Source organism: Phalangium opilio, unplaced genomic scaffold (genome assembly GCF_054372755.1).
Source record: "Phalangium opilio isolate 3A_F unplaced genomic scaffold, DU_Popi_V2 ptg000082l_1, whole genome shotgun sequence".
In the NCBI taxonomy this organism is placed as follows: domain Eukaryota; kingdom Metazoa; phylum Arthropoda; class Arachnida; order Opiliones; family Phalangiidae; genus Phalangium; species Phalangium opilio.
The window spans coordinates 15923622-16059112 of record NW_028324189.1 but is presented as its reverse complement, the minus strand read 5'-3'; the positions used below and the strand labels follow the sequence as shown (position 1 = coordinate 16059112).

General features: G+C 37.8%; 3 non-coding genes and 139 pseudogenes across 3 annotated transcripts; 1 reads left to right on the top strand and 141 right to left on the bottom strand.

Annotated features, from left to right (window-relative positions):
- Positions 1-30137: 30137 nt before the first annotated feature.
- Positions 30138-30256, bottom strand: LOC149652757 (5S ribosomal RNA; annotated as a pseudogene).
- Positions 30257-30378: 122 nt separating this feature from the next.
- LOC149652756 (5S ribosomal RNA) lies at positions 30379-30497 on the bottom strand (annotated as a pseudogene).
- A 362-nt stretch (positions 30498-30859) lies between these two features.
- On the bottom strand, positions 30860-30978 carry LOC149652755 (5S ribosomal RNA; annotated as a pseudogene).
- A 361-nt stretch (positions 30979-31339) lies between these two features.
- LOC149652754 (5S ribosomal RNA) lies at positions 31340-31458 on the bottom strand (annotated as a pseudogene).
- A 361-nt stretch (positions 31459-31819) lies between these two features.
- On the bottom strand, positions 31820-31938 carry LOC149652753 (5S ribosomal RNA; annotated as a pseudogene).
- Positions 31939-32060: 122 nt separating this feature from the next.
- On the bottom strand, positions 32061-32163 carry LOC149652752 (5S ribosomal RNA; annotated as a pseudogene).
- A 137-nt stretch (positions 32164-32300) lies between these two features.
- Positions 32301-32419, bottom strand: LOC149652751 (5S ribosomal RNA; annotated as a pseudogene).
- Positions 32420-32541: 122 nt separating this feature from the next.
- LOC149652750 (5S ribosomal RNA) lies at positions 32542-32644 on the bottom strand (annotated as a pseudogene).
- A 137-nt stretch (positions 32645-32781) lies between these two features.
- Positions 32782-32900, bottom strand: LOC149652749 (5S ribosomal RNA; annotated as a pseudogene).
- A 361-nt stretch (positions 32901-33261) lies between these two features.
- Positions 33262-33380, bottom strand: LOC149652748 (5S ribosomal RNA; annotated as a pseudogene).
- A 362-nt stretch (positions 33381-33742) lies between these two features.
- On the bottom strand, positions 33743-33861 carry LOC149652747 (5S ribosomal RNA; annotated as a pseudogene).
- Positions 33862-34223: 362 nt separating this feature from the next.
- On the bottom strand, positions 34224-34342 carry LOC149652746 (5S ribosomal RNA; annotated as a pseudogene).
- Positions 34343-34703: 361 nt separating this feature from the next.
- On the bottom strand, positions 34704-34822 carry LOC149652745 (5S ribosomal RNA; annotated as a pseudogene).
- Positions 34823-34944: 122 nt separating this feature from the next.
- Positions 34945-35047, bottom strand: LOC149652744 (5S ribosomal RNA; annotated as a pseudogene).
- Positions 35048-35184: 137 nt separating this feature from the next.
- LOC149652743 (5S ribosomal RNA) lies at positions 35185-35303 on the bottom strand (annotated as a pseudogene).
- Positions 35304-35664: 361 nt separating this feature from the next.
- On the bottom strand, positions 35665-35783 carry LOC149652742 (5S ribosomal RNA; annotated as a pseudogene).
- Positions 35784-36145: 362 nt separating this feature from the next.
- On the bottom strand, positions 36146-36264 carry LOC149652741 (5S ribosomal RNA; annotated as a pseudogene).
- A 359-nt stretch (positions 36265-36623) lies between these two features.
- On the bottom strand, positions 36624-36742 carry LOC149652740 (5S ribosomal RNA; annotated as a pseudogene).
- Positions 36743-37104: 362 nt separating this feature from the next.
- On the bottom strand, positions 37105-37223 carry LOC149652739 (5S ribosomal RNA; annotated as a pseudogene).
- A 122-nt stretch (positions 37224-37345) lies between these two features.
- LOC149652738 (5S ribosomal RNA) lies at positions 37346-37448 on the bottom strand (annotated as a pseudogene).
- Positions 37449-37585: 137 nt separating this feature from the next.
- Positions 37586-37704, bottom strand: LOC149652737 (5S ribosomal RNA; annotated as a pseudogene).
- Positions 37705-38065: 361 nt separating this feature from the next.
- On the bottom strand, positions 38066-38184 carry LOC149652736 (5S ribosomal RNA; annotated as a pseudogene).
- Positions 38185-38306: 122 nt separating this feature from the next.
- On the bottom strand, positions 38307-38409 carry LOC149652735 (5S ribosomal RNA; annotated as a pseudogene).
- Positions 38410-38546: 137 nt separating this feature from the next.
- LOC149652734 (5S ribosomal RNA) lies at positions 38547-38665 on the bottom strand (annotated as a pseudogene).
- Positions 38666-39026: 361 nt separating this feature from the next.
- Positions 39027-39145, bottom strand: LOC149652733 (5S ribosomal RNA; annotated as a pseudogene).
- Positions 39146-39267: 122 nt separating this feature from the next.
- On the bottom strand, positions 39268-39370 carry LOC149652732 (5S ribosomal RNA; annotated as a pseudogene).
- Positions 39371-39507: 137 nt separating this feature from the next.
- Positions 39508-39626, bottom strand: LOC149652731 (5S ribosomal RNA; annotated as a pseudogene).
- A 361-nt stretch (positions 39627-39987) lies between these two features.
- On the bottom strand, positions 39988-40106 carry LOC149652730 (5S ribosomal RNA; annotated as a pseudogene).
- Positions 40107-40228: 122 nt separating this feature from the next.
- LOC149652729 (5S ribosomal RNA) lies at positions 40229-40331 on the bottom strand (annotated as a pseudogene).
- Positions 40332-40468: 137 nt separating this feature from the next.
- LOC149652728 (5S ribosomal RNA) lies at positions 40469-40587 on the bottom strand (annotated as a pseudogene).
- A 123-nt stretch (positions 40588-40710) lies between these two features.
- On the bottom strand, positions 40711-40813 carry LOC149652727 (5S ribosomal RNA; annotated as a pseudogene).
- A 136-nt stretch (positions 40814-40949) lies between these two features.
- Positions 40950-41068, bottom strand: LOC149652726 (5S ribosomal RNA; annotated as a pseudogene).
- A 361-nt stretch (positions 41069-41429) lies between these two features.
- Positions 41430-41548, bottom strand: LOC149652725 (5S ribosomal RNA; annotated as a pseudogene).
- A 122-nt stretch (positions 41549-41670) lies between these two features.
- On the bottom strand, positions 41671-41773 carry LOC149652724 (5S ribosomal RNA; annotated as a pseudogene).
- Positions 41774-41910: 137 nt separating this feature from the next.
- On the bottom strand, positions 41911-42029 carry LOC149652723 (5S ribosomal RNA; annotated as a pseudogene).
- Positions 42030-42152: 123 nt separating this feature from the next.
- On the bottom strand, positions 42153-42255 carry LOC149652722 (5S ribosomal RNA; annotated as a pseudogene).
- Positions 42256-42391: 136 nt separating this feature from the next.
- Positions 42392-42510, bottom strand: LOC149652721 (5S ribosomal RNA; annotated as a pseudogene).
- A 361-nt stretch (positions 42511-42871) lies between these two features.
- Positions 42872-42990, bottom strand: LOC149652720 (5S ribosomal RNA; annotated as a pseudogene).
- Positions 42991-43112: 122 nt separating this feature from the next.
- On the bottom strand, positions 43113-43215 carry LOC149652719 (5S ribosomal RNA; annotated as a pseudogene).
- A 137-nt stretch (positions 43216-43352) lies between these two features.
- Positions 43353-43471, bottom strand: LOC149652718 (5S ribosomal RNA; annotated as a pseudogene).
- Positions 43472-43594: 123 nt separating this feature from the next.
- On the bottom strand, positions 43595-43697 carry LOC149652717 (5S ribosomal RNA; annotated as a pseudogene).
- Positions 43698-43833: 136 nt separating this feature from the next.
- On the bottom strand, positions 43834-43952 carry LOC149652716 (5S ribosomal RNA; annotated as a pseudogene).
- Positions 43953-44313: 361 nt separating this feature from the next.
- LOC149652715 (5S ribosomal RNA) lies at positions 44314-44432 on the bottom strand (annotated as a pseudogene).
- Positions 44433-44554: 122 nt separating this feature from the next.
- On the bottom strand, positions 44555-44657 carry LOC149652714 (5S ribosomal RNA; annotated as a pseudogene).
- A 137-nt stretch (positions 44658-44794) lies between these two features.
- Positions 44795-44913, bottom strand: LOC149652713 (5S ribosomal RNA; annotated as a pseudogene).
- Positions 44914-45036: 123 nt separating this feature from the next.
- LOC149652712 (5S ribosomal RNA) lies at positions 45037-45139 on the bottom strand (annotated as a pseudogene).
- A 136-nt stretch (positions 45140-45275) lies between these two features.
- Positions 45276-45394, bottom strand: LOC149652711 (5S ribosomal RNA; annotated as a pseudogene).
- Positions 45395-45995: 601 nt separating this feature from the next.
- Positions 45996-46114, bottom strand: LOC149652710 (5S ribosomal RNA; annotated as a pseudogene).
- A 122-nt stretch (positions 46115-46236) lies between these two features.
- Positions 46237-46339, bottom strand: LOC149652709 (5S ribosomal RNA; annotated as a pseudogene).
- Positions 46340-46475: 136 nt separating this feature from the next.
- Positions 46476-46594, bottom strand: LOC149652708 (5S ribosomal RNA; annotated as a pseudogene).
- Positions 46595-46717: 123 nt separating this feature from the next.
- LOC149652707 (5S ribosomal RNA) lies at positions 46718-46820 on the bottom strand (annotated as a pseudogene).
- A 136-nt stretch (positions 46821-46956) lies between these two features.
- LOC149652706 (5S ribosomal RNA) lies at positions 46957-47075 on the bottom strand (annotated as a pseudogene).
- Positions 47076-47211: 136 nt separating this feature from the next.
- LOC149652705 (5S ribosomal RNA) lies at positions 47212-47330 on the bottom strand (annotated as a pseudogene).
- A 600-nt stretch (positions 47331-47930) lies between these two features.
- Positions 47931-48049, bottom strand: LOC149652704 (5S ribosomal RNA; annotated as a pseudogene).
- A 122-nt stretch (positions 48050-48171) lies between these two features.
- Positions 48172-48274, bottom strand: LOC149652703 (5S ribosomal RNA; annotated as a pseudogene).
- A 136-nt stretch (positions 48275-48410) lies between these two features.
- Positions 48411-48529, bottom strand: LOC149652702 (5S ribosomal RNA; annotated as a pseudogene).
- Positions 48530-48652: 123 nt separating this feature from the next.
- Positions 48653-48755, bottom strand: LOC149652701 (5S ribosomal RNA; annotated as a pseudogene).
- Positions 48756-48891: 136 nt separating this feature from the next.
- LOC149652700 (5S ribosomal RNA) lies at positions 48892-49010 on the bottom strand (annotated as a pseudogene).
- Positions 49011-50727: 1717 nt separating this feature from the next.
- LOC149652699 (5S ribosomal RNA) lies at positions 50728-50846 on the bottom strand (annotated as a pseudogene).
- Positions 50847-52047: 1201 nt separating this feature from the next.
- On the bottom strand, positions 52048-52166 carry LOC149652698 (5S ribosomal RNA; annotated as a pseudogene).
- A 361-nt stretch (positions 52167-52527) lies between these two features.
- Positions 52528-52646, bottom strand: LOC149652697 (5S ribosomal RNA; annotated as a pseudogene).
- A 362-nt stretch (positions 52647-53008) lies between these two features.
- Positions 53009-53127, bottom strand: LOC149652696 (5S ribosomal RNA; annotated as a pseudogene).
- A 361-nt stretch (positions 53128-53488) lies between these two features.
- Positions 53489-53607, bottom strand: LOC149652695 (5S ribosomal RNA; annotated as a pseudogene).
- A 361-nt stretch (positions 53608-53968) lies between these two features.
- LOC149652694 (5S ribosomal RNA) lies at positions 53969-54087 on the bottom strand (annotated as a pseudogene).
- A 362-nt stretch (positions 54088-54449) lies between these two features.
- On the bottom strand, positions 54450-54568 carry LOC149652693 (5S ribosomal RNA; annotated as a pseudogene).
- Positions 54569-54929: 361 nt separating this feature from the next.
- Positions 54930-55048, bottom strand: LOC149652692 (5S ribosomal RNA; annotated as a pseudogene).
- Positions 55049-55171: 123 nt separating this feature from the next.
- LOC149652691 (5S ribosomal RNA) lies at positions 55172-55290 on the bottom strand (annotated as a pseudogene).
- Positions 55291-55928: 638 nt separating this feature from the next.
- On the bottom strand, positions 55929-56047 carry LOC149652690 (5S ribosomal RNA; annotated as a pseudogene).
- A 123-nt stretch (positions 56048-56170) lies between these two features.
- LOC149652689 (5S ribosomal RNA) lies at positions 56171-56273 on the bottom strand (annotated as a pseudogene).
- Positions 56274-56410: 137 nt separating this feature from the next.
- On the bottom strand, positions 56411-56529 carry LOC149652688 (5S ribosomal RNA; annotated as a pseudogene).
- A 362-nt stretch (positions 56530-56891) lies between these two features.
- On the bottom strand, positions 56892-57010 carry LOC149652687 (5S ribosomal RNA; annotated as a pseudogene).
- Positions 57011-57372: 362 nt separating this feature from the next.
- On the bottom strand, positions 57373-57491 carry LOC149652686 (5S ribosomal RNA; annotated as a pseudogene).
- Positions 57492-57614: 123 nt separating this feature from the next.
- Positions 57615-57717, bottom strand: LOC149652685 (5S ribosomal RNA; annotated as a pseudogene).
- A 136-nt stretch (positions 57718-57853) lies between these two features.
- Positions 57854-57972, bottom strand: LOC149652684 (5S ribosomal RNA; annotated as a pseudogene).
- Positions 57973-58333: 361 nt separating this feature from the next.
- Positions 58334-58452, bottom strand: LOC149652683 (5S ribosomal RNA; annotated as a pseudogene).
- A 361-nt stretch (positions 58453-58813) lies between these two features.
- LOC149652682 (5S ribosomal RNA) lies at positions 58814-58932 on the bottom strand (annotated as a pseudogene).
- Positions 58933-59293: 361 nt separating this feature from the next.
- On the bottom strand, positions 59294-59412 carry LOC149652681 (5S ribosomal RNA; annotated as a pseudogene).
- A 362-nt stretch (positions 59413-59774) lies between these two features.
- LOC149652680 (5S ribosomal RNA) lies at positions 59775-59893 on the bottom strand (annotated as a pseudogene).
- Positions 59894-60254: 361 nt separating this feature from the next.
- Positions 60255-60373, bottom strand: LOC149652679 (5S ribosomal RNA; annotated as a pseudogene).
- A 361-nt stretch (positions 60374-60734) lies between these two features.
- LOC149652678 (5S ribosomal RNA) lies at positions 60735-60853 on the bottom strand (annotated as a pseudogene).
- A 362-nt stretch (positions 60854-61215) lies between these two features.
- LOC149652677 (5S ribosomal RNA) lies at positions 61216-61334 on the bottom strand (annotated as a pseudogene).
- Positions 61335-61694: 360 nt separating this feature from the next.
- On the bottom strand, positions 61695-61813 carry LOC149652676 (5S ribosomal RNA; annotated as a pseudogene).
- A 123-nt stretch (positions 61814-61936) lies between these two features.
- Positions 61937-62055, bottom strand: LOC149652675 (5S ribosomal RNA; annotated as a pseudogene).
- Positions 62056-62699: 644 nt separating this feature from the next.
- On the bottom strand, positions 62700-62818 carry LOC149652674 (5S ribosomal RNA; annotated as a pseudogene).
- Positions 62819-63179: 361 nt separating this feature from the next.
- Positions 63180-63298, bottom strand: LOC149652673 (5S ribosomal RNA; annotated as a pseudogene).
- A 361-nt stretch (positions 63299-63659) lies between these two features.
- LOC149652672 (5S ribosomal RNA) lies at positions 63660-63778 on the bottom strand (annotated as a pseudogene).
- A 361-nt stretch (positions 63779-64139) lies between these two features.
- On the bottom strand, positions 64140-64258 carry LOC149652671 (5S ribosomal RNA; annotated as a pseudogene).
- A 364-nt stretch (positions 64259-64622) lies between these two features.
- Positions 64623-64741, bottom strand: LOC149652670 (5S ribosomal RNA; annotated as a pseudogene).
- A 123-nt stretch (positions 64742-64864) lies between these two features.
- LOC149652669 (5S ribosomal RNA) lies at positions 64865-64967 on the bottom strand (annotated as a pseudogene).
- A 136-nt stretch (positions 64968-65103) lies between these two features.
- Positions 65104-65222, bottom strand: LOC149652668 (5S ribosomal RNA; annotated as a pseudogene).
- A 361-nt stretch (positions 65223-65583) lies between these two features.
- On the bottom strand, positions 65584-65702 carry LOC149652667 (5S ribosomal RNA; annotated as a pseudogene).
- A 361-nt stretch (positions 65703-66063) lies between these two features.
- LOC149652666 (5S ribosomal RNA) lies at positions 66064-66182 on the bottom strand (annotated as a pseudogene).
- A 361-nt stretch (positions 66183-66543) lies between these two features.
- Positions 66544-66662, bottom strand: LOC149652665 (5S ribosomal RNA; annotated as a pseudogene).
- Positions 66663-66784: 122 nt separating this feature from the next.
- LOC149652664 (5S ribosomal RNA) lies at positions 66785-66887 on the bottom strand (annotated as a pseudogene).
- A 137-nt stretch (positions 66888-67024) lies between these two features.
- Positions 67025-67143, bottom strand: LOC149652663 (5S ribosomal RNA; annotated as a pseudogene).
- A 364-nt stretch (positions 67144-67507) lies between these two features.
- Positions 67508-67626, bottom strand: LOC149652662 (5S ribosomal RNA; annotated as a pseudogene).
- Positions 67627-67749: 123 nt separating this feature from the next.
- Positions 67750-67852, bottom strand: LOC149652661 (5S ribosomal RNA; annotated as a pseudogene).
- A 136-nt stretch (positions 67853-67988) lies between these two features.
- Positions 67989-68107, bottom strand: LOC149652660 (5S ribosomal RNA; annotated as a pseudogene).
- Positions 68108-68468: 361 nt separating this feature from the next.
- LOC149652659 (5S ribosomal RNA) lies at positions 68469-68587 on the bottom strand (annotated as a pseudogene).
- A 361-nt stretch (positions 68588-68948) lies between these two features.
- LOC149652658 (5S ribosomal RNA) lies at positions 68949-69067 on the bottom strand (annotated as a pseudogene).
- A 361-nt stretch (positions 69068-69428) lies between these two features.
- Positions 69429-69547, bottom strand: LOC149652657 (5S ribosomal RNA; annotated as a pseudogene).
- Positions 69548-69908: 361 nt separating this feature from the next.
- Positions 69909-70027, bottom strand: LOC149652656 (5S ribosomal RNA; annotated as a pseudogene).
- A 361-nt stretch (positions 70028-70388) lies between these two features.
- On the bottom strand, positions 70389-70507 carry LOC149652655 (5S ribosomal RNA; annotated as a pseudogene).
- A 122-nt stretch (positions 70508-70629) lies between these two features.
- On the bottom strand, positions 70630-70732 carry LOC149652654 (5S ribosomal RNA; annotated as a pseudogene).
- A 136-nt stretch (positions 70733-70868) lies between these two features.
- LOC149652653 (5S ribosomal RNA) lies at positions 70869-70987 on the bottom strand (annotated as a pseudogene).
- A 644-nt stretch (positions 70988-71631) lies between these two features.
- On the bottom strand, positions 71632-71750 carry LOC149652652 (5S ribosomal RNA; annotated as a pseudogene).
- Positions 71751-71873: 123 nt separating this feature from the next.
- LOC149652651 (5S ribosomal RNA) lies at positions 71874-71976 on the bottom strand (annotated as a pseudogene).
- A 137-nt stretch (positions 71977-72113) lies between these two features.
- Positions 72114-72232, bottom strand: LOC149652650 (5S ribosomal RNA; annotated as a pseudogene).
- Positions 72233-72592: 360 nt separating this feature from the next.
- LOC149652649 (5S ribosomal RNA) lies at positions 72593-72711 on the bottom strand (annotated as a pseudogene).
- Positions 72712-72833: 122 nt separating this feature from the next.
- On the bottom strand, positions 72834-72936 carry LOC149652648 (5S ribosomal RNA; annotated as a pseudogene).
- Positions 72937-73073: 137 nt separating this feature from the next.
- Positions 73074-73192, bottom strand: LOC149652647 (5S ribosomal RNA; annotated as a pseudogene).
- A 362-nt stretch (positions 73193-73554) lies between these two features.
- On the bottom strand, positions 73555-73673 carry LOC149652646 (5S ribosomal RNA; annotated as a pseudogene).
- Positions 73674-73810: 137 nt separating this feature from the next.
- On the bottom strand, positions 73811-73929 carry LOC149652645 (5S ribosomal RNA; annotated as a pseudogene).
- Positions 73930-74052: 123 nt separating this feature from the next.
- On the bottom strand, positions 74053-74171 carry LOC149652644 (5S ribosomal RNA; annotated as a pseudogene).
- An 835-nt stretch (positions 74172-75006) lies between these two features.
- Positions 75007-75125, bottom strand: LOC149652643 (5S ribosomal RNA; annotated as a pseudogene).
- A 137-nt stretch (positions 75126-75262) lies between these two features.
- On the bottom strand, positions 75263-75381 carry LOC149652642 (5S ribosomal RNA; annotated as a pseudogene).
- A 584-nt stretch (positions 75382-75965) lies between these two features.
- Positions 75966-76084, bottom strand: LOC149652641 (5S ribosomal RNA; annotated as a pseudogene).
- Positions 76085-76207: 123 nt separating this feature from the next.
- LOC149652640 (5S ribosomal RNA) lies at positions 76208-76326 on the bottom strand (annotated as a pseudogene).
- A 137-nt stretch (positions 76327-76463) lies between these two features.
- LOC149652639 (5S ribosomal RNA) lies at positions 76464-76582 on the bottom strand (annotated as a pseudogene).
- Positions 76583-76704: 122 nt separating this feature from the next.
- Positions 76705-76807, bottom strand: LOC149652638 (5S ribosomal RNA; annotated as a pseudogene).
- Positions 76808-76942: 135 nt separating this feature from the next.
- Positions 76943-77061, bottom strand: LOC149652637 (5S ribosomal RNA; annotated as a pseudogene).
- Positions 77062-77183: 122 nt separating this feature from the next.
- On the bottom strand, positions 77184-77302 carry LOC149652636 (5S ribosomal RNA; annotated as a pseudogene).
- A 137-nt stretch (positions 77303-77439) lies between these two features.
- Positions 77440-77558, bottom strand: LOC149652635 (5S ribosomal RNA; annotated as a pseudogene).
- Positions 77559-77680: 122 nt separating this feature from the next.
- LOC149652634 (5S ribosomal RNA) lies at positions 77681-77783 on the bottom strand (annotated as a pseudogene).
- Positions 77784-77918: 135 nt separating this feature from the next.
- On the bottom strand, positions 77919-78037 carry LOC149652633 (5S ribosomal RNA; annotated as a pseudogene).
- A 599-nt stretch (positions 78038-78636) lies between these two features.
- On the bottom strand, positions 78637-78755 carry LOC149652632 (5S ribosomal RNA; annotated as a pseudogene).
- An 820-nt stretch (positions 78756-79575) lies between these two features.
- Positions 79576-79694, bottom strand: LOC149652631 (5S ribosomal RNA). The gene has a single exon (XR_016371445.1). It is a non-coding gene; the product is annotated as a 5S ribosomal RNA (ribosomal RNA).
- Positions 79695-82612: 2918 nt separating this feature from the next.
- On the bottom strand, positions 82613-82731 carry LOC149652630 (5S ribosomal RNA; annotated as a pseudogene).
- A 123-nt stretch (positions 82732-82854) lies between these two features.
- Positions 82855-82973, bottom strand: LOC149652629 (5S ribosomal RNA; annotated as a pseudogene).
- Positions 82974-83553: 580 nt separating this feature from the next.
- Positions 83554-83672, bottom strand: LOC149652628 (5S ribosomal RNA; annotated as a pseudogene).
- Positions 83673-84031: 359 nt separating this feature from the next.
- Positions 84032-84150, bottom strand: LOC149652627 (5S ribosomal RNA; annotated as a pseudogene).
- A 123-nt stretch (positions 84151-84273) lies between these two features.
- LOC149652626 (5S ribosomal RNA) lies at positions 84274-84392 on the bottom strand (annotated as a pseudogene).
- Positions 84393-84972: 580 nt separating this feature from the next.
- Positions 84973-85091, bottom strand: LOC149652625 (5S ribosomal RNA; annotated as a pseudogene).
- Positions 85092-85450: 359 nt separating this feature from the next.
- On the bottom strand, positions 85451-85569 carry LOC149652624 (5S ribosomal RNA; annotated as a pseudogene).
- Positions 85570-86148: 579 nt separating this feature from the next.
- LOC149652623 (5S ribosomal RNA) lies at positions 86149-86267 on the bottom strand (annotated as a pseudogene).
- A 359-nt stretch (positions 86268-86626) lies between these two features.
- On the bottom strand, positions 86627-86745 carry LOC149652622 (5S ribosomal RNA; annotated as a pseudogene).
- Positions 86746-86868: 123 nt separating this feature from the next.
- Positions 86869-86987, bottom strand: LOC149652621 (5S ribosomal RNA; annotated as a pseudogene).
- Positions 86988-87123: 136 nt separating this feature from the next.
- LOC149652620 (5S ribosomal RNA) lies at positions 87124-87242 on the bottom strand (annotated as a pseudogene).
- A 136-nt stretch (positions 87243-87378) lies between these two features.
- Positions 87379-87497, bottom strand: LOC149652619 (5S ribosomal RNA; annotated as a pseudogene).
- A 120-nt stretch (positions 87498-87617) lies between these two features.
- On the bottom strand, positions 87618-87720 carry LOC149652618 (5S ribosomal RNA; annotated as a pseudogene).
- A 35918-nt stretch (positions 87721-123638) lies between these two features.
- On the top strand, positions 123639-123711 carry TRNAS-GCU (transfer RNA serine (anticodon GCU)). Its single transcript has one exon. It is a non-coding gene; the product is annotated as a tRNA-Ser (tRNA).
- Positions 123712-123992: 281 nt separating this feature from the next.
- On the bottom strand, positions 123993-124065 carry TRNAH-AUG (transfer RNA histidin (anticodon AUG)). Its single transcript has one exon. It is a non-coding gene; the product is annotated as a tRNA-His (tRNA).
- Between the last annotated feature and the right edge of the window lie 11426 nt (positions 124066-135491).

Below are 135491 nucleotides of genomic sequence, written 5' to 3'. Positions count from 1 at the left end.
GAACAAGAGTTATGAGCCTCCAAAGTTTAGTGCAAAAATCATAAGTAACATAATAAAAATAAGTGAGACGATACCAAAGTTGACGAACATTTTGCTTAATATCTCGGCCCCTGTTTGTCGTAGCTCAATGTTTTTAGTATGGTTAGATGGGGGACAATTTGGACTATAACATATCCTAAGGACATCGCCGTATCTCTAGTAAACACAGAGTTATGGGCCTGCAAAGCATAGTCTAATGCATTTCCTTTGGACGGGTTGTTTGTTTACGTTTAGCTTAATTACTCGGCCCCTGTTTGTCGTAGCTCAATGTTTTTAGTATGGTTAGATGGGGGACAAATTGGACTATAAAATACTCAAAGGACATCCCTGTATCTCCAGTAGAAACAGAGTTACGAGCCTGCAAAGTATAGTCTAACTCATTTCCTATGGAGGGGTTTGTTTCTTTACGTTTTGCTTAAGTACTCGGCCCCTGTTTGTCGTAGACCAACGTTTTTAGTATATTTAGATGAAGGACAAATTGGACTATAACATATCCTAAGGACATCCCGGTATCTCTAGTAGACACAGAGTTATGGGCCTGCAAAGTATAGTCTAATGCATTTTCTATGGAGGGGTTTGTTTGTTCACGTATTGCTTAATTACTTGACCCTGTTCTTTCGATTAAAAATAATAACATATCTTTAGTGTAACGGTTATCGCATCCGCCTCACTCCCGGAAGGCCACAGGTTCGAAACCGCGAAGTTTTTTTTTTTGCTTGGAACATGCAAAGACCTTTATAATTATCCGAACATTTGTGTCAAGGTCACATTATTTACATCCCCGTATCTCTGGTAGAACCAGAGTTACGAGCCTGCAAACTTTATTTTCAAAAATCAAAAGTAACCTTCTAACAATAAGTGAGACAAAAAATAAGTTGACGACGATATTGAGGTAGCCTCAAGTTTAAAGTATCCTTGTATGGGGAGCAAAGAGTACTATAACATATCCAAAGGAGATCCCAGTATCTCTTGTAGAACAAGAGTTATGAGCCTCCAAAGTTTAGTGCAAAAATCATAAGTAACATAATAAAAATAAGTGAGACGATAACAAAGTTGACGAACATTTTGCTTAATATCTCGGCCCCTGTTTGTCGTAGCTCAATGTTTTTAGTATGGTTAGATGGGGGACAATTTGGACTATAACATATCCTAAGGACATCGCCGTATCTCTAGTAAACACAGAGTTATGGGCCTGCAAAGCATAGTCTAATGCATTTCCTTTGGACGGGTTGTTTGTTTACGTTTAGCTTAATTACTCGGCCCCTGTTTGTCGTAGCTCAATGTTTTTAGTATGGTTAGATGGGGGACAAATTGGACTATAAAATACTCAAAGGACATCCCTGTATCTCCAGTAGAAACAGAGTTACGAGCCTGCAAAGTATAGTCTAACTCATTTCCTATGGAGGGGGTTTGTTTCTTTACGTTTTGCTTAAGTACTCGGCCCCTGTTTGTCGTAGCTCAATGTTTTTAGTATGGTTAGATGGGGGACAAATTGGACTATAAAATACTCAAAGGACATCCCTGTATCTAAAGTAGAAACAGAGTTACGAGCCTGCAAAGTATAGTCTAACTCATTTCCTATGGAGGGGGTTTGTTTCTTTACGTTTTGCTTAAGTACTCGGCCCCTGTTTGTCGTAGCCCAAAGTTTTTAGTATATTTAGATGAAGGACAAATTTGACTATAACATATCCTAAGGACATCCCGGTATCTCTAGTAGACACATTGTTATGGGCCTGCAAAGTATAGTCTAATGCATTTTCTATGGAGGGGTTTGTTTGTTCACGTATTGCTTAATTACTTGACCCTGTTCTTTCGATTAAAAATAATAACATATCTTTAGTGTAACGGTTATCGCATCCGCCTCACTCCCGGAAGGCCACAGGTTCGAAACCGCGAAGTTTTTTTTTTTGCTTGGAACATGCAAAGACCTTTATAATTATCCGAACATTTGTGTCAAGGTCACATTATTTACATCCCCGTATCTCTGGTAGAACCAGAGTTACGAGCCTGCAAACTTTATTTTCAAAAATCAAAAGTAACCTTCTAACAATAAGTGAGACAAAAAATAAGTTGACGACGATATTGAGGTAGCCTCAAGTTTAAAGTATCCTTGTATGGGGAGCAAAGAGTACTATAACATATCCAAAGGAGATCCCAGTATCTATTGTAGAACAAGAGTTATGAGCCTCCAAAGTTTAGTGCAAAAATCATAAGTAACATAATAAAAATAAGTGAGACGATACCAAAGTTGACGAACATTTTGCTTAATATCTCGGCCCCTGTTTGTCTTAGCTCAATGTTTTTAGTATGGTTAGATGGGGGACAATTTGGACTATAACATATCTTAAGGACATCCCCGTATCTCTAGTAAACACAGAGTTATGGGCCTGCAAAGCATAGTCTAATGCATTTCCTTTGGACGGGTTGTTTGTTTACGTTTAGCTTAATTACTCGGCCCCTGTTTGTCGTAGCTCAACGTTTTTAGTATGGTTAGATGAAGGACAAATTGGACTATAAAATACTCAAAGGACATCCCCGTATCTCCAGTAGAAACAGAGTTACGAGCCTGCAAAGTATAGTCTAACTCATTTCCAATGGAGGGGGTTTGTTTCTTTACGTTTTGCTTAAGTACTCGGCCCCTGTTTGTCGTAGCCCAAAGTTTTTAGTATATTTAGATGAAGGACAAATTGGACTATAACATATCCTAAGGACATCCCGGTATCTCTAGTAGACACAGAGTTATGGGCCTGCAAAGTATAGTCTAATGCATTTTCTATGGAGGGGTTTGTTTGTTCACGTATTGCTTAATTACTTGACCCTATTCTTTCGATTAAAAATAATAACATATCTTTAGTGTAACGGTTATCGCATCCGCCTCACTCGCGGAAGGCCACAGGTTCGAAACCGCGAAGTTTTTTTTTTTTGCTTGGAACATGCAAAGACCTTTATAATTATCCGAACATTTGTGTCAAGGTCACATTATTTACATCCCCGTATCTCTGGTAGAACCAGAGTTACGAGCCTGCAAACTTTATTTTCAAAAATCAAAAGTAACCTTCTAACAATAAGTGAGACAAAAAATAAGTTGACGACGATATTGAGGTAGCCTCAAGTTTAAAGTATCCTTGTATGGGGAGCAAAGAGTACTATAACATATCCAAAGGAGATCCCAGTATCTATTGTAGAACAAGAGTTATGAGCCTCCAAAGTTTAGTGCAAAAATCATAAGTAACATAATAAAAATAAGTGAGACGATACCAAAGTTGACGAACATTTTGCTTAATATCTCGGCCCCTGTTTGTCTTAGCTCAATGTTTTTAGTATGGTTAGATGGGGGACAATTTGGACTATAACATATCTTAAGGACATCCCCGTATCTCTAGTAAACACAGAGTTATGGGCCTGCAAAGCATAGTCTAATGCATTTCCTTTGGACGGGTTGTTTGTTTACGTTTAGCTTAATTACTCGGCCCCTGTTTGTCGTAGCTCAACGTTTTTAGTATGGTTAGATGAAGGACAAATTGGACTATAAAATACTCAAAGGACATCCCCGTATCTCCAGTAGAAACAGAGTTACGAGCCTGCAAACTATAGTCTAACTCATTTCCTATGGAGGGGGTTTGTTTCTTTACGTTTTGCTTAAGTACTCGGCCCCTGTTTGTCGTAGCCCAAAGTTTTTAGTATATTTAGATGAAGGACAAATTGGACTATAACATATCCTAAGGACATCCCGGTATCTCTAGTAGACACAGAGTCATGGGCCTGCAAAGTATAGTCTAATGCATTTTCTATGGAGGGGTTTGTTTGTTCACGTATTGCTTAATTACTTGACCCTATTCTTTCGATTAAAAATAATAACATATCTTTAGTGTAACGGTTATCGCATCCGCCTCACTCCCTGAAGGCCACAGGTTCGAAACCGCGAAGTTTTTTTTTTTTGCTTGGAACATGCAAAGACCTTTATAATTATCCGAACATTTGTGTCAAGGTCACATTATTTACATCCCCGTATCTCTGGTAGAACCAGAGTTACGAGCCTGCAAACTTTATTTTCAAAAATCAAAAGTAACCTTCTAACAATAAGTGAGACAAAAAATAAGTTGACGACGATATTGAGGTAGCCTCAAGTTTAAAGTATCCTTGTATGGGGAGCAAAGAGTACTATAACATATCCAAAGGAGATCCCAGTATCTATTGTAGAACAAGAGTTATGAGCCTCCAAAGTTTAGTGCAAAAATCATAAGTAACATAATAAAAATAAGTGAGACGATACCAAAGTTGACGAACATTTTGCTTAATATCTCGGCCCCTGTTTGTCTTAGCTCAATGTTTTTAGTATGGTTAGATGGGGGACAATTTGGACTATAACATATCTTAAGGACATCCCCGTATCTCTAGTAAACACAGAGTTATGGGCCTGCAAAGCATAGTCTAATGCATTTCCTTTGGACGGGTTGTTTGTTTACGTTTAGCTTAATTACTCGGCCCCTGTTTGTCGTAGCTCAACGTTTTTAGTATGGTTAGATGAAGGACAAATTGGACTATAAAATACTCAAAGGACATCCCCGTATCTCCAGTAGAAACAGAGTTACGAGCCTGCAAAGTATAGTCTAACTCATTTCCTATGGAGGGGGTTTGTTTCTTTACGTTTTGCTTAAGTACTCGGCCCCTGTTTGTCGTAGCCCAAAGTTTTTAGTATATTTAGATGAAGGACAAATTGGACTATAACATATCCTAAGGACATCCCGGTATCTCTAGTAGACACAGAGTTATGGGCCTGCAAAGTATAGTCTAATGCATTTTCTATGGAGGGGTTTGTTTGTTCACGTATTGCTTAATTACTTGACCCTATTCTTTCGATTAAAAATAATAACATATCTTTAGTGTAACGGTTATCGCATCCGCCTCACTCCCGGAAGGCCACAGGTTCGAAACCGCGAAGTTTTTTTTTTTTGCTTGGAACATGCAAAGACCTTTATAATTATCCGAACATTTGTGTCAAGGTCACATTATTTACATCCCCGTATCTCTGGTAGAACCAGAGTTACGAGCCTGCAAACTTTATTTTCAAAAATCAAAAGTAACCTTCTAACAATAAGTGAGACAAAAAATAAGTTGACGACGATATTGAGGTAGCCTCAAGTTTAAAGTATCCTTGTATGGGGAGCAAAGAGTACTATAACATATCCAAAGGAGATCCCAGTATCTCTTGTAGAACAAGAGTTATGAGCCTCCAAAGTTTAGTGCAAAAATCATAAGTAACATAATAAAAATAAGTGAGACGATACCAAAGTTGACGAACATTTTGCTTAATATCTCGGCCCCTGTTTGTCGTAGCTCAATGTTTTTAGTATGGTTAGATGGGGGACAATTTGGACTATAACATATCCTAAGGACATCCCCGTATCTCTAGTAAACACAGAGTTATGGGCCTGCAAAGCATAGTCTAATGCATTTCCTTTGGACGGGTTGTTTGTTTACGTTTAGCTTAATTACTCGGCCCCTGTTTTTCGTAGCTCAATGTTTTTAGTATGGTTAGATGGGGGACAAATTGGAATATAACATACTCAAAGGACCTCGCCGTATCTCTAGTAAACACAGAGTTATGGGCCTGCAAAGTATAGTCTAATGCATTTTCTATGGAGGGGTTTGTTTGTTCACGTATTGCTTAATTACTTGACCCTGTTCTTTCGATTAAAAATAATAACATATCGTTAGTGTAGCGGTTATCGCATCCGCCTCACTCCCGGAAGGCCACAGGTTCGTAACCGCGAAGTTTTTTTTTTTTTTCTTGGAACATGCAAAGACCTTTATAATTATCCGAACATTTGTGTCAAGGTCACATTATTTACATCCCCGTATCTCTGGTAGAACCAGAGTTACGAGCCTGCAAACTTTATTTTCAAAAATCAAAAGTAACCTTCTAACAATAAGTGAGACAAAAAATAAATTGACGACGATATTGAGGTAGCCTCAAGTTTAAAGTATCCTTGTATGGGGAGCAAAGAGTACTATAACATATCCAAAGGAGATCCCAGTATCTATTGTAGAACAAGAGTTATGAGCCTCCAAAGTTTAGTGCAAAAATCATAAGTAACATAATAAAAATAAGTGAGACGATACCAAAGTTGACGAACATTTTGCTTAATATCTCGGCCCCTGTTTGTCTTAGCTCAATGTTTTTAGTATGGTTAGATGGGGGACAATTTGGACTATAACATATCTTAAGGACATCCCCGTATCTCTAGTAAACACAGAGTTATGGGCCTGCAAAGCATAGTCTAATGCATTTCCTTTGGACGGGTTGTTTGTTTACGTTTAGCTTAATTACTCGGCCCCTGTTTGTCGTAGCTCAACGTTTTTAGTATGGTTGGATGAAGGACAAATTCGACTATAAAATACTCAAAGGACATCCCCGTATCTCCAGTAGAAACAGAGTTACGAGCCTGCAAAGTATAGTCTAACTCATTTCCTATGGAGGGGGTTTGTTTCTTTACGTTTTGCTTAAGTACTCGGCCCCTGTTTGTCGTAACCCAAAGTTTTTAGTATATTTAGATGAAGGACAAATTGGACTATAACATATCCTAAGGACATCCCGGTATCTCTAGTAGACACAGAGTTATGGGCCTGCAAAGTATAGTCTAATGCATTTTCTATGGAGGGGTTTGTTTGTTCACGTATTGCTTAATTACTTGACCCTATTCTTTCGATTAAAAATAATAACATATCTTTAGTGTAACGGTTATCGCATCCGCCTCACTCCCGGAAGGCCACAGGTTCGAAACCGCGAAGTTTTTTTTTTTGCTTGGAACATGCAAAGACCTTTATAATTATCCGAACATTTGTGTCAAGGTCACATTATTTACATCCCCGTATCTCTGGTAGAACCAGAGTTACGAGCCTGCAAACTTTATTTTCAAAAATCAAAAGTAACCTTCTAACAATAAGTGAGACAAAAAATAAGTTGACGACGATATTGAGGTAGCCTCAAGTTTAAAGTATCCTTGTATGGGGAGCAAAGAGTACTATAACATATCCAAAGGAGATCCCAGTATCTATTGTAGAACAAGAGTTATGAGCCTCCAAAGTTTAGTGCAAAAATCATAAGTAACATAATAAAAATAAGTGAGACGATACCAAAGTTGACGAACATTTTGCTTAATATCTCGGCCCCTGTTTGTCTTAGCTCAATGTTTTTAGTATGGTTAGATGGGGGACAATTTGGACTATAACATATCTTAAGGACATCCCCGTATCTCTAGTAAACACAGAGTTATGGGCCTGCAAAGCATAGTCTAATGCATTTCCTTTGGACGGGTTGTTTGTTTACGTTTAGCTTAATTACTCGGCCCCTGTTTGTCGTAGCTCAACGTTTTTAGTATGGTTAGATGAAGGACAAATTGGACTATAAAATACTCAAAGGACATCCCCGTATCTCCAGTAGAAACAGAGTTACGAGCCTGCAAAGTATAGTCTAACTCATTTCCTATGGAGGGGGTTTGTTTCTTTACGTTTTGCTTAAGTACTCGGCCCCTGTTTGTCGTAGCCCAAAGTTTTTAGTATATTTAGATGAAGGACAAATTGGACTATAACATATCCTAAGGACATCCCGGTATCTCTAGTAGACACAGAGTTATGGGCCTGCAAAGTATAGTCTAATGCATTTTCTATGGAGGGGTTTGTTTGTTCACGTATTGCTTAATTACTTGACCCTATTCTTTCGATTAAAAATAATAACATATCTTTAGTGTAACGGTTATCGCATCCGCCTCACTCCCGGAAGGCCACAGGTTCGAAACCGCGAAGTTTTTTTTTTTTGCTTGGAACATGCAAAGACCTTTATAATTATCCGAACATTTGTGTCAAGGTCACATTATTTACATCCCCGTATCTCTGGTAGAACCAGAGTTACGAGCCTGCAAACTTTATTTTCAAAAATCAAAAGTAACCTTCTAACAATAAGTGAGACAAAAAATAAGTTGACGACGATATTGAGGTAGCCTCAAGTTTAAAGTATCCTTGTATGGGGAGCAAAGAGTACTATAACATATCCAAAGGAGATCCCAGTATCTCTTGTAGAACAAGAGTTATGAGCCTCCAAAGTTTAGTGCAAAAATCATAAGTAACATAATAAAAATAAGTGAGACGATACCAAAGTTGACGAACATTTTGCTTAATATCTCGGCCCCTGTTTGTCGTAGCTCAATGTTTTTAGTATGGTTAGATGGGGGACAATTTGGACTATAACATATCCTAAGGACATCCCCGTATCTCTAGTAAACACAGAGTTATGGGCCTGCAAAGCATAGTCTAATGCATTTCCTTTGGACGGGTTGTTTGTTTACGTTTAGCTTAATTACTCGGCCCCTGTTTTTCGTAGCTCAATGTTTTTAGTATGGTTAGATGGGGGACAAATTGGAATATAACATACTCAAAGGACCTCGCCGTATCTACAGTAGAAACAGAGTTACGAGCCTGCAAAGTATAGTCTAATGCATTTTCTATGGAGGGGTTTGTTTGTTCATGTATTGCTTAATTACTTGACCCTGTTCTTTCGATTAAAAATAATAACATATCTTTAGTGTAGCGGTTATCGCATCCGCCTCACTCCCGGAAGGCCACAGGTTCGAAACCGCGAAGTTTTTTTTTTTTGCTTGGAACATGCAAAGACCTTTATAATTATCCGAACATTTGTGTCAAGGTCACATTATTTACATCCCCGTATCTCTGGTAGAACCAGAGTTACGAGCCTGCAAACTTTATTTTCAAAAATCAAAAGTAACCTTCTAACAATAAGTGAGACAAAAAATAAGTTGACGACGATATTGAGGTAGCCTCAAGTTTAAAGTATCCTTGTATGGGGAGCAAAGAGTACTATAACATATCCAAAGGAGATCCCAGTATCTCTTGTAGAACAAGAGTTATGAGCCTCCAAAGTTTAGTGCAAAAATCATAAGTAACATAATAAAAATAAGTGAGACGATACCAAAGTTGACGAAAATTTTGCTTAATATCTCGGCCCCTGTTTGTCGTAGCTCAATGTTTTTAGTATGGTTAGATGGGGGACAATTTGGACTATAACATATCCTAAGGACATCCCCGTATCTCTAGTAAACACAGAGTTATGGGCCTGCAAAGCATAGTCTAATGCATTTCCTTTGGACGGGTTGTTTGTTTACGTTTAGCTTAATTACTCGGCCCCTGTTGGTCGTAGCTCAATGTTTTTAGTATGGTTAGATGGGGGACAAATTGGACTATAAAATACCCAAAGGACATCCCCGTATCTCCAGTAGAAACAGAGTTACGAGCCTGCAAAGTATAGTCTAACTCATTTCCTATGGAGGGGGTTTGTTTCTTTACGTTTTGCTTAAGTACTCGGCCCCTGTTTGTCGTAGCCCAAAGTTTTTAGTATATTTAGATGAAGGACAAATTGGACTATAACATATCCTAAGGACATCCCGGTATCTCTAGTAGACACAGAGTTATGGGCCTGCAAAGTATAGTCTAATGCATTTTCTATGGAGGGGTTTGTTTGTTCACGTATTGCTTAATTACTTGACCCTATTCTTTCGATTAAAAATAATAACATATCTTTAGTGTAACGGTTATCGCATCCGCCTCACTCCCGGAAGGCCACAGGTTCGAAACCGCGAAGTTTTTTTTTTTTGCTTGGAACATGCAAAGACCTTTATAATTATCCGAACATTTGTGTCAAGGTCACATTATTTACATCCCCGTATCTCTGGTAGAACCAGAGTTACGAGCCTGCAAACTTTATTTTCAAAAATCAAAAGTAACCTTCTAACAATAAGTGAGACAAAAAATAAGTTGACGACGATATTGAGGTAGCCTCAAGTTTAAAGTATCCTTGTATGGGGAGCAAAGAGTACTATAACATATCCAAAGGAGATCCCAGTATCTCTTGTAGAACAAGAATTATGAGCCTCCAAAGTTTAGTGCAAAAATCATAAGTAACATAATAAAAATAAGTGAGACGATACCAAAGTTGACGAACATTTTGCTTAATATCTCGGCCCCTGTTTGTCGTAGCTCAATGTTTTTAGTATGGTTAGATGGGGGACAATTTGGACTATAACATATCCTAAGGACATCCCCGTATCTCTAGTAAACACAGAGTTATGGGCCTGCAAAGCATAGTCTAATGCATTTCCTTTGGACGGGTTGTTTGTTTACGTTTAGCTTAATTACTCGGCCCCTGTTTGTCGTAGCTCAATGTTTTTAGTATGGTTAGATGGGGGACAAATTGGACTATAAAATACCCAAAGGACATCCCCGTATCTCCAGTAGAAACAGAGTTACGAGCCTGCAAAGTATAGTCTAACTCATTTCCTATGGAGGGGTTTGTTTCTTTACGTTTTGCTTAAGTACTCGGCCCCTGTTTGTCGTAGACCAACGTTTTTAGTATATTTAGATGAAGGACAAATTGGACTATAACATATCCTAAGGACATCCCGGTATCTCTAGTAGACACAGAGTTATGGGCCTGCAAAGTATAGTCTAATGCATTTTCTATGGAGGGGTTTGTTTGTTCACGTATTGCTTAATTACTTGACCCTGTTCTTTCGATTAAAAATAATAACATATCTTTAGTGTAACGGTTATCGCATCCGCCTCACTCCCGGAAGGCCACAGGTTCGAAACCGCGAAGTTTTTTTTTTTGCTTGGAACATGCAAAGACCTTTATAATTATCCGAACATTTGTGTCAAGGTCACATTATTTACATCCCCGTATCTCTGGTAGAACCAGAGTTACGAGCCTGCAAACTTTATTTTCAAAAATCAAAAGTAACCTTCTAACAATAAGTGAGACAAAAAATAAGTTGACGACGATATTGAGGTAGCCTCAAGTTTAAAGTATCCTTGTATGGGGAGCAAAGAGTAGTATAACATATCCAAAGGAGATCCCAGTATCTCTTGTAGAACAAGAGTTATGAGCCTCCAAAGTTTAGTGCAAAAATCAAAACTAACATAATAAAAATAAGTGAGACGATACCAAAGTTGACGAACATTTTGCTTAATATCTCGGCCCCTGTTTGTCGTAGCTCAATGTTTTTAGTATGGTTAGATGGGGAACAATTTGGACTATAACATATCCTAAGGACATCCCGGTATCTCTAGTAGACACAGAGTTATGGGCCTGCAAAGTATAGTCTAATGCATTTTCTATGGAGGGGTTTGTTTGTTCACGTATTGCTTTATTACTTGACCCTATTCTTTCGATTAAAAATAATAACATATCTTTAGTGTAACGGTTATCGCATCCGCCTCACTCCCGGAAGGCCACAGGTTCGAAACCGCGAAGTTTTTTTTTTTTGCTTGGAACATGCAAAGACCTTTATAATTATCCGAACATTTGTGTCAAGGTCACATTATTTACATCCCCGTATCTCTGGTAGAACCAGAGTTACGAGCCTGCAAACTTTATTTTCAAAAATCAAAAGTAACCTTCTAACAATAAGTGAGACAAAAAATAAGTTGACGACGATATTGAGGTAGCCTCAAGTTTAAAGTATCCTTGTATGGGGAGCAAAGAGTACTATAACATATCCAAAGGAGATCCCAGTATCTCTTGTAGAACAAGAGTTATGAGCCTCCAAAGTTTAGTGCAAAAATCATAAGTAACATAATAAAAATAAGTGAGACGATACCAAAGTTGACGAACATTTTGCTTAATATCTCGGCCCCTGTTTGTCGTAGCTCAATGTTTTTAGTATGGTTAGATGGGGGACAATTTGGACTATAACATATCCTAAGGACATCCCCGTATCTCTAGTAAACACAGAGTTATGGGCCTGCAAAGCATAGTCTAATGCATTTCCTTTGGACGGGTTGTTTGTTTACGTTTAGCTTAATTACTCGGCCCCTGTTTTTCGTAGCTCAATGTTTTTAGTATGGTTAGATGGGGGACAAATTGGAATATAACATACTCAAAGGACCTCGCCGTATCTACAGTAGAAACAGAGTTACGAGCCTGCAAAGTATAGTCTAATGCATTTTCTATGGAGGGGTTTGTTTGTTCATGTATTGCTTAATTACTTGAACCTGTTCTTTCGATTAAAAATAATAACATATCTTTAGTGTAGCGGTTATCGCATCCGCCTCACTCCCGGAAGGCCACAGGTTCGAAACCGCGAAGTTTTTTTTTTTTGCTTGGAACATGCAAAGACCTTTATAATTATCCGAACATTTGTGTCAAGGTCACATTATTTACATCCCCGTATCTCTGGTAGAACCAGAGTTACGAGCCTGCAAACTTTATTTTCAAAAATCAAAAGTAACCTTCTAACAATAAGTGAGACAAAAAATAAGTTGACGACGATATTGAGGTAGCCTCAAGTTTAAAGTATCCTTGTATGGGGAGCAAAGAGTACTATAACATATCCAAAGGAGATCCCAGTATCTATTGTAGAACAAGAGTTATGAGCCTCCAAAGTTTAGTGCAAAAATCATAAGTAACATAATAAAAATAAGTGAGACGATACCAAAGTTGACGAACATTTTGCTTAATATCTCGGCCCCTGTTTGTCGTAGCTCAATGTTTTTAGTATGGTTAGATGAAGGACAAATTGGACTATAAAATACTCAAAGGACATCCCCGTATCTCCAGTAGAAACAGAGTTACGAGCCTGCAAAGTATAGTCTAACTCATTTCCTATGGAGGGGGTTTGTTTCTTTACGTTTTGCTTAAGTACTCGGCCCCTGTTTGTCGTAGCCCAAAGTTTTTAGTATATTTAGATGAAGGACAAATTGGACTATAACATATCCTAAGGACATCCCGGTATCTCTAGTAGACACAGAGTTATGGGCCTGCAAAGTATAGTCTAATGCATTTTCTATGGAGGGGTTTGTTTGTTCACGTATTGCTTAATTACTTGACCCTGTTCTTTCGATTAAAAATAATAACATATCTTTAGTGTAACGGTTATCGCATCCGCCTCACTCCCGGAAGGCCACAGGTTCGAAACCGCGAAGTTTTTTTTTTGCTTGGAACATGCAAAGACCTTTATAATTATCCGAACATTTGTGTCAAGGTCACATTATTTACATCCCCGTATCTCTGGTAGAACCAGAGTTACGAGCCTGCAAAGTTTATTTTCAAAAATCAAAAGTAACCTTCTAACAATAAGTGAGACAAAAAATAAGTTGACGACGATATTGAGGTAGCCTCAAGTTTAAAGTATCCTTGTATGGGGAGCAAAGAGTAGTATAACATATCCAAAGGAGATCCCAGTATCTCTTGTAGAACAAGAGTTATGAGCCTCCAAAGTTTAGTGCAAAAATCAAACCTAACATAATAAAAATAAGTGAGACGATACCAAAGTTGACGAACATTTTGCTTAATATCTCGGCCCCTGTTTGTCGTAGCTCAATGTTTTTAGTATGGTTAGATGGGGGACAATTTGGACTATAACATATCCTAAGGACATCCCCGTATCTCTAGAAAACACAGAGTTATGGGCCTGCAAAGTATAGTCTAATGCATTTTCTATGGAGGGGTTTGTTTGTTCACGTATTGCTTAATTACTTGACCCTGTTCTTTCGATTAAAAATAATAACATATCTTTAGTGTAGCGGTTATCGCATCCGCCTCACTCCCGGAAGGCCGCAGGTTCGAAACCTTGAAGTTTTTTTTTTTGCTTGGAACATGCAAAGACCTTTATAATTATCCGAACATTTGTGTCAAGGTCACATTATTTACATCCCCGTATCTCTGGTAGAACCAGAGTTACGAGCCTGCAAACTTTATTTTCAAAAATCAAAAGTAACCTTCTAACAATAAGTGAGACAAAAAATAAGTTGACGACGATATTGAGGTAGCCTCAAGTTTAAAGTATCCTTGTATGGGGAGCAAAGAGTACTATAACATATCCAAAGGAGATCCCAGTATCTATTGTAGAACAAGAGTTATGAGCCTCCAAAGTTTAGTGCAAAAATCATAAGTAACATAATAAAAATAAGTGAGACGATACCAAAGTTGACGAACATTTTGCTTAATATCTCGGCCCCTGTTTGTCTTAGCTCAATGTTTTTAGTATGGTTAGATGGGGGACAATTTGGACTATAACATATCTTAAGGACATCCCCGTATCTCTAGTAAACACAGAGTTATGGGCCTGCAAAGCATAGTCTAATGCATTTCCTTTGGACGGGTTGTTTGTTTACGTTTAGCTTAATTACTCGGCCCCTGTTTGTCGTAGCTCAATGTTTTTAGTATGGTTAGATGAAGGACAAATTGGACTATAAAATACTCAAAGGACATCCCCGTATCTCCAGTAGAAACAGAGTTACGAGCCTGCAAAGTATAGTCTAACTCATTTCCTATGGAGGGGGTTTGTTTCTTTACGTTTTGCTTAAGTACTCGGCCCCTGTTTGTCGTAGCCCAAAGTTTTTAGTATATTTAGATGAAGGACAAATTGGACTATAACATATCCTAAGGACATCCCGGTATCTCTAGTAGACACAGAGTTATGGGCCTGCAAAGTATAGTCTAATGCATTTTCTATGGAGGGGTTTGTTTGTTCACGTATTGCTTAATTACTTGACCCTATTCTTTCGATTAAAAATAATAACATATCTTTAGTGTAACGGTTATCGCATCCGCCTCACTCCCGGAAGGCCACAGGTTCGAAACCGCGAAGTTTTTTTTTTTTGCTTGGAACATGCAAAGACCTTTATAATTATCCGAACATTTGTGTCAAGGTCACATTATTTACATCCCCGTATCTCTGGTAGAACCAGAGTTACGAGCCTGCAAACTTTATTTTCAAAAATCAAAAGTAACCTTCTAACAATAAGTGAGACAAAAAATAAGTTGACGACGATATTGAGGTAGCCTCAAGTTTAAAGTATCCTTGTATGGGGAGCAAAGAGTACTATAACATATCCAAAGGAGATCCCAGTATCTCTTGTAGAACAAGAGTTATGAGCCTCCAAAGTTTAGTGCAAAAATCATAAGTAACATAATAAAAATAAGTGAGACGATACCAAAGTTGACGAACATTTTGCTTAATATCTCGGCCCCTGTTTGTCGTAGCTCAATGTTTTTAGTATGGTTAGATGGGGGACAATTTGGACTATAACATATCCTAAGGACATCCCCGTATCTCTAGTAAACACAGAGTTATGGGCCTGCAAAGCATAGTCTAATGCATTTCCTTTGGACGGGTTGTTTGTTTACGTTTAGCTTAATTACTCGGCCCCTGTTTTTCGTAGCTCAATGTTTTTAGTATGGTTAGATGGGGGACAAATTGGAATATAACATACTCAAAGGACCTCGCCGTATCTACAGTAGAAACAGAGTTACGAGCCTGCAAAGTATAGTCTAATGCATTTTCTATGGAGGGGTTTGTTTGTTCATGTATTGCTTAATTACTTGAACCTGTTCTTTCGATTAAAAATAATAACATATCTTTAGTGTAGCGGTTATCGCATCCGCCTCACTCCCGGAAGGCCACAGGTTCGAAACCGCGAAGTTTTTTTTTTTTGCTTGGAACATGCAAAGACCTTTATAATTATCCGAACATTTGTGTCAAGGTCACATTATTTACATCCCCGTATCTCTGGTAGAACCAGAGTTACGAGCCTGCAAACTTTATTTTCAAAAATCAAAAGTAACCTTCTAACAATAAGTGAGACAAAAAATAAGTTGACGACGATATTGAGGTAGCCTCAAGTTTAAAGTATCCTTGTATGGGGAGCAAAGAGTACTATAACATATCCAAAGGAGATCCCAGTATCTATTGTAGAACAAGAGTTATGAGCCTCCAAAGTTTAGTGCAAAAATCATAAGTAACATAATAAAAATAAGTGAGACGATACCAAAGTTGACGAACATTTTGCTTAATATCTCGGCCCCTGTTTGTCGTAGCCCAAAGTTTTTAGTATGGTTAGATGGGGGACAATTTGGACTATAACATATCCTAAGGACATCCCGGTATCTCTAGTAGACACAGAGTTATGGGCCTGCAAAGTATAGTCTAATGCATTTTCTATGGAGGGGTTTGTTTGTTCACGTATTGCTTAATTACTTGACCCTATTCTTTCGATTAAAAATAATAACATATCTTTAGTGTAACGGTTATCGCATCCGCCTCACTCCCGGAAGGCCACAGGTTCGAAACCGCGAAGTTTTTTTTTTTTGCTTGGAACATGCAAAGACCTTTATAATTATCCGAACATTTGTGTCAAGGTCACATTATTTACATCCCCGTATCTCTGGTAGAACCAGAGTTACGAGCCTGCAAACTTTATTTTCAAAAATCAAAAGTAACCTTCTAACAATAAGTGAGACAAAAAATAAGTTGACGACGATATTGAGGTAGCCTCAAGTTTAAAGTATCCTTGTATGGGGAGCAAAGAGTACTATAACATATCCAAAGGAGATCCCAGTATCTCTTGTAGAACAAGAGTTATGAGCCTCCAAAGTTTAGTGCAAAAATCATAAGTAACATAATAAAAATAAGTGAGACGATACCAAAGTTGACGAACATTTTGCTTAATATCTCGGCCCCTGTTTGTCGTAGCTCAATGTTTTTAGTATGGTTAGATGGGGGACAATTTGGACTATAACATATCCTAAGGACATCCCCGTATCTCTAGTAAACACAGAGTTATGGGCCTGCAAAGCATAGTCTAATGCATTTCCTTTGGACGGGTTGTTTGTTTACGTTTAGCTTAATTACTCGGCCCCTGTTTTTCGTAGCTCAATGTTTTTAGTATGGTTAGATGGGGGACAAATTGGAATATAACATACTCAAAGGACCTCGCCGTATCTACAGTAGAAACAGAGTTACGAGCCTGCAAAGTATAGTCTAATGCATTTTCTATGGAGGGGTTTGTTTGTTCATGTATTGCTTAATTACTTGAACCTGTTCTTTCGATTAAAAATAATAACATATCTTTAGTGTAGCGGTTATCGCATCCGCCTCACTCCCGGAAGGCCACAGGTTCGAAACCGCGAAGTTTTTTTTTTTTGCTTGGAACATGCAAAGACCTTTATAATTATCCGAACATTTGTGTCAAGGTCACATTATTTACATCCCCGTATCTCTGGTAGAACCAGAGTTACGAGCCTGCAAACTTTATTTTCAAAAATCAAAAGTAACCTTCTAACAATAAGTGAGACAAAAAATAAGTTGACGACGATATTGAGGTAGCCTCAAGTTTAAAGTATCCTTGTATGGGGAGCAAAGAGTACTATAACATATCCAAAGGAGATCCCAGTATCTATTGTAGAACAAGAGTTATGAGCCTCCAAAGTTTAGTGCAAAAATCATAAGTAACATAATAAAAATAAGTGAGACGATACCAAAGTTGACGAACATTTTGCTTAATATCTCGGCCCCTGTTTGTCTTAGCTCAATGTTTTTAGTATGGTTAGATGGGGGACAATTTGGACTATAACATATCTTAAGGACATCCCCGTATCTCTAGAAAACACAGAGTTATGGGCCTGCAAAGTATAGTCTAATGCATTTTCTATGGAGGGGTTTGTTTGTTCACGTATTGCTTAATTACTTGACCCTGTTCTTTCGATTAAAAATAATAACATATCTTTAGTGTAGCGGTTATCGCATCCGCCTCACTCCCGGAAGGCCACAGGTTCGAAACCTTGAAGTTTTTTTTTTTGCTTGGAACATGCAAAGACCTTTATAATTATCCGAACATTTGTGTCAAGGTCACATTATTTACATCCCCGTATCTCTGGTAGAACCAGAGTTAGTAGCCTGCAAACTTTATTTTCAAAAATCAAAAGTAACCTTCTAACAATAAGTGAGACAAAAAATAAGTTGACGACGATATTGAGGTAGCCTCAAGTTTAAAGTATCCTTGTATGGGGAGCAAAGAGTACTATAACATATCCAAAGGAGATCCCAGTATCTATTGTAGAACAAGAGTTATGAGCCTCCAAAGTTTAGTGCAAAAATCATAAGTAACATAATAAAAATAAGTGAGACGATACCAAAGTTGACGAACATTTTGCTTAATATCTCGGCCCCTGTTTGTCTTAGCTCAATGTTTTTAGTATGGTTAGATGGGGGACAATTTGGACTATAACATATCTTAAGGACATCCCCGTATCTCTAGTAAACACAGAGTTATGGGCCTGCAAAGCATAGTCTAATGCATTTCCTTTGGACGGGTTGTTTGTTTACGTTTAGCTTAATTACTCGGCCCCTGTTTGTCGTAGCTCAACGTTTTTAGTATGGTTAGATGAAGGACAAATTGGACTATAAAATACTCAAAGGACATCCCCGTATCTCCAGTAGAAACAGAGTTACGAGCCTGCAAAGTATAGTCTAACTCATTTCCTATGGAGGGGGTTTGTTTCTTTACGTTTTGCTTAAGTACTCGGCCCCTGTTTGTCGTAGCCCAAAGTTTTTAGTATATTTAGATGAAGGACAAATTGGACTATAACATATCCTAAGGACATCCCGGTATCTCTAGTAGACACAGAGTTATGGGCCTGCAAAGTATAGTCTAATGCATTTTCTATGGAGGGGTTTGTTTGTTCACGTATTGCTTAATTACTTGACCCTGTTCTTTCGATTAAAAATAATAACATATCTTTAGTGTAACGGTTATCGCATCCGCCTCACTCCCGGAAGGCCACAGGTTCGAAACCGCGAAGTTTTTTTTTTGCTTGGAACATGCAAAGACCTTTATAATTATCCGAACATTTGTGTCAAGGTCACATTATTTACATCCCCGTATCTCTGGTAGAACCAGAGTTACGAGCCTGCAAAGTTTATTTTCAAAAATCAAAAGTAACCTTCTAACAATAAGTGAGACAAAAAATAAGTTGACGACGATATTGAGGTAGCCTCAAGTTTAAAGTATCCTTGTATGGGGAGCAAAGAGTAGTATAACATATCCAAAGGAGATCCCAGTATCTCTTGTAGAACAAGAGTTATGAGCCTCCAAAGTTTAGTGCAAAAATCAAACCTAACATAATAAAAATAAGTGAGACGATACCAAAGTTGACGAACATTTTGCTTAATATCTCGGCCCCTGTTTGTCGTAGCTCAATGTTTTTAGTATGGTTAGATGGGGGACAATTTGGACTATAACATATCTTAAGGACATCCCCGTATCTCTAGTAAACACAGAGTTATGGGCCTGCAAAGCATAGTCTAATGCATTTCCTTTGGACGGGTTGTTTGTTTACGTTTAGCTTAATTACTCGGCCCCTGTTTGTCGTAGCTCAACGTTTTTAGTATGGTTAGATGAAGGACAAATTGGACTATAAAATACTCAAAGGACATCCCCGTATCTCCAGTAGAAACAGAGTTACGAGCCTGCAAAGTATAGTCTAACTCATTTCCTATGGAGGGGGTTTGTTTCTTTACGTTTTGCTTAAGTACTCGGCCCCTGTTTGTCGTAGCCCAAAGTTTTTAGTATATTTAGATGAAGGGCAAATTGGACTATAACATATCCTAAGGACATCCCGGTATCTCTAGTAGACACAGAGTTATGGGCCTGCAAAGTATAGTCTAATGCATTTTCTATGGAGGGGTTTGTTTGTTCACGTATTGCTTAATTACTTGACCCTATTCTTTCGATTAAAAATAATAACATATCTTTAGTGTAACGGTTATCGCATCCGCCTCACTCCCGGAAGGCCACAGGTTCGAAACCGCGAAGTTTTTTTTTTTGCTTGGAACATGCAAAGACCTTTATAATTATCCGAACATTTGTGTCAAGGTCACATTATTTACATCCCCGTATCTCTGGTAGAACCAGAGTTACGAGCCTGCAAACTTTATTTTCAAAAATCAAAAGTAACCTTCTAACAATAAGTGAGACAAAAAATAAGTTGACGACGATATTGAGGTAGCCTCAAGTTTAAAGTATCCTTGTATGGGGAGCAAAGAGTACTATAACATATCCAAAGGAGATCCCAGTATCTCTTGTAGAACAAGAGTTATGAGCCTCCAAAGTTTAGTGCAAAAATCATAAGTAACATAATAAAAATAAGTGAGACGATACCAAAGTTGACGAACATTTTGCTTAATATCTCGGCCCCTGTTTGTCGTAGCTCAATGTTTTTAGTATGGTTAGATGGGGGACAATTTGGACTATAACATATCCTAAGGACATCCCCGTATCTCTAGTAAACACAGAGTTATGGGCCTGCAAAGCATAGTCTAATGCATTTCCTTTGGACGGGTTGTTTGTTTACGTTTAGCTTAATTACTCGGCCCCTGTTTTTCGTAGCTCAATGTTTTTAGTATGGCTAGATGGGGGACAAATTGGAATATAACATACTCAAAGGACCTCGCCGTATCTACAGTAGAAACAGAGTTACGAGCCTGCAAAGTATAGTCTAATGCATTTTCTATGGAGGGGTTTGTTTGTTCATGTATTGCTTAATTACTTGAACCTGTTCTTTCGATTAAAAATAATAACATATCTTTAGTGTAGCGGCTATCGCATCCGCCTCACTCCCGGAAGGCCACAGGTTCGAAACCGCGAAGTTTTTTTTTTTTTGCTTGGAACATGCAAAGACCTTTATAATTATCCTAACATTTGTGTCAAGGTCACATTATTTACATCCCCGTATCTCTGGTAGAACCAGAGTTACGAGCCTGCAAACTTTATTTTCAAAAATCAAAAGTAACCTTCTAACAATAAGTGAGACAAAAAATAAGTTGACGACGATATTGAGGTAGCCTCAAGTTTAAAGTATCCTTGTATGGGGAGCAAAGAGTACTATAACATATCCAAAGGAGATCCCAGTACCTCTTGTAGAACAAGAGTTATGAGCCTCCAAAGTTTAGTGCAAAAATCATAAGTAACATAATAAAAATAAGTGAGACGATACCAAAGTTGACGAACATTTTGCTTAATATCTCGGCCCCTGTTTGTCTTAGCTCAATGTTTTTAGTATGGTTAGATGGGGGACAATTTGGACTATAACATATCTTAAGGACATCCCCGTATCTCTAGTAAACACAGAGTTATGGGCCTGCAAAGCATAGTCTAATGCATTTCCTTTGGACGGGTTGTTTGTTTACGTTTAGCTTAATTACTCGGCCCCTGTTTGTCGTAGCTCAACGTTTTTAGTATGGTTAGATGAAGGACAAATTGGACTATAAAATACTCAAAGGACATCCCCGTATCTCCAGTAGAAACAGAGTTACGAGCCTGCAAAGTATAGTCTAACTCATTTCCTATGGAGGGGGTTTGTTTCTTTACGTTTTGCTTAAGTACTCGGCCCCTGTTTGTCGTAGCCCAAAGTTTTTAGTATATTTAGATGAAGGACAAATTGGACTATAACATATCCTAAGGACATCCCGGTATCTCTAGTAGACACAGAGTTATGGGCCTGCAAAGTATAGTCTAATGCATTTTCTATGGAGGGGTTTGTTTGTTCACGTATTGCTTAATTACTTGACCCTGTTCTTTCGATTAAAAATAATAACATATCTTTAGTGTAACGGTTATCGCATCCGCCTCACTCCCGGAAGGCCACAGGTTCGAAACCGCGAAGTTTTTTTTTTGCTTGGAACATGCAAAGACCTTTATAATTATCCGAACATTTGTGTCAAGGTCACATTATTTACATCCCCGTATCTCTGGTAGAACCAGAGTTACGAGCCTGCAAAGTTTATTTTCAAAAATCAAAAGTAACCTTCTAACAATAAGTGAGACAAAAAATAAGTTGACGACGATATTGAGGTAGCCTCAAGTTTAAAGTATCCTTGTATGGGGAGCAAAGAGTAGTATAACATATCCAAAGGAGATCCCAGTATCTCTTGTAGAACAAGAGTTATGAGCCTCCAAAGTTTAGTGCAAAAATCAAACCTAACATAATAAAAATAAGTGAGACGATACCAAAGTTGACGAACATTTTGCTTAATATCTCGGCCCCTGTTTGTCGTAGCTCAATGTTTTTAGTATGGTTAGATGGGGGACAATTTGGACTATAACATATCCTAAGGACATCCCCGTATCTCTAGAAAACACAGAGTTATGGGCCTGCAAAGTATAGTCTAATGCATTTTCTATGGAGGGGTTTGTTTGTTCACGTATTGCTTAATTACTTGACCCTGTTCTTTCGATTAAAAATAATAACATATCTTTAGTGTAGCGGTTATCGCATCCGCCTCACTCCCGGAAGGCCGCAGGTTCGAAACCTTGAAGTTTTTTTTTTTGCTTGGAACATGCAAAGACCTTTATAATTATCCGAACATTTGTGTCAAGGTCACATTATTTACATCCCCGTATCTCTGGTAGAACCAGAGTTACGAGCCTGCAAACTTTATTTTCAAAAATCAAAAGTAACCTTCTAACAATAAGTGAGACAAAAAATAAGTTGACGACGATATTGAGGTAGCCTCAAGTTTAAAGTATCCTTGTATGGGGAGCAAAGAGTACTATAACATATCCAAAGGAGATCCCAGTATCTATTGTAGAACAAGAGTTATGAGCCTCCAAAGTTTAGTGCAAAAATCATAAGTAACATAATAAAAATAAGTGAGACGATACCAAAGTTGACGAACATTTTGCTTAATATCTCGGCCCCTGTTTGTCTTAGCTCAATGTTTTTAGTATGGTTAGATGGGGGACAATTTGGACTATAACATATCTTAAGGACATCCCCGTATCTCTAGTAAACACAGAGTTATGGGCCTGCAAAGCATAGTCTAATGCATTTCCTTTGGACGGGTTGTTTGTTTACGTTTAGCTTAATTACTCGGCCCCTGTTTGTCGTAGCTCAATGTTTTTAGTATGGTTAGATGAAGGACAAATTGGACTATAAAATACTCAAAGGACATCCCCGTATCTCCAGTAGAAACAGAGTTACGAGCCTGCAAAGTATAGTCTAACTCATTTCCTATGGAGGGGGTTTGTTTCTTTACGTTTTGCTTAAGTACTCGGCCCCTGTTTGTCGTAGCCCAAAGTTTTTAGTATATTTAGATGAAGGACAAATTGGACTATAACATATCCTAAGGACATCCCGGTATCTCTAGTAGACACAGAGTTATGGGCCTGCAAAGTATAGTCTAATGCATTTTCTATGGAGGGGTTTGTTTGTTCACGTATTGCTTAATTACTTGACCCTATTCTTTCGATTAAAAATAATAACATATCTTTAGTGTAACGGTTATCGCATCCGCCTCACTCCCGGAAGGCCACAGGTTCGAAACCGCGAAGTTTTTTTTTTTTGCTTGGAACATGCAAAGACCTTTATAATTATCCGAACATTTGTGTCAAGGTCACATTATTTACATCCCCGTATCTCTGGTAGAACCAGAGTTACGAGCCTGCAAACTTTATTTTCAAAAATCAAAAGTAACCTTCTAACAATAAGTGAGACAAAAAATAAGTTGACGACGATATTGAGGTAGCCTCAAGTTTAAAGTATCCTTGTATGGGGAGCAAAGAGTACTATAACATATCCAAAGGAGATCCCAGTATCTCTTGTAGAACAAGAGTTATGAGCCTCCAAAGTTTAGTGCAAAAATCATAAGTAACATAATAAAAATAAGTGAGACGATACCAAAGTTGACGAACATTTTGCTTAATATCTCGGCCCCTGTTTGTCGTAGCTCAATGTTTTTAGTATGGTTAGATGGGGGACAATTTGGACTATAACATATCCTAAGGACATCCCCGTATCTCTAGTAAACACAGAGTTATGGGCCTGCAAAGCATAGTCTAATGCATTTCCTTTGGACGGGTTGTTTGTTTACGTTTAGCTTAATTACTCGGCCCCTGTTTTTCGTAGCTCAATGTTTTTAGTATGGTTAGATGGGGGACAAATTGGAATATAACATACTCAAAGGACCTCGCCGTATCTACAGTAGAAACAGAGTTACGAGCCTGCAAAGTATAGTCTAATGCATTTTCTATGGAGGGGTTTGTTTGTTCATGTATTGCTTAATTACTTGAACCTGTTCTTTCGATTAAAAATAATAACATATCTTTAGTGTAGCGGTTATCGCATCCGCCTCACTCCCGGAAGGCCACAGGTTCGAAACCGCGAAGTTTTTTTTTTTTGCTTGGAACATGCAAAGACCTTTATAATTATCCGAACATTTGTGTCAAGGTCACATTATTTACATCCCCGTATCTCTGGTAGAACCAGAGTTACGAGCCTGCAAACTTTATTTTCAAAAATCAAAAGTAACCTTCTAACAATAAGTGAGACAAAAAATAAGTTGACGACGATATTGAGGTAGCCTCAAGTTTAAAGTATCCTTGTATGGGGAGCAAAGAGTACTATAACATATCCAAAGGAGATCCCAGTATCTATTGTAGAACAAGAGTTATGAGCCTCCAAAGTTTAGTGCAAAAATCATAAGTAACATAATAAAAATAAGTGAGACGATACCAAAGTTGACGAACATTTTGCTTAATATCTCGGCCCCTGTTTGTCTTAGCTCAATGTTTTTAGTATGGTTAGATGGGGGACAATTTGGACTATAACATATCTTAAGGACATCCCCGTATCTCTAGAAAACACAGAGTTATGGGCCTGCAAAGTATAGTCTAATGCATTTTCTATGGAGGGGTTTGTTTGTTCACGTATTGCTTAATTACTTGACCCTGTTCTTTCGATTAAAAATAATAACATATCTTTAGTGTAGCGGTTATCGCATCCGCCTCACTCCCGGAAGGCCACAGGTTCGAAACCTTGAAGTTTTTTTTTTTGCTTGGAACATGCAAAGACCTTTATAATTATCCGAACATTTGTGTCAAGGTCACATTATTTACATCCCCGTATCTCTGGTAGAACCAGAGTTAGTAGCCTGCAAACTTTATTTTCAAAAATCAAAAGTAACCTTCTAACAATAAGTGAGACAAAAAATAAGTTGACGACGATATTGAGGTAGCCTCAAGTTTAAAGTATCCTTGTATGGGGAGCAAAGAGTACTATAACATATCCAAAGGAGATCCCAGTATCTATTGTAGAACAAGAGTTATGAGCCTCCAAAGTTTAGTGCAAAAATCATAAGTAACATAATAAAAATAAGTGAGACGATACCAAAGTTGACGAACATTTTGCTTAATATCTCGGCCCCTGTTTGTCTTAGCTCAATGTTTTTAGTATGGTTAGATGGGGGACAATTTGGACTATAACATATCTTAAGGACATCCCCGTATCTCTAGTAAACACAGAGTTATGGGCCTGCAAAGCATAGTCTAATGCATTTCCTTTGGACGGGTTGTTTGTTTACGTTTAGCTTAATTACTCGGCCCCTGTTTGTCGTAGCTCAACGTTTTTAGTATGGTTAGATGAAGGACAAATTGGACTATAAAATACTCAAAGGACATCCCCGTATCTCCAGTAGAAACAGAGTTACGAGCCTGCAAAGTATAGTCTAACTCATTTCCTATGGAGGGGGTTTGTTTCTTTACGTTTTGCTTAAGTACTCGGCCCCTGTTTGTCGTAGCCCAAAGTTTTTAGTATATTTAGATGAAGGACAAATTGGACTATAACATATCCTAAGGACATCCCGGTATCTCTAGTAGACACAGAGTTATGGGCCTGCAAAGTATAGTCTAATGCATTTTCTATGGAGGGGTTTGTTTGTTCACGTATTGCTTAATTACTTGACCCTGTTCTTTCGATTAAAAATAATAACATATCTTTAGTGTAACGGTTATCGCATCCGCCTCACTCCCGGAAGGCCACAGGTTCGAAACCGCGAAGTTTTTTTTTTGCTTGGAACATGCAAAGACCTTTATAATTATCCGAACATTTGTGTCAAGGTCACATTATTTACATCCCCGTATCTCTGGTAGAACCAGAGTTACGAGCCTGCAAAGTTTATTTTCAAAAATCAAAAGTAACCTTCTAACAATAAGTGAGACAAAAAATAAGTTGACGACGATATTGAGGTAGCCTCAAGTTTAAAGTATCCTTGTATGGGGAGCAAAGAGTAGTATAACATATCCAAAGGAGATCCCAGTATCTCTTGTAGAACAAGAGTTATGAGCCTCCAAAGTTTAGTGCAAAAATCAAACCTAACATAATAAAAATAAGTGAGACGATACCAAAGTTGACGAACATTTTGCTTAATATCTCGGCCCCTGTTTGTCGTAGCTCAATGTTTTTAGTATGGTTAGATGGGGGACAATTTGGACTATAACATATCTTAAGGACATCCCCGTATCTCTAGTAAACACAGAGTTATGGGCCTGCAAAGCATAGTCTAATGCATTTCCTTTGGACGGGTTGTTTGTTTACGTTTAGCTTAATTACTCGGCCCCTGTTTGTCGTAGCTCAACGTTTTTAGTATGGTTAGATGAAGGACAAATTGGACTATAAAATACTCAAAGGACATCCCCGTATCTCCAGTAGAAACAGAGTTACGAGCCTGCAAAGTATAGTCTAACTCATTTCCTATGGAGGGGGTTTGTTTCTTTACGTTTTGCTTAAGTACTCGGCCCCTGTTTGTCGTAGCCCAAAGTTTTTAGTATATTTAGATGAAGGGCAAATTGGACTATAACATATCCTAAGGACATCCCGGTATCTCTAGTAGACACAGAGTTATGGGCCTGCAAAGTATAGTCTAATGCATTTTCTATGGAGGGGTTTGTTTGTTCACGTATTGCTTAATTACTTGACCCTATTCTTTCGATTAAAAATAATAACATATCTTTAGTGTAACGGTTATCGCATCCGCCTCACTCCCGGAAGGCCACAGGTTCGAAACCGCGAAGTTTTTTTTTTTGCTTGGAACATGCAAAGACCTTTATAATTATCCGAACATTTGTGTCAAGGTCACATTATTTACATCCCCGTATCTCTGGTAGAACCAGAGTTACGAGCCTGCAAACTTTATTTTCAAAAATCAAAAGTAACCTTCTAACAATAAGTGAGACAAAAAATAAGTTGACGACGATATTGAGGTAGCCTCAAGTTTAAAGTATCCTTGTATGGGGAGCAAAGAGTACTATAACATATCCAAAGGAGATCCCAGTATCTCTTGTAGAACAAGAGTTATGAGCCTCCAAAGTTTAGTGCAAAAATCATAAGTAACATAATAAAAATAAGTGAGACGATACCAAAGTTGACGAACATTTTGCTTAATATCTCGGCCCCTGTTTGTCGTAGCTCAATGTTTTTAGTATGGTTAGATGGGGGACAATTTGGACTATAACATATCCTAAGGACATCCCCGTATCTCTAGTAAACACAGAGTTATGGGCCTGCAAAGCATAGTCTAATGCATTTCCTTTGGACGGGTTGTTTGTTTACGTTTAGCTTAATTACTCGGCCCCTGTTTTTCGTAGCTCAATGTTTTTAGTATGGCTAGATGGGGGACAAATTGGAATATAACATACTCAAAGGACCTCGCCGTATCTACAGTAGAAACAGAGTTACGAGCCTGCAAAGTATAGTCTAATGCATTTTCTATGGAGGGGTTTGTTTGTTCATGTATTGCTTAATTACTTGAACCTGTTCTTTCGATTAAAAATAATAACATATCTTTAGTGTAGCGGCTATCGCATCCGCCTCACTCCCGGAAGGCCACAGGTTCGAAACCGCGAAGTTTTTTTTTTTTTGCTTGGAACATGCAAAGACCTTTATAATTATCCTAACATTTGTGTCAAGGTCACATTATTTACATCCCCGTATCTCTGGTAGAACCAGAGTTACGAGCCTGCAAACTTTATTTTCAAAAATCAAAAGTAACCTTCTAACAATAAGTGAGACAAAAAATAAGTTGACGACGATATTGAGGTAGCCTCAAGTTTAAAGTATCCTTGTATGGGGAGCAAAGAGTACTATAACATATCCAAAGGAGATCCCAGTACCTCTTGTAGAACAAGAGTTATGAGCCTCCAAAGTTTAGTGCAAAAATCATAAGTAACATAATAAAAATAAGTGAGACGATACCAAAGTTGACGAACATTTTGCTTAATATCTCGGCCCCTGTTTGTCTTAGCTCAATGTTTTTAGTATGGTTAGATGGGGGACAATTTGGACTATAACATATCTTAAGGACATCCCCGTATCTCTAGTAAACACAGAGTTATGGGCCTGCAAAGCATAGTCTAATGCATTTCCTTTGGACGGGTTGTTTGTTTACGTTTAGCTTAATTACTCGGCCCCTGTTTGTCGTAGCTCAACGTTTTTAGTATGGTTAGATGAAGGACAAATTGGACTATAAAATACTCAAAGGACATCCCCGTATCTCCAGTAGAAACAGAGTTACGAGCCTGCAAAGTATAGTCTAACTCATTTCCTATGGAGGGGGTTTGTTTCTTTACGTTTTGCTTAAGTACTCGGCCCCTGTTTGTCGTAGCCCAAAGTTTTTAGTATATTTAGATGAAGGACAAATTGGACTATAACATATCCTAAGGACATCCCGGTATCTCTAGTAGACACAGAGTTATGGGCCTGCAAAGTATAGTCTAATGCATTTTCTATGGAGGGGTTTGTTTGTTCACGTATTGCTTAATTACTTGACCCTGTTCTTTCGATTAAAAATAATAACATATCTTTAGTGTAACGGTTATCGCATCCGCCTCACTCCCGGAAGGCCACAGGTTCGAAACCGCGAAGTTTTTTTTTTTTGCTTGGAACATGCAAAGACCTTTATAATTATCCGAACATTTGTGTCAAGGTCACATTATTTACATCCCCGTATCTCTGGTAGAACCAGAGTTACGAGCCTGCAAACTTTATTTTCAAAAATCAAAAGTAACCTTCTAACAATAAGTGAGACAAAAAATAAGTTGACGACGATATTGAGGTAGCCTCAAGTTTAAAGTATCCTTGTATGGGGAGCAAAGAGTACTATAACATATCCAAAGGAGATCCCAGTATCTATTGTAGAACAAGAGTTATGAGCCTCCAAAGTTTAGTGCAAAAATCATAAGTAACATAATAAAAATAAGTGAGACGATACCAAAGTCTACGAACATTTTGCTTAATATCGCGGCCCCTTTTTGTCGTAGCTCAATGTTTTTAGTATGGTTAGATGGGGGAAAATTTGGACTATAACATATCTTAAGGACATCCCCGTATCTCTAGTAAACACAGACTAATGGGCCTGCAAAGCATAGTCTAATGCATTTCCTTTGGACGGGTTGTTTGTTTACGTTTAGCTTAATTACTCGGCCCCTGTTTGTCGTAGCTCAATGTTTTTAGTATGGTTAGATGGGGGACAAATTGGACTATAAAATACTCAAAGGACATCCCTGTATCTCCAGTAGAAACAGAGTTACGAGCCTGCAAAGTATAGTCTAACTCATTTCCTATGGAGGGGGTTTGTTTCTTTACGTTTTGCTTAAGTACTCGGCCCCTGTTTGTCGTAGCCCAAAGTTTTTAGTATATTTAGATGAAGGACAAATTGGACTATAACATATCCTAAGGACATCCCGGTATCTCTAGTAGACACAGAGTTATGGGCCTGCAAAGTATAGTCTAATGCATTTTCTATGGAGGGGTTTGTTTGTTCACGTATTGCTTAATTACTTGACCCTATTCTTTCGATTAAAAATAATAACATATCTTTAGTGTAACGGTTATCGCATCCGCCTCACTCCCGGAAGGCCACAGGTTCGAAACCGCGAAGTTTTTTTTTTTGCTTGGAACATGCAAAGACCTTTATAATTATCCGAACATTTGTGTCAAGGTCACATTATTTACATCCCCGTATCTCTGGTAGAACCAGAGTTACGAGCCTCCAGAATTTAGTCTAATGTATTTCCTATGGAGGGGTTTGTTTGTTTACGATTAGCTTAATTACTCGACTACTGTTTGTCGTAGCCCTAATTCTTAGTATGGCTAGATGGGGGACAAATTGGTCTATAACATACTCAAAGGACATCTCTGTATCTCTAGTAGAAACAGAGTTACGAGCCTGCAAAGTATAGTCTAATGCATTTTCTATGGAGGGGTTTGTTTGTTCACGTATTGCTTAACTTCGGTGATCGGACGTGAACCGGTGTATTCAGCGTGATATGGCCGTTGCCGAGAGTACTAGTTAATAATTCGAATTTAAATTAAGTGAGACAAATTAACCTTCATCATTTTAAAACAATAACAAAAAGAAAACATGTTTGCTTTTTTCATATCTATTGGAATTTAAAAGAGGAAAAAAAAGTGAAAAAGCCAACGGCACGCAGTGTTTCTAAGTGGTCGCCCTCCCAAGTACTCACTGCGCTCGACGCTGCTTAACTTCGGTTATCGGACGAGAACCGGTGTATTCAGCGTGATATGGCCGTTGCCGAGAGTGCTAGTTAATAATTTGAATTTAATTAACCTTCATCTTTAAAAAACAATAACAAAAAGAAGATATGTTTGCTTTACTCATGTCTATTAAAATTTAAAAGAGGAAAAAAAAGTGAAAAAGCCAACGGCACGCAGTGTTCCTAAGTGGTCTCCCTCCCAAGTAGTGACTGCGCTCGACGCTGCTTAACTTCGGTTATCGAACGAGAACCGGTGTATTCAGCGTGATATGGCCGTTGCCGAGAGTGCTAGTTAATAATTTGAATTTAATTAACTTTCATCACTATAAAACAATAACAAAAAAGAAGATATGTTTGCTTTTTTCATATCTGGTGGAATTTGAAAGAGGAAACAAAAGTGAAAAAGCCAACGGCACGCAGTATTCCCAAGTACTGTATGCGCTCGACGCTGCTTAACTTCGGTTATCGGACGTGAACAGGTGTTTTCAGCGTGGTATGGCCGTTGCCGAGAGTGCTAGTTAATAATTCGGATTTAAATTAAGTGAGACAAATTAACCTTCATCATTTTAAAACAATAACAAAAAGAAAACATGTTTGCTTTTTTCATATCTATTAAAATTTAAAAGAGGAAAAAAAGTGAAAAAGCCAACGGCACGCAGTGTTCCTAAGTGGTCTCCCTCCCAAGTAATGACTGCGCTCGACGCTGCTTAACTTCGGTTATCGGACGAGAATCGGTGTATTCAGCGTGATATGGCCGTTGCCGAGAGTGCCAGTTAATAATTTGAATTTAATTAACGTTCATCTTTATAAAACAATAACAAAAAGAAGATATGTTTGCTTTTTTCATATCTGGTGGAATTTGAAAGAGGAAACAAAAGTGAAAAAGCAAACGGCACGCAGTATTCCCAAGTACTGACTGCGCTCGACGCTGCTAACGTCGGCGATCGGACGAGAACCGGTGTTCTCAGCGTAATATGGCCGTTGCCGAGAGTGCTAGATAATAATTCGAATTTAAATTAAGTGAGACAAATTAACCTTCATATTTTTCAAACAATAACAAAAAGAAAATATGTTTGCTTTTTTCATATCTATTGGAATTTAAAAGAGGAAAAAAAAGTGAAAAAGCCAACGGCACGCAGTGTTCCTAAGTGGTCGCCCTCCCAAGTACTGACTGCGCTCGACGCTGCTTAACTTCGGTTATCGGACGAGAATCGGTGTATTCAGCGTGATATGGCCGTTGCCGAGAGTGCCAGTTAATAATTTGAATTTAATTAACTTTCATCTTTATAAAACAATAACAAAAAGAAGATATGTTTGCTTTTTTCATATCTGGTGGAATTTGAAAGAGGAAACAAAAGTGAAAAAGCAAACGGCACGAAGTATTCCCAAGTACTGACTGCGCTCGACGCTGCTAACGTCGGCGATCGGACGAGAACCGGTGTTCTCAGAGTGATATGGCCGTTGCCGAAAGTGCTAGATAATAATTCGAATTTAAATTAAGTGAGACAAATTAACCTTCATATTTTTCAAACAATAACAAAAAGAAAATATGTTTGCTTTTTTCATATCTATTGGAATTTAAAAGAGGAAAAAAAAGTGAAAAAGCCAACGGCACGCAGTGTTCCTAAGTGGTCGCCCTCCCAAGTACTGACTGCGCTCGACGCTGCTTAACTTCGGTTATCGGACGAGGACCGGTGTATTCAGCGTGATATGGCCGTTGCCGAGAGTGCTAGTTAATAATTTGAATTTAATTAACCTTCATCTTTAAAAAACAATAACAAAAAGAAGATATGTTTGCTTTATTCATATGTGGTGGAATTTAAAAGAGGAAACAAAAGTGAAAAAACAAACGGCACGCAGTATTCCCAAGTACTGTATGCGCTCGACGCTGCTTAACTTCGGTGATCGGACGTGAACCGGTGTTTTCAGCGTGATATGGCCGTTACCGAGAGTGCTAGTTAATAATTCGAATTTAAATTAAGTGAGACAAATTAACCTTCATATTTTTCAAACAATAACAAAAAGAAAATATGTTTGCTTTTTTCATATCTATTGGAATTTAAAAGAGGAAAAAAAAGTGAAAAAGCCAACGGCACGCAGTGTTCCTAAGTGGTCGCCCTCCCAAGTACTGACTGCGCTCGACGCTGCTTAACTTCGGTTATCGGACGAGGACCGGCGTATTCAGCGTGATATGGCCGTTGCCGAGAGTGCTAGTTAATAATTTGAATTTAATTAACCTTCATCTTTAAAAAACAATAACAAAAAGAAGATATGTTTGCTTTATTCATATGTGGTGGAATTTAAAAGAGGAAACAAAAGTGAAAAAACAAACGGCACGCAGTATTCCCAAGTACTGTATGCGCTCGACGCTGCTTAACTTCGGTGATCGGACGTGAACCGGTGTTTTCAGCGTGATATGGCCGTTACCGAGAGTGCTAGTTAATAATTCGAATTTAAATTAAGTGAGACAAATTAACCTTCATCATTTTAAAACAATAACAAAAAGAAAACATGTTTGCTTTTTTCATATCTATTAAAATTTAAAAGAGGAAAAAAAAGTGAAAAAGCCAACGGCACGCAGTGTTCCTAAGTGGTCTCCCTCCCAAGTAGTGACTGCGCTCGACGCTGCTTAACTTCGGTTATCGAACGAGAACCGGTGTATTCAGCGTGATATGGCCGTTGCCGAGAGTGCTAGTTAATAATTTGAATTTAATTAACTTTCATCACTATAAAACAATAACAAAAAAGAAGATATGTTTTCTTTTTTCATATCTGGTGGAATTTGAAAGAGGAAACAAAAGTGAAAAAGCCAACGGCACGCAGTATTCCCAAGTACTGTATGCGCTCGACGCTGCTTAACTTCGGTTATCGGACGTGAACAGGTGTTTTCAGCGTGATATGGCCGTTACCGAGAGTGCTAGTTAATAATTCGGATTTAAATTAAGTGAGACAAATTAACCTTAATCATTTTAAAACAATAACAAAAGAAAACGTGTTTGCTTTTTTCATATCTATTAAAATTTAAAAGAGGAAAAAAAGTGAAAAAGCCAACGGCACGCAGTGTTCCTAAGTGGTCTCCCTCCCAAGTAATGACTGCGCTCGACGCTGCTTAACTTCGGTTATCGGACGAGAATCGGTGTATTCAGCGTGATATGGCCGTTGCCGAGAGTGCCAGTTAATAATTTGAATTTAATTAACTTTCATCTTTATAAAACAATAACAAAAAGAAGATATGTTTGCTTTTTTCATATCTGGTGGAATTTGAAAGAGGAAACAAAAGTGAAAAAGCAAACGGCACGCAGTATTCCCAAGTACTGACTGCGCTCGACGCTGCTAACGTCGGCGATCGGACGAGAACCGGTGTTCTCAGCGTGATATGGCCGTTGCCGAGAGTGCTAGATAATAATTCGAATTTAAATTAAGTGAGACAAATTAACCTTCATCTTTTTCAAACAATAACAAAAAGAAAATATATTTGCTTTTTTCATATCTATTGGAATTTAAAAGAGGAAAAAAAAAGTGAAAAAGCCAATGGCACGCAGTGTTCCTAAGTGGTCGCCCTCCCAAGTAATGACTGCGCTCGACGCTGCTTAACTTCGGTTATCGGACGAGAATCGGTGTATTCAGAGTGATATGGCCGTTGCCGAGAGTGCTAGTTAATAATTTGAATTTAATTAACTTTCATCTTTATAAAACAATAACTAAAAGAAGATTTGTTTGCTTTTTTCATATCTGGTGGAATATGAAAGAGGAAACTAAAGTGAAAAAAGCAAACGGCACGCAGCATTCCCAAGTACTGACTGCGCTCGACGCTGCTAACGTCGGCGATCGGACGAGAACCGGTGTTTTCAGCGTGATATGGCCGTTGCCGAGAGTGCTAGATAATAATTCGAATTTAAATTAAGTGAGACAAATTAACCTTCATCATTTTAAAACAATAACAAAAAGAAAACATGTTTGCTTTTTTCATATCTATTAAAATTTAAAAGAGGAAAAAAAAGTGAAAAAGCCAACGGCACGCAGTGTTCCTAAGTGGTCTCCCTCCCAAGTAGTGACTGCGCTCGACGCTGCTTAACTTCGGTTATCGGACGAGAACCGGTGTATTCAGCGTGATATGGCCGTTGCCGAGAGTGCTAGTTAATAATTTGAATTTAATTAACCTTCATCTTTATAAAACAATAACAAAAAGAAGATATGTTTGCTTTTTTCATATCTGGTGGAATTTGAAAGAGGAAACAAAAGTGAAAAAGCAAACGGCACGAAGTATTCCCAAGTACTGACTGCGCTCGACGCTGCTAACGTCGGCGATCGGACGAGAACCGGTGTTCTCAGCGTGATATGGCCGTTGCCGAAAGTGCTAGATAATAATTCGAATTTAAATTAAGTGAGACAAATTAACCTTCATATTTTTCAAACAATAACAAAAAGAAAATATGTTTGCTTTTTTCATATCTATTGGAATTTAAAAGAGGAAAAAAAAGTGAAAAAGCCAACGGCACGCAGTGTTCCTAAGTGGTCGCCCTCCCAAGTACTGACTGCGCTCGACGTTGCTTAACTTCGGTTATCGGACGAGGACCGGTGTATTCAGCGTGATATGGCCGTTGCCGAGAGTGCTAGTTAATAATTTGAATTTAATTAACCTTCATCTTTAAAAAACAATAACAAAAAGAAGATATGTTTGCTTTATTCATATGTGGTGGAATTTAAAAGAGGAAACAAAAGTGAAAAAACAAACGGCACGCAGTATTCCCAAGTACTGTATGCGCTCGACGCTGCTTAACTTCGGTGATCGGACGTGAACCGGTGTTTTCAGCGTGATATGGCCGTTACCGAGAGTGCTAGTTAATAATTCGAATTTAAATTAAGTGAGACAAATTAACCTTCATCATTTTAAAACAATAACAAAAAGAAAACATGTTTGCTTTTTTCATATCTATTAAAATTTAAAAGAGGAAAAAAAAGTGAAAAAGCCAACGGCACGCAGTGTTCCTAAGTGGTCTCCCTCCCAAGTAGTGACTGCGCTCGACGCTGCTTAACTTCGGTTATCGAACGAGAACCGGTGTATTCAGCGTGATATGGCCGTTGCCGAGAGTGCTAGTTAATAATTTGAATTTAATTAACTTTCATCACTATAAAACAATAACAAAAAAGAAGATATGTTTTCTTTTTTCATATCTGGTGGAATTTGAAAGAGGAAACAAAAGTGAAAAAGCCAACGGCACGCAGTATTCCCAAGTACTGTATGCGCTCGACGCTGCTTAACTTCGGTTATCGGACGTGAACAGGTGTTTTCAGCGTGATATGGCCGTTGCCGAGAGTGCTAGTTAATAATTCGGATTTAAATTAAGTGAGACAAATTAACCTTAATCATTTTAAAACAATAACAAAAGAAAACGTGTTTGCTTTTTTCATATCTATTAAAATTTAAAAGAGGAAAAAAAGTGAAAAAGCCAACGGCACGCAGTGTTCCTAAGTGGTCTCCCTCCCAAGTAATGACTGCGCTCGACGCTGCTTAACTTCGGTTATCGGACGAGAATCGGTGTATTCAGCGTGATATGGCCGTTGCCGAGAGTGCCAGTTAATATTTTCAATTTAATTAACTTTCATCTTTATAAAACAATAACAAAAAGAAGATATGTTTGCTTTTTTCATATCTGGTGGAATTTGAAAGAGGAAACAAAAGTGAAAAAGCAAACGGCACGCAGTATTCCCAAGTACTGACTGCGCTCGACGCTGCTAACGTCGGCGATCGGACGAGAACCGGTGTTCTCAGCGTGATATGGCCGTTGCCGAGAGTGCTAGATAATAATTCGAATTTAAATTAAGTGAGACAAATTAACCTTCATCTTTTTCAAACAATAACAAAAAGAAAATATATTTGCTTTTTTCATATCTATTGGAATTTAAAAGAGGAAAAAAAAAGTGAAAAAGCCAATGGCACGCAGTGTTCCTAAGTGGTCGCCCTCCCAAGTAATGACTGCGCTCGACGCTGCTTAACTTCGGTTATCGGACGAGAATCGGTGTATTCAGAGTGATATGGCCGTTGCCGAGAGTGCTAGTTAATATTTTGAATTTAATTAACTTTCATCTTTATAAAACAATAACTAAAAGAAGATTTGTTTGCTTTTTTCATATCTGGTGGAATTTGAAAGAGGAAACTAAAGTGAAAAAAGCAAACGGCACGCAGCATTCCCAAGTACTGACTGCGCTCGACGCTGCTAACGTCGGCGATCGGACGAGAACCGGTGTTTTCAGCGTGATATGGCCGTTGCCGAGAGTGCTAGATAATAATTCGAATTTAAATTAAGTGAGACAAATCAACCATCTTTTTCAAACAATAACAAAAAGAAAATATGTTTGCTTTTTTCATATCTATTGGAATTTAAAAGAGAAAAAAAAAGTTAAAAAGCTAACGGCACGCAGTGTTCCTAAGTGGTCGCCCTCCCAAGTACTGACTGCGCTCGACGCTGCTTAACTTCGGTTATCGGACGAGAACCGGTGTATTCAGCGTGATATGGCCGTTGCCGAGAGTGCTAGTTAATAATTTGAATTTAATTAACGTTCATCTTTATAAAACAATAACAAAAAGAAGATATGTTTGCTTTTTTCATATCTGGTGGAATTTAAAAGAGGAAACAAAAGTGAAAAAACAAACGGCACGCAGTATTTCCAAGAACTGTATGCACTCGACGCTGCTTAACTTCGGTGATCGGACGTGAACCGGTGTTTTCAGCGTGATATGGCCGTTGCCGAGAGTGCTAGTTAATAATTCGAATTTAAATTAAGTGAGAAAAATTAAGCTTCAACATTTTAAAACAATAACAAAAAGAAAACATGTTTGCTTTTTTCATATCTATTAAAATTTAAAAGAGGAAAAAAAAGTGAAAAAGCCAACGGCACGCAGTGTTCCTAAGTGGTCTCCCTCCCAAGTAGTGACTGCGCTCGACGCTGCTTAACTTCGGTTATCTGACGAGAACCGGTGTATTCAGCGTGATATGGCCGTTGCCGAGAGTGCTAGTTAATAATTTGAATTTAATTAACCATCATCTTTATAAAACAATAACAAAAAGAAGATATGTTTGCTTTTTTCATATCTGGTGGAATTTAAAAGAGGAAACAAAAGTGAAAAAGCAAACGGCACGCAGTATTCCCAAGTACTATATGCGCTCGACGCTGCTTTACTTCGGTGATCGGACGTGAACCGGTGTTTTCAGCGTGATATGGCCGTTGCCGAGAGTGCTAGTTAATAATTCGAATTTAAATTAAGTGAGACAAATTAACCTTCATCATTTTAAAACAATAACAAAAAGAAAACGTGTTTGCTTTTTTCATATCTATTAAAATTTAAAAGAGGAAAAAAAAGTGAAAAAGCCAACGGCACGCAGTGTTCCTAAGTGGTCTCCCTCCCAAGTAATGACTGCGCTCGACGCTGCTTAACTTCGGTTATCGGACGAGAATCGGTGTATTCAGCGTGATATGGCCGTTGCCGAGAGTGCTAGTTAATAATTTGAATTTAATTAACTTTCATCTTTATAAAACAATAACAAAAAGAAGATATGTTTGCTTTTTTCATATCTGGTGGAATTTGAAAGAGGAAACAAAAGTGAAAAAGCAAACGGCACGCAGTATTCCCTAGTACTGACTGGGCTCGACGCTGCTAACGTCGGCGATCGGACGAGAACCGGTGTTCTCAGCGTGATATGGCCGTTGCCGAGAGTGCTAGATAATAATTCGAATTTAAATTAAGTGAGACAAATTAACCTTCATCTTTTTCAAACAATAACAAAAAGAAAATATGTTTGCTTTTTTCATATCTATTGGAATTTAAAAGAGGAAAAAAAAGTGAAAAACCTAACGGCACGCAGTGTTCCTAAGTGGTCGCCCTCCCAAGTACTGACTGCGCTCGACGCTGCTTAACTTCGGATATCTGACGAGAACCGGTGTATTAAGCGTGATATGGCCGTTGCCGAGAGTGCTAGTTAATAATTTGAATTTAATTAACTTTCATCTTTATAAAACAATAACAAAAAGAAGATATGTTTGCTTTTTTCATATCTGGTGGAATTTGAAAGAGGAAACAAAAGTGAAAAAGCCAACGGCACGCAGTATTCCCAAGTACTGTATGCGCTCGACGCTGCTTAACTTCGGTGATCGGACGTGAACCGGTGTTTTCAGCGTGATATGGCCGTTGCCGAGAGTGCTAGTTAATAATTCGAATTTAAATTAAGTGAGACAAATTAACCTTCATCATTTTAAAGCAATAAAAAAAGAAAACATGTTTGCTTTTTTCATATCTATTAAAATTTACAAGAGGAAAAAAAAAGTGAAAAAGCCAACGGCACGCAGTGTTCCTAAGTGGTCTCCCTCCCAAGTAGTGACTGCGCTCGACGCTGCTTAACTTCGGTTATCGGACGAGAACCGGTGTATTAAGCGTGATATCGCCGTTGCCGAGAGTGCTAGTTAATAATTTGAATTTAATTAACTTTCATCTTTATAAAACAATAACAAAAAGAAGATATGTTTGCTTTTTTCATATCTGATGGAATTTGAAAGAGGAAACAAAAGTGAAAAAGCAAACGGCACGCAGTATTCCCAAGTACTGACTGCGCTCGACGCTGCTAACGTCGGCGATCGGACGAGAACCGGTGTTTTCAGCGTGATATGGCCGTTGCCGAGAGTGCTAGTTGATAATTCGAATTTAAATTAAGTGAGAAAAATTAAGCTTCATAATTTTAAAACAATAACAAAAAGAAAACATGTTTGCTTTTTTCATATCTATTAAAATTTAAAAGAGGAAAAAAAAGTGAAAAAGCCAACGGCACGCAGTGTTCCTAAGTGGTCTCCCTCCCAAGTAGTGACTGCGCTCGACGCTGCTTAACTTCGGTTATCTGACGAGAACCGGTGTATTCAGCGTGATATGGCCGTTGCCGAGAGTGCTAGTTAATAATTTGAATTTAATTAACCATCATCTTTATAAAACAATAACAAAAAGAAGATATGTTTGCTTTTTTCATATCTGGTGGAATTTAAAAGAGGAAACAAAAGTGAAAAAGCAAACGGCACGCAGTATTCCCAAGTACTATATGCGCTCGACGCTGCTTTACTTCGGTGATCGGACGTGAACCGGTGTTTTCAGCGTGATATGGCCGTTGCCGAGAGTGCTAGTTAATAATTCGAATTTAAATTAAGTGAGACAAATTAACCTTCATCATTTTAAAACAATAACAAAAAGAAAACGTGTTTGCTTTTTTCATATCTATTAAAATTTAAAAGAGGAAAAAAAAGTGAAAAAGCCAACGGCACGCAGTGTTCCTAAGTGGTCTCCCTCCCAAGTAATGACTGCGCTCGACGCTGCTTAACTTCGGTTATCGGACGAGAATCGGTGTATTCAGCGTGATATGGCCGTTGCCGAGAGTGCTAGTTAATAATTTGAATTTAATTAACTTTCATCTTTATAAAACAATAACAAAAAGAAGATATGTTTGCTTTTTTCATATCTGGTGGAATTTGAAAGAGGAAACAAAAGTGAAAAAGCAAACGGCACGCAGTATTCCCTAGTACTGACTGGGCTCGACGCTGCTAACGTCAGCGATCGGACGAGAACCGGTGTTCTCAGCGTGATATGGCCGTTGCCGAGAGTGCTAGATAATAATTCGAATTTAAATTAAGTGAGACAAATTAACCTTCATCTTTTTCAAACAATAACAAAAAGAAAATATGTTTGCTTTTTTCATATCTATTGGAATTTAAAAGAGGAAAAAAAAGTGAAAAACCTAACGGCACGCAGTGTTCCTAAGTGGTCGCCCTCCCAAGTACTGACTGCGCTCGACGCTGCTTAACTTCGGATATCTGACGAGAACCGGTGTATTAAGCGTGATATGGCCGTTGCCGAGAGTGCTAGTTAATAATTTGAATTTAATTAACTTTCATCTTTATAAAACAATAACAAAAAGAAGATATGTTTGCTTTTTTCATATCTGGTGGAATTTGAAAGAGGAAACAAAAGTGAAAAAGCCAACGGCACGCAGTATTCCCAAGTACTGTATGCGCTCGACGCTGCTTAACTTCGGTGATCGGACGTGAACCGGTGTTTTCAGCGTGATATGGCCGTTGCCGAGAGTGCTAGTTAATAATTCGAATTTAAATTAAGTGAGACAAATTAACCTTCATCATTTTAAAGCAATAAAAAAAGAAAACATGTTTGCTTTTTTCATATCTATTAAAATTTACAAGAGGAAAAAAAAAGTGAAAAAGCCAACGGCACGCAGTGTTCCTAAGTGGTCTCCCTCCCAAGTAGTGACTGCGCTCGACGCTGCTTAACTTCGGTTATCGGACGAGAACCGGTGTATTCAGCGTGATATGGCTGTTGCCGAGAGTGCTAGTTAATAATTTGAATTTAATTAACTTTCATCTTTATAAAACAATAACAAAAAAGAAGATATGTTTGCTTTTTTCATATCTGGTGGAATTTGAAAGAGGAAACAAAAGTGAAAAAGCCAACGGCACGCAGTATTCCCAAGTACTGTATGCGCTCGACGCTGCTTAACTTCGGTGATCGGACGTGAACCGGTGTTTTCAGCGTGATATGGCCGTTGCCGAGAGTGCTAGTTAATAATTCGAATTTAAATTAAGTGAGACAAATTAACCTTCATCATTTTAAAACAATAACAAAAAGAAAACGTGTTTGCTTTTTTCATATCTATTGGAATTTAAAAGAGGAAAAAAAGTGAAAAAGCTAACGGCACGCAGTGTTCCTAAGTGGTCGCCCTCCCAAGTACTGACTGCGCTCGACGCTGCTTAACTTCGGTTATCGGACGAGAACCGGTGTATTTAGCGTGATATGGCCGTTGCCGAGAGTGCAAGTTAATAATTTGAATTTAATTAACTTTCATCTTTATAAAACAATAACAAAAAGAAGATATGTTTGCTTTTTTCATATCTGGTGGAATTTGAAAGAGGAAACAAAAGTGAAAAAGCAAACGGCACGCAGTATTCCCTAGTACTGACTGGGCTCGACGCTGCTAACGTCAGCGATCGGACGAGAACCGGTGTTCTCAGCGTGATATGGCCGTTGCCGAGAGTGCTAGATAATAATTCGAATTTAAATTAAGTGAGACAAATTAACCTTCATCTTTTTCAAACAATAACAAAAAGAAAATATGTTTGCTTTTTTCATATCTATTGGAATTTAAAAGAGGAAAAAAAAGTGAAAAACCTAACGGCACGCAGTGTTCCTAAGTGGTCGCCCTCCCAAGTACTGACTGCGCTCGACGCTGCTTAACTTCGGATATCTGACGAGAACCGGTGTATTAAGCGTGATATGGCCGTTGCCGAGAGTGCTAGTTAATAATTTGAATTTAATTAACTTTCATCTTTATAAAACAATAACAAAAAGAAGATATGTTTGCTTTTTTCATATCTGGTGGAATTTGAAAGAGGAAACAAAAGTGAAAAAGCCAACGGCACGCAGTATTCCCAAGTACTGTATGCGCTCGACGCTGCTTAACTTCGGTGATCGGACGTGAACCGGTGTTTTCAGCGTGATATGGCCGTTGCCGAGAGTGCTAGTTAATAATTCGAATTTAAATTAAGTGAGACAAATTAACCTTCATCATTTTAAAGCAATAAAAAAAGAAAACATGTTTGCTTTTTTCATATCTATTAAAATTTACAAGAGGAAAAAAAAAGTGAAAAAGCCAACGGCACGCAGTGTTCCTAAGTGGTCTCCCTCCCAAGTAGTGACTGCGCTCGACGCTGCTTAACTTCGGTTATCGGACGAGAACCGGTGTATTCAGCGTGATATGGCTGTTGCCGAGAGTGCTAGTTAATAATTTGAATTTAATTAACTTTCATCTTTATAAAACAATAACAAAAAAGAAGATATGTTTGCTTTTTTCATATCTGGTGGAATTTGAAAGAGGAAACAAAAGTGAAAAAGCCAACGGCACGCAGTATTCCCAAGTACTGTATGCGCTCGACGCTGCTTAACTTCGGTGATCGGACGTGAACCGGTGTTTTCAGCGTGATATGGCCGTTGCCGAGAGTGCTAGTTAATAATTCGAATTTAAATTAAGTGAGACAAATTAACCTTCATCATTTTAAAACAATAACAAAAAGAAAACGTGTTTGCTTTTTTCATATCTATTGGAATTTAAAAGAGGAAAAAAAGTGAAAAAGCTAACGGCACGCAGTGTTCCTAAGTGGTCGCCCTCCCAAGTACTGACTGCGCTCGACGCTGCTTAACTTCGGTTATCGGACGAGAACCGGTGTATTTAGCGTGATATGGCCGTTGCCGAGAGTGCAAGTTAATAATTTGAATTTAATTAACTTTCATCTTTATAAAACAATAACAAAAAGAAGATATGTTTGCTTTTTTCATATCTGGTGGAATTTGAAAGAGGAAACAAAAGTGAAAAAGCAAACGGCACGCAGTATTCCCTAGTACTGACTGGGCTCGACGCTGCTAACGTCAGCGATCGGACGAGAACCGGTGTTCTCAGCGTGATATGGCCGTTGCCGAGAGTGCTAGATAATAATTCGAATTTAAATTAAGTGAGACAAATTAACCTTCATCTTTTTCAAACAATAACAAAAAGAAAATATGTTTGCTTTTTTCATATCTATTGGAATTTAAAAGAGGAAAAAAAAGTGAAAAACCTAACGGCACGCAGTGTTCCTAAGTGGTCGCCCTCCCAAGTACTGACTGCGCTCGACGCTGCTTAACTTCGGATATCTGACGAGAACCGGTGTATTAAGCGTGATATGGCCGTTGCCGAGAGTGCTAGTTAATAATTTGAATTTAATTAACTTTCATCTTTATAAAACAATAACAAAAAGAAGATATGTTTGCTTTTTTCATATCTGGTGGAATTTGAAAGAGGAAACAAAAGTGAAAAAGCCAACGGCACGCAGTATTCCCAAGTACTGTATGCGCTCGACGCTGCTTAACTTCGGTGATCGGACGTGAACCGGTGTTTTCAGCGTGATATGGCCGTTGCCGAGAGTGCTAGTTAATAATTCGAATTTAAATTAAGTGAGACAAATTAACCTTCATCATTTTAAAGCAATAAAAAAAGAAAACATGTTTGCTTTTTTCATATCTATTAAAATTTACAAGAGGAAAAAAAAAGTGAAAAAGCCAACGGCACGCAGTGTTCCTAAGTGGTCTCCCTCCCAAGTAGTGACTGCGCTCGACGCTGCTTACCTTCGGTTATCGGACGAGAACCGGTGTATTCAGCGTGATATGGCTGTTGCCGAGAGTGCTAGTTAATAATTTGAATTTAATTAACTTTCATCTTTATAAAACAATAACAAAAAAGAAGATATGTTTGCTTTTTTCATATCTGGTGGAATTTGAAAGAGGAAACAAAAGTGAAAAAGCCAACGGCACGCAGTATTCCCAAGTACTGTATGCGCTCGACGCTGCTTAACTTCGGTGATCGGACGTGAACCGGTGTTTTCAGCGTGATATGGCCGTTGCCGAGAGTGCTAGTTAATAATTCGAATTTAAATTAAGTGAGACAAATTAACCTTCATCATTTTAAAACAATAACAAAAAGAAAACGTGTTTGCTTTTTTCATATCTATTGGAATTTAAAAGAGGAAAAAAAGTGAAAAAGCTAACGGCACGCAGTGTTCCTAAGTGGTCGCCCTCCCAAGTACTGACTGCGCTCGACGCTGCTTAACTTCGGTTATCGGACGAGAACCGGTGTATTTAGCGTGATATGGCCGTTGCCGAGAGTGCAAGTTAATAATTTGAATTTAATTAACTTTCATCTTTATAAAACAATAACAAAAAGAAGATATGTTTGCTTTTTTCATATCTGGTGGAATTTGAAAGAGGAAACAAAAGTGAAAAAGCAAACGGCACGCAGTATTCCCTAGTACTGACTGGGCTCGACGCTGCTAACGTCGGCGATCGGACGAGAACCGGTGTTCTCAGCGTGATATGGCCGTTGCCGAGAGTGCTAGATAATAATTCGAATTTAAATTAAGTGAGACAAATTAACCTTCATCTTTTTCAAACAATAACAAAAAGAAAATATGTTTGCTTTTTTCATATCTATTGGAATTTAAAAGAGGAAAAAAAAGTGAAAAAGCTAACGGCACGCAGTGTTCCTAAGTGGTCGCCCTCCCAAGTACTGACTGCGCTCGACGCTGCTTAACTTCGGATATCTGACGAGAACCGGTGTATTAAGCGTGATATGGCCGTTGCCGAGAGTGCTAGTTAATAATTTGAATTTAATTAACTTTCGTCTTTATAAAACAATAACAAAAAGAAGATATGTTTGCTTTTTTCATATCTGGTGGAATTTGAAAGAGGAAACAAAAGTGAAAAAGCCAACGGCACGCAGTATTCCCAAGTACTGTATGCGCTCGACGCTGCTTAACTTCGGTGATCGGACGTGAACCGGTGTTTTCAGCGTGATATGGCCGTTGCCGAGAGTGCTAGTTAATAATTCGAATTTAATTTAAGTGAGACAAATTAACCTTCATCATTTTAAAACAATAAAAAAAGAAAACATGTTTGCTTTTTTCATATCTATTAAAATTTACAAGAGGAAAAAAAAAGTGAAAAAGCCAACGGCACGCAGTGTTCCTAAGTGGTCTCCCTCCCAAGTAGTGACTGCGCTCGACGCTGCTTAACTTCGGTTATCGGACGAGAACCGGTGTATTCAGCGTGATATGGCTGTTGCCGAGAGTGCTAGTTAATAATTTGAATTTAATTAACTTTCATCTTTATAAAACAATGACAAAAAAGAAGATATGTTTGCTTTTTTCATATCTGGTGGAATTTGAAAGAGGAAACAAAAGTGAAAAAGCCAACGGCACGCAGTATTCCCAAGTACTGTATGCGCTCGACGCTGCTTAACTTCGGTGATCGGACGTGAACCGGTGTTTTCAGCGTGATATGGCCGTTGCCGAGAGTGCTAGTTAATAATTCGAATTTAAATTAAGTGAGACAAATTAACCTTCATCATTTTAAAACAATAACAAAAAGAAAACATGTTTGCTTTTTTCATATCTATTGGAATTTAAAAGAGGAAAAAAAGTGAAAAAGCTTACGGCACGCAGTGTTCCTAAGTGGTCGCCCTCCCAAGCACTGACTGCGCTCGACGCTGCTTAACTTCGGTTATCGGACGAGAAACGGTGTATTCATCGTGATATGGCCGTTGCCGAGAGTGCTAGTTAATAATTTGAATTTAATTAACGTTCATCTTTATAAAACAATAACAAAAAGAAGATATGTTTGCTTTTTTCATATCTGGTGGAATTTAAAAGAAGAAACAAAAGTGAAAAAACAAACGGCACGCAGTATTTCCAAGTACTGTATGCGCTCGACGCAGCTTATTTTCGGTGATCGGACGTGAACCGGTGTTTTCAGCGTGATATGGCCGTTGCCGAGAGTGCTAGTTAATAATTCGAATTTAAATTAAGTGAGACAAATTAACCTTCATCATTTTAAAACAATAACAAAAAGAAAACATGTTTGCTTTTTTCTTATCTATTAAAATTTAAAAGAGGAAACAAAAGTGAAAAAGCAAACGGCACGCAGTATTCCCTAGTACTGACTGGGCTCGACGCTGCTAACGTCGGCGATCGGACGAGAACTGGTGTTCTCAGCGTGATATGGCCGTTGCCGAGAGTGCTAGATAATAATTCGAATTTAAATTAAGTGAGACAAATTAACCTTCATCTTTTTCAAACAATAACAAAAAGAAAATATGTTTGCTTTTTTCATATCTATTGGAATTTAAAAGAGGAAAAAAAAGTGAAAAAGCTAACGGCACGCAGTGTTCCTAAGTGGTCGCCCTCCCAAGTACTGACTGCGCTCGACGCTGCTTAACTTCGGATATCTGACGAGAACCGGTGTATTAAGCGTGATATGGCCGTTGCCGAGAGTGCTAGTTAATAATTTGAATTTAATTAACTTTCATCTCTATAAAACAATAACAAAAAGAAGATATGTTTGCTTTTTTCATATCTGGTGGAATTTGAAAGAGGAAACAAAAGTGAAAAAGCCAACGGCACGCAGTATTCCCAAGTACTGTATGCGCTCGACGCTGCTTAACTTCGGTGATCGGACGTGAACCGGTGTTTTCAGCGTGATATGGCCGTTGCCGAGAGTGCTAGTTAATAATTCGAATTTAAATTAAGTGAGACAAATTAACCTTCATCATTTTAAAACAATAAAAAAAGAAAACATGTTTGCTTTTTTCATATCTATTAAAATTTACAAGAGGAAAAAAAAGTGAAAAAGCCAACGGCACGCAGTGTTCCTAAGTGGTCTCCCTCCCAAGTAGTGACTGCGCTCGACGCTGCTTAACTTCGGTTATCGGACGAGAACCGGTGTATTCAGCGTGATATGGCTGTTGCCGAGAGTGCTAGTTAATAATTTGAATTTAATTAACTTTCATCTTTATAAAACAATAACAAAAAAGAAGATATGTTTGCTTTTTTCATATCTGGTGGAATTTGAAAGAGGAAACAAAAGTGAAAAAGCCAACGGCACGCAGTATTCCCAAGTACTGTATGCGCTCGACGCTGCTTAACTTCGGTGATCGGACGTGAACCGGTGTTTTCAGCGTGATATGGCCGTTGCCGAGAGTGCTAGTTAATAATTCGAATTTAAATTAAGTGAGACAAATTAACCTTCATCATTTTAAAACAATAACAAAAAGAAAACGTGTTTGCTTTTTTCATATCTATTAAAATTTAAAAGAGGAAAAAAAGTGAAAAAGCCAACGGCACGCAGTGTTCCTAAGTGGTCTCCCTCCCAAGTAATGACTGCGCTCGACGCTGCTTAACTTCGGTATTCTGACGAGAATCGGTGTATACAGCGTGATATGGCCGTTGCCGAGAGTGCTAGTTAATAATTCGAATTTAAATTAAGTGAGACAAATTAACCTTCATCATTTTAAAACAATAACAAAAAGAAAATATGTTTGCTTTTTTCATATCTATTGGAATTTAAAAGAGGAAAAAAAGTGAAAAAGCTTACGGCACGCAGTGTTCCTAAGTGGTCGCCCTCCCAAGCACTGACTGCGCTCGACGCTGCTTAACTTCGGTTATCGGACGAGAAACGGTGTATTCATCGTGATATGGCCGTTGCCGAGAGTGCTAGTTAATAATTTGAATTTAATTAACGTTCATCTTTATAAAACAATAACAAAAAGAAGATATGTTTGTTTTTTTCATATCTGGTGGAATTTAAAAGAAGAAACAAAAGTGAAAAAACAAACGGCACGCAGTATTTCCAAGTACTGTATGCGCTCGACGCAGCTTATTTTCGGTGATCGGACGTGAACCGGTGTTTTCAGCGTGATATGGCCGTTGCCGAGAGTGCTAGTTAATAATTCGAATTTAAATTAAGTGAGACAAATTAACCTTCATCATTTTAAAACAATAACAAAAAGAAAACATGTTTGCTTTTTTCTTATCTATTAAAATTTAAAAGAGGAAACAAAAGTGAAAAAGCAAACGGCACGCAGTATTCCCTAGTACTGACTGGGCTCGACGCTGCTAACGTCGGCGATCGGACGAGAACTGGTGTTCTCAGCGTGATATGGCCGTTGCCGAGAGTGCTAGATAATAATTCGAATTTAAATTAAGTGAGACAAATTAACCTTCATCTTTTTCAAACAATAACAAAAAGAAAATATGTTTGCTTTTTTCATATCTATTGGAATTTAAAAGAGGAAAAAAAGTGAAAAAGCTAACGGCACGCAGTGTTCCTAAGTGGTCGCCCTCCCAAGTACTGACTGCGCTCGACGCTGCTTAACTTCGGATATCTGACGAGAACCGGTGTATTAAGCGTGATATGGCCGTTGCCGAGAGTGCTAGTTAATAATTTGAATTTAATTAACTTTCATCTCTATAAAACAATAACAAAAAGAAGATATGTTTGCTTTTTTCATATCTGGTGGAATTTGAAAGAGGAAACAAAAGTGAAAAAGCCAACGGCACGCAGTATTCCCAAGTACTGTATGCGCTCGACGCTGCTTAACTTCGGTGATCGGACGTGAACCGGTGTTTTCAGCGTGATATGGCCGTTGCCGAGAGTGCTAGTTAATAATTCGAATTTAAATTAAGTGAGACAAATTAACCTTCATCATTTTAAAACAATAAAAAAAGAAAACATGTTTGCTTTTTTCATATCTATTAAAATTTACAAGAGGAAAAAAAAGTGAAAAAGCCAACGGCACGCAGTGTTCCTAAGTGGTCTCCCTCCCAAGTAGTGACTGCGCTCGACGCTGCTTAACTTCGGTTATCGGACGAGAACCGGTGTATTCAGCGTGATATGGCTGTTGCCGAGAGTGCTAGTTAATAATTTGAATTTAATTAACTTTCATCTTTATAAAACAATAACAAAAAAGAAGATATGTTTGCTTTTTTCATATCTGGTGGAATTTGAAAGAGGAAACAAAAGTGAAAAAGCCAACGGCACGCAGTATTCCCAAGTACTGTATGCGCTCGACGCTGCTTAACTTCGGTGATCGGACGTGAACCGGTGTTTTCAGCGTGATATGGCCGTTGCCGAGAGTGCTAGTTAATAATTCGAATTTAAATTAAGTGAGACAAATTAACCTTCATCATTTTAAAACAATAACAAAAAGAAAACGTGTTTGCTTTTTTCATATCTATTAAAATTTAAAAGAGGAAAAAAAGTGAAAAAGCCAACGGCACGCAGTGTTCCTAAGTGGTCTCCCTCCCAAGTAATGACTGCGCTCGACGCTGCTTAACTTCGGTATTCTGACGAGAATCGGTGTATACAGCGTGATATGGCCGTTGCCGAGAGTGCTAGTTAATAATTCGAATTTAAATTAAGTGAGACAAATTAACCTTCATCATTTTAAAACAATAACAAAAAGAAAATATGTTTGCTTTTTTCATATCTATTGGAATTTAAAAGAGGAAAAAAAGTGAAAAAGCTTACGGCACGCAGTGTTCCTAAGTGGTCGCCCTCCCAAGCACTGACTGCGCTCGACGCTGCTTAACTTCTGTTATCGGACGAGAAACAGTGTATTCAGCGTGATATGGCCGTTGCCGAGAGTGCTAGTTAATAATTTGAATTTAATTAACGTTCATCTTTATAAAACAATAACAAAAAGAAGATATGTTTGCTTTTTTCATATCTGGTGGAATTTAAAAGAAGAAACAAAAGTGAAAAAACAAACGGCACGCATTATTTCCAAGTACTGTATGCGCTCGACGCAGCTTATTTTCGGTGATCGGACGTGAACCGGTGTTTTCAGCGTGATATGGCCGTTGCCGAGAGTGCTAGTTAATAATTCGAATTTAAATTAAGTGAGACAAATTAACCTTCATCATTTTAAAACAATAACAAAAAGAAAACATGTTTGCTTTTTTCATATCTATTAAAATTTAAAAGAGGAAAAACAAGACGGCCCAAGGGCTCGTAATAGTAGCCATATCGTACGAGTGAATAGCCCCTCTATACCCTACCCTAATGAGTGGATAACACCTCTATACCTTACCCTAATGAGTGAATAGCGCTATCTTTTTCAATGCTTAAATGATTTACCGTGCATAAAATCAGAGTGAATAGCCCCTCGATTCCCTACTCTCTAAACAGTGATTAAATTATAACCGTATAAATTTACTTATGCTTTAATTCTAATATTCCGGCGAATCGAAGAACAGATAGTTTTTAGTGATAATCCCCTCGATGAGCTTACAACATAGACTTATGCCGAATTTGCCGATGCACACTTATCGCATCTTATAAATTTCTAACAAGGACTTATGCCCAGAAACGTTTGAAAGAGAAAGTTTAGTTATAGTGATTACGCATTTTAGTGATTATCCCCTCGAATTACCTTTAGTAATGCTAAATGATCAAACGCATAACGCTCATTTAGCACTATGTTAGCTCTATCTAAACCCACATTTGAATTAACCGCCAAAACGTTCCAGTCAAACATAACATAGATGACGATAGCTACCGAACGAGAACGAAACACATGAGCGCGGTAGGAAACGGGGAAAATCGTTATCTATTTAATTAGCACATACATAAAAAGAAAATAAATATAAAAACCCCAAACATACAAATTCATAAGTATCCGACCCCACAGATAAAAATTCAAAAGTATCCGACCCCACAGATTAAGAGGTACCCCACCCCACATCACCACGACATTTTAGAGATAAAAATAAATAATAAAAAAACTCGAGGTTTCTATCAAGTCTCTATGGTTTAGTGGTTAGAATGTTTGTCTACTGCGCCAGCGTGCCGGGTTCGATCCCCGGCCCTGACCTGAAAAAATTTTAATTAAAATTAAATCTCTAATCGAGCCCAGTAACCCCTGTGGGTGGGTTGTGGTAATATAAAGTTCCTTTTAAGCTAAAATCTGACGATAACGAAAGCGAAAACTCCGGCCACGACTACTACTAGTACTACTACTACTACTACTACTACTATTACTACTACGGCTCGGGTCAAACTAAGAGCCTATCGTATACTACGATATGGCTAAAAAGTGAAAAAGCCAACGGCACGCAGTGTTCCTAAGTGGTCTCCCTCCCAAGTAGTGACTGCGCTCGACGCTGCTTAACTTCGGTTATCGGACGAGAACCGGTGTATTCAGCGTGATATGGCCGTTGCCGAGAGTGCTAGTTAATAATTTGAATTTAATTAACTTTCATCATTATAAAGGTATGTCCGCACTAGGCCAAAAACTGCGCTAAGTTCGCTGCGTTCGCTACGCTCGCCAATCACGCCGAGAAAACCAGCTGTTCGCACTTCGAAATTTTCCGCGCTCAGCGTACTCGACGAAGCTGGCGAGAGAGAGAACGAAGTTGAAAATGTTGAACTTTTTGCGTCGATCTCGCCAGCGTAGGCGACGCACAACCAATCCACGACCTTTTCTGTGTCACGTGGGATAAGTTCTGTGAATAGATCGAAGTAATGGCGGGAAATTGCAGTGGAGTGAAGCGTTTAGCTCATGCGAATAAATTAATTATTTCATTGCTATTAATTCGAAAACAAAAGAAAAGGGACCATATAAAACGAATTTTGTTTAGAGAAGTTTTCCAGGACAGAAAAAAAGATGGGGATTTTTATAATCCCACACCCAAAATGAGATATTATTACGAACGATACGGGGATAAACTCTTCGTTGAGCATTTGCATTAATATCAATTCTAGTTTCGTTGTCCGACATTATAACGAGAAAAATTCCAAATAGCAGCCAAACCAAGATTCAACATGCAATTAATTCAGACTTCTATAGTGAATAAAAACCGATGCAGCTCTTTAAATATGACGTCCGTAAAACGATGGACGCTGATTGGTTGTGCGTCGCCTACGCTGGCGAGATCGACGCAAAAAGTTCAACATTTTCAACTTCGTTCTCTCTCTCGCCAACTTCGTCGAGTACGCTGAGCGCGGAAAATTTCGAAGTGCGAACAGCTGGTTTTCTCGGCGTGATTGGCGAGCGTAGCGAACGCAGCGAACTTAGCGCAGTTTTTGGACTAGTGCGGACATACCTTTAAACAATAACAAAAAGAAGATATGTTTGCTTTTTTCATATCTGATGGAATTTGAAAGAGGAAACAAAAGTGAAAAAGCAAACGGCACGCAGTATTCCCAAGTACTGACTGCGCTCGACGCTGCTAACGTCGGCGATCGGACGAGAACCGGTGTTTTCAGCGTGATATGGCCGTTGCCGAGAGTGCTAGTTGATAATTCGAATTTAAATTAAGTGAGACAAATTAACCTTCATCATTTTAAAACAATAACAAAAAGAAAACATGTTTGCTTTTTTCATATCTATTAAAATTTAAAAGAGGAAAAAAAAGTGAAAAAGCCAACGGCACGCAGTGTTCCTAAGTGGTCTCCCTCCCAAGTAGTGACTGCGCTCGACGCTGCTTAACTTCGGTTATCGGACGAGAACCGGTGAATTCAGCGTGATATGGCCGTTGCCGAGAGTGCTAGTTAATAATTTGAATTTAATTAACCTTCATCTTTATAAAACAATAACAAAAAGAAGATATGTTTGCTTTTTTCATATCTGGTGGAATTTGAAAGAGGAAACAAAAGTGAAAAAGCAAACGGCACGCAGTATTCCCAAGTACTGACTGCGCTCGACGCTGCTAACGTCGGCGATCGGACGAGAACCGGTGTTTTCAGCGTGATATGGCCGTTGCCGAGAGTGCTAGTTAATAATTCGAATTTAAATTAAGTGAGACAAATTAACCTTCATCATTTTAAAACAATAACAAAAAGAAAACATGTTTGCTTTTTTCTTATCAATTAAAATTTAAAAGAGGAAAAAAAAGTGAAAAAGCCAACGGCACGCAGTGTTCCTAAGTGGTCTCCCTCCCAAGTAGTGACTGCGCTCGACGCTGCTTAACTTCGGTTATCGGACGAGAACCGGTGTATTCAGCGTGATATGGCCGTTGCCGAGAGTGCTAGTTAATAATTTGAATTTAATTAACCTTCATCTTTATAAAACAATAACAAAAAGAAGATATGTTTGCTTTTTTCATATCTGGTGGAATTTAAAAGAGGAAACAAAAGTGAAAAAAGAAACGGCACGCAGTATTCCCAAGTACTGTATGCGCTCGACGCTGCTTAACTTCGGTGATCGGACGTGAAGCAGTGTTTTCTGCGTGATATGGCCGTTGTCGAGAGTGCTAGTTAATAATTCGAATTTAAATTAAGTGAGACAAATTAACCTTCATCATTTTAAAACAATAACAAAAAGAAAACATGTTTGCTTTTTTCATATCTATTAAAACTTAAATGGGGAAAAAAAAGTGAAAAAGCCAACGGCACGCAGTGTTCCTAAGTGGTCTCCCTCCCAAGTAGTGACTGCGCTCGACGCTGCTTAACTTCGGTTATCGGACGAGAACCGGTGTATTCAGCGTGATATGGCCGTTGCCGAGAGTGCTAGTTAATAATTTGAATTTAATTAACTTTCATCATTATAAAACAATAACAAAAAGAAGATATGTTTGCTTTTTTCATATCTGGTGGAATTTGAAAGAGGAAACAAAAGTGAAAAAGCAAACGGCACGCAGTATTCCCAAGTACGGACTGCGCTCGACGCTGCTAACGTCGGCGATCGGACGAGAACCGGTGTTTTCAGCGTGATATGGCCGTTGCCGAGAGTGCTAGTTAATAATTCGAATTTAAATTAAGTGAGACAAATTAACCTTCATCATTTTAAAACAATAACAAAAAGAAAACATGTTTGCTTTTTTCATATCTATTAAAATTTAAAAGAGGAAAAAAAAGTGAAAAAGCCAACGGCACGCAGTGTTCCTAAGTGGTCTCCCTCCCAAGTAGTGACTGCGCTTGACGCTGCTTAACTTCGGTTATCGGACGAGAACCGGTGAATTCAGCGTGATATGGCCGTTGCCGAGAGTGCTAGTTAATAATTTGAATTTAAATAAACTTCATCTTTATAAAACAATAACAAAAAGAAGATATGTTTGCTTTTTTCATATCTGGTGGAATTTGAAAGAGGAAACAAAAGTGAAAAAGCAAACGGCACGCAGTATTCCCAAGTACTGACTGCGCTCGACGCTACTAACGTCGGCGATCGGACGAGAACCGGTGTTTTCAGCGTGATATGGCCGTTGCCGAGAGTGCTAGTTAATAATTCGAATTTAAATTAAGTGAGACAAATTAACCTTCATCATTTTAAAACAATAACAAAAAGAAAACATGTTTGCTTTTTTCTTATCTATTAAAATTTAAAAGAGGAAAAAAAAGTGAAAAAGCCAACGGCACGCAGTGTTCCTAAGTGGTCTCCCTCTCAAGTAGTGACTGCGCTCGACGCTGCTTAACTTCGGTTATCGGACGAGAACCGGTGAATTCAGCGTGATATGGCCGTTACCGAGAGTGCTAGTTAATAATTTGAATTTAATTAACCTTCATCTTTATAAAACAATAACAAAAAGAAGATACGTTTGCTTTTTTCATATCTGGTGGAATTTAAAAGAGGAAACAAAAGTGAAAAAACAAACGGCACGCAGTATTCCCAAGTTCTGTATGCGCTCGACGCTGCTTAACTTCGGTGATCGGACGTGAACCGGTGTTTTCTGCGTGATATGGCCGTTGTCGAGAGTGCTAGTTAATAATTCGAATTTAAATTAAGTGAGACAAATTAACCTTCATCATTTTAAAACAATAACAAAAAGAAAACATGTTTGCTTTTTTCATATCTATTAAAATTTAAATGGGGAAGAAAAAGTGAAAAAGCCAACGGCACGCAGTGTTCCTAAGTGGTCTCCCTCCCAAGTAGTGACTGCGCTCGACGCTGCTTAACTTCGGTTATCGGACGAGAACCGGTGTATTCAGCGTGATATGGCCGTTGCCGAGAGTGCTAGTTAATAATTTGAATTTAATTAACTTTCATCATTATAAAACAATAACAAAAAAAAGATATGTTTGCTTTTTTCATATCTGGTGGAATTTGAAAGAGGAAACAAAAGTGAAAAAGCAAACGGCACGCAGTATTCCCAAGTACTGACTGCGCTCGACGCTGCTAACGTCGGCGATCGGACGAGAACCGGTGTTCTCAGCGTGATATGGCCGTTGCCGAGAGTGCTAGATAATAATTCGAATTTAAATTAAGTGAGACAAATTAACCTTCATCTTTTTCAAACAATAACAAAAAGAAAATATGTTTGCTTTTTTCAATTCTATTGGAATTTTAAAGAGGAAAAAAAAGTGAAAAAGCTAACGGCACGCAGTGTTCCTAAGTGGTCGCCCTCCCAAGTACTGACTGCGCTCGACGCTGCTTAACTTTGGTTATCGGACGAGAACCGGTGTATTCAGCGTGATATGGCCGTTGCCGACAGTGCTAGTTAATAATTTGAATTTAATTAACCTTCATCTTTATAAAACAATAACAAAAAAGAAGATATGTTTGCTTTTTTCATATCTGGTGGAATTTGAAAGAGGAAACAAAAGTGAAAAAACAAACGGCACGCAGTGTTCCTAAGTGGTCGCCCTCCCAAGTACTGACTGCGCTCGACGCTGCTTAACTTTGGTTATCGGACGAGAACCGGTGAATTCAGCGTGATATGGCCGCTGTTGTAAATTGGAGATAATACCGGTTGTTATTTATCTATATCCAGATTATATTTTCTACACTTGTGTTTTTTATGCATCGCGGTCATTCTTGTAATCTTCATTTTTTATCGCGATGCCTTAACTATATAACCGGATAACATTCCGATAACGTTGGTCAGTTTTCAAAGTCAGTTCAGTGTATTGTTCCCGAATATTAATGTTTTAATTAAATTAATAAAGAGTTTATAACCAGTTAAACCCAGAGTCGTTCTTGCGTCAAACAACAACAGCCGCTGCCGAGAGTGCTAGTTAATAATTTGAATTTAATTAACCTTCATCTTTATAAAACAATAACAAAAAGAAGATATGTTTGCTTTTTTCATATCTGGTGGAATTTAAAAGAGGAAACAAAAGTGAAAAAACAAACGGCACGCAGTATTCCCAAGTACTGTATGCGCTCGACGCTGCTTAACTTCGGTGATCGGACGTGAACCGGTGTTTTCAGCGTGATATGGCCGTTGCCGAGAGTGCTAGTTAATAATTCGAATTTAAATTAAGTGAGACAAATTAACCTTCATCATTTTAAAACAATAACAAAAAGAAAACATGTTTGCTTTTTTCATATCTATTAAAATTTAAAAGAGGAAAAAAAAAGTGAAAAAGCCAACGGCACGCAGTGTTCCTAAGTGGTCTCCCTCCCAAGTAGTGACTGCGCTCGACGCTGCTTATTTTCGGTTATCGGACGAGAACCGGTGTATTCAGCGTGATATGGCCGTTGCCGAGAGTGCTAGTTAATAATTTGAATTTAATTAACTTTCATCATTATAAAACAATAACAAAAAAGAAGATATGTTTGCTTTTTTCATATCTGGTGGAATTTGAAAGAGGAAACAAAAGTGAAAAAGCCAACGGCACGTAGTATTCCCAAGTACTGTATGCGCTCGACGCTGCTTAACTTCGGTGATCGGACGTGAACCGGTGTTTTCAGCGTGATATGGCCGTTGCCGAGAGTGCTAGTTAATAATTCGAATTTAGATTAAGTGAGACAAATTAACCTTCATCATTTTAAAACCATAACAAAAAGAAAACATGTTTGCTTTTTTCATATCTATTAAAATTTAAAAGAGGAAAAAAATGTGAAAAATCCAACGGCACGCAGTTTTCCTAAGTGGTCTCCCTCCCAAGTAGTGACTGCGCTCGACGCTGCTTAACTTCGGTTATCGGACGAGAACCGGTGTATTCAGCGTGATATCGCCGTTGCCGAGAGTGCTAGTTAATAATTTGAATTTAATTAACTTTCATCTTTATAAAACAATAACAAAAAGAAGATATGTTTGCTTTTTTTCATATCTGATGGAATTTGAAAGAGGAAACAAAAGTGAAAAAGCAAACGGCACGCAGTATTCCCAAGTATTGACTGCGCTCGACGCTGCTAACGTCGGCGATCGGACGAGAACCGGTGTTTTCAGCGTGATATGGCCGTTGCCGAGAGTGCTAGTTGATAATTCGAATTTAAATTAAGTGAGACAAATTAACCCTCATCATTTTAAAACAATAACAAAAAGAAAACATGTTTGCTTTTTTCATATCTATTAAAATTTAAAAGAGGAAAAAAAAGTGAAAAAGCCAACGGCACGCAGTGTTCCTAAGTGGTCTCCCTCCCAAGTAGTGACTGCGCTCGACGCTGCTTAACTTCGGTTATCGGACGAGAACCGGTGAATTCAGCGTGATATGGCCGTTGCCGAGAGTGCTAGTTAATAATTTGAATTTAATTAACCTTCATCTTTATAAAACAATAACAAAAAGAAGATATGTTTGCTTTTTTCATATCTGGTGGAATTTGAAAGAGGAAACAAAAGTGAAAAAACAAACGGCACGCAGTATTCCCAAGTACTGTATGCGCTCGACGCTGCTTAACTTCGGTGATCGGACGTGAACCGGTGTTTTCAGCGTGATATGGCCGTTGCCGAGAGTGCTAGTTAATAATTCGAATTTAAATTAAGTGAGACAAATTAACCTTCATCATTTTAAAACAATAACAAAAAGAAAACATGTTTGCTTTTTTCATATCTATTAAAATTTAAAAGAGGAAAAAAAAGTGAAAAAGCCAACGGCACGCAGTGTTCCTAAGTGGTCTCCCTCCCAAGTAGTGACTGCGCTCGACGCTGCTTAACTTCGGTTATCGGACGAGAACCGGTGTATTCAGCGTGATATGGCCGTTGCCGAGAGTGCTAGTTAATAATTTGAATTTAATTAACTTTCATCATTATAAAACAATAACAAAAAAGAAGATATGTTTGCTTTTTTCATATCTGGTGGAATTTGAAAGAGGAAACAAAAGTGAAAAAGCCAACGGCACGTAGTATTCCCAAGTACTGTATGCGCTCGACGCTGCTTAACTTCGGTGATCGGACGTGAACCGGTGTTTTCAGCGTGATATGGCCGTTGCCGAGAGTGCTAGTTAATAATTCGAATTTAGATTAAGTGAGACAAATTAACCTTCATCATTTTAAAACCATAACAAAAAGAAAACATGTTTGCTTTTTTCATATCTATTAAAATTTAAAAGAGGAAAAAAAGTGAAAAAGCCAACGGCACGCAGTTTTCCTAAGTGGTCTCCCTCCCAAGTAGGGACTGCGCTCGACGCTGCTTAACTTCGGTTATCGGACGAGAACCGGTGTATTAAGCGTGATATCGCCGTTGCCGAGAGTGCTAGTTAATAATTTGAATTTAATTAACTTTCATCTTTATAAAACAATAACAAAAAGAAGATATGTTTGCTTTTTTCATATCTGATGGAATTTGAAAGAGGAAACAAAAGTGAAAAAGCAAACGGCACGCAGTATTCCCAAGTACTGACTGCGCTCGACGCTGCTAACGTCGGCGATCGGACGAGAACCGGTGTTTTCAGCGTGATATGGCCGTTGCCGAGAGTGCTAGTTGATAATTCGAATTTAAATTAAGTGAGACAAATTAACCCTCATCATTTTAAAACAATAACAAAAAGAAAACATGTTTGCTTTTTTCATATCTATTAAAATTTAAAAGAGGAAAAAAAAGTGAAAAAGCCAACGGCACGCAGTGTTCCTAAGTGGTCTCCCTCCCAAGTAGTGACTGCGCTCGACGCTGCTTAACTTCGGTTATCGGACGAGAACCGGTGAATTCAGCGTGATATGGCCGCTGCCGAGAGTGCTAGTTAATAATTTGAATTTAATTAACCTTCATCTTTATAAAACAATAACAAAAAGAAGATATGCTTGCTTTTTTCATATCTGGTGGAATTTGAAAGAGGAAACAAAAGTGAAAAAGCAAACGGCACGCAGTATTCCCAAGTACGGACTGCGCTCGACGCTGCTAACGTCGGCGATCGGACGAGAACCGGTGTTTTCAGCGTGATATGGCCGTTGCCGAGAGTGCTAGTTAATAATTCGAATTTAAATTAAGTGAGACAAATTAACCTTCATCATTTTAAAACAATAACAAAAAGAAAACATGTTTGCTTTTTTCATATCTATTAAAATTTAAAAGAGGAAAAAAAAGTGAAAAAGCCAACGGCACGCAGTGTTCCTAAGTGGTCTCCCTCCCAAGTAGTGACTGCGCTCGACGCTGCTTAACTTCGGTTATCGGACGAGAACCGGTGAATTCAGCGTGATATGGCCGTTGCCGAGAGTGCTAGTTAATAATTTGAATTTAATTAACCTTCATCTTTATAAAACAATAACAAAAAGAAGATATGTTTGCTTTTTTAATATCTGGTGGAATTTGAAAGAGGAAACAAAAGTGAAAAAGCAAACGGCATTCAGTATTCCCAAGTACTGACTGCGCTGGACGCTGCTAACGTCGGCGATCGGACGAGAACCGGTGTTTTCAGCGTGATATGGCCGTTGCCGAGAGTGCTAGTTGATAATTCGAATTTAAATTAAGTGAGACAAATTAACCCTCATCATTTTAAAACAATAACAAAAAGAAAACATGTTTGCTTTTTTCATATCTATTAAAATTTAAAAGAGGAAAAAAAAGTGAAAAAGCCAACGGCACGCAGTGTTCCTAAGTGGTCTCCCTCCCAAGTAGTGACTGCGCTCGACGCTGCTTAACTTCGGTTATCGGACGAGAACCGGTGAATTCAGCGTGATATGGCCGTTGCCGAGAGTGCTAGTTAATAATTTGAATTTAATTAACCTTCATCTTTATAAAACAATAACAAAAAGAAGATATGTTTGCTTTTTTCATATCTGGTGGAATTTAAAAGAGGAAACAAAAGTGAAAAAAGAAACGGCACGCAGTATTCCCAAGTACGGACTGCGCTCGACGCTGCTTAACTTCGGTGATCGGACGTGAACCAGTGTTTTCTGCGTGATATGGCCGTTGTCGAGAGTGCTAGTTAATAATTCGAATTTAAATTAAGTGAGACAAATTAACCTTCATCATTTTAAAACAATAACAAAAAGAAAACATGTTTGCTTTTTTCATATCTATTAAAACTTAAATGGGGAAAAAAAAGTGAAAAAGCCAACGGCACGCAGTGTTCCTAAGTGGTCTCAATCCCAAGTAGTGACTGCGCTCGACGCTGCTTAACTTCGGTTATCGGACGAGAACCGGTGTTCTCAGCGTGATATGGCCGTTGCCGAGAGTGCTAGTTAATAATTTGAATTTAATTAACTTTCATCATTATAAAACAATAACAAAAAGAAGATATGTTTGCTTTTTTCATATCTGGTGGAATTTGAAAGAGGAAACAAAAGTGAAAAAGCAAACGGCACGCAGTATTCCCAAGTACGGACTGCGCTCGACGCTGCTAACGTCGGCGATCGGACGAGAACCGGTGTTTTCAGCGTGATATGGCCGTTGCCGAGAGTGCTAGTTAATAATTCGAATTTAAATTAAGTGAGACAAATTAACCTTCATCATTTTAAAACAATAACAAAAAGAAAACATGTTTGCTTTTTTCATATCTATTAAAATTTAAAAGAGGAAAAAAAAGTGAAAAAGCCAACGGCACGCAGTGTTCCTAAGTGGTCTCCCTCCCAAGTAGTGACTGCGCTCGACGCTGCTTAACTTCGGTTATCGGACGAGAACCGGTGAATTCAGCGTGATATGGCCGTTGCCGAGAGTGCTAGTTAATAATTTGAATTTAATTAACCTTCATCTTTATAAAACAATAACAAAAAGAAGATATGTTTGCTTTTTTAATATCTGGTGGAATTTGAAAGAGGAAACAAAAGTGAAAAAGCAAACGGCATTCAGTATTCCCAAGTACTGACTGCGCTGGACGCTGCTAACGTCGGCGATCGGACGAGAACCGGTGTTTTCAGCGTGATATGGCCGTTGCCGAGAGTGCTAGTTGATAATTCGAATTTAAATTAAGTGAGACAAATTAACCCTCATCATTTTAAAACAATAACAAAAAGAAAACATGTTTGCTTTTTTCATATCTATTAAAATTTAAAAGAGGAAAAAAAAGTGAAAAAGCCAACGGCACGCAGTGTTCCTAAGTGGTCTCCCTCCCAAGTAGTGACTGCGCTCGACGCTGCTTAACTTCGGTTATCGGACGAGAACCGGTGAATTCAGCGTGATATGGCCGTTACCGAGAGTGCTAGTTAATAATTTGAATTTAATTAACCTTCATCTTTATAAAACAATAACAAAAAGAAGATACGTTTGCTTTTTTCATATCTGGTGGAATTTAAAAGAGGAAACAAAAGTGAAAAAACAAACGGCACGCAGTATTCCCAAGTTCTGTATGCGCTCGACGCTGCTTAACTTCGGTGATCGGACGTGAACCGGTGTTTTCTGCGTGATATGGCCGTTGTCGAGAGTGCTAGTTAATAATTCGAATTTAAATTAAGTGAGACAAATTAACCTTCATCATTTTAAAACAATAACAAAAAGAAAACATGTTTGCTTTTCTCTTATCTATTAAAATTTAAAAGAGGAAAAAAAAGTGAAAAAGCCAACGGCACGGAGTGTTCCTAAGTGGTCTCCCTCCCAAGTAGTGACTGCGCTCGACGCTGCTTAACTTCGGTTATCGGACGAGAACCGGTGTATTCAGCGTGATATGGCCGTTGCCGAGAGTGCTAGTTAATAATTTGAATTTAATTAACTTTCATCATTATAAAACAATAACAAAAAAAAATATGTTTGCTTTTTTCATATCTGGTGGAATTTGAAAGAGGAAACAAAAGTGAAAAAGCAAACGGCACGCAGTATTCCCAAGTACTGACTGCGCTCGACGCTGCTAACGTCGGCGATCGGACGAGAACCGGTGTTCTCAGCGTGATATGGCCGTTGCCGAGAGTGCTAGATAATAATTCGAATTTAAATTAAGTGAGACAAATTAACCTTCATCTTTTTCAAACAATAACAAAAAGAAAATATGTTTGCTTTTTTCAATTCTATTGGAATTTTAAAGAGGAAAAAAAAGTGAAAAAGCTAACGGCACGCAGTGTTCCTAAGTGGTCGCCCTCCCAAGTACTGACTGCGCTCGACGCTGCTTAACTTTGGTTATCGGACGAGAACCGGTGTATTCAGCGTGATATGGCCGTTGCCGACAGTGCTAGTTAATAATTTGAATTTAATTAACCTTCATCTTTATAAAACAATAACAAAAAAGAAGATATGTTTGCTTTTTTCATATCTGGTGGAATTTGAAAGAGGAAACAAAAGTGAAAAAACAAACGGCACGCAGTGTTCCTAAGTGGTCGCCCTCCCAAGTACTGACTGCGCTCGACGCTGCTTAACTTTGGTTATCGGACGAGAACCGGTGAATTCAGCGTGATATGGCCGCTGTTGTAAATTAGAGATAATACCGGTTGTTATTTATCTATATCCAGATTATATTTTCTACACTTGTGTTTTTTATGCATCGCGGTCATTCTTGTAATCTTTATTTTTTATCGCGATGCCTTAACTATATAACCGGATAACATTCCGATAACGTTGGTCAGTTTTCTAAGTCAGTTCAGTGTATTGTTCCCGAATATTAATATTAATGTTTTAATTAAATTAATAAAGAGTTTATAACCAGTTAAACCCAGAGTCGTTCTTGCGTCAAACAACAACAGCCGCTGCCGAGAGTGCTAGTTAATAATTTGAATTTAATTAACCTTCATCTTTATAAAACAATAACAAAAAGAAGATATGTTTGCTTTTTTCATATCTGGTGGAATTTAAAAGAGGAAACAAAAGTGAAAAAACAAACGGCACGCAGTATTCCCAAGTACTGTATGCGCTCGACGCTGCTTAACTTCGGTGATCGGACGTGAACCGGTGTTTTCAGCGTGATATGGCCGTTGCCGAGAGTGCTAGTTAATAATTCGAATTTAAATTAAGTGAGACAAATTAACCTTCATCATTTTAAAACAATAACAAAAAGAAAACATGTTTGCTTTTTTCATATCTATTAAAATTTAAAAGAGGAAAAAAAAAGTGAAAAAGCCAACGGCACGCAGTGTTCCTAAGTGGTCTCCCTCCCAAGTAGTGACTGCGCTCGACGCTGCTTATTTTCGGTTATCGGACGAGAACCGGTGTATTCAGCGTGATATGGCCGTTGCCGAGAGTGCTAGTTAATAATTTGAATTTAATTAACTTTCATCTTTATAAAACAATAACAAAAAGAAGATATGTTTGCTTTTTTCATATCTGATGGAATTTGAAAGAGGAAACAAAAGTGAAAAAGCAAACGGCACGCAGTATTCCCAAGTATTGACTGCGCTCGACGCTGCTAACGTCGGCGATCGGACGAGAACCGGTGTTTTCAGCGTGATATGGCCGTTGCCGAGAGTGCTAGTTGATAATTCGAATTTAAATTAAGTGAGACAAATTAACCCTCATCATTTTAAAACAATAACAAAAAGAAAACATGTTTGCTTTTTTCATATCTATTAAAATTTAAAAGAGGAAAAAAAAGTGAAAAATCCAACGGCACGCAGTGTTCCTAAGTGGTCTCCCTCCCAAGTAGTGACTGCGCTCGACGCTGCTTAACTTCGGTTATCGGACGAGAACCGGTGAATTCAGCGTGATATGGCCGTTGCCGAGAGTGCTAGTTAATAATTTGAATTTAATTAACCTTCATCTTTATAAAACAATAACAAAAAGAAGATATGTTTGCTTTTTTCATATCTGGTGGAATTTGAAAGAGGAAACAAAAGTGAAAAAGCAAACGGCACGCAGTATTCCCAAGTACGGACTGCGCTCGACGCTGCTAACGTCGGCGATCGGACGAGAACCGGTGTTTTCAGCGTGATATGGCCGTTGCCGAGAGTGCTAGTTAATAATTCGAATTTAAATTAAGTGAGACAAATTAACCTTCATCATTTTAAAACAATAACAAAAAGAAAACATGTTTGCTTTTTTCATATCTATTAAAATTTAAAAGAGGAAAAAAAAGTGAAAAAGCCAACGGCACGCAGTGTTCCTAAGTGGTCTCCCTCCCAAGTAGTGACTGCGCTCGACGCTGCTTAACTTCGGTTATCGGACGAGAACCGGTGAATTCAGCGTGATATGGCCGTTGCCGAGAGTGCTAGTTAATAATTTGAATTTAATTAACCTTCATCTTTATAAAACAATAACAAAAAGAAGATATGTTTGCTTTTTTAATATCTGGTGGAATTTGAAAGAGGAAACAAAAGTGAAAAAGCAAACGGCACGCAGTATTCCCAAGTACTGACTGCGCTCGACGCTGCTAACGTCGGCGATCGGACGAGAACCGGTGTTTTCAGCGTGATATGGCCGTTGCCGAGAGTGCTAGTTGATAATTCGAATTTAAATTAAGTGAGACAAATTAACCCTCATCATTTTAAAACAATAACAAAAAGAAAACATGTTTGCTTTTTTCATATCTATTAAAATTTAAAAGAGGAAAAAAAAGTGAAAAAGCCAACGGCACGCAGTGTTCCTAAGTGGTCTCCCTCCCAAGTAGTGACTGCGCTCGACGCTGCTTAACTTCGGTTATCGGACGAGAACCGGTGTATTCAGCGTGATATGGCCGTTGCCGAGAGTGCTAGTTAATAATTTGAATTTAATTAACTTTCATCATTATAAAACAATAACAAAAAAGAAGATATGTTTGCTTTTTTCATATCTGGTGGAATTTGAAAGAGGAAACAAAAGTGAAAAAACAAACGGCACGCAGTATTCCCAAGTACTGTATGCGCTCGACGCTGCTTAACTTCGGTGATCGGACGTGAACCGGTGTTTTCAGCGTGATATGGCCGTTGCCGAGAGTGCTAGTTAATAATTCGAATTTAAATTAAGTGAGACAAATTAACCTTCATCATTTTAAAACAATAACAAAAAGAAAACATGTTTGCTTTTTTCATATCTATTAAAATTTAAAAGAGGAAAAAAAAAGTGAAAAAGCCAACGGCACGCAGTGTTCCTAAGTGGTCTCCCTCCCAAGTAGTGACTGCGCTCGACGCTGCTTAACTTCGGTTATCGGACGAGAACCGGTGTATTCAGCGTGATATGGCCGTTGCCGAGAGTGCTAGTTAATAATTTGAATTTAATTAACTTTCATCATTATAAAACAATAACAAAAAAGAAGATATGTTTGCTTTTTTCATATCTGGTGGAATTTGAAAGAGGAAACAAAAGTGAAAAACCCAACGGCACGTAGTATTCCCAAGTACTGTATGCGCTCGACGCTGCTTAACTTCGGTGATCGGACGTGAACCGGTGTTTTCAGCGTGATATGGCCGTTGCCGAGAGTGCTAGTTAATAATTCGAATTTAGATTAAGTGAGACAAATTAACCTTCATCATTTTAAAACCATAACAAAAAGAAAACATGTTTGCTTTTTTCATATCTATTAAAATTTAAAAGAGGAAAAAAAGTGAAAAAGCCAACGGCACGCAGTTTTCCTAAGTGGTCTCCCTCCCAAGTAGTGACTGCGCTCGACGCTGCTTAACTTCGGTTATCGGACGAGAACCGGTGTATTAAGCGTGATATCGCCGTTGCCGAGAGTGCTAGTTAATAATTTGAATTTAATTAACTTTCATCTTTATAAAACAATAACAAAAAGAAGATATGTTTGCTTTTTTCATATCTGATGGAATTTGAAAGAGGAAACAAAAGTGAAAAAGCAAACGGCACGCAGTATTCCCAAGTACTGACTGCGCTCGACGCTGCTAACGTCGGCGATCGGACGAGAACCGGTGTTTTCAGCGTGATATGGCCGTTGCCGAGAGTGCTAGTTGATAATTCGAATTTAAATTAAGTGAGACAAATTAACCCTCATCATTTTAAAACAATAACAAAAAGAAAACATGTTTGCTTTTTTCATATCTATTAAAATTTAAAAGAGGAAAAAAAAGTGAAAAAGCCAACGGCACGCAGTGTTCCTAAGTGGTCTCCCTCCCAAGTAGTGACTGCGCTCGACGCTGCTTAACTTCGGTTATCGGACGAGAACCGGTGAATTCAGCGTGATATGGCCGCTGCCGAGAGTGCTAGTTAATAATTTGAATTTAATTAACCTTCATCTTTATAAAACAATAACAAAAAGAAGATATGTTTGCTTTTTTCATATCTGGTGGAATTTGAAAGAGGAAACAAAAGTGAAAAAGCAAACGGCACGCAGTATTCCCAAGTACGGACTGCGCTCGACGCTGCTAACGTCGGCGATCGGACGAGAACCGGTGTTTTCAGCGTGATATGGCCGTTGCCGAGAGTGCTAGTTAATAATTCGAATTTAAATTAAGTGAGACAAATTAACCTTCATCATTTTAAAACAATAACAAAAAGAAAACATGTTTGCTTTTTTCATATCTATTAAAATTTAAAAGAGGAAAAAAAAGTGAAAAAGCCAACGGCACGCAGTGTTCCTAAGTGGTCTCCCTCCCAAGTAGTGACTGCGCTCGACGCTGCTTAACTTCGGTTATCGGACGAGAACCGGTGAATTCAGCGTGATATGGCCGTTGCCGAGAGTGCTAGTTAATAATTTGAATTTAATTAACCTTCATCTTTATAAAACAATAACAAAAAGAAGATATGTTTGCTTTTTTAATATCTGGTGGAATTTGAAAGAGGAAACAAAAGTGAAAAAGCAAACGGCACGCAGTATTCCCAAGTACTGACTGCGCTCGACGCTGCTAACGTCGGCGATCGGACGAGAACCGGTGTTTTCAGCGTGATATGGCCGTTGCCGAGAGTGCTAGTTAATAATTCGAATTTAAATTAAGTGAGACAAATTAACCTTCATCATTTTAAAACAATAACAAAAAGAAAACATGTTTGCTTTTTTCTTATCTATTAAAATTTAAAAGAGGAAAAAAAAGTGAAAAAGCCAACGGCACGCAGTGTTCCTAAGTGGTCTCCCTCCCAAGTAGTGACTGCGCTCGACGCTGCTTAACTTCGGTTATCGGACGAGAACCGGTGAATTCAGCGTGATATGGCCGTTGCCGAGAGTGCTAGTTAATAATTTGAATTTAATTAGCCTTCATCTTTATAAAACAATAACAAAAAGAAGATACGTTTGCTTTTTTCATATCTGGTGGAATTTGAAAGAGGAAACAAAAGTGAAAAAGCCAACGGCACGTAGTATTCCCAAGTACTGTATGCGCTCGACGCTGCTTAACTTCGGTGATCGGACGTGAACCGGTGTTTTCAGCGTGATATGGCCGTTGCCGAGAGTGCTAGTTGATAATTCGAATTTAAATTAAGTGAGACAAATTAACCCTCATCATTTTAAAACAATAACAAAAAGAAAACATGTTTGCTTTTTTCATATCTATTAAAATTTAAAAGAGGAAAAAAAAGTGAAAAAGCCAACGGCACGCAGTGTTCCTAAGTGGTCTCCCTCCCAAGTAGTGACTGCGCTCGACGCTGCTTAACTTCGGTTATCGGACGAGAACCGGTGTATTCAGCGTGATATGGCCGTTGCCGAGAGTGCTAGTTAATAATTTGAATTTAATTAACTTTCATCATTATAAAACAATAACAAAAAAGAAGATATGTTTGCTTTTTTCATATCTGGTGGAATTTGAAAGAGGAAACAAAAGTGAAAAAACAAACGGCACGCAGTATTCCCAAGTACTGTATGCGCTCGACGCTGCTTAACTTCGGTGATCGGACGTGAACCGGTGTTTTCAGCGTGATATGGCCGTTGCCGAGAGTGCTAGTTAATAATTCGAATTTAAATTAAGTGAGACAAATTAACCTTCATCATTTTAAAACAATAACAAAAAGAAAACATGTTTGCTTTTTTCATATCTATTAAAATTTAAAAGAGGAAAAAAAAAGTGAAAAAGCCAACGGCACGCAGTGTTCCTAAGTGGTCTCCCTCCCAAGTAGTGACTGCGCTCGACGCTGCTTAACTTCGGTTATCGGACGAGAACCGGTGTATTCAGCGTGATATGGCCGTTGCCGAGAGTGCTAGTTAATAATTTGAATTTAATTAACTTTCATCATTATAAAACAATAACAAAAAAGAAGATGTGTTTGCTTTTTTCATATCTGGTGGAATTTGAAAGAGGAAACAAAAGTGAAAAAGCCAACGGCACGTAGTATTCCCAAGTACTGTATGCGCTCGACGCTGCTTAACTTCGGTGATCGGACGTGAACCGGTGTTTTCAGCGTGATATGGCCGTTGCCGAGAGTGCTAGTTAATAATTCGAATTTAGATTAAGTGAGACAAATTAACCTTCATCATTTTAAAACCATAACAAAAAGAAAACATGTTTGCTTTTTTCATATCTATTAAAATTTAAAAGAGGAAAAAAAGTGAAAAAGCCAACGGCACGCAGTTTTCCTAAGTGGTCTCCCTCCCAAGTAGTGACTGCGCTCGACGCTGCTTAACTTCGGTTATCGGACGAGAACCGGTGTATTAAGCGTGATATCGCCGTTGCCGAGAGTGCTAGTTAATAATTTGAATTTAATTAACTTTCATCTTTATAAAACAATAACAAAAAGAAGATATGTTTGCTTTTTTCATATCTGATGGAATTTGAAAGAGGAAACAAAAGTGAAAAAGCAAACGGCACGCAGTATTCCCAAGTACTGACTGCGCTCGACGCTGCTAACGTCGGCGATCGGACGAGAACCGGTGTTTTCAGCGTGATATGGCCGTTGCCGAGAGTGCTAGTTGATAATTCGAATTTAAATTAAGTGAGACAAATTAACCCTCATCATTTTAAAACAATAACAAAAAGAAAACATGTTTGCTTTTTTCATATCTATTAAAATTTAAAAGAGGAAAAAAAAGTGAAAAAGCCAACGGCACGCAGTGTTCCTAAGTGGTCTCCCTCCCAAGTAGTGACTGCGCTCGACGCTGCTTAACTTCGGTTATCGGACGAGAACCGGTGAATTCAGCGTGATATGGCCGCTGCCGAGAGTGCTAGTTAATAATTTGAATTTAATTAACCTTCATCTTTATAAAACAATAACAAAAAGAAGATATGTTTGCTTTTTTCATATCTGGTGGAATTTGAAAGAGGAAACAAAAGTGAAAAAGCAAACGGCACGCAGTATTCCCAAGTACGGACTGCGCTCGACGCTGCTAACGTCGGCGATCGGACGAGAACCGGTGTTTTCAGCGTGATATGGCCGTTGCCGAGAGTGCTAGTTAATAATTCGAATTTAAATTAAGTGAGACAAATTAACCTTCATCATTTTAAAACAATAACAAAAAGAAAACATGTTTGCTTTTTTCATATCTATTAAAATTTAAAAGAGGAAAAAAAAGTGAAAAAGCCAACGGCACGCAGTGTTCCTAAGTGGTCTCCCTCCCAAGTAGTGACTGCGCTCGACGCTGCTTAACTTCGGTTATCGGACGAGAACCGGTGAATTCAGCGTGATATGGCCGTTGCCGAGAGTGCTAGTTAATAATTTGAATTTAATTAACCTTCATCTTTATAAAACAATAACAAAAAGAAGATATGTTTGCTTTTTTAATATCTGGTGGAATTTGAAAGAGGAAACAAAAGTGAAAAAGCAAACGGCACGCAGTATTCCCAAGTACTGACTGCGCTCGACGCTGCTAACGTCGGCGATCGGACGAGAACCGGTGTTTTCAGCGTGATATGGCCGTTGCCGAGAGTGCTAGTTAATAATTCGAATTTAAATTAAGTGAGACAAATTAACCTTCATCATTTTAAAACAATAACAAAAAGAAAACATGTTTGCTTTTTTCTTATCTATTAAAATTTAAAAGAGGAAAAAAAAGTGAAAAAGCCAACGGCACGCAGTGTTCCTAAGTGGTCTCCCTCCCAAGTAGTGACTGCGCTCGACGCTGCTTAACTTCGGTTATCGGACGAGAACCGGTGAATTCAGCGTGATATGGCCGTTGCCGAGAGTGCTAGTTAATAATTTGAATTTAATTAGCCTTCATCTTTATAAAACAATAACAAAAAGAAGATACGTTTGCTTTTTTCATATCTGGTGGAATTTGAAAGAGGAAACAAAAGTGAAAAAGCAAACGGCACGCAGTATTCCCAAGTACTGACTGCGCTCGACGCTGCTAACGTCGGCGATCGGACGAGAACCGGTGTTCTCAGCGTGATATGGCCGTTGCCGAGAGTGCTAGATAATAATTCGAATTTAAATTAAGTGAGACAAATTAACCTTCATCTTTTTCAAACAATAACAAAAAGAAAATATGTTTGCTTTTTTCATATCTATTGGAATTTAAAAGAGGAAAAAAAAGTGAAAAAGCTAACGGCACGCAGTGTTCCTAAGTGGTCGCCCTCCCAAGTACTGACTGCGCTCGACGCTGCTTAACTTTGGTTATCGGACGAGAACCGGTGAATTCAGCGTGATATGGCCGTTGCCGAGACTGCTAGTTAATAATTTGAATTTAATTAACCTTCATCTTTATAAAACAATAACAAAAAGAAGATATGTTTGCTTTTTTCATATCTGGTGGAATTTAAAAGAGGAAACAAAAGTGAAAAAACAAACGGCACGCAGTATTCCCAAGTACTGTATGCGCTCGACGCTGCATAACTTCGGTGATCGGAAGTGAACCGGTTTTTTCATCGTGATATGGCCGTTGCCAAGAGTGCTAGTTAATAATTCGAATTTAAATTAAGTGAGACAAATTAACCTTCATCATTTTAAAACAATAACAAAAAGAAAACATGTTTGCTTTTTTCATATCTATTAAAATTTAAAAGAGGGAAAAAAGTGAAAAAGCCAACGGCACGCAGTGTTCCTAAGTGGTCTCCCTCGCAAGTAGTGACTGCGCTCGACGCTGCTTAACTTCGGTTATCGGACGAGAAACGGTGTATTCAGCGTGATATGGCCGTTGCCGTGAGTGCTAGTTAATAAATTGAATTTAATTAACTTTCTTCTTTATAAAACAATAACAAAAAGAAGATATGTTTGCTTTTTTCATATCTGGTGGAATTTGAAAGAGGAAACAAAAGTGAAAAAGCAAACGGCACGCAGTATTCCCAAGTACTGACTGCACTCGACGCTGCTTAACTTCGGTGATCGGACGTGAACCGGTGTTTTCAGCGTGATATGGCCGTTGCCGAGAGTGCTAGTTAATAATTCGAATTTAAATTAAGTGAGACAAATTAACCTTCATCATTTTAAAACAATAACAAAAAGAAAACATATTTGCTTTTTTCATATCTATTAAAATTAAAAGAGGAAAAAAAAGTGAAAAAGCCAACGGCACGCAGTGTTCCTAAGTGGTCGCCCTCCCAAGTACTGACTGCGCTCGACGCTGGTTAACTTCGGTTATCGGACGAGAACCGGTGTATTCAGCGTGATATGGCCGCTGTTGTAAATTAGAGATAATACCGGTTGTTTTTTATCTATATCCAGATTATATTTTCTACACTTGTGTTTTTTATGCATCGCGGTCATTCTTGTAATCTTTATTTTTTATCGCGATGCCTTAACTATATAACCGGATAACATTCCGATAACGTTGGTCAGTTTTCAAAGTCAGTTCAGTGTATTGTTCCCGGATATTAATATTAATGTTTTAATTAAATTAATAAAGAGTTTATAACCAGTTAAACCCAGAGTCGTTCTTGCGTCAAACAACAACAGCCGCTGCCGAGAGTGCTAGTTAATAATTTGAATTTAATTAACCTTCATCTTTATAAAACAATAACAAAAAGAAGATATGTTTGCTTTTTTCATATCTGGTGGAATTTAAAAGAGGAAACAAAAGTGAAAAAACAAACGGCACGCAGTATTCCCAAGTACTGTATGCGCTCGACGCTGCTTAACTTCGGTGATCGGACGTGAACCGGTGTTTTCAGCGTGATATGGCCGTTGCCGAGAGTGCTAGTTAATAATTCGAATTTAAATTAAGTGAGACAAATTAACCTTCATCATTTTAAAACAATAACAAAAAGAAAACATGTTTGCTTTTTTCATATCTATTAAAATTTAAAAGAGGAAAAAAAAAGTGAAAAAGCCAACGGCACGCAGTGTTCCTAAGTGGTCTCCCTCCCAAGTAGTGACTGCGCTCGACGCTGCTTAACTTCGGTTATCGGACGAGAACCGGTGTATTCAGCGTGATATGGCCGTTGCCGAGAGTGCTAGTTAATAATTTGAATTTAATTAACTTTCATCATTATAAAACAATAACAAAAAAGAAGATATGTTTGCTTTTTTCATATCTGGTGGAATTTGAAAGAGGAAACAAAAGTGAAAAAGCCAACGGCACGTAGTATTCCCAAGTACTGTATGCGCTCGACGCTGCTTAACTTCGGTGATCGGACGTGAACCGGTGTTTTCAGCGTGATATGGCCGTTGCCGAGAGTGCTAGTTAATAATTCGAATTTAGATTAAGTGAGACAAATTAACCTTCATCATTTTAAAACCATAACAAAAAGAAAACATGTTTGCTTTTTTCATATCTATTAAAATTTAAAAGAGGAAAAAAAAGTGAAAAAGCCAACGGCACGCAGTGTTCCTAAGTGGTCTCCCTCCCAAGTAGTGACTGCGCTCGACGCTGCTTAACTTCGGTTATCGGACGAGAACCGGTGTATTCAGCGTGATATCGCCGTTGCCGAGAGTGCTAGTTAATAATTTAAATTTAATTAACTTTCATCTTTATAAAACAATAACAAAAAGAAGATATGTTTGCTTTTTTCATATCTGGTGGAATTTGAAAGAGGAAACAAAAGTGAAAAAGCCAACGGCACGCAGTATTCCCAAGTACTGACTGCGCTCGACGCTGCTAACGTCGGCGATCGGACGAGAACCGGTGTTCTCAGCGTGATATGGCCGTTGCCGAGAGTGCTAGATAATAATTCGAATTTAAATTAAGTGAGACAAATTAACCTTCATCTTTTTCAAACAATAACAAAAAGAAAATATGTTTGCTTTTTTCATATCTCTTGGAATTTAAAAGAGGAAAAAAAGTGAAAAAGCTAACGGCACGCAGTGTTCCTAAGTGGTCGCCCTCCCAAGTACTGACTGCGCTCGACGCTGCTTAACATCGGTTATCGGACGAGAACCGGTGTATTCAGCGTGATATGGCCGTTGCCGAGAGTGCTAGTTAATAATTTGAATTTAATTAACTTTCATCTTTATAAAACAATAACAAAAAGAAGATATGTTTGCTTTTTTCATATCTGGTGGAATTTGAAAGAGGAGACAAAAGTGAAAAAGCCAACGGCACGCAGTATTCCCAAGTACTGTATGCGCTCGACGCTGCTTAACTTCGGTGATCGGACGTGAACCAGTGTTTTCAGCGTGATATGGCCGTTGCCGAGAGTGCTAGTTAATAATTCGAATTTAAATTAAGTGAGACAAATTAACCTTCATCATTTTAAAACAATAACAAAAAGAAAACCTGTTTGCTTTTTACATATCTATTAAAATTTAAAAGAGGAAACAAAAGTGAAAAAGCCAACGGCACGCAGTGTTCCTAAGTGGTCTCCCTCCCAAGTAGTGACTGCGCTCGACGCTGCTTAACTTCGGTTATCGGACGAGAACCGGAGTATTCAGCTTGATATGGCCGTTGCCGAGAGTGCTAGTTAATAATTTGAATTTAATTAACTTTCATCTTTATAAAACAATAACAAAAAAGAAGATATGTTTGCTTTTTTCATATCTGGTGGAATTTAAAAGAGGAAACAAAAGTGAAAAAGCAAACGGCACGCAGTATACCCAAGTACTGTATGCGCTCGACGCTGCTTAACTTCGGTGATCGGACGTGAACCGGTGTTTTCAGCGTGATATGGCCGTTGCCGAGAGTGCTAGTTAATAATTCGAATTTAAATTAAGTGAGACAAATTTACCTTCATCATTTTAAAACAATAACAAAAAGAAAACGTGTTTGCTTTTTTCATATCTATTAAAATTTAAAAGAGGAAAAAAAGTGAAAAAGCCAACGGCACGCAGTGTTCCTAAGTGGTCTCCCTCCCAAGTAGTGACTGCGCTCGACGCTGCTTAACTTCGGTTATCGGACGAGAACCGGTGTATTCAGCGTGATATGGCCGTTGCCGAGAGTGCTAGATAATAATTCGAATTTAAATTAAGTGAGACAAATTAACCTTCATCTTTTTAAAACAATAACAAAAAGAAAATATATTTGCTTTTTTCATATCTATTGGAATTTAAAAGAGGAAAAAAAAGTGAAAAAGCTAGCGGCACGCAGAGTTCCTAAGTGGTTTCCCTCCCAAGTACTGACTGCGCTCGACGCTGCTTAACTTCGGTGATCGGACGAGAACCGGTGTATTCAGCGTGATATGGCCGTTGCCGAGAGTGCTAGTTAATAATTTGAATTTAATTAACTTTCATCTTTATAAAACAATAACAAAATGAAGATATGTGTGCTTTTTTCATATCTATTAAAATTTAAAAGAGGAAAAAAAAAGTGAAAAAGCCAACGGCACGCAGTGTTCCTAAGTGGTCTCCCTCCCAAGTAGTGACTGCGCTCGACGCTGCTAAACTTCGGTTATCGGACGAGAACCGGTGTATCCAGCGTGATATGGCCGTTGCCGAGAGTGCTAGTTAATAATTTTAATTTAATTAACTTTCATCTTTATAAAACAATAACAAAAAGAAGATATGTTTGCTTTTTTCATATTTGGTGGAATTTGAAAGAGGAAACAAAAGTGAAAAAGCCAACGGCACGCAGTATTCCCAAGTAATGTATGTGCTCGACGCTGCTTAACTTCGGTTATCGGACGAGAACCGGTGTATTCAGCGTGATATGGCCGTTGCCGAGAGTGCTAGGTAATAATTCGAATTTAAATTAAGTGAGACAAATTAACCATCATCTTTTTAAAACAATAACAAAAAGAAAATAAGTTTGCTTTTTTCATATCGGGTTGAATTTAAAAGAGGAAACAAAAGTGAAAAAGCCAACGGCTTGCAGTATTCCCAAGTACTGACTGCGCTCGACGCTGCTAACGTCGGCGATCGGACGAGAACCGGTGTTCTCAGCGTGATATGGCCGTTGCCGAGAGTGCTAGATAATAATTCGAATTTAAATTAAGTGAGACAAATTAACCTTCATCTTTTTAAAACAATAACAAAAAGAAAATATGTTTGCTTTTTTCATATCGGGTGGAATTTAAAAGAGGAAACAAAAGTGAAAAAGCCAACGGCACGCAGAATTCCCAAGTACTGACTGCGCTGGACGCTGCTAACGTCGGCGATCGGACGAGAACCGGTGTTCTCAGCGTGATATGGCCGTTGCCGAGAGTGCTAGTTAATAATTCGAATTTAAATTAAGTGAGACAAATTAACCTTCATCATTTTAAAACAATAACAAAAAACATGTTTGCTTTTTTTATATCTATTAAAATTTAAAAGAGGAAAAAAAGTGAAAAAGCCAACGGCACGCAGTGTTCCTAAGTGGTCTCCCTCCCAAGTACTGACTGCGCTCGACGCTGCTGAACTTCGGTGATCGGACGAGAACCGCTGTATTCAGCGTGATATGGTCGTTGCCGAGAGTGCTAGTTAATAATTCGAATTTAAATTAAGCGAGACAAATTAACCTTCATCATTTTAAAACAATAACAAAATGAAAACATGTTTGCTTTTTTCATATCTATTAAAATTTAAAAGAGGAAAAAAAAGTGAAAAAGCCAACGGCACGCAGTGTTCCTAAGTGGTCTCCCTCCCAAGTAGTGACTGTGCTCGACGCTGCTTAACATCGGTTATCGGACGAGAACCGGTGTATTCAGCGTGATATGGCCGTTGCCGAGAGTGCTGGTTAATAATTTTAATTTAATTACCTTTCATCTTTATAAAACAATAACAAAAAGAAGATATGTTTGCTTTTTTCATATCGGGTGGAATTTAAAAGAAGAAACAAAAGTGAAAAAGCCAACGGCATGCATCGTTCCCAAGTACTGACTGCGCTCGACGCTGCTTAACTTCGGTTATCGGACGAGATCCGGTGTATTCAGCGTGATATGGCCGTTGCCGAGAGTGCTAGTTAATAATTTGAATTTAATTAACTTTCATCTTTATAAAACAATAACAAAAAGAAGATATGTTTGCTTCTTTCATATCGGGTGGAATTTAAAAGAGGAAACAAAAGTGAAAAACCAACGGAACGCAGTATTCCCAAGTACTGTATGCGCTCGACGCTGCTTAACTTCGGTGATCGGACGAAAACCGGTGTTTTCAGCGTGATATGGCCGTTGCCGAGAGTGCTTGTTAATAATTCGAATTTAAATTAAGTGAGACAAATTAACCTTCATCATTTTAAAACAATAACAAAAAAAACATGTTTGCTTTTTTCATATCTATTAAAATTTATAAGAGGAAAAAAAAGTGAAAAAATCAACGGCACGCAGTGTTCCTAAGTGGTCTCCCTCCCAAGTACTGACTGCGCTCGACGCTGCTTAACTTCGGTTATCGGACGAGAACCGGTGTATTCAGCGTGATATGGCCGTTGCCGAGAGTGCTAGTTAATAATTTGAATTTAATTAACTTTCATCTTTATAAAACAATAACAAAAAAGAAGATATGTTTGCTTTTTTCATATCTATTAAAATTTAAAAGAGGAAAAAAAAGTGAAAACGCCAACGGCACGCAGTGTTCCTAAGTGGTCTCCATCCCAAGTACTGACTGCGCTCGACGCTGCTTAACTTCGGTGATCGGACGAGAACCGCTGTATTCAGCGTGATATGGTCGTTGCCGAGAGTGCTAGTTAATAATTCGAATTTAAATTAAGTGAGACAAATTAACCTTCATCATTTTAAAACAATAACAAAATGAAAACATGTTTGCTTTTTTCATATCTATTAAAATTTAAAAGAGGAAAAAAAAGTGAAAAAGCCAACGGCAAGCAGTGTTCCTAAGTGGTCTCCCTCCCAAGTAGTGACTGCGCTCGACGCTGCTTAACTTCAGTTATCGGACGAGAACCGGTGTATTCAGCGTGATATGGCCGTTGCCGAGAGTGCTAGTTAATAATTTTAATTTAATTAACTTTCATCTTTATAAAACAATAACTAAAAGAAGATATGTTTGCTTTTTTCATATTTGGTGGAATTTGAAAGAGGAAACAAAAGTGAAACAGCCAACGGCACGCAGTATTCCCAAGTACTGTATGCGCTCGACGCTGCTTAACTTCGGTGATCGGACGAGAACCGGTGTTTTCAGCGTGATATGGCCGTTGCCGAGAGTGCTAGTTAATAATTCGAATTTAAATTAAGTGAGACAAATTAACCTTCATAATTTTAAAACAATAACAAAAAAAACATGTTTGCTTTTTTCATATCTATTAAAATTTAAAAGAGGAAAAAAAAGTAAAAAACCCAACGGCACGCAGTGTCCCTAAGTGGTCTCCCTCCCAAGTACTGACTGCGCTCGACGCTGCTTAACTTCATTGATCGGACGTGAACCGGTGTATTCAGCGTGTTATGGCCGTTGCCGAGAGTGCTAGTTAATAATTTGAATTAAATCAACTTTCATCTTTATAAAACAATAACGAAAAGAAGATATGTTTGCTTTTTTCATATCGGGTGGAATTTAAAAGAGGAAAAAAAAGTGAAATAGCCAACAGCACGCAGTGTTCCTTAGTGGTCTCCCTCCCAAGTAGTGACTGCGCTCGACGCTGCTTAACTTCGGCTATCGGACGAGAACCGGTGTTTTCAGCGTGATATGGCCGTTGCTGAGAGTGCTAGTTAATAATTCGAATTTAAATTAAGTGAGACAAATTAACCTTCATCATTTTAAAACAATAACAAAATGAAAACATGTTTGCTTTTTTCATATCTATTAAAATTTAAAAGAGGAAAAAAAAGTGAAAAAGCCAACGGCACGCAGTGTTCCTAAGTGGTCTCCCTCCCAAGTAGTGACTGCGCTCGACGCTGCTTAACTTCAGTTATCGGACGAGATCCGGTGTATTCAGCGTGATATGGCCGTTGCCGAGAGTGCTAGTTAATAATTTTAATTTAATTAACTTTCATCTTTATAAAACAATAACTAAAAGAAGATATGTTTGCTTTTTTCATATTTGGTGGAATTTGAAAGAGGAAACAAAAGTGAAAAAGCCAACGGCACGCAGTATTCCCAAGTACTGTATGCGCTCGACGCTGCTTAACTTCGGTGATCGGACGAGAACCGGTGTTTTCAGCGTGATATGGCCGTTGCCGAGAGTGCTAGTTAATAATTCGAATTTAAATTAAGTGAGACAAATTAACCTTCATAATTTTAAAACAATAACAAAAAAAACATGTTTGCTTTTTTCATATCTATTAAAATTTAAAAGAGGAAAAAAAAGTAAAAAACCCAACGGCACGCAGTGTCCCTAAGTGGTCTCCCTCCCAAGTACTGACTGCGCTCGACGCTGCTTAACTTCATTGATCGGACGTGAACCGGTGTATTCAGCGTGTTATGGCCGTTGCCGAGAGTGCTAGTTAATAATTTGAATTAAATCAACTTTCATCTTTATAAAACAATAACAAAAAGAAGATATGTTTGCTTTTTTCATATCGGGTGGAATTTAAAAGAGGAAACAAAAGTGAAAAACCAACCGCACGCAGTATTCCCAAGTACTGACTGCGCTCGACGCTGCTAACGTCGGCGATCGGACGAGAACCGGTGTTCTCAGCGTGAAATGGCCGTTGCCGAGAGTGCTAGTTAAAAATTCGAATTTAAATTAAGTGAGACAAATTAACCTTCATCTTTATAAAACAATAACAAAAAGAAGATATGTTTGCTTTTTTCATATCGGGTGGAATTTAAAAGAGGAAACAAAAGTGAAAAAGCCAACGGCACGCAGTATTCCCAAGTACTGACTGCGCTCGACGCTGCTAACGTCGGCGATCGGACGAGAACCGGTGTTCTCAGCGTGATATGGCCGTTGCCGAGAGTGCTAGATAATAATTCGAATTTAAATTAAGTGAGACAAATTAACCTTCATCTTTTTAAAACAATAACAAAAAGAAAATATGTTTGCTTTTTTCATATCTATTGGAATTTAAAAGAGGAAAAGAAAGTGAAAAATCTAACGGCACGCAGTGTTCCTAAGTGGTCGCCCTCCCAAGTACTGACTGCGCAAGACGCTGCTTAACTTCGGTGATCGGACGAGAACCGGTGTATTCAGCGTGATATGGCCGTTGCCGAGAATGCTAGTTAATAATTTGAACTTAATTAACCTTCATCTTTATAAAAAATAACAATAAGAAGATATGTTTTTTTTTCCATATCTGGTGGAATTTAAGAGGAAACAAAAGTGAAAAAGCCATCGGCATGCAGTGTTCCCAAGTACTGACTGCGCTCGACGCTGCTTAACTTCGGTTATCGGACGAGAACCGGTGTATTCAGCGTGATATGGCCGTTGCCGAGAGTGCTAGTTAATAATTTGAATTTAACTAACTTTCATCTTTATAAAACAATAACAAAAAGAAGATATGTTTGCTTCTTTCATATCGGGTGGAATTTAAAAGAGGAAACAAAAGTGAAAAACCAACGGAACGCAGTATTCCCAAGTACTGTATGCGCTCGACGCTGCTTAACTTCGGTGATAGGACGAAAACCGGTGTTTTCAGCGTGATATGGCAGTTGCCGAGAGTGCTAGTTAATAATTCGAATTTAAATTAAGTGAGACAAATTAACCTTCATCTTTATAAAACAATAACAAAAAGAAGATATGTTTGCTTTTTTCATATCGGGTGGAATTTAAAAGAGGAAACAAAAGTGAAAAAGCCAACGGCACGCAGTATTCCCAAGTACTGACTGCGCTCGACGCTGCTCACGTCAGCGATCGGACGAGAACCGGTGTTCTCAGCGTGATATGGCCGTTGCCGAGAGTGCTAGATAATAATTCGAATTTAAATTAAGTGAGACAAATTAACCTTCATCTTTATAAAACAATAAAAAAATAAGATATGTTTGCTTTTTTCATATCGGGTGGAATTTAAAAGAGGAAACAAAAGTGAAAAAGCTAACGGCACGCAGTGTTCCTAAGTGGTCGCCCTCCCAAGTACTGACTGCGCTCGACGCTGCTTAACTTCGGTGATCGGACGAGAACCGGTGTATTCAGCGTGATATGGCCGTTGCCGAGAGTGCTAGTTAATAATTTGAACTTAATTAACCTTCATCTTTATAAAAAATAACAATAAGAAGATATGTTTGTTTTTTCATATCTGGTGGAATTTAAGAGGAAACAAAAGTGAAAAAGCCATCGGCAAGCAGTGTTCCCAAGTACTGACTGCGCTCGACGCTGCTTAACTTCGGTTATCGGACGAGAACCGGTGTATTCAGCGTGATATGGCCGTTGCCGAGAGTGCTAGTTAATAATTTGAATTTAATTAACTTTCATCTTTATAAAACAATAACAAAAAGAAGATATTGTAACGGAAAAAATGTTTCCGTGTACAAGGCGTTCAGTCAATCCTTATAAAGGAGGACCGTAGTCACAACGCTAAGTGTTAAAATCATATTACCCAGGTTCTTCTTGGTTGTGCCGCTATCGGAGATCCGAGGTTGGAGACTAACTTTTAACTTAATTTAAATTATAAGACATATTGATGAATCAAAAACTCTTTGACTTTTATTAAACATAACTTAAACGTAAATTAAATATAAATCATAAAAGACGAAACTTGAACCATGAGGTTCAGCAAAAATGGTGACGACTACATTGTACCCGGGTGTCAATGCGAATGCGTTATACAATAGAAAATTTTTCTTATATTCCTTCCCAGTGGGATGCTAACTCCTTTCCGTAAAGGGGGGAAGGGTGGCAACCGGAAAGAACTAGATGTGTGGGGTCGCGGTAGTTACTTGACGGCAGTGGACTGAGCATAAGCCAGAGGTTTGAAATTTTTAAGCTTCCGTCCACTGTCGTCTGCAACGGTTTCTGGACGAAACCGCTGCATTCTACCCCCCAATGAAAAATTTTATACATTGTTATAAAATTAAATTAAGGTTTATGTAAGTTAGTCTTCCTGGGGCGTCTTCATTCGTGGATGGATGCTTCCGTGGAGATGGTGGTGCGTTTGTTCGGAGAGTTCGTCGGTATCGGATGCGGATTTCGTCATAATCGTGAGGAGGGTTCGGGTGGATTTCCTTTCCGGGATCGTCTGATCTGCGGTGGCGATGTCCAGTTGGGGTCTCTATTGGGTGGGGAATTCCGTTCCGGGATCTGTCTGATCAGCGGTGGTGATATCCATTTGGGGTCTCTAGTTGGTGTGGTTCCGTTCCGGGATCTATCTGATCAGCGGTGGTGATGTCCATTAGGGTTTTCTTGGTCAGTTGTTGCAATTCTTGGCCGGTGATTCATACATCCCCAGGCGTGAGATTTGGTATGGTGGGGAAATATAGTTTATTACGCGTAGCACTATTACGCCGGAAGTAAATGTTTGGGGACCGTCTTGTTATGATACGTTAAGTCTGGGTAGGGAAGTGATCCGTAAATTACGCAAGACTATGGGTATTAACAACTATGGTGGGGCACTGTCACTTAGTCCGATATCGTTTGGTTGCGAATGTTTGTAAAGTTCGTTAATTCCGAGTAAAATGTTATAAAGTCTCTTGATTGGGTTGAGTGAAAAGTCCGATAAGATTTATCAAGTTTAATTCGAATATGAATGTGCCAATCCGGAGACTAACAATCTCTGAGGGCCATATCGGCGTATCTCGCCTTGCAGCACGAGGTTAGGCTTAGCTACCGGCTACGTGTATTTCGAAATGTCCGACTCACGGGATAAGACCGAAGAATTTTCCGAATCTTGGCTTCCGCGATATAATTTGAAACTCGGGCACGATTCGGGATGACTCATTAAAATTTCAAAAATAATTAAATTCAAAAATTTTATCTAGCCGAAAAATAATTTAGTTTATCACGAGATTTAATTCTAAAAATAAATAATTCTAATCTAGATCACTGGTAGAATAAATAAAATCCATGATTCAATTCGATTTAAAACTAAATTTGGGAAATGCGTCTTCGATTGTTCGAGAAGGGAGAGTTCCAAGATGGCGACGATCTTGCTCAAACTAGAACTAACCTGTAACGAAGCTCGCGAATCGGGCCCGACCACCCCGACGGAGAAGAAAAGCGACGGGACGGGAAAAGCAAGAACCGAGGGTTAAAAACGACGGGCACGGTATTATTTGTAACACGGGGTTCGTCTCACTGGGTACACGGCACCAATTGTAACGGAAAAAATGTTTCCGTGTACAAGGCGTTCAGTCAATCCTTATAAAGGAGGACCGTAGTCACAACGCTAAGTGTTAAAATCATATTACCCAGGTTCTTCTTGGTTGTGCCGCTATCGGAGATCCGTGGTTGGAGACTAACTTTTAATTTAATTTAAATTAGAAGACATATTGATGAATCAAAAACTCTTTGACTTTTATTAAACATAACTTAAACGTAAATTAAATATAAATCATAAAAGACGAAACTTGAACCATGAGGTTCAGCAAAAATGGTGACGACTACATTGTACCCGGGTGTCAATGCGAATGCGTTATACAATAGAAATTTTTTCTTATATTCCTTCCCAGTGGGATGCTAACTCCTTTCCGTAAAGGGGGGAAGGGTGGCAACCGGAAAGAACTAGATGTGTGGGGTCGCGGTAGTTACTTGACGGCAGTGGACTGAGCATAAGCCAGAGGTTTGAAATTTTTAAGCTTCCGTCCACTGTCGTCTGCAACGGTTTCTGGACGAAACCGCTGCAATATGTTTGCTTCTTTCATATCGGGTGGAATTTAAAAGAGGAAACAAAAGTGAAAAACCAACGGAACGCAGTATTCCCAAGTACTGTATGCGCTCGACGCTGCTTAACTTCGGTGATCGGACGAAAACCGGTGTTTTCAGCGTGATATGGCCGTTGCCGAGAGTGCTTGTTAATAATTCGAATTTAAATTAAGTGAGACAAATTAACCTTCATCATTTTAAAACAATAACAAAAAACATGTTTGCTTTTTTCATATCTATTAAAATTTATAAGAGGAAAAAAAAAGTGAAAAAATCAACAGCACGCAGTGTTCCTAAGTGGTCTCCCTCCCAAGTACTGACTGCGCTCGACGCTGCTTAACTTCGGTTATCGGACGAGAACCGGTGTATTAAGCGTGATATGGCCGTTGCCGAGAGTGCTAGTTAATAATTTGAATTTAATTAACTTTCATCTTTATAAAACAATAACAAAAAAGAAGATATGTTTGCTTTTTTCATATCTATTAAAATTTAAAAGAGGAAAAAAAAGTGAAAAAGCTAACGGCACGCAGTGTTCCTAAGTGGTCGCCCTCCCAAGTACTGACTGCGCTCGACGCTGCTTAACTTCGGTGATCGGACGAGAACCGATGTATTGAGCGTGATATGGCCGTTGCCGAGAGTGCTAGTTAATAATTTGAACTTAATTAACCTTCATCTTTATAAAAAATAACAATAAGAAGATATGTTTGTTTTTCCATATCTGGTGGAATTTAAGAGGAAACAAAAGTGAAAAAGCCATCGGCATGCAGTGTTCCCAAGTACTGACTGCACTCGACGCTGCTTAACTTCGGTTATCGGACGAGAACCGGTGTATTCAGCGTGATATGGCCGTTGCCGAGAGTGCTAGTTAATAATTTGAATTTAATTAACTTTCATCTTTATAAAACAATAACAAAAAGAAGATATGTTTGCTTCTTTCATATCGGGTGGAATTTAAAAGAGGAAACAAAAGTGAAAAACCAACGGAACGCAGTATTCCCAAGTACTGTATGCGCTCGACGCTGCTTAACTTCGGTGATAGGACGAAAACCGGTGTTTTCAGCGTGATATGGCCGTTGCCGAGAGTGCTAGTTAATAATTCGAATTTAAATTAAGTGAGACAAATTAACCTTCATAATTTTAAAACAATAACAAAAAAAACATGTTTGCTTTTTTCATATCTTTTAAAATTTAAAAGAGGAAAAAAAAGTGAAAAACCCAACGGCACGCAGTGTTCCTAAGTGGTCTCCCTTCAAAGTACTGACTGCGCTCGACGCTGCTTAACTTCGGTTATCGGACGAGAACCGGTGTATTCAGCGTGATATGGCCGTTGCCGAGAGTGCTAGTTAATAATTTGAATTTAATTAACTTTCATCTTTATAAAACAATAACAAAAAGAAGATATGTTTGCTTCTTACATATCGGGTGGAATTTAAAAGAGGAAACAAAAGTGAAAAACCAACGGAACGCAGTATTCCCAAGTACTGTATGCGCTCGACGCTGCTTAACTTCGGTGATCGGACGAAAACCGGTGTTTTCAGCGTGATATGGCCGTTGCCGAGAGTGCTTGTAAATAATTCGAATTTAAATTAATTGAGACAAATTAACCTTCATCATTTTAAAACAATAACAAAAAAAACATGTTTGCTTTTTTCATATCTATTAAAATTTATAAGAGGAAAAAAAAGTGAAAAAATCATCGGCACGCAGTGTTCCTAAGTGGTCGCCCTCCCAAGTACTGACTGCGCTCGACGCTGCTTAACTTCGGTGATCGGACGAGAACCGATGTATTGAGCGTGATATGGCCGTTGCCGAGAGTGCTAGTTAATAATTTGAATTTAATTAACTTTCATCTTTATAAAACAATAACAAAAAAGAAGATATGTTTGCTTTTTTCATATCTATTAAAATTTAAAAGAGGAAAAAAAAGTGAAAAAGCTAACGGCACGCAGTGTTCCTAAGTGGTCGCCCTCCCAAGTACTGACTGCGCTCGACGCTGCTTAACTTCGGTGATCGGACGAGAACCGATGTATTGAGCGTGATATGGCCGTTGCCGAGAGTGCTAGTTAATAATTTGAACTTAATTAACCTTCATCTTTATAAAAAATAACAATAAGAAGATATGTTTGTTTTTCCATATCTGGTGGAATTTAAGAGGAAACAAAAGTGAAAAAGCCATCGGCATGCAGTGTTCCCAAGTACTGACTGCACTCGACGCTGCTTAACTTCGGTTATCGGACGAGAACCGGTGTATTCAGCGTGATATGGCCGTTGCCGAGAGTGCTAGTTAATAATTTGAATTTAATTAACTTTCATCTTTATAAAACAATAACAAAAAGAAGATATGTTTGCTTCTTTCATATCGGGTGGAATTTAAAAGAGGAAACAAAAGTGAAAAACCAACGGAACGCAGTATTCCCAAGTACTGTATGCGCTCGACGCTGCTTAACTTCGGTGATAGGACGAAAACCGGTGTTTTCAGCGTGATATGGCCGTTGCCGAGAGTGCTAGTTAATAATTCGAATTTAAATTAAGTGAGACAAATTAACCTTCATAATTTTAAAACAATAACAAAAAAAACATGTTTGCTTTTTTCATATCTTTTAAAATTTAAAAGAGGAAAAAAAAGTGAAAAACCCAACGGCACGCAGTGTTCCTAAGTGGTCTCCCTTCAAAGTACTGACTGCGCTCGACGCTGCTTAACTTCGGTTATCGGACGAGAACCGGTGTATTCAGCGTGATATGGCCGTTGCCGAGAGTGCTAGTTAATAATTTGAATTTAATTAACTTTCATCTTTATAAAACAATAACAAAAAGAAGATATGTTTGCTTCTTACATATCGGGTGGAATTTAAAACAGGAAACAAAAGTGAAAAACCAACGGAACGCAGTATTCCCAAGTACTGTATGCGCTCGACGCTGCTTAACTTCGGTGATCGGACGAAAACCGGTGTTTTCAGCGTGATATGGCCGTTGCCGAGAGTGCTTGTAAATAATTCGAATTTAAATTAATTGAGACAAATTAACCTTCATCATTTTAAAACAATAACAAAAAAAACATGTTTGCTTTTTTCATATCTATTAAAATTTATAAGAGGAAAAAAAAGTGAAAAAATCATCGGCACGCAGTGTTCCTAAGTGGTCTCCCTCCCAAGTACTGACTGCGCACGACGCTGCTTAACTTCGGTTATCGGACGAGAACCGGTGTATTGAGCGTGATATGGCCGTTGCCGAGAGTGCTAGTTAATAATTTGAACTTAATTAACCTCATCTTTATAAAAAATAACAATAAGAAGATATGTTTGTTTTTCCATATCTGGTGGAATTTAAGAGGAAACAAAAGTGAAAAAGCCATCGGCATGCAGTGTTCCCAAGTACTGACTGCGCTCGACGCTGCTTAACTTCGGTTATCGGACGAGAACCGGTGTATTCAGCGTGATATGGCCGTTGCCGAGAGTGCTAGTTAATAATTTGAATTTAATTAACTTTCATCTTTATAAAACAATAACAAAAAGAAGATATGTTTGCTTCTTTCATATCGGGTGGAATTTAAAAGAGGAAACAAAAGTGAAAAACCAACGGAACGCAGTATTCCCAAGTACTGTATGCGCTCGACGCTGCTTAACTTCGGTGATAGGACGAAAACCGGTGTTTTCAGCGTGATATGGCCGTTGCCGAGAGTGCTAGTTAATAATTCGAATTTAAATTAAGTGAGACAAATTAACCTTCATAATTTTAAAACAATAACAAAAAAAAACATGTTTGCTTTTTTCATATCTTTTAAAATTTAAAAGAGGAAAAAAAGTGAAAAACCCAACGGCACGCAGTGTTCCTAAGTGGTCTCCCTCCAAAGTACTGACTGCGCTCGACGCTGCTTAACTTCGGTTATCGGACGAGAACCGGTGTATTCAGCGTGATATGGCCGTTGCCGAGAGTGCTAGTTAATAATTTGAATTTAATTAACTTTCATCTTTATAAAACAATAACAAAAAGAAGATATGTTTGCTTCTTACATATCGGGTGGAATTTAAAAGAGGAAACAAAAGTGAAAAACCAACGGAACGCAGTATTCCCAAGTACTGTATGCGCTCGACGCTGCTTAACTTCGGTGATCGGACGAAAACCGGTGTTTTCAGCGTGATATGGCCGTTGCCGAGAGTGCTTGTAAATAATTCGAATTTAAATTAATTGAGACAAATTAACCTTCATCATTTTAAAACAATAACAAAAAAAACATGTTTTCTTTTTTCATATCTATTAAAATTTATAAGAGGAAAAAAAAGTGAAAAAATCATCGGCACGCAGTGTTCCTAAGTGGTCTCCCTCCCAAGTACTAACTGCGCACGACGCTGCTTAACTTCGGTTATCGGACGAGAACCGGTGTATTAAGCGTGATATGGCCGTTGCCGAGAGTGCTAGTTAATAATTTGAATTTAATTAACTTTCATCTTTATAAAACAATAACAAAAAAGAAGATATGTTTGCATTTTTCATATCTATTAAATTTTAAAAGAGGAAAAAAAAGTGAAAAAGCCAACGGCACGCAGTGTTCCTAAGTGGTCTCCATCCCAAGTACTGACTGCGCTCGACGCTGCTTAACTTCGGTGATCGGACGAGAACCGCTGTATTCAGCGTGATATGGTCGTTGCCGAGAGTGCTAGTTAATAATTCGAATTTAAATTAAGTGAGACAAATTAACCTTCATCATTTTAAAACAATAACAAAATGAAAACATGTTTGCTTTTTTCATATCTATTAAAATTTAAAAGAGGAAAAAAAGTGAAAAAGCCAACGGCACGCAGTGTTCCTAAGTGGTCTCCCTCCCATGTAGTGACTGCGCTCGACGCTGCCTAACTTCTGTTATCGGACGAGAACCGGTGTATTCAGCGTGATATGGCCGTTGCCGAGAGTGCTAGATAATAATTCGAATTTAAATTAAGTGAGACAAATTAACCTTCATCATTTTAAAACAATAACAAAAAAAAACATGTTTGCTTTTTTCATATCTATTAAAATTTATAAGAGGAAAAAAAAGTGAAAAAGCCAACGGCACGCAGTGTTCCTAAGTGGTCTCCCTCCCAAGTACTGACTGCGCTCGACGCTGCTTAACTTCGGTTATCGGACGAGAACCGGTGTATTCAGCGTGATATGGCCGTTGCCGAGAATGCTAGTTAATAATTTGAATTTAATTAACTTTCATCTTTATAAAACAATAACAAAAAGAAGATATGTTTGCTTTTTCATATCGGGTGGAATTTAAAAGAGAAAACAAAAGTGAAAAACCAACGGCACGCAGTATTCCCAAGTACTGTATGCGCTCGACGCTGCTTAACTTCGGTGATCGGACGAGAACCGGTGTTTGCAGCGTGATATGGCCGTTGCCAAGAGTGCTATTTAATAAATAAAGAAACAAACCCCCTCCATAGGAAATGAGTTAGACTATACTTTGCAGGCTCGTAACTCTGTTTCTACTGGAGATACGGGGATGTCCTTTGAGTATTTTATAGTCCAATTTGTCCCCCATCTAACCATACTAAAAACATTGAGCTACGACAAACATGGGCCGAGTAATTAAGCTAAACGTAAACAAACAACCCCTCCTTAGGAAATGCATTAGACTATACTTTGCAGGCTCGTAACTCTGTTTCTACTGGAGATACGGGGATGTCCTTTGAGTATTTTATAGTCCGATTTGTCCCCCATCTAACCATACTAAAAACATTGAGCTACGACAAACAGGGGCCGAGATATTAAGCAAAATGTTCGTCAACTTTGGTATCGTCTCACTTATTTTTATTATGTTACTTATGATTTTTGCACTAAACTTTGGAGGCTCATATCTCTTGTTCTACAAGAGATACTGGGATCTCCTTTGGATATGTTATAGTACTCTTTGCTCCCCATACAAGGATACTTTAAACTTGAGGCTACCTCAATATCGTCGTCAACTTATTTTTTGTCTCACTTATTGTTAGAAGGTTACTTTTGATTTTTGAAAATAAACTTTGCAGGCTCGTAACTCTGTTTCTACTGGAGATACGGGGATGTCGTTTGAGTATGTTATAGACCAATTTGTACCCCATCTAGCCATACTAAGAATTAGGGCTACGACAAACAGTAGTCGAGTAATTAAGCTAGTCGTAAACAAACAAACCCCTCCATAGGAAATCATAATAAAAATAAGTGAGACGATACCAAAGTTGACGAACATTTTGCTTAATATCTCGGCCCCTGTTTGTCTTAGCTCAATGTTTTTAGTATGGTTAGATGGGGGACAATTTGGACTATAACATATCTTAAGGACATCCCCGTATCTCTAGTAAACACAGAGTTATGGGTATGCAAAGCATAGTCTAATGCATTTCCTTTGGACGGGTTGTTTGTTTACGTTTAGCTTAATTACTCGGCCCGTGTTTGTCGTAGCCCAAAGTTTTTAGTATATTTAGATGAAGGACAAATTGGACTATAACATATCCTAAGGACATCCCGGTATCTCTAGTAGACACAGAGTTATGGGCCTGCAAAGTATAGTCTAATGCATTTTCTATGGAGGGGTTTGTTTGTTCACGTATTGCTTAATTACTTGACCCTGTTCTTTCGATTAAAAATAATAACATATCTTTAGTGTAACGGTTATCGCATCCGCCTCACTCCCGGAAGGCCACAGGTTCGAAACCGCGAAGTTTTTTTTTTTGCTTGGATCATGCAAAGACCTTTATAATTATCCGAACATTTGTGTCAAGGTCACATTATTTACATCCCCGTATCTCTGGTAGAACCAGATTTACGAGCCTGCAAACTTTATTTTCAAAAATCAAAAGTAACCTTCTAACAATAAGTGAGACAAAAAATAAGTTGACGACGATATTGAGGTAGCCTCAAGTTTAAAGTATCCTTGTATGGGGAGCAAAGAGTACTATAACCTATCCAAAGGAGATCCCAGTATCTCTTGTAGAACAAGAGTTATGAGCCTCCAAAGTTTAGTGCAAAAATCATAAGTAACATAATAAAAATAAGTAAGACGATACCAAAGTTGACGAACATTTTACTTAATATCTCGGCCCCTGTTTGTCGTAGCTCAATGTTTTTAGTATGGTTAGATGGGCGACAATTTGGACTATAACATATCCTAAGGACATCCCCGTATCTCTAGTAAACACAGAGTTATGGGCCTGCAAAGCATAGTCTAATGCATTTCCTTTGGACGGGTTGTTTGTTTACGTTTAGCTTAATTACTCGGCCCCTGTTTGTCGTAGCTCAATGTTTTTAGTATGGTTAGATGAAGGACAAATTGGACTATAAAATACTCAAAGGACATCCCCGTATCTCCAGTAGAAACAGAGTTACGAGCCTGCAAAGTATAGTCTAACTCATTTCCTATGGAGGGGGTTTGTTTCTTTACGTTTTGCTTAAGTACTCGGCCCCTGTTTGTCGTAAACCAAAGTTTTTAGTATATTTAGATGAAGGACAAATTGGACTATAACATATCCTAAGGAAATCCCGGTATCTCTAGTAGACACAGAGTTATGGGCCTGCAAAGTATAGTCTAATGCATTTTCTATGGAGGGGTTTGTTTGTTCACGTATTGCTTATTACTTGACCCTGTTCTTTCGATTAAAAATAATAACATATCTTTAGTGTAACGGTTATCGCATCCGCCTCACTCCCGGAAGGCCACAGGTTCGAAACCGCGAAGTTTTTTTTTTTTGCTTAGAACATGCAAAGACCTTTATAATTATCCGAACATTTGTGTCAAGGTCACATTATTTACATCCCCGTATCTCTGGTAGAACCAGAGTTACGAGCCTGCAAACTTTATTTTCAAAAATCAAAAGTAACCTTCTAACAATAAGTGAGACAAAAAATAAGTTGACGACGATATTGAGGTAGCCTCAAGTTTAAAGTATCCTTGTATGGGGAGCAAAGAGTACTATAACATATCCAAAGGAGATCCCAGTATCTATTGTAGAACAAGAGTTATGAGCCTCCAAAGTTTAGTGCAAAAATCACATAATAAAAATATGTGAGACGATACCAAAGTTGACGAACATTTTGCTTAATATCTCGGCCCCTGTTTGTCTTAGCTCAATGTTTTTAGTATGGTTAGATGGGGGACAATTTGGACTATAACATATCATAAGGACATCCCCGTATCTCTAGTAAACACAGAGTTATGGGCCTGCAAAGCATAGTCTAATGCATTTCCTTTGGACGGGTTGTTTGTTTACGTTTAGCTTAATTACTCGGCCCCTGTTTTTCGTAGCTCAATGTTTTTAGTATGGTTAGATGGGGGACAAATTGGAATATAACATACTCAAAGGACCTCGCCGTATCTACAGTAGAAACAGAGTTATGGGCCTGCAAAGTATAGTCTAATGCATTTTCTATGGAGGGGTTTGTTTGTTCACGTATTGCTTAATTACTTGACCCTGTTCTTTCGATTAAAAATAATAACATATCTTTAGTGTAACGGTTATCGCATCCGCCTCACTCCCGGAAGGCCACAGGTTCGAAACCGCGAAGTTTTTTTTTTTTGCTTGGAACATGCAAAGACCTTTATAATTATCCGAACATTTGTGTCAAGGTCACATTATTTACATCCCCGTATCTCTGGTAGAACCAGAGTTACGAGCCTGCAAACTTTATTTTCAAAAATCAAAAGTAACCTTCTAACAATAAGTGAGACAAAAATAAGTTGACGACGATATTGAGGTAGCCTCAAGTTTAAAGTATCCTTGTATGGGGAGCAAAGAGTACTATAACATATCCAAAGGAGATCCCAGTATCTATTGTAGAACAAGAGTTATGAGCCTCCAAAGTTTAGTGCAAAAATCACATAATAAAAATAAGTGAGACGATACCAAAGTTGACGAACATTTTGTTTAATATCTCGGCCCCTGTTTGTCTTAGCTCAATGTTTTTAGTATGGTTAGATGGGGGACAATTTGGACTATAACATATCATAAGGACATCCCCGTATCTCTAGTAAACACAGAGTTATGGGCCTGCAAAGCATAGTCTAATGCATTTCCTTTGGACGGGTTGTTTGTTTACGTTTAGCTTAATTACTCGGCCCCTGTTTGTCGTAGCTCAATGTTTTTAGTATGGTTAGATGAAGGACAAATTGGACTATAAAACGCTCAAAGGACATCCCCGTATCTCCAGTAGAAACAGAGTTACGAGCCTGCAAAGTATAGTCTAACTCATTTCCTATGGAGGGGGTTTGTTTCTTTACGTTTTGCTTAAGTACTCGGCCCCTGTTTGTCGTAAACCAAAGTTTTTAGTATATTTAGATGGTATGGTCCCATTTCTCCCAATTCTGTCTTTCCCAAAATACATTTTTATCCCAAACTTTCCGATTCCCAGTTCTCCCAATCTTATATTTCCCAATCGGAATTTTTATCCCAAACTATTCAATTCTCATTTCTCCCAATCTAATGGTTTCGTCTAATATTTTATGCTGCAAAGGGTTGCTTTCAAAACGACTTTGATTATTTTTAATGCGAATAGGTTAGGTTAGGTTAGGTTAGGTTTGGTTAGGTTTGTTTTGGTTAGGTTTGGTTAGGTTTGGTTTGGTTAGGTTTGGTTAGGTTTGGTTTGGTTAGGTTTGGTTTGGTTTGGTTAGGTTTGGTTAGGTTAGGTTAGGTTAGGTTAGGTTTGGTTTGGTTAGGTTTGGTTTGGTTAGGTTTGGTTAGGTTAGGTTAGGTTAGGTTTGGTTAGGTTTGGTTAGGTTAGGTTAGGTTAGGTTAGGTTAGGTTAGGTTAGGTTTGGTTAGGTTTGGTTAGGTTTGGTTAGGTTTGATTAGGTTTGGTTAGGTTAGGTTAGGTTACGTTAAATAATTTTCCTACCAATTAATGTGAAGTGTTATTCTAAATGTATTATATTTTTCTGCTGGATCCACGAGAAAGTTCGTAATTTATTATTCATTTAACTATGGTACGCCTTTTCCAAAATATTAATGTTTAATTTCATTGACTTCTCAAATAATATGTCTTTTCCAAAACATTACTGTTATGTTAGGTTAGGTTTGGGTTGGTTAGGTTAGTAATAGTTTATAAATCATTTAACAATGTTACGCCTTTTCCAAAATATTGACGTTTAGCTTCGTTGACTTCTCAAATAATATGCCTTTTCCAAAACATTACTGTTGTGATATGTTAGGTTTGGTTTAGTTAGGTTAGTAATATTTTGTAAATCATTTAACAAAGTTACGCCTTTTCCAAAATATTGACATTTAGCTTCGTTGACTTCTCAAATAATATGCCTTTTCCATAACATTACTGTTATGTTATGTTAGGTTAAGTTTGGTTTGGTTAGGAGGACGTCTCTTCGTCTTTGGAGCGGTTATACACATCAAGTAAGTGTATCCCTTATGAAATGAAAAAATAAATAAAACCATCAAATTCTACTCTATTTGAGTCTTTTTGAGTATGCAATATTGGGTTAATTGGAATAGGAGAACTGGGAATTGGGTTGAATGATGTTTGGGTAAATGGGAATTGGGTGTTTTAAATTGGGTGAAATGGGGGGTAACCTGTTCGACCACCAACCAGAAAATACAAGATTCAGGAGGAAAAAACTGGATGCGGGGAGAAAAACTCCATTTGAATATGTATAAATCATAAAATTGAAATTCAAACTAAACTGAATATGTAAAACATATCATTGTTAATAAAACAAAAAAATTCTCTTTGAACTTATTAACATATGTTTTATACTGAATTGGGAGAAAAGAAATTGGGGGAAAAGACATAGTGTTGGGTCAAATGGGATTGGGAGATATGGGAATTGGGAGAAACGCTTTGGGTTAAATGGGAGTAAATCATTTAGATGAAGGACAAATTGGACTATAACATATCCTAAGGAAATCCCGGTATCTCTAGTAGACACAGAGTTATGGGCCTGCAAAGTATAGTCTAATGCATTTTCTATGGAGGGGTTTGTTTGTTCACGTATTGCTTAATTACTTGACCCTGTTCTTTCGATTAAAAATAATAACATATCTTTAGTGTAACGGTTATCGCATCCGCCTCACTCCCGGAAGGCCACAGGTTCGAAACCGCGAAGTTTTTTTTTTTTTTGCTTGGAACATGCAAAGACCTTTATAATTATCCGAACATTTGTGTCAAGGTCACATTATTTACATCCCCGTATCTCTGGTAGAACCAGAGTTACGAGCCTGCAAACTTTATTTTCAAAAATCAAAAGTAACCTTCTAACAATAAGTGAGACAAAAAATAAGTTGACGACGATATTGAGGTAGCCTCAAGTTTAAAGTATCCTTGTATGGGGAGCAAAGAGTACTATAACATATCCAAAGGAGATCCCAGTATCTCTTGTAGAACAAGAGTTATGAGCCTCCAAAGTTTAGTGCAAAAATCATAAGTAACATAATAAAAATAAGTGAGACGATACCAAAGTTGACGAACATTTTGCTTAATATCTCGGCCCCTGTTTGTCGTAGCTCAATGTTTTTAGTATAGTTAGATGGGGGACAATATGGACTATAACATATCCTAAGGACATCCCCGTATCTCTAGTAAACACAGAGTTATGAGCCTGCAAAGCATAGTCTAATGCATTTCCTTTGGACGGGTTGTTTGTTTACGTTTAGCTTAATTACTCGGCCCCTGTTTTTCGTAGCTCAATGTTTTTAGTATGTTTAGATGGGGGACAAATTGGAATATAACATACTCAAAGGACCTCGCCGTATCTACAGTAGAAACAGAGTTACGAGCCTGCAAAGTATAGTCTAATGCATTTTCTATGGAGGGGTTTGTTTGTTCATGTATTGCTTAATTACTTGAACCTGTTCTTTCGATTAAAAATAATAACATATCTTTAGTGTAGCGTTTATCGCATCCGCCTCACTCCCGGAAGGCCACAGGTTCGAAACCGCGAAGTTTTTTTTTTTTGCTTGGAACATGCAAAGACCTTTATAATTATCCGAACATTTGTGTCAAGGTCACATTATTTACATCCCCGTATCTCTGGTAGAACCAGAGTTACGAGCCTGCAAACTTTATTTTCAAAAATCAAAAGTAACCTTCTAACAATAAGTGAGACAAAAAATAAGATGACGACGATATTGAGGTAGCCTCAAGTTTAAAGTATCCTTTTATGGGGAGCAAAGAGTACTATAACATATCAAAAGGAGATCCCAGTATCTCTTGTAGAACAAGAGTTATGAGCCTCCAAAGTTTAGTGCAAAAATCATAAGTAACATAATAAAAATAAGTGAGACGATACCAAAGTTGACGAACATTTTGCTTAATATCTTGGCCCTTGTTTGTCGTAGCTCAATATTTTTAGTATGGTTAGATGGGGGACAATTTGGACTATAGCATATCCTAAGGACATCCCCTTATCTTTAGTAGACACAGAGTTATGGGCCTGCAAAGCATAGTCTAATGCATTTCCTTTGGACGGGTTGTTTGTTTACGTTTAGCTTAATTACTCGGCCCCTGTTTGTCGTAGCTCAATGTTTTTAGTATGGTTAGATGAAGGACAAATTGGACTATAAAATACTCAAAGGACATCCCCGTATCTCCAGTAGAAACAGAGTTACGAGCCTGCAAAGTATAGTCTAACTCATTTCCTATGGAGGGGGTTTGTTTCTTTACGTTTTGCTTAAGTACTCGGCCCCTGTTTGTCGTAAACCAAAGTTTTTAGTATATTTAGATGGGGGACAAATTGGACTATAACATACTCAAAGGAAATCCCCGTATCTCCAGTAGAAACAGAGTTACGAGCCTGCAAAGTATAGTCTAATGCATTTTCTATGGAGGGGTTTGTTTGTTAACGTATTGCTTAATTACTTGACGCTGTTCTTTCGATTAAAAATAATCACATATCTTTAGTGTAGCGGTTATCGCATCCGCCTCACTCTCGGAAGGCCACAGGTTCGAAACCGCGAAGTTTTTTTTTTTGCTTGGAACATGCAAAGACCTTTATAATTATCCGAACATTTGTGTCAAGGTCACATTATTTACATCCCCGTATCTCTGGTAGAACCAGAGTTACGAGCCTCCAGAATTTAGTCTAATGTATTTCCTATGAAGGGGTTTGTTTGTTTACGATTAGCTTAATTACTCGACTACTGTTTGTCGTAGCCCTAATTCTTAGTATGGCTAGATGGGGGACAAATTGGTCTATAACATACTCAAAGGACATCCCCGTATCTCCAGTAGAGACAGAGTTACGAGCCTGCAAAGTATATTTTCAAAAATCAAAAGTAACCTTCTAACAATAAGTGAGACAAAAAGTAAGTTGACGACGATATTGAGGTAGCCTCAAGTTTAAAGTATCCTTGTATGGGGAGCAAAGAGTACTATAACATATCCAAAGGAGATCCCAGTATCTCTTGTAGAACAAGAGTTATGAGCCTCCAAAGTTTAGTGCAAAAATCATAAGTAACATAATAAAAATAAGTGAGACGATACCAAAGTTGACGAACATTTTGCTTAATTACTCGACTACTGTTTGTCGTAGCTCAATGTTTTTAGTATGGTTAGATGGGGGACAAATTGGAAAATAACATACTCAAAGGACATCCCCGTATCTCCAGTAGAAACAGAGTTACGAGCCTGCAAAGTATAGTCTAATGCATTTTCTATGGAGGGGTTTGTTTGTTCACGTATTGCTTAATTACTTGACCCTGTTCCTTCGATTAAAAATAATAACATATCTTTAGTGTAGCGGTTATCGCATCCGCCTCACTCCCGGAAGGCCACAGGTTCGAAACCGCGAAGTTTTTTTTATAATTATCCGAACATTTGTGTCAAGGTCACATTATTTACATCCCCGTATCTCCAGTAGAAACAGAGTTACGAGCCTGCAAAATATAGTCTAATGCATTTCCTATGGAGGGGGTTTGTTTCGTTACGTTTTGCTTAAGTACTCGGCCCCTGTTTGTCGTAGCCCAAAGTTTTTAGTATGGTTAGAGGGGGGACAATTTGGACTATAACATATCCTAATGACATCCCCGTATCTCTAGTAGACACAGAGTTATGGGCCTGCAAAGTATAGTCTAATGCATTTCCTATGGAGGGGTTTGTTTGTTTACGATTAGCTTAATTACTCGACTACTGTTTGTCGTAGCTCAATGTTTTTAGTATGGTTAGATGGGGGACAAATTGGACTATAACATACTCAAAGGACATCCCCGTATCTCCAGTAGAAACAGAGTTACGAGCCTGCAAAGTATAGTCTAATGCATTTTCTATGGAGGGGTTTGTTTGTTAACGTATTGCTTAATTACTTGACGCTGTTCTTTCGATTAAAAATAATAACATATCTTTAGTGTAGCGGTTATCGCATCCGCCTCACTCCCGGAAGGCCACAGGTTCGAAACCGCGAAGTTTTTTTTTATAATTATCCGAACATTTGTGTCAAGGTCACATTATTTACATCCCCGTATCTCCAGTAGAAACAGAGTTACGAGCCTGCAAAATATAGTCTAATGCATTTCCTATGGAGGGGGTTTGTTTCGTTACGTTTTGCTTAAGTACTCGGCCCCTGTTTGTCGTAGCCCAAAGTTTTTAGTATGGTTAGAGGGGGGACAATTTGGACTATAACATATCCTAATGACATCCCCGTATCTCTAGTAGACACAGAGTTATGGGCCTGCAAAGTATAGTCTAATGCATTTCCTATGGAGGGGTTTGTTTGTTTACGATTAGCTTAATTACTCGACTACTGTTTGTCGTAGCTCAATGTTTTTAGTATGGTTAGATGGGGGACAAATTGGACTATAACATACTCAAAGGTCATCCCCGTATCTCCAGTAGAAACAGAGTTACGAGCCTGCAAAGTATAGTCTAATGCATTTTCTATGGAGGGGTTTGTTTGTTAACGTATTGCTTAATTACTTGACGCTGTTCTTTCGATTAAAAATAATAACATATCTTTAGTGTAGCGGTTATCGCATCCGCCTCACTCCCGGAAGGCCACAGGTTCGAAACCGCGAAGTTTTTTTTATAATTATCCGAACATTTGTGTCAAGGTCACATTATTTACATCCCCGTATCTCCAGTAGAAACAGAGTTACTAGCCTGCAAAATATAGTCTAATGCATTTCCTATGGAGGGGGTTTGTTTCGTTACGTTTTGCTTAAGTACTCGGCCCCTGTTTGTCGTAGCCCAAAGTTTTTAGTATGGTTAGAGGGGGGACAATTTGGACTATAACATATCCTAATGACATCCCCGTATCTCTAGTAGACACAGAGTTATGGGCCTGCAAAGTATAGTCTAATGCATTTCCTATGGAGGGGTTTGTTTGTTTACGATTAGCTTAATTACTCGACTACTGTTTGTCGTAGCTCAATGTTTTTAGTATGGTTAGATGGGGGACAAATTGGACTATAACATACTCAAAGGTCATCCCCGTATCTCCAGTAGAAACAGAGTTACGAGCCTGCAAAGTATAGTCTAATGCATTTTCTATGGAGGGGTTTGTTTGTTAACGTATTGCTTAATTACTTGACGCTGTTCTTTCGATTAAAAATAATAACATATCTTTAGTGTAGCGGTTATCGCATCCGCCTCACTCCCGGAAGGCCACAGGTTCGAAACCGCGAAGTTTTTTTTATAATTATCCGAACATTTGTGTCAAGGTCACATTATTTACATCCCCGTATCTCCAGTAGAAACAGAGTTACGAGCCTGCAAAATATAGTCTAATGCATTTCCTATGGAGGGGGTTTGTTTCGTTACGTTTTGCTTAAGTACTCGGCCCCTGTTTGTCGTAGCCCAAAGTTTTTAGTATGGTTAGAGGGGGGACAATTTGGACTATAACATATCCTAATGACATCCCCGTATCTCTAGTAGACACAGAGTTATGGGCCTGCAAAGTATAGTCTAATGCATTTCCTATGGAGGGGTTGGTTTGTTTACGATTAGCTTAATTACTCGACTACTGTTTTTCGTAGCTCAATGTTTTTAGTATGGTTAGATGGGGGACAAATTGGACTATAACATACTCAAAGGACATCCCCGTATCTCCAGTAGAAACAGAGTTACGAGCCTGCAAAGTTTATTTTCAAAAATCAAAAGTAACCTTCTAAAAATAAGTGAGACAAAAAGTAAGTTGACGACGATATTGAGGTAGCCTCAAGTTTAAAGTATCCTTGTATGGGGAGCAAAGAGTACTATAAAATATCCAAAGGAGATCCCAGTATCTCTTGTAGAACAAGAGTTATGAGCCTCCAAAGTTTAATGCAAAAATCATAAGTAACATAATAAAAATAAGTGAGACGATACCTAAGTTGACGAACATTTTGCTTAATTACTCGACTACTGTTTGTCGTAGCTCAATGTTTTTAGTATGGTTAGATGGGGGACAAATTGGACTATATCATACTCAAAGGACATCCCCGTATCTCCAGTAGAAACAGAGTTACGAGCCTGCAAAGTATAGTCTAATGCATTTTCTATGGAGGGGTTTGTTTGTTCACGTATTGCTTAATTACTTGACCCTGTTCTTTCGATTAAAAATAATAACATATCTTTAGTGTAGCGGTTATCGCATCCGCCTCACTCCCGGAAGGCCACAGGTTCGAAACCGCGAAGTTTTTTTTATAATTATCCGAACATTTGTGTCAAGGTCACATTATTTACATCCCCGTATCTCCAGTAGAAACAGAGTTACGAGCCTGCAAAATATAGTCTAATGCATTTCCTATGGAGGGGGTTTGTTTCGTTACGTTTTGCTTAAGTACTCGGCCCCTGTTTGTCGTAGCCCAAAGTTTTTATAATGGTTAGATGGGGGACAATTTGGACTATAACATATCCTAATGACATCCCCGTATCTCTAGTAGACACAGAGTTATGGGCCTGCAAAGTATAGTCTAATGCATTTCCTATGGAGGGGTTTGTTTGTTTACGATTAGCTTAATTACTCGACTACTGTTTGTCGTAGCTCAATGTTTTTAGTATGGTTAGATGGGGGACAAATTGGACTATAACATACTCAAAGGACGTCCCCGTATCTCCAGTGGAAACAGAGTTACGAGCCTGCAAATTATAGTCTAATGCATTTTCAATGGAGGGGTTTGTTTGTTCACGTATTGCTTAGTTACTTGACCCTGTTCTTTCGATTAAAAATAATAACATATCTTTAGTGTAGCGGTTATCGCATCCGCCTCACTCCCGGAAGGCCACAGGTTCGAAACCGCGAAGTTTTTTTTTGCTTGGAACATGCAAAGACCTTTATAATTATCCGAACATTTGTGTCAAGGTCACATTATTTACATCCCCGTATCTCTGGTAGAACCAGAGTTACGAGCCTCCAGAATTTAGTCTAATGTATTTCCTATGAAGGGGTTTGTTTGTTTACGATTAGCTTAATTACTCGACTACTGTTTGTCGTAGCCCTAATTCTTAGTATGGCTAGATGGGGGACAAATTGGTCTATAACATACTCAAAGGACATCCCCGTATCTCCAGTAGAGACAGAGTTACGAGCCTGCAAAGTATATTTTCAAAAATCAAAAGTAACCTTCTAACAATAAGTGAGACAAAAAGTAAGTTGACGACGATATTGAGGTAGCCTCAATTTTAAAGTATCCTTGTATGGGGAGCAAAGAGTACTATAACAAATCCAAAGGAGATCCCAGTATCTCTTGTAGAACAAGAGTTATGAGCCTCCAAAGTTTAGTGCAAAAATCATAAGTAACATAATAAAAATAAGTGAGACGATACCAAAGTTGACGAACATTTTGCTTAATTACTCGACTATTGTTTGTCGTAACTCAATGTTTTTAGTATGGTTAGATGGGGGACAAATTGGAAAATAACATACTCAAAGGACATCCCCGTATCTTCAGTAGAAACAGAGTTACGAGCCTGCAAAGTATAGTCTAATGCATTTTCTATGGAGGGGTTTGTTTGTTCACGTATTGCTTAATTACTTGACCCTGTTCCTTCGATTAAAAATAATAACATATCTTTAGTGTAGCGGTTATCGCATCCGCCTCACTCCCGGAAGGCCACAGGTTCGAAACCGCGAAGTTTTTTTTATAATTATCCGAACATTTGTGTCAAGGTCACATTATTTACATCCCCGTATCTCCAGTAGAAACAGAGTTACGAGCCTGCAAAATATAGTCTAATGCATTTCCTATGGAGGGGGTTTGTTTCGTTACGTTTTGCTTAAGTACTCGGCCCCTGTTTGTCGTAGCCCAAAGTTTTTAGTATGGTTAGAGGGGGGACAATTTGGACTATAACATATCCTAATGACATCCCCGTATCTCTAGTAGACACAGAGTTATGGGCCTGCAAAGTATAGTCTAATGCATTTCCTATGGAGGGGTTTGTTTGTTTACGATTAGCTTAATTACTCGACTACTGTTTGTCGTAGCTCAATGTTTTTAGTATGGTTAGATGGGGGACAAATTGGACTATAACATACTCAAAGGACGTCCCCGTATCTCCAGTGGAAACAGAGTTACGAGCCTGCAAATTATAGTCTAATGCATTTTCAATGGAGGGGTTTGTTTGTTCACGTATTGCTTAGATACTTGACCCTGTTCTTTCGATTAAAAATAATAACATATCTTTAGTGTAGCGGTTATCGCATCCGCCTCACTCCCGGAAGGCCACAGGTTCGAAACCGCGAAGTTTTTTTTTGCTTGGAACATGCAAAGACCTTTATAATTATCCGAACATTTGTGTCAAGGTCACATTATTTACATCTCCGTATCTCTGGTAGAACCAGAGTTACGAGCCTCCAGAATTTAGTCTAATGTATTTCCTATGAAGGGGTTTGTTTGTTTACGATTAGCTTAATTACTCGACTACTGTTTGTCGTAGCCCTAATTCTTAGTATGGCTAGATGGGGGACAAATTGGTCTATAACATACTCAAAGGACATCCCCGTATCTCCAGTAGAGACAGAGTTACGAGCCTGCAAAGTATATTTTCAAAAATCAAAAGTAACCTTCTAACAATAAGTGAGACAAAAAGTAAGTTGACGACGATATTGAGGTAGCCTCAAGTTTAAAGTATCCTTGTATGGGGAGCAAAGAGTACTATAACATATCCAAAGGAGATCCCAGTATCTCTTGTAGAACAAGAGTTATGAGCCTCCAAAGTTTAGTGCAAAAATCATAAGTAACATAATAAAAATAAGTGAGACGATACCAAAGTTGACGAACATTTTGCTTAATTACTCGACTACTGTTTGTCGTAGCTCAATGTTTTTAGTATGGTTAGATGGGGGACAAATTGGAAAATAACATACTCAAAGGACATCCCCGTATCTCCAGTAGAAACAGAGTTACGAGCCTGCAAAGTATAGTCTAATGCATTTTCTATGGAGGGGTTTGTTTGTTCACGTATTGCTTAATTACTTGACCCTGTTCCTTCGATTAAAAATAATAACATATCTTTAGTGTAGCGGTTATCGCATCCGCCTCACTCCCGGAAGGCCACAGGTTCGAAACCGCGAAGTTTTTTTTATAATTATCCGAACATTTGTGTCAAGGTCACATTATTTACATCCCCGTATCTCCAGTAGAAACAGAGTTACGAGCCTGCAAAATATAGTCTAATGCATTTCCTATGGAGGGGGTTTGTTTCGTTACGTTTTGCTTAAGTACTCGGCCCCTGTTTGTCGTAGCCCAAAGTTTTTAGTATGGTTAGAGGGGGGACAATTTGGACTATAACATATCCTAATGACATCCCCGTATCTCTAGTAGACACAGAGTTATGGGCCTGCAAAGTATAGTCTAATGCATTTCCTATGGAGGGGTTTGTTTGTTTACGATTAGCTTAATTACTCGACTACTGTTTGTCGTAGCTCAATGTTTTTAGTATGGTTAGATGGGGGACAAATTGGAAAATAACATACTCAAAGGACATCCCCGTATCTCCAGTAGAAACAGAGTTACGAACCTGCAAAGTATAGTCTAATGCATTTTCTATGGAGGGGTTTGTTTGTTCACGTATTGCTTAATTACTTGACCCTGTTCCTTCGATTAAAAATAATAACATATCTTTAGTGTAGCGGTTATCGCATCCGCCTCACTCCCGGAAGGCCACAGGTTCGAAACCGCGAAGTTTTTTTTATAATTATCCGAACATTTGTGTCAAGGTCACATTATTTACATCCCCGTATCTCCAGTAGAAACAGAGTTACGAGCCTGCAAAATATAGTCTAATGCATTTCCTATGGAGGGGGTTTGTTTCGTTACGTTTTGCTTAAGTACTCGGCCCCTGTTTGTCGTAGCCCAAAGTTTTTAGTATGGTTAGAGGGGGGACAATTTGGACTATAACATATCCTAATGACATCCCCGTATCTCTAGTAGACACAGAGTTATGGGCCTGCAAAGTATAGTCTAATGCATTTCCTATGGAGGGGTTTGTTTGTTTACGATTAGCTTAATTACTCGACTACTGTTTGTCGTAGCTCAATGTTTTTAGTATGGTTAGATGGGGGACAAATTGGACTATAACATACTCAAAGGACATCCCCGTATCTCCAGTAGAAACAGAGTTACGAGCCTGCAAAGTATAGTCTAATGCATTTTCTATGGAGGGGTTTGTTTGTTAACGTATTGCTTAATTACTTGACGCTGTTCTTTCGATTAAAAATAATAACATATCTTTAGTGTAGCGGTTATCGCATCCGCCTCACTCCCGGAAGGCCACAGGTTCGAAACCGCGAAGTTTTTTTTATAATTATCCGAACATTTGTGTCAAGGTCACATTATTTACATCCCCGTATCTCCAGTAGAAACAGAGTTACGAGCCTGCAAAATATAGTCTAATGCATTTCCTATGGAGGGGGTTTGTTTCGTTACGTTTTGCTTAAGTACTCGGCCCCTGTTTGTCGTAGCCCAAAGTTTTTAGTATGGTTAGATGGGGGACAATTTGGACTATAACATATCCTAATGACATCCCCGTTTCTCTAGTAGACACAGAGTTATGGGCCTGCAAAGTATAGTCTAATGCATTTCCTATGGAGGGGTTGGTTTGTTTACGATTAGCTTAATTACTCGACTACTGTTTGTCGTAGCTCAATGTTTTTAGTATGGTTAGATGGGGGACAAATTGGACTATAACATACTCAAAGGACATCCCCGTATCTCCAGTAGAAACAGAGTTACGAGCCTGCAAAGTATAGTCTAATGCATTTTCTATGGAGGGGTTTGTTTGTTAACGTATTGCTTAATTACTTGACGCTGTTCTTTCGATTAAAAATAATCACATGTCTTTAGTGTAGCGGTTATCGCATCCGCCTCACTCTCGGAAGGCCACAGGTTCGAAACCGCGAAGTTTTTTTTTTTTGCTTGGAACATGCAAAGACCTTTATAATTATCCGAACATTTGTGTCAAGGTCACATTATTTACATCCCCGTATCTCTGGTAGAACCAGAGTTACGAGCCTCCAGAATTTAGTCTAATGTATTTCCTATGAAGGGGTTTGTTTGTTTACGATTAGCTTAATTACTCGACTACTGTTTGTCGTAGCCCTAATTCTTAGTATGGCTAGATGGGGGACAAATTGGTCTATAACATACTCAAAGGACATCCCCGTATCTCCAGTAGAAACAGAGTTACGAGCCTGCAAAGTATATTTTCAAAAATCAAAAGTAACCTTCTAACAATAAGTGAGACAAAAAGTAAGTTGACGACGATATTGAGGTAGCCTCAAGTTTAAAGTATCCTTGTATGGGGAGCAAAGAGTACTATAACATATCCAAAGGAGATCCCAGTATCTCTTGTAGAACAAGAGTTATGAGCCGCCAAAGTTTAGTGCAAAAATCATAAGTAACATAATAAAAATAAGTGAGACGATACCAAAGTTGACGAACATTTTGCTTAATATCTCGGCCCCTGTTTGTCGTAGCTCAATGTTTTTAGTATGGTTAGATGGGGGACAAATTGGACAAAAACATACTCAAAGGACATCCCCGTATCTCCAGTAGAAACAGAGTTACGAGCCTGCAAAATATAGTCTAATTCATTTCCTATGGAGGGGGTTTGTTTCGTTACGTTTTGCTTAAGTACTCGGCCCCTGTTTGTCGTAGCCCAAAGTTTTTAGTATGGTTAGATGGGGGACAATTTGGACTATAACATATCCTAATGACATCCCCGTATCTCTAGTAGACACAGAGTTATGGGCCTGCAAAGTATAGTCTAATGCATTTCCTATGGAGGGGTTTGTTTGTTTACGATTAGCTTAATTACTCGACTACTGTTTGTCGTAGCTCAATGTTTTTAGTATGGTTAGATGGGGGACAAATTGGACTATAACATACTCAAAGGACATCCCCGTATCTCCAGTAGAAACAGAGTTACGAGCCTGCAAAGTATAGTCTAATGCATTTTCTATGGAGGGGTTTGTTTGTTAACGTATTGCTTAATTACTTGACGCTGTTCTTTCGATTAAAAATAATAACATATCTTTAGTGTAGCGGTTATCGCATCCGCCTCACTCTCGGAAGGCCACAGGTTCGAAACCGGGGAGGTTTTTTTTTTGCTTGGAACATGCAAAGACCTTTATAATTATCCGAACATTTGTGTCAAGGTCACATTATTTACATCCCCGTATCTCTGGTAGAACCAGAGTTACGAGCCTGCAAAGTTTATTTTCAAAAATCAAAAGTAACCTTCTAACAATAAGTGAGACAAAAAATAAGTTGACGACGATATTGAGGTAGCCTCAAGTTTAAAGTATCCTTGTATGGGGAGCGAGTTATGAGCCTCCAAAGTTTAGTGCAAAAATCATAAGTAACATAATAAAAATAAGTGAGACGATACCAAAGTTGACGAACATTTTGCTTAATATCTCGGCCCTTGTTTGTCGTAGCTCTATGTTTTTAGTATGGTTAGATGAAGGACAATTTGGACTATAACATTTCCTAAGGACATCCCCGTATCTCTAGTAGACACAGAGTTATGGGCCTGCAAAATATAGTCTAATGCATTTCCTATGGACGGGTTGTTTGTTTACGTTTAGCTTAATTACTCGGCCCCTGTTTGTCGTAGCTCAATATTTTTAGTATAATTAGATGGGGGACAAATTGGTCTATAACATACTCAAAGGACATCCCCGTATCTCCAGTAGAAACAGAGTTACGAGCCTGCAAAGTATAGTGTAATGCATTTCCTATGGAGGGGGTTTGTTTCGTTACGTTTTGCTTAAGTACTCGGCCCCTGTTTGTCGAAGCCCAAAGTTTTTAGTATGGTTAGATGGGGGACAAATTGGACTATAACATACTCAAAGGACATCCCCGTATCTCCAGTAGAAACAGAGTTACGAGCCTGCAAAGTATAGTCTAATGCATTTTCTATGGAGGGGTTTGTTTGTTCACGTATTGCGTAATTACTTGACCCTGTTCTTTCGATTAAAAATAATAACATATCTTTAGTGTAGCGGTTATCGCATCCGCCTCACTCCCGGAAGGCCACAGGTTCGAAACCGCGAAGTTTTTTTTATAATTATCCGAACATTTGTGTCAAGGTCACATTATTTACATCCCCGTATCTCTGGTAGAACCAGAGTTACCAGCCTCCAGAATTTAGTCTAATGTATTTCCTATGGAGGGGTTTGTTTGTTTACGATTAGCTTAATTACTCGACTACTGTTTGTCGAAGCCCTAATTCTTAGTATGGCTAGATGGGGGACAAATTGGTCTATAACATACTCAAAGGACATCCCCGTATCTCCAGTAGAAACAGAGTTACGAGCCTGTAAAGTTTATTTTCAAAAATCAAAAGTAACCTTCTAACAATAAGTGAGACAAAAAATAAGTTGACGACGATATTGAGGTAGCCTCAAGTTTAAAGTATCCTTGTATGGGGAGCAAAGAGTACTATAACATATCCAAAGGAGATCCCAGTATCTCTTGTAGAACAAGAGTTATGAGCCTCCAAAGTTTCGTGCAAAAATCATAAGTAACATAATAAAAATAAGTGAGACGATACCAAAGTTGACGAACATTTTGCTTAATATCTCGGCCCTTGTTTGTCGTAGCTCAATGTTTTTAGTATGGTTAGATGGGGGACAATGTGGACTATAACATATCCTAAGGACATCCCGGTATCTCTAGTAGACACAGAGTTATGGGCCTGCAAAGTATAGTCTAATGCATTTCCTATGGACGGGTTGTTTGTTTACGTTTAGCTTAATTACTCGGCCCCTGTTTGTCGTAGCTCAATGTTTTTAGTATGGTTAGATGGGGGACAAATTGTACTATAACATACTCAAAGGACATCCCCGTATCTCCAGTGGATACAGAGTTACGAGCCTGCAAAATATAGTCTAACTCATTTCCTATGGAGGGGGTTTGTTTCTTTACGTTTTGCTTAAGTACTCGGCCCCTGTTTGTCGTAGCCCAAAGTTTTTAGTATGGTTAGAAGAAGGACAATTTGGACTATAACATATCCCAAGGACATATCCGTATCTCTAGTAGACACAGAGTTATGGGCCTGCAAAAAATAGTCTAATGCATTTTCTATGGAGGGGTTTGTTTGTTCACGTATTGCTTAATTACTTGACCCTGTTCTTTCGATTAAAAATAATAGCATATCTTTAGTGTAGCGGTTATCGCATCCGCCTCACTCCCGGAAGGCCACAGGTTCGAAACCGCGAAGTTTTTTTTTATAATTATCCGAACATTTGTGTCAAGGTCACATTATTTACATCCCCGTATCTCTGGTAGAACCAGAGTTACGAGCCTCCAGAATTCAGTCTAATGTATTTCCTATGGAGGGGTTTGTTTGTCTACGATTAGCTTAATTACTCGACTATTGTTTGTCGTAGCTCAATGTTTTTAGTATGGTTAGATGAAGGACAAATTGGACTATAACATACTCAAAGGACATCCCCGTATCTCCAGTAGAAACAGAGTTACGAGCCTGCAAAGTATAGTCTAATGCATTTTCTATGGAGGGGTTTGTTTGTTCACGTATTGCTTAATTACTTGAACCTGTTCTTTCGATTAAAAATAATAACATATCTTTAGTGTAGCGGTTATCGCATCCGCCTCACTCCCGGAAGGCCACAGGTTCGAAACCGCGAATTTTTTTTTTGCTTGGAACATGCAAAGACCTTTATAATTATCCGAACATTTGTGTCAAGGTCACATTATTTACATCCCCGTATCTCTGGTAGAACCAGAGTTACGAGCCTCGAGAATTTAGTCTAATGTATTTCCTATGGAGGGGTTTGTTTGTTTACAATTAGCTTAATTACTCGACTACTGTTTGTCGTAGCCCTAATTCATAGTATGGCTAGATGGGGGACAAATTGGTCTATAACATACTCAAAGGACATCCCCGTATCTCCAGTAGAAACAGAGTTACGAGCCTGCAAAGTTTATTTTCAAAAATCAAAAGTAACCTTCTAACAATAAGTGAGTCAAAAAGTAAGTTGACGACGATATTGCGGTAGCCTCAAGTATAAAGTATCCTTGTATGGGGAGCAAAGAGTACTATAACATATCCAAAGGAGATCCCAGTATCTCTTGTAGAACAAGAGTTATGAGCCTCCAAAGTTTCGTGCAAAAATCATAAGTAACATAATAAAAATAAGTGAGACGATACCAAAGTTGACGAACATTTTGCTTAATATCTCGGCCCTTGTTTGTCGTAGCTCAATGTTTTTAGTATGGTTAGATGGGGGACAATTTGGACTATAAAGTATCCTAAGGACATCCCCGTATCTCTAGTAGACACAGAGTTATGGGCCTGCAAAATATAGTCTACTGCATTTCCTATGAACGGGTTGTTTGTTTACGTTTAGCTTAATTGCTCGGCCCCTGTTTGTCGTAGCTCAATGTTTTTAGTATGGTTAGATGAAGGACAAATTGGACTATAACATATCCTAAGGACATCCCGGTATCTCTAGTAGACACAGAGTTATGGGCCTGCAAAGTATAGTCTAATGCATTTCCTATGGACGGGTTGTTTGTTTACGTTTAGCTTAATTACTCGGCCCCTGTTTGTCGTAGCTCAATGTTTTTAGTATGGTTAGATGGGGAACAAATTGGAAAATAACATACTCAAAGGACATCCCCGTATCTCCAGTAGAAACAGAGTTACGAGCCTGCAAAGTATAGTCTAATGCATTTTCTATGGAGGGGTTTGTTTGTTCACGTATTGCTTAATTACTTGACCCTGTTCCTTCGATTAAAAATAATAACATATCTTTAGTGTAGCGGTTATCGCATCCGCCTCACTCCCGGAAGGCCACAGGTTCGAAACCGCGAAGTTTTTTTTATAATTATCCGAACATTTGTGTCAAGGTCACATTATTTACATCCCCGTATCTCCAGTAGAAACAGAGTTACGAGCCTGCAAAATATAGTCTAATGCATTTCCTATGGAGGGGGTTTGTTTCGTTACGTTTTGCTTAAGTACTCGGCCCCTGTTTGTCGTAGCCCAAAGTTTTTAGTATGGTTAGAGGGGGGACAATTTGGACTATAACATATCCTAATGACATCCCCGTATCTCTAGTAGACACAGAGTTATGGGCCTGCAAAGTATAGTCTAATGCATTTCCTATGGAGGGGTTTGTTTGTTTACGATTAGCTTAATTACTCGACTACTGTTTGTCGTAGCTCAATGTTTTTAGTATGGTTAGATGGGGGACAAATTGGAAAATAACATACTCAAAGGACATCCCCGTATCTCCAGTAGAAACAGAGTTACGAACCTGCAAAGTATAGTCTAATGCATTTTCTATGGAGGGGTTTGTTTGTTCACGTATTGCTTAATTACTTGACCCTGTTCCTTCGATTAAAAATAATAACATATCTTTAGTGTAGCGGTTATCGCATCCGCCTCACTCCCGGAAGGCCACAGGTTCGAAACCGCGAAGTTTTTTTTATAATTATCCGAACATTTGTGTCAAGGTCACATTATTTACATCCCCGTATCTCCAGTAGAATCAGAGTTACGAGCCTGCAAAATATAGTCTAATGCATTTCCTATGGAGGGGGTTTGTTTCGTTACGTTTTGCTTAAGTACTCGGCCCCTGTTTGTCGTAGCCCAAAATTTTTAGTATGGTTAGAGGGGGGACAATTTGGACTATAACATATCCTAATGACATCCCCGTATCTCTAGTAGACACAGAGTTATGGGCCTGCAAAGTATAGTCTAATGCATTTCCTATGGAGGGGTTTGTTTGTTTACGATTAGCTTAATTACTCGACTACTGTTTGTCGTAGCTCAATGTTTTTAGTATGGTTAGATGGGGGACAAATTGGACTATAACATACTCAAAGGACATCAACGTATCTCCAGTAGAAACAGAGTTACGAGCCTGCAAAGTATAGTCTAATGCATTTTCTATGGAGGGGTTTGTTTGTTAACGTATTGCTTAATTACTTGACGCTGTTCTTTCGATTAAAAATAATAACATATCTTTAGTGTAGCGGTTATCGCATCCGCCTCACTCCCGGAAGGCCACAGGTTCGAAACCGCGAAGTTTTTTTTATAATTATCCGAACATTTGTGTCAAGGTCACATTATTTACATCCCCGTATCTCCAGTAGAAACAGAGTTACGAGCCTGCAAAATATAGTCTAATGCATTTCCTATGGAGGGGGTTTGTTTCGTTAACATTTGCTTAAGTACTCGGCCCCTGTTTGTCGTAGCCCAAAGTTTTTAGTATGGTTAGATGGGGGACAATTTGGACTATAACATATCCTAATGACATCCCCGTTTCTCTAGTAGACACAGAGTTATGGGCCTGCAAAGTATAGTCTAATGCATTTCCTATGGAGGGGTTGGTTTGTTTACGATTAGCTTAATTACTCGACTACTGTTTGTCGTAGCTCAATGTTTTTAGTATGGTTAGATGGGGGACAAATTGGACTATAACATACTCAAAGGACATCCCCGTATCTCCAGTAGAAACAGAGTTACGAGCCTGCAAAGTATAGTCTAATGCATTTTCTATGGAGGGGTTTGTTTGTTAACGTATTGCTTAATTACTTGACGCTGTTCTTTCGATTAAAAATAATCACATATCTTTAGTGTAGCGGTTATCGCATCCGCCTCACTCTCGGAAGGCCACAGGTTCGAAACCGCGAAGTTTTTTTTTTTGCTTGGAACATGCAAAGACCTTTATAATTATCCGAACATTTGTGTCAAGGTCACATTATTTACATCCCCGTATCTCTGGTAGAACCAGAGTTACGAGCCTCCAGAATTTAGTCTAATGTATTTCCTATGAAGGGGTTTGTTTGTTTACGATTAGCTTAATTACTCGACTACTGTTTGTCGTAGCCCTAATTCTTAGTATGGCTAGATGGGGGACAAATTGGTCTATAACATACTCAAAGGACATCCCCGTATCTCCAGTAGAAACAGAGTTACGAGCCTGCAAAGTATATTTTCAAAAATCAAAAGTAACCTTCTAACAATAAGTGAGACAAAAAGTAAGTTGACGACGATATTGAGGTAGCCTCAAGTTTAAAGTATCCTTGTATGGGGAGCAAAGAGTACTATAACATATCCAAAGGAGATCCCAGTATCTCTTGTAGAACAAGAGTTATGAGCCGCCAAAGTTTAGTGCAAAAATCATAAGTAACATAATAAAAATAAGTGAGACGATACCAAAGTTGACGAACATTTTGCTTAATATCTCGGCCCCTGTTTGTCGTAGCTCAATGTTTTTAGTATGGTTAGATGGGGGAATATTTGGACTATAAAATATCCTAAGGACATCCCCGTATCTCTAGTATAGACAGAGTTATGGGCCTGCAAAGTATAGTCTAATGCATTTCCTATGGACGGGTTGTTTGTTTACGTTTAGCTTAATTACTAGGCCCCTGTTTGTCGTAGCTCAATGTTTTTAGTATGGTTAGATGGGGGACAAATTGGACTATAACATACTCAAAGGACATCCCCGTATCTCCAGTAGAAACAGAGTTACGAGCCTGCAAACTATAGTCTAATGCATTTTCTATGGAGGGGTTTGTTTGTTAACGTATTGCTTAATTACTTGACGCTGTTCTTTCGATTAAAAATAATAACATATCTTTAGTGTAGCGGTTATCGCATCCGCCTCACTCTCGGAAGGCCACAGGTTCGAAACCGCGAAGTTTTTTTTTTGCTTGGAACATGCAAAGACCTTTATAATTATCCGAACATTTGTGTCAAGGTCACATTATTTACATCCCCGTATCTCTGGTAGAACCAGAGTTACGAGCCTGCAAAGTTTATTTTCAAAAATCAAAAGTAACCTTCTAACAATAAGTGAGACAAAAAATAAGTTGACGACGATATTGAGGTAGCCTCAAGTTTAAAGTATCCTTGTATGGGGAGCAAAGAGTACTATAACATATCCAAAGGAGATCCCAGTATCTCTTGTAGAACAAGAGTTATGAGCCTCCAAAGTTTAGTGCAAAAATCATAAGTAACATAATAAAAATAAGTGAGACGATACCAAAGTTAACGAACATTTTGCTTAATATCTCGGCCCCTGTTTGTCGTAGCTCAATGTTTTTAGTATGGTTAGATGGGGGACAATTTGGACTATATCATATCCTAAGGACATCCCCGTATCTCTAGTAGACACAGAGTTATGGGCCTGCAAAATATAGTCTAATGCATTTCCTATGGACGGGTTGTTTGTTTACGTTTAGCTTAATTACTCGGCCCCTGTTTGTCGTAGCTCAATATTTTTAGTATAATTAGATGGGGGACAAATTGGTCTATAACATACTCAAAGGACATCCCCGTATCTCCAGTAGAAACAGAGTTACGAGCCTGCAAAGTATAGTCTAATGCATTTTCTATGGAGGGGTTTGTTTGTTCACGTATTGCTTAATTACTTGACCCTGTTCTTTCGATTAAAAATAATAGCATATCTTTAGTGTAGCGGTTATCGCATCCGCCTCACTCCCGGAAGGCCACAGGTTCGAAACCGCGAAGTTTTTTTTTATAATTATCCGAACATTTGTGTCAAGGTCACATTATTTACATCCCCGTATCTCTGGTAGAACCAGAGTTACGAGCCTCCAGAATTCAGTCTAATGTATTTCCTATGGAGGGGTTTGTTTGTCTACGATTAGCTTAATTACTCGACTATTGTTTGTCGTAGCTCAATGTTTTTAGTATGGTTAGATGAAGGACAAATTGGACTATAACATACTCAAAGGACATCCCCGTATCTCCAGTAGAAACAGAGTTACGAGCCTGCAAAGTATAGTCTAATGCATTTTCTATGGAGGGGTTTGTTTGTTCACGTATTGCTTAATTACTTGAACCTGTTCTTTCGATTAAAAATAATAACATATCTTTAGTGTAGCGGTTATCGCATCCGCCTCACTCCCGGAAGGCCACAGGTTCGAAACCGCGAATTTTTTTTTTGCTTGGAACATGCAAAGACCTTTATAATTATCCGAACATTTGTGTCAAGGTCACATTATTTACATCCCCGTATCTCTGGTAGAACCAGAGTTACGAGCCTCGAGAATTTAGTCTAATGTATTTCCTATGGAGGGGTTTGTTTGTTTACAATTAGCTTAATTACTCGACTACTGTTTGTCGTAGCCCTAATTCATAGTATGGCTAGATGGGGGACAAATTGGTCTATAACATACTCAAAGGACATCCCCGTATCTCCAGTAGAAACAGAGTTACGAGCCTGCAAAGTTTATTTTCAAAAATCAAAAGTAACCTTCTAACAATAAGTGAGTCAAAAAGTAAGTTGACGACGATATTGCGGTAGCCTCAAGTATAAAGTATCCTTGTATGGGGAGCAAAGAGTACTATAACATATCCAAAGGAGATCCCAGTATCTCTTGTAGAACAATAGTTATGAGCCTCCAAAGTTTAGTGCAAAAATTATAAGTAACATAATAAAAATAAGTGAGACGATACCAAAGTTGACGAACATTTTGCTTAATATCTCGGCCCCTGTTTGTCGTAGCTCAATGTTTTTAGTATGGTTAGATGGGGGAATATTTGGACTATAAAATATCCTAAGGACATCCCCGAATCTCTAGTATAGACAGAGTTATGGGCCTGCAAAGTATAGTCTAATGCATTTCCTATGGACGGGTTGTTTGTTTACGTTTAGCTTAATTACTCGGCCCCTGTTTGTCGTAGCTCAATGTTTTTAGTATGGTTAGATGGGGGACAAATTGGACTATAACATACTCAAAGGACATCCCCAAATCTCCAGTAGAAACAGAGTTACGAGCCTGCAAACTATAGTCTAATGCATTTTCTATGGAGGGGTTTGTTTGTTCACGTATTGCTTAATTACTTGACCCTGTTCTTTCGATTAAAAATAATAACATATCTTTAGTGTAGCGGTTATCGCATCCACCTCACTCCCGGAAGGCCACAGGTTCGAAACCGCGAATTTTTTTTTTATAATTATCCGAACATTTGTGTCAAGGTCACATTATTTACATCCCCGTATCTCTGGTAGAACCAGAGTTACGAGCCTCCAGAATTTAGTCTAAAGTATTTCCTATGGAGGGGTTTGTTTGTTTACGATTAGCTTAATTACTCGACTACTGTTTGTCGTAGCTCAATGTTTTTAGAATGGTTAGATGGGGGACAAATTGGACTCTAACATACTCAAAGGACATCCCCGTATCTCCAGTAGAAACAGAGTTACGAGCCTGCAAAGTATAGTCTAATGCATTTTCTATGGAGGGGTTTGTTTGTTCACGTATTGCTTAATTACTTGATCCTGTTCTTTCGATTAAAAATAATAACATATCTTTAGTGTAGCGGTTATCGCATCCGCCTCACTCCCGGAAGGCCACAGGTTCGAAACCGCGAATTTTTTTTTTGCTTGGAACATGCAAAGACCTTTATAATTATCCGAACATTTGTGTCAAGGTCACATTATTTACATCCCCGTATCTCTGGTAGAACCAGAGTTACGAGCCTCGAGAATTTAGTCTAATGTATTTCCTATGGAGGGGTTTGTTTGTTTACAATTAGCTTAATTACTCGACTACTGTTTGTCGTAGCCCTAATTCATAGTATGGCTAGATGGGGGACAAATTGGTCTATAACATACTCAAAGGACATCCCCGTATCTCCAGTAGAAACAGAGTTACGAGCCTGCAAAGTTTATTTTCAAAAATCAAAAGTAACCTTCTAACAATAAGTGAGTCAAAAAGTAAGTTGACGACGATATTGCGGTAGCCTCAAGTATAAAGTATCCTTGTATGGGGAGCAAAGAGTACTATAACATATCCAAAGGAGATCCCAGTATCTCTTGTAGAACAATAGTTATGAGCCTCCAAAGTTTAGTGCAAAAATTATAAGTAACATAATAAAAATAAGTGAGACGATACCAAAGTTGACGAACATTTTGCTTAATATCTCGGCCCCTGTTTGTCGTAGCTCAATGTTTTTAGTATGGTTAGATGGGGGAATATTTGGACTATAAAATATCCTAAGGACATCCCCGAATCTCTAGTATAGACAGAGTTATGGGCCTGCAAAGTATAGTCTAATGCATTTCCTATGGACGGGTTGTTTGTTTACGTTTAGCTTAATTACTCGGCCCCTGTTTGTCGTAGCTCAATGTTTTTAGTATGGTTAGATGGGGGACAAATTGGACTATAACATACTCAAAGGACATCCCCAAATCTCCAGTAGAAACAGAGTTACGAGCCTGCAAACTATAGTCTAATGCATTTTCTATGGAGGGGTTTGTTTGTTCACGTATTGCTTAATTACTTGACCCTGTTCTTTCGATTAAAAATAATATCATATCTTTAGTGTAGCGGTTATCGCATCCACCTCACTCCCGGAAGGCCACAGGTTCGAAACCGCGAATTTTTTTTTTATAATTATCCGAACATTTGTGTCAAGGTCACATTATTTACATCCCCGTATCTCTGGTAGAACCAGAGTTACGAGCCTCCAGAATTTAGTCTAAAGTATTTCCTATGGAGGGGTTTGTTTGTTTACGATTAGCTTAATTACTCGACTACTGTTTGTCGTAGCTCAATGTTTTTAGAATGGTTAGATGGGGGACAAATTGGACTCTAACATACTCAAAGGACATCCCCGTATCTCCAGTAGAAACAGAGTTACGAGCCTGCAAAGTATAGTCTAATGCATTTTCTATGGAGGGGTTTGTTTGTTCACGTATTGCTTAATTACTTGACCCTGTTCTTTCGATTAAAAATAATAACATATCTTTAGTGTAGCGGTTATCTTATCCGCCTCACTCCCGGAAGGCCACAGGTTCGAAACCGCGAAGTTTTTTCTTTTGCTTGGAACATGCAAAGACCTTTATAATTATCCGAACATTTGTGTCAAGGTCACATTATTTACATCCCCGTATCTCTGGTAGAACCAGAGTTACGAGCCTGCAAAGTTTATTTTCAAAAATCAAAAGTAACCTTCTAACAATAAGTGAGACAAAAAATAAGTTGACGACGATATTGAGGTAGCCTCAAGTTTAAAGTATCCTTGTATGGGGAGCGAGTTATGAGCCTCCAAAGTTTAGTGCAAAAATCATAAGTAACATAATAAAAATAAGTGAGACGATTTCAAAGTTGACGAACATTTTGCTTAATATCTCGGCCCTTGTTTGTCGTAGCTCTATGTTTTTAGTATGGTTAGATGGGGGACAATTTGGACTATAACATTTCCTAAGGACATCCCCGTATCTCTAGTAGACACAGAGTTATGGGCCTGCAAAATATAGTCTAATGCATTTCCTATGGACAGGTTGTTTGTTTACGTTTAGCTTAATTACTCGGCCCCTGTTTGTCGTAGCTCATTATTTTTAGTATGGTTAGATGGGGGACAAATTGGACTATAACATACTCATAGGACATCCCCGTATCTCCAGTAGAAACAGAGTTACGAGCCTGCAAAGTATAGTCTAATGCATTTCCTATGGAGGGGGTTTGTTTCGTTACGTTTTGCTTAAGTACTCGGCCCCTGTTTGTCGTAGCCCAAAATTTTTAGTATGGTTAGATGAAGGACAATTTGGACTATAACATATCCTAAGGACATCCCCGTATCTCTAGTAGACACAGAGTTATGGGCCTGCAAAATATAGTCTAATGCATTTTCTATGGAGGGGTTTGTTTGTTCACGTAGTGCTTAATTACTTGACCCTGTTCTTTCGATTAAAAATAATAACAAATCTTTAGTGTAGCGGTTATCGCATCCGCCTCACTCCCGGAAGGCCACAGGTTCGAAACCGCGAAGTTTTTTTTTATAATTATCCGAACATTTGTGTCAAGGTCACATTATTTACATCCCCGTATCTCTGGTAGAACCAGAGTTACGAGCCTCCAGAATTTAGTCTAATGTATTTCCTATGGAGGGGTTTGTTTGTTTACGATTAGCTTAATTACTCGACTACTGTTTGTCGTAGCCCTAATTCTTAGTATGGCTAGATGGGGGACAAATTGGTCTATAACATACTCAAAGGACATCCCCGTATCTCCAGTAGAAACAGAGTTACGAGCCTGCAAAGTTTATTTTCAAAAATCAAAAGTAACCTTCTAACAATAAGTGAGACAAAAAATAAGTTGACGACGATATTGAGGTAGCCTCAAGTTTAAAGTATCCTTGTATGGGGAGCAAAGAGTACTATAACATATCCAAAGGAGATCCCAGTATCTCTTGTAGAACAAGAGTTATGAGCCTCCAAAGTTTCGTGCAAAAATCATAAGTAACATAATAAAAATAAGTGAGACGATACCAAAGTTGACGAACATTTTGCTTAATATCTCGGCCCTTGTTTGTCGTAGCTCAATGTTTTTAGTATGGTTAGATGGGGGACAATTTGGACTATAACGTATCCTAAGGACATCCCCGTATCTCTAGTAGACACAGAGTTATGGGCCTGCAAAATATAGTCTACTGCATTTCCTATGAACGGGTTGTTTGTTTACGTTTAGCTTAATTGCTCGGCCCCTGTTTGTCGTAGCTCAATGTTTTTAGTATGGTTAGATGAAGGACAAATTGGACTATAACATACTCAAAGGACATCCCCGTATCTCCAGTAGAAACAGAGTTACGAGCCTGCAAAGTATAGTCTAATGCATTTTCTATGGAGGGGTTTGTTTGTTCACGTATTGCTTAATTACTTGAACCTGTTCTTTCGATTAAAAATAATAACATATCTTTAGTGTAGCGGTTATCGCATCCGCCTCACTCCCGGAAGGCCACAGGTTCGAAACCGCGAATTTTTTTTTTTGCTTGGAACATGCAAAGACCTTTATAATTATCCGAACATTTGTGTCAAGGTCACATTATTTACATCCCCGTATCTCTGGTAGAACCAGAGTTACGAGCCTCGAGAATTTAGTCTAATGTATTTCCTATGGAGGGGTTTGTTTGTTTACAATTAGCTTAATTACTCGACTACTGTTTGTCGTAGCCCTAATTCATAGTATGGCTAGATGGGGGACAAATTGGTCTATAACATACTCAAAGGACATCCCCGTATCTCCAGTAGAAACAGAGTTACGAGCCTGCAAAGTTTATTTTCAAAAATCAAAAGTAACCTTCTAACAATAAGTGAGTCAAAAAGTAAGTTGACGACGATATTGCGGTAGCCTCAAGTATAAAGTATCCTTGTATGGGGAGCAAAGAGTACTATAACATATCCAAAGGAGATCCCAGTATCTCTTGTAGAACAATAGTTATGAGCCTCCAAAGTTTAGTGCAAAAATTATAAGTAACATAATAAAAATAAGTGAGACGATACCAAAGTTGACGAACATTTTGCTTAATATCTCGGCCCCTGTTTGTCGTAGCTCAATGTTTTTAGTATGGTTAGATGGGGGAATATTTGGACTATAAAATATCCTAAGGACATCCCCGTATCTCTAGTATAGACAGAGTTATGGGCCTGCAAAGTATAGTCTAATGCATTTCCTATGGACGGGTTGTTTGTTTACGTTTAGCTTAATTACTCGGCCCCTGTTTGTCGTAGCTCAATGTTTTTAGTATGGTTAGACGGGGGACAAATTGGACTATAACATACTCAAAGGACATCCCCAAATCTCCAGTAGAAACAGAGTTACGAGCCTGCAAACTATAGTCTAATGCATTTTCTATGGAGGGGTTTGTTTGTTCACGTATTGCTTAATTACTTGACCCTGTTCTTTCGATTAAAAATAATAACATATCTTTAGTGTAGCGGTTATCGCATCCACCTCACTCCCGGAAGGCCACAGGTTCGAAACCGCGAATTTTTTTTTTATAATTATCCGAACATTTGTGTCAAGGTCACATTATTTACATCCCCGTATCTCTGGTAGAACCAGAGTTACGAGCCTCCAGAATTTAGTCTAAAGTATTTCCTATGGAGGGGTTTGTTTGTTTACGATTAGCTTAATTACTCGACTACTGTTTGTCGTAGCTCAATGTTTTTAGAATGGTTAGATGGGGGACAAATTGGACTCTAACATACTCAAAGGACATCCCCGTATCTCCAGTAGAAACAGAGTTACGAGCCTGCAAAGTATAGTCTAATGCAATTTCTATGGAGGGGTTTGTTTGTTCACGTATTGCTTAATTACTTGACCCTTTTCTTTCGATTAAAAATAATAACATATCTTTAGTGTAGCGGTTATCGCATCCGCCTCACTCCTGGAAGGCCACAGGTTCGAAACCGCGAAATTTTTTTTGCTTGGAACATGCAAAGACCTTTATAATTATCCGAACATTTGTGTCAAGGCCACATTATTTACATCCCCGTATCTCTGGTAGAACCAGAGTTACGAGCCTCCAGAATTTAGTCTAATGTATTTCCTATGGAGGGGTTTGTTTGTTTACGATTAGCTTAAATACGCGACTACTGTTTGTCGTAGCCCTAATTCTTTATATGGCTAGATGTTGGACAAATTGGTCTATAACATACTCAAAGGACATCCCCGTATCTCCAGTAGAAACAGAGTTACGAGCCTGCAAAGTTTATTTTCAAAAATCAAAAGTAACCTTCTAACAATAAGTGAGACAAAAAATAAGTTGACGACGATATTGAGGTAGCCTCAAGTTTAAAGTATCCTTGTATGGGGAGCAAAGAGTACTATAACATATCCAAGGGAGATCCCAGTATCTCTTGTAGAACAAGAGTTATGAGCCTCCAAAGTTTAGTGCAAAAATCATAAGTAACATAATAAAAATAAGTGAGACGATACCAAAGTTGACGAACATTTTGTTTAATATCTCGGCCCTTGTTTGTCGTAGCTCAATGTTTTTAGTATGGTTAGATGGGGGACAAATTGGACTATAACATACTCAAAGGACATCCCCGTATCTCCAGTAGAAACAGAGTTACGAGCCTGCAAAATATAGTCTAATGCATTTTCTATGAAGGGGTTTGTTTGTTCACGTATTGCTTAATTACTTGACCCTGTTCTTTCGATTAAAAATAATAACATATCTTTAGTGTAGCGGTTATCGCATCCACCTCACTCCCGGAAGGCCACAGGTTCGAAACCGCGAATTTTTTTTTTATAATTATCCGAACATTTGTGTCAAGGTCACATTATTTACATCCCCGTATCTCTGGTAGAACCAGAGTTACGAGCCTCCAGAATTTAGTCTAAAGTATTTCCTATGGAGGGGTTTGTTTGTTTACGATTAGCTTAATTACTCGACTACTGTTTGTCGTAGCCCTAATTCTTAGAATGGCTAGATGGGGGACAAATTGGTCTATAACATACTCAAAGGACATCCCCGTATCTCCAGTAGAAACAGAGTTACGAGCCTGCAAAATTTATTTTCAAAAATCAAAAGTAACCTTCTAACAATAAGTGAGTCAAAAAGTAAGTTGACGACGATATTGCGGTAATCTCAAGTATAAAGTATCCTTGTATGGGGAGCAAAGAGTACTATAACATATCCAAAGGAGATCCCAGTATCTCTTGTAGAACAATAGTTATGAGCCTCCAAAGTTTAGTACAAAAATCATAAGTAACATAATAAAAATAAGTGAGACGATACCAAAGTTGACGAACATTTTGCTTAATATCTCGGCCCCTGTTTGTCGTAGCTCAATGTTTTTAGTATGGTTAGATGGGGGACAATTTGGACTATAACATATCCTAAGGACATCCCCGTATCTCTTGTAGACACAGAGTTATGGGCCTGCAAAGTATAGTCTAATGCATTTGCTATGGACGGGTTGTTTGTTTACGTTTAGCTTAATTACTCGGCCCCTGTTTGTCGTAGCTCAATGTTTTTAGTATGGTTAGATGGGGGACAAATTGGACTATAACCTACTCAAAGGACATCCTCGTATCTCCAGTAGAAACAGAGTTACGAGCCAGCAAACTATAGTCTAATGCATTTTCTATGGAGGGGTTTGTTTGTTCACGTATTGCTTAATTACTTGACCCTGTTCTTTCGATTAAAAATAATAACATATCTTTAGTGTAGCGGTTATCGCATCCGCCTCACTCCCGGAAGGCCACAGGTTCGAAACCGCGAATTTTTTTTTTTGCTTGGAACATGCAAAGACCTTTATAATTATCCGAACATTTGTGTCAAGGTCACATTATTTACATCCCCGTATCTCTGGTAGAACCAGAGTTACGAGCCTCCAGAATTTAGTCTAATGTATTTCCTATGGAGGGGTTTGTTTGTTTACGATTAGCTTAATTACTCGACTACTGTTTGTCGTAGCCCTAATTCTTAGTATGGCTAGATGGGGGACAAATTGGTCTATAACATACTCAAAGGACATCCCCGTATCTCCAGTAGAAACAGAGTTACGAGCCTGCAAAATTTATTTTCAAAAATCAAAAGTAACCTTCTAACAATAAGTGAGTCAAAAAGTAAGTTGACGACGATATTGCGGTAGCCTCAAGTATAAAGTATCCTTGTATGGGGAGCAAAGAGTACTATAACATATCCAAAGGAGATCCCAGTATCTCTTGTAGAACAATAGTTATGAGCCTCCAAAGTTTAGTACAAAAATCATAAGTAACATAATAAAAATAAGTGAGACGATACCAAAGTTGACGAACATTTTGCTTAATATCTCGGCCCCTGTTTTTCGTAGCTCAATGTTTTTAGTATGGTTAGATGGGGGACAATTTGGACTATAACATATCCTAAGGACATCCCCGTATCTCTTGTAGACACAGAGTTATGGGCCTGCAAAGTATAGTCTAATGCATTTGCTATGGACGGGTTGTTTGTTTACGTTTAGCTTAATTACTCGGCCCCTGTTTGTCGTAGCTCAATGTTTTTAGTATGGTTAGATGGGGGACAAATTGGACTATAACCTACTCAAAGGACATCCTCGTATCTCCAGTAGAAACAGAGTTACGAGCCAGCAAACTATAGTCTAATGCATTTTCTATGGAGGGGTTTGTTTGTTCACGTATTGCTTAATTACTTGACCCTGTTCTTTCGATTAAAAATAATAACATATCTTTAGTGTAGCGGTTATCGCATCCGCCTCACTCCCGGAAGGCCACAGGTTCGAAACCGCGAAGTTTTTTTTTATAATTATCCGAACATTTGTGTCAAGGTCGCATTATTTACATCCCCGTATCTCTGGTAGAACCAGAGTTACGAGCCTCCAGAATTTAGTCTAATGTATTTCCTATGGAGGGGTTTGTTTGTTTACGATTAGCTTAATTACTCGACTACTGTTTGTCGTAGCCCTAATTCTTAGTATGGCTAGATGAGGGACAAATTGGTCTATAACATACTCAAAGGACATCCCCGTATCTCCAGTAGAAACAGAGTTACGAGCCTGCAAAGTTTATTTTCAAAAATCAAAAGTAACCTTCTAACAATAAGTGAGACAAAAAATAAGTTGACGACGATATTGAGGTAGCCTCAAGTTTAAAGTATCCTTGTATGGGGAGCAAAGAGTACTATAACATATCCAAAGGAGATCCCAGTATCTCTTGTAGAACAAGAGTTATGAGCCTCCAAATTTAGTGCAAAAATCATAAGTAACATAATAAAAATAAGTGAGACGATACCAAAGTTGACGAACATTTTGCTTAATATCTCGGCCCTTGTTTGTCGTAGCTCAATGTTTTTAATATGGTTAGATGGGGGACAATTTGGACTATAACATATCCTAAGGACATCCCCGTATCTCTAGTAGACACAGAGTTATGGGCCTGCAAAGTATAGTCTAATGCATTTCCTATGGAGGGGTTTGTTTGTTTACGATTAGCTTAATTACTCGACTACTGTTTGTCGTAGCTCAATGTTTTTAGTATGGTTAGATGGGGGACAAATTGGACTATAACATACTCAAAGGACATCCCCGTATCTCCAGTAGAAACAGAGTTACGAGCCTGCAAAGTATAGTCTAATGCATTTCCTATGGAGGGGTTGTTTGTTTACGTTTAGCTTAATTACTCGGCCCCTGTTTGTCGTAGCCCAAAGTTTTTAGTATGGTTAGATGGGGGACAATTTGGACTATATCATATCCTAAGGACATCCCCGTATCTACAGTAGAAACAGAGTTACGAGCCTGCAAAGTATAGTCTAATGCATTTTCTATGGAGGGGTTTGCTTGTTCACGTATTGCTTAATTACTTGACCCTGTTCTTTCGATTAAAAATAATAACATATCTTTAGTGTAGCGGTTATCGCATCCGCCTCACTCCCGGAAGGCCACAGGTTCGAAACCGCGAAGTTTTTTTTTATAATTATTCGAACATTTGTGTCAAGGTCACATTATTTACATCCCCGTATCTCTGGTAGAACCAGAGTTACCAGCCTCCAGAATTTAGACTAATGTATTTCCTATGGAGGGGTTTGTTTGTTTACGATTAGCTTAATTACTCGACTACTGTTTGTCGAAGCCCTAATTCTTAGTATGGCTAGATGGGGGACAAATTGGTCTATAACATACTCAAAGGACATCCCCGTATCTCCAGTAGAAACAGAGTTAAGAGCCTGCAAAGTTTATTTTCAAAAATCAAAAGTAACCATCTAACAATAAGTGAGACAAAAAATAAGTTGACGACGATATTGAGGTAGCCTCAAGTTTAAAGTATCCTTGTATGGGGAGCAAAGAGTACTATAACATATCCAAAGGAGATCCCAGTATCTCTTGTAGAACAAGAGTTATGAGCCTCCAAAGTTTAGTGCAAAAATCATAAGTAACATAATAAAAATAAGTGAGACGATACCAAAGTTGACGAACATTTTGCTTAATATCTCGGCCCTTGTTTGTCGTAGCTCAATGTTTTTAATATGGTTAGATGGGGGACAATTTGGACTATAACATATCCTAAGGACTGTTATTCAAAAGACTGGTGGTTTGAGCCCTCCCGGGAGCGGTGTTGTGAGGTCGCAAATGTGACGTAAAAAGTCAAGGATTTTCCACAATAACTGACGACCTTTTAATATTTGGGCTTCCGTTGCGCAATGGTTAGCGTGTTCGGCTGCTAACCGAAAGGTTGGTGGTTCGAGCCCACCCGGGAGCGTTGTTGTTGGATCTCTAATGTAACGTAAAAAGCCAAAGTTCTTCCACAATACCTGACGACCATTTAATTTAATGGTCGTCAGGTATTGTGGAAAACCCTCGACTTTTTACGTCACATCTGAGACATCACAACACCGCTCCCGGGTACGCTCGAACCACCAACCTTTTGAATAACAGTTGAGCGCGCTAACCATTGCGCCACGGAAGCCCAAAAATTAAATGTTCGTCAGGTATTGTGGAAAAACTCTGACTTTTTACGTCACATCTGAGACCTCACAACACCGCTCCCGGATGGGCACGAACCACCAACCTTTCGGTTCATAGCCGAACGCGCTAACCAATGCGCCACGGAAACCCAAAAATTCAATCGTCGTCAGGTATTGTGGAAAAACTTTGGTTTTTACGTTACATTACAAATCCCACAACACCGCTCCCGGGTGGGCTCGAACCACCAACCTTTCGATTAACAGCTGGACGCGCTAATTATTGCGCCACGGAAGCCCAAAAATGAAATGTTCGTCAGGTATTGTGGAAAAACTCTGACATTTTACGTAACATCTGAGACGTCACAACACCGCTCCCAGATGGGCTTGAACCACCAACCTCTCGGTTAACAGCCGAACGCGCTAACCATTGCGCCACGGACGCCCAAAAATGAAATGTTCGTCAGGTATTGAGGTAAAACTTAGGCTATTTACGTTACATTTGAGATCCCAAAACACCGCTCCCGGGTGGGCTCGAACCACCAACCTATTGTTTAAAAGCCGAACGCGCTAACAATTGAGCCACGAAAGCTCAGAAAATATATGGTTATCACGTATTATGGAAAAAGTTTGACTTTTCACGCTACATCTGAGACCTCACAACACCGCTCCCGGATGGGCTCGAACCACCAACCTTTCGATTAACAGCCGAACGCGCTAACCATTCGCCACGGACGCCCAAAAATTAAATGGTCGTCAGGTATTGAGGTGAAATTTTGACTTTTCACATCTGAGACCTCACAACACCGCTCCCGGGTGGGCTCGAACCACCAACCTATTGGTTAACAGCCGAACGCGCTAACAATTGAGCCACGGAAGCTCAGAAAATAAATGGTTATTACGTATTATGGAAAAAGTTTGACTTTTCACGCTACATCTGAGACCTCACAACACCGCTCCCGGATGGGCTCGAACCACCAACCTTTCGATTAACAGCCGAACGCGCTAACCATTGCGCAACGGAAGCCCAAATATTAAAAGGTCGTCAGGTATTGTGGAAAATCCTTGACTTTTTACGTCACATCTGAGACCTCACAACACCGCTCCCGGGAGGGCTCAAACCACCAGTCTTTTGAATAACAGCTGAACGCGCTAACCATTGCGCCACGGAAGCCCAAAATTTAAATGGTCGTCAGGTGCTGTGGAAAAACTATGACATTTTACGTTACATCTGAGACCTCACAACACCGCTCCCGGATGGGCTCGAATCACCAACCCATTGGTTAACAGCCGAACGCGCTAACCATTGAGCCACGGAAGCTCAGTAATTAAATGGTTGTCAGGTATTGTGGAGAAAATCTGACTTTTTACGTTACATCTGAGACCCCACAAAACGCTCCCGGAGGGGCTCGAACCACCAACCTTTTGAATAACAGCTGAGCGCACTAACCATTGCGCCACGTAAGCCCAAATATTAAATGGTCGTCAGGTATTGTGGAAAAACTATGACATTTTACGTTACATCTGAGACCTCACAACACCGCTTTCGGGTGGGCTCGAACCACCAACCTTTCGGTTAACAGCCGAACGCGCTAACCATTGCGCCACGGAAGCCCAAATATTAAATGGTCGTCAGGTATTGTGGAAAAACCTCGACTTTTTACGTCACATCTGAGACCCCACAAAACGCTCCCGGAGGGGCTCGAACCACCAACCTTTTGAATAAGAGCTGAGCGCACTAACCATTGCGCCACGTAAGCCCAAATAATAAATGGTCGTCAGGTATTGTGGAAAAACTATGACATTTTACGTTACATCTGAGACCTCACAACACCGCTTTCGGGTGGGCTCGAACCACCAACCTTTCGGTTAACAGCCGAACGCGCTAACCATTGCGCCACGGAAGCCCAAATATTAAATGGTCGTCAGGTATTGTGGAAAAACCTCGACTTTTTACGTCACATCTGAGACATCACAAATGATTTAATTTTAACAGTTTTTTGATTGAATATCGTTACATTTGCTTGAATTAAAGCAAAAAGTATAAAAATAATGGTTTCAGTGAATATATTTGTAAATAGTGAAGAAATACTCAAAATATGCTTCGTTGGCGGTGAAACGTCGATTTTGAAAATGTTATTAAAAATCGAGGTAAATTTTTAATTATTGTTCAATCGAGATGAAATCACTTTTAATGAGTGTTTTATAGGGAATTAAGCTGAATTCGGTCAAAAATTTCTCCAGAAAAAAATGCATTCAAAAAAGTACCGAAAAAATCGCATGTTTTTCTTCTTCAAGATACAAAATCCGTGACAACGATTTCTTATTTAAAATTGAATTTTAACAGTTTGTTGAATGAATATCGTTACATTTGATTGAATTAACGCAAAAATTACAAAAATTATGGTTTCAGTGGTTATATTTGAAAACAGTGAACAAATACTCAAAATGTTTTTCTTAGGCCGAGTTACGTCGATTTTGAAAATGTTATTAAAAATCGAGGTACATTTTTATTAATTGTTCAATCGAGATGAAATCACTTTTATTGAGTGTTTTATATGGAATTAAGCTGAATTCGGTCAAAAATTTCTCCAGAAAAAAATGAATTCAAAAAAGTTCCGAAAAAATCGCATGTTTTTCTTCTTCAAGATACAAAATTCGTGACAACGATTTCTTATTGAAAATTGAATTTTAACAGTTTTTTGAATGAATATCGTTACATTGCTTGAATTAAAGCAAAAAGTATAAAAATAATGGTTTCAGTGAATATATTTGAAAATAGTGAAGAAATACTCAAAGTATGCTTCTTTGGCCGTGAAACGTCGATTTTGAAAATGTTATTAAAAATCGAGGTACATTTTTAATTATTGTTCAATCGAGATGAAATCACTTTTAATGAGTGTTTTATAGGGAACTAAGCTGAATTCGGTCAAACATTTCTCCAGAAAAAAATGCATTCAAAAGTGTACCGAAAAAATCGCATGTTTTTCTTCTTCAAGATACAAAATCAGTGACAACGATTTCTTATTGAAAAATTGAATTTTAACAGTTTTTTGAATGAATATCGTTACATTTGCTTGAATTAAAGAAAAAAGTATAAAAATAATGGTTTCAGTGGTTATGTTTGAAAATAGTGAAGAAATACTCAAAATATGCTTCTTTGGCCGTGAAACGTCGATTTTGAAAATGTTATTAAAAATCGAGGTACATTTTTATTTATTGTTCAATCGAGATGAAATCACTTTTAATGAGTGTTTTATAGGGAATTGAGCTGAATTTGGTCAAAAATTTCTCCTGAAAAAAATGCATTCAAAAAAGTACCGAAAAAATCGCATGTTTTTCTTCTTCAAGATACAAAATCCGTGACAACGATTTCTTATTGAAAAATTTAATTTTAACAGTTTTTTGATTGAATATCGTTACATTTGCTTGAATTAAAGCAAAAAGTATAAAAATAATGGTTTCAGTGAACATATTTGAAAATAGTGAAGAAATACTCAAAGTATGCATCTTTGGCCGTGAAACGTCGATTTTGAAAATGTTATTAAAAATCGAGGTAAATTTTTAATTATTGTTCAATCAAGATGAAATCACTTTCAATGAGTGTTTTATAGGGAATTAAGCTGAATTCGGTCAAACATTTCTCCAGAAAAAAATGCATTTAAAAGTGTACCGAAAAAATCGCATGTTTTTTTTCTTCAAGATACAAAATCCGTGACAACGATTTCTTATTTAAAATTGAATTTTAACAGTTTGTTGAATGGTTAGAGCGTTCGGCTGTTAACCAATAGGTTGGTGGTTCGGGCCCTCCCGGGAGCGGTGTTGTGACGTCTCAGATGTAACGTAAAATGTCAGAGTTTTTCCACAATACCTGACGAAAATTTAATTTTTGGGCTTCAGTGGCGCAATGGTCAGCGCGTTCAGCTGTTAACCGAAAGGTTGGTGGTTCGAGCCCACCCGGGAGAGGTGTTTTTGGATCTCAAATGTAACGTAAATAGCCAAAGTTTTTCCACAATACCTGACGACCATTTAATTTTTGGGCGTCCGTGGCGAATGGTTAGCGCGTTCGGCTGTTAACCGAAAGGTTGGTGGTTCGAGCCCATCCGGGAGCGGTGTTGTGAGGTCTCAGATGTGAAGTAAAAAGTCAAAGTTTTTCCTCAATACCTGACGAAAATTTTTAATAACATTTTCAAAATCGACGTAACTCGGCCTAAGAAAAACATTTTGAGTATTTGTTCACTATTTTCAAATATAACCACTGAAACCATTATTTTTGTAATTTTTGCGTTAATTCAAGCAAATGTAACGATATTCATTCAACAAACTGTTAAAATTCAATTTTAAATAAGAAATCGTTGTCACGGATTTTGTATCTTGAAGAAGAAAAACATGCGATTTTTATCGGTACTTTTTTGAATTCATTTTTTTCTGGAGAACTTTTTGACCGAATTCAGCTTAATTCCCTATAAAACACTCATTAGAAGTGATTTCATCTCGATTGAACAATAAATAAAAATGTACCTCGATTTTTAATAACATTTTCAAAATCGACGTTTCACGGCCAAAGAAGCATACTTTGAGTATTTCTTCACTATTTTCAAATATATTCACTGAAACCATTATTTTTATACTTTTTGCTTTAATTCAAGCAATGTAACGATATTCATTCAACAAACTGTTAAAATTCAATTTTAAATAAGAAATCGTTGTCACGGATTTTGTATCTTGAAGAAAAAAAACATGCGATTTTTTCGGTACACTTTTAAATGCATTTTTTTCTGGAGAAATGTTTGACCGAATTCAGCTTAATTCCCTATAAAACACTCAATAAAAGTGATTTCATCTCGATTGAACAATAAATAAAGATGTACCTCGATTTTTAATAACATTTTCAAAATCGACGTAACTCGGCCTAAGAAAAACATTTTGAGTATTTGTTCACTATTTTCAAATATAACCACTGAAACCATTATTTTTGTAATTTTTGCGTTAATTCAAGCAAATGTAACGATATTCATTCAACAAACTGTTAAAATTCAATTTTAAATAAGAAATCGTTGTCACGGATTTTGTATCTTGAAGAAGAAAAACATGCGATTTTTTCGGTACTTTTTTGAATTCATTTTTTTCTGGAGAACTTTTTGACCGAACTCAGCTTAATTCCCTATAAAACACTCATTAAAAGTGATTTCATCTCGATTGAACAATAAATAAAAATGTACCTCGATTTTTAATAACATTTTCAAAATCGACGTTTCACGGCCAAAGAAGCATACTTTGAGTATTTCTTCACTATTTTCAAATATATTCACTGAAACCATTATTTTTATACTTTTTGCTTTAATTCAAGCAATGTAACGATATTCATTCAAAAAACTGTTAAAATTCAATTTTCAATAAGAAATCGTTGTCACGAATTTTGTATCTTGAAGAAGAAAAACATGCGATTTTTTCGGAACTTTTTTGAATGCATTTTTTTCTGGATAAATTTTTGACCGAATTCAGCTTAATTGCCTATAAAACACTCAATAAAAGTGATTTCATCTCGATTGAACAATAAATAAAAATGTACCTCGATTTTTAATAACATTTTCAAAATCGACGTAACTCGGCCTAAGAAAAACATTTTGAGTATTTGTTCACTATTTTCAAATATAACCACTGAAACCATTATTTTTGTAATTTTTGCGTTAATTCAAGCAAATGTAACGATATTCATTCAACAAACTGTTAAAATTCAATTTCAAATAAGAAATCGTTGTCACGGATTTTGTATCTTGAAGAAAAAAACATGCGATTTTTTCGGTACACTTTTAAATGCATTTTTTTCTGGAGAAATGTTTGACCGAATTCAGCTTAATTCCCTATAAAACACTCATTAAAAGTGATTTCATCTCGATTGAACAATAATTAAAAATGTACCTCGATTTTTAATAACATTTTAAAAATCGACGTTTCACCGCCAACGAAGCATATTTTGAGTATTTCTTCACTATTTACAAATATATTCACTGAATCCATTATTTTTATACTTTTTGCTTTAATTCAAGCAAATGTAACGATATTCAATCAAAAAACTGTTAAAATTAAATTTTTCAATAAGAAATCGTTGTCACGGATTTTGTATCTTGAAGAAGAAAAACATGCGATTTTTTCGGTACTTTTTTGAATGCATTTTTTTCTGGAGAAATTTTTGACCGAATTCAGCTTAATTGCCTATAAAACACTCATTAAAAGTGATTTCATCTCGATTGAACAATAAATAAAAATGTACCTCGATTTTTTATAACATTTTCAAAATCGACGTTTCACGGCCAAAGAAGCATACTTTGAGTATTTCTTCACTATTTTCAAATATCTTCACTGAAACCATTATTTTTATACTTTTTGCTTTAATTCAAGCAATGTAACGATATTCATTCAAAAAACTGTTAAAATTCAATTTTCAATAAGAAATCGTTGTCACGAAATTTGTATCTTGAAGAAGAAAAACATGCGATTTTTTCGGAACTTTTTTGAATGCATTTTTTTCTGGATAAATTTTTGACCGAATTCAGCTTAATTGCCTATAAAACACTCAATAAAAGTGATTTCATCTCGATTGAACAATAAATAAAAATGTACCTCGATTTTTAATAACATTTTCAAAATCGACGTTTCACGGCCAAAGAAGCATACTTTGAGTATTTCTTCACTATTTTCAAATATCTTCACTGAAACCATTATTTTTATACTTTTTGCTTTAATTCAAGCAATGTAACGATATTCATTCAAAAAACTGTTAAAATTCAATTTTCAATAAGAAATCGTTGTCACGAATTTTGTATCTTGAAGAAGAAAAACATGCGATTTTTTCGGTACACTTTTAAATGCATTTTTTTCTGGAGAAATGTTTGACCGAATTCAGCTTAATTCCCTATAAAACACTCATTAAAAGTGATTTCATCTCGATTGAACAATAATTAAAAATGTACCTCGATTTTTAATAACATTTTAAAAATCGACGTTTCACCGCCAACGAAGCATATTTTGAGTATTTCTTCACTATTTACAAATATATTCACTGAAACCATTATTTTTATACTTTTTGCTTCAATTCAAGCAAATGTAACGATATTCAATCAAAAAACTGTTAAAATTAAATTTTTCTATAAGAAATCGTTGTCACGGATTTTGTATCTTGAAGAAGAAAAACATGCGATTTTTTCGGTACTTTTTTGAATGCATTTTGTTCTGGAGATATTTTTGACCGAATTCAGCTTAATTCCCTATAAAACACTCATTAAAAGTGATTTCATCTCGATTGAACAATAAATAAAAATGTACCTCGATTTTTAATAACATTTTCAAAATCGACGTAACTCGACCTAAGAAAAACATTTTGAGTATTTGTTCACTGTTTTCAAATATAACCAATGAAACCATTATTTTTGTAATTTTTGCGTTAATTCAAGCAAATGTAACGATATTCATTCAACAAACTGTTAAAATTCAATTTTAAATAAGAAATCGTTGTCACGGATTTTGTATCTTGAAGAAAAAAACATGCGATTTTTTCGGTACACTTTTGAATGCATTTTTTTCTGGAGAAATGTTTGACCGAATTCAGTTTAATTCCCTATAAAACACTCATTGAAAGTGATTTCATCTTGATTGAACAATAATTAAAAATTTACCTCGATTTTTAATAACATTTTCAAAATCGACGTTTCACGGCCAAAGATGCATACTTTGAGTATTTCTTCACTATTTTCAAATATGTTCACTGAAACCATTATTTTTATACTTTTTGCTTTAATTCAAGCAATGTAACGATATTCATTCAAAAAACTGTTAAAATTCAATTTTCAATAAGAAATCGTTGTCAGGAATTTTGTATCTTGAAGAAGAAAAACATGCGATTTTTTCGGTACACTTTTAAATGCATTTTTTTCTGGAGAAATGTTTGACCGAATTCAGCTTAATTGCCTATAAAACACTCAATAAAAGTGATTTCATCTCGATTGAACAATAAATAAAAATGTACCTCGATTTTTAATAACATTTTCAAAATCGACGTTTCACGGCCAAAGAAGCATACTTTGAGTATTTCTTCACTATTTTCAAATATCTTCACTGAAACCATTATTTTTATACTTTTTGCTTTAATTCAAGCAATGTAACGATATTCATTCAAAAAACTGTTAAAATTCAATTTTCAATAAGAAATCGTTGTCACGAATTTTGTATCTTGAAGAAGAAAAACATGCGATTTTTTCGGTACACTTTTAAATGCATTTTTTTCTGGAGAAATGTTTGACCGAATTCAGCTTAATTCCCTATAAAACACTCATTAAAAGTGATTTCATCTCGATTGAACAATAATTAAAAATGTACCTCGATTTTTAATAACATTTTCAAAATCGACGTTTCACGGCCAAAGAAGCATATTTTGAGTATTTCTTCACTATTTTCAAAAATAACCACCGAAACCATTATTTTTATACTTTTTGCTTTAATTCAAGCAAATGTAACGATATTCATTCAAAAAACTGTTAAAATTCAATTTTCAATAAGAAATCGTTGTCACGAATTTTGTATCTTGAAGAAGAAAAACATGCGATTTTTTCGGTACACTTTTAAATGCATTTTTTCTGGAGAAATGTTTGACCGAATTCAGCTTAATTCCCTATAAAACACTCATTAAAAGTGATTTCATCTCGATTGAACAATAATTAAAAATGTACCTCGATTTTTAATAACATTTTAAAAATCGACGTTTCACCGCCAACGAAGCATATTTTGAGTATTTCTTCACTATTTACAAATATATTCACTGAAACCATTATTTTTATACTTTTTGCTTTAATTCAAGCAATGTAACGATATTCATTCAAAAAACTGTTAAAATTCAATTTTCAATAAGAAATCGTATTCACGGATTTTGTGTCTTGAAGAAGAAAAACCTGGGATTTTTTCGGTACTTTTTTGAATGAATTTTTTTCTGGAGAAATTTTTGACCGAATTCAGCTTAATTCCCTATAAAACACTCAATAAAAGTGATTTCATCTCGATTGAACAATAAATAAAAATGTACCTCGATTTTTAATAACATTTTCAAAATCGACGTAACTCGGCCTAAGAAAAACATTTTGAGTATTTGTTCACTATTTACAAATATATTCACTGAAACCATTATTTTTATACTTTTTGCTTTAATTCAAGCAAATGTAACGATATTCATTCAAAAAACAGTTAAAATTCAATTTTTCAATAAGAAATCGTTGTCACGGATTTTGTATCTTGAAGAAGAAAAACATGCGATTTTTTCGGTACTTTTTTGAATGCATTTTTTTCTGGAGAAATTTTTGACCGAATTCAGCTTAATTCCCTATAAAACACTCATTGAAAGTGATTTCATCTCGATTGAACAATAAATAAAAATGTACCTCGATTTTTAATAACATTTTCAAAATCGACGTAACTCGGCCTAAGAAAAACATTTTGAGTATTTGTTCACTGTTTTCAAATATAACCACTGAAACCATTATTTTTGTAATTTTTGCGTTAATTCAAGCAAATGTAACGATATTCATTCAACAAACTGTTAAAATTCAATTTTAAATAAGAAATCGTTGTCACGGATTTTGTATCTTGAAGAAAAAAAACATGCGATTTTTTCGGTACACTTTTGAATGCATTTTTTTCTGGAGAAATGTTTGACCGAATTCATCTTAATTCCCTATAAAACACTCATTGAAAGTGATTTCATCTCGATTGAACAATAATTAAAAATTTACCTCGATTTGTAATAACATTTTCCAAATCGACGTTTCACGGCCAAAGAAGCTTACTTTGAGTATTTCTTCACTATTTTCAAATATATTCACTGAAACCATTATTTTTATACTTTTTGCTTTAATTCAAGCAAATGTAACGATATTCAATCAAAAAACTGTTAAAATTAAATTTTTCAATAAGAAATCGTTGTCACGGATTTTGTATCTTGAAGAAGAAAAACTTGCGATTTTTTCGGTACTTTTTTGAATGCATTTTTTTCTGGAGAAATTTTTGACCGAATTCAGCTTAATTCCCTATAAAACACTCATTAAAAGTGATTTCATCTCGATTGAACAATAAATAAAAATGTACCTCGATTTTTAATAACATTTTCAAAATCGACGTAACTCGACCTAAGAAAAACATTTTGAGTATTTGTTCACTGTTTTCAAATATAACCAATGAAACCATTATTTTTGTAATTTTTGCGTTAATTCAAGCAAATGTAACGATATTCATTCAACAAACTGTTAAAATTCAATTTTAAATAAGAAATCGTTGTCACGGATTTTGTATCTTGAAGAAAAAAAACATGCGATTTTTTCGGTACAATTTTGAATGCATTTTTTTCTGGAGAAATGTTTGACCGAATTCAGTTTAATTCCCTATAAAACACTCATTGAAAGTGATTTCATCTTGATTGAACAATAATTAAAAATTTACCTCGATTTTTAATAACATTTTCAAAATCGACGTTTCACGGCCAAAGAAGCATATTTTGAGTATTTCTTCACTATTTTCAAAAATAACCACTGAAACCATTATTTTTATACTTTTTACTTTAATTCAAGCAAATGTAACGATATTCATTCAACAAACTGTTAAAATTCAATTTTAAATAAGAAATCGTTGTCACGGATTTTGTATCTTGAAGAAAAAAAACATGCGATTTTTTCGGTACTTTTTTGAATGCATTTTTTTCTGGAGAAATTTTTGACCGAATTCAGCTTAATTCCCTATAAAACACTCAATAAAAGTGATTTCATCTCGATTGAACAATAAATAAAAATGTACCTCGATTTTTAATAACATTTTCAAAATCGACGTAACTCGGCCTAAGAAAAACATTTTGAGTATTTGTTCACTATTTACAAATATTTTCACTGAAACCATTATTTTTATACTTTTTGCTTTAATTCAAAAAAATGTAACGATATTCATTCAAAAAACTGTTAAAATTCAATTTTTCAATAAGAAATCGTTGTCACGGATTTTGTTTCTTGAAGAAGAAAAACATGCGATTTTTTCGGTACTTTTTTGAATGAATTTTTTTCTGGAGAAATTTTTGACCGAATTCAGCTTAATTCCCTATAAAACACTCAATAAAAGTGATTTCATCTCGATTGAACAATAAATAAAAATGTACCTCGATTTTTAATAACATTTTCAAAATCGACGTAACTCGGCCTAAGAAAAACATTTTGAGTATTTGTTCACTATTTACAAATATATTCACTGAAACCATTATTTTTATACTTTTTGCTTTAATTCAAGCAAATGTAACGATATTCATTCAAAAAACTGTTAAAATTCAATTTTTCAATAAGAAATCGTTGTCACGGATTTTGTATCTTGAAGAAGAAAAACATGCGATTTTTTCGGTACTTTTTTGAATGCATTTTTTTCTGGAGAAATTTTTGACCGAATTCAGCTTAATTCCCTATAAAACACTCATTGAAAGTGATTTCATCTCGATTGAACAATAAATAAAAATGTACCTCGATTTTTAATAACATTTTCAAAATCGACGTAACTCGGC